Here is a 143,750-nt window from a genome sequence, read left to right as displayed (position 1 = left end):
GGAATATTTTCAAGATTTATGCCATAGTCTTCTATTTGATATTTCATCCAAAGATTTGAGCACAACAACTACCTGCTGGTACATATTCTACTTCAGTAGATGAAAATGCAACAATGTTTGTTTTCTACTAGACCAAGATACCAAATAATGCCCTAAAAATTGACACGAACCACTTGTGCTTTTTCTATCAACTTTGCAACCATCATAATCAACATCAGTATAGCCTATGAGATCAAACTTGTTTGATTTTGGATAGAATAATTCTAAGTTTGAGGATCCTTTTAGATATCTCAAAATTCTTTTTACTGTTTTGAAGTGGGATTCTTTGCAATTTGATTGGAATCTAGCACATAAGCAAACACTAAACATAATGTCAGGTCTACTAGCTATTAAATAGAGCAATGAGCCTATCATGCTTCTATAAAGCTTATTTTCTATAGCCTTACCTAATTCATCTTTATCTAAGCTTAAGGAGCTACTCATAGGTGTAGCCATAGGTTTGCAATCTTGAACGTCAAATTTCTTGAGAAGATCTTTTATATATTTTTGTTGAGAGATATATATACCTTCATCCTCTTGCTTTATTTGCAATCCTAGAAAATATTTTAGTTCTCCCATTATACTCATTTCAAATTCTCCTTGCATAAGATTTGCAAATTGATCACATAGGGATTTATTAGTAGATCCAAATATGATATCATCCACATAGATTTGAACTAATAAAATATCCTTGTCATGACTTCTTATAAATAAAGTTATATCTATTTGTCCTCTTTTAAATCCTTTATCTAAGAGAAATTTACTAAGCCTCTCATACCATGTTCTAGGGGCTTGTTTTAGACCATATAAGGTTTTAGACAATTTGAACACATAGTCTTCATACTTGTGATTTTCAAAGCCCGAGGGTTGTTCTACATAAGCTTCTTCATTAACATACTCATTTAAGAAAGCACTTTTAACATCCATTTGATATAACTTGAAGTTTTTGTAACAAGAAAATGCTAATAACATTCTTATGGCTTCTAACCTAGCAACAGGGGCATAAGTTTCATCATAGTCAATGCCCTCTTCTTGGTTATAACCTTGAGCCACTAGCCTTGCTTTGTTTCTAGTCACTACACCATTTTCATCCATCTTATTTCTAAATACCTATTTTGTGCCTATAATAGGATAATCTTTTGGTCTTGGCACTAATTTCCAAACTCCACTTCTTTCAAACTGATTTAATTCTTCTTGCATGGCAATAATCCAATTTTCATCTTCTAAAGCTTCTTTGATATTTTTGGGTTCAACTTGAGATAGAAAGGCAGCATATTGGCATTCATTTCTAATGGATGATCTAGTTCTAATGCCTTTGGATGAATCTCCTATGATTTCATTCTTTTTGACATATTTCCTTTGTCTTGGAAATGTTAGTTCTTTTTCTACTTGATGCTCTTGTTCTCCTTCAAAAGGATCATTATTTGAGTATTTGGTTCATTTTGCTTTATTGAAAGCTTTTCAAAATTTTGTGTTACTTCATTTTCACCATCTTTTCTAAGTTTTGGAACTTCAATACTTATATCATCAACTATTACTTGAATTGTTTCCTCTACTACTAGGGTTCTTTTGTTGAATACCCTATAACCATTACTTTGAGATGAGTATCCTAAAATATACCTTCATCACTTTTAGCATCAAATTTTCCTAGAGATTCTTTTCCATTATTGAGAATGTAGCAAGTGCTACCAAAAACATGAAAATGACTTATGTTAGGCTTTTTTCCTTTGAATAATTCATAGGGATTCTTTTTCAATATTGGTCTTATTGAGACTCTATTTAATATGTGACAAGCAGTATGAACAGCCTCTGCCCAAAAATATTTAGGAAGATTTTTATCACAAAGCATTGTTTTAGCCATTTCTTGTAAGGATCTATTCTTTCTTTCTACTACACCATTTTGTTGAGGAGTCCTAGCACAAGAGAAGTTATGATCTATTCCATTTTCTTCACAAAATAGTTTAAAGGATTCATTTTCAAATTCTCCTCCATGATCACTTCTTATTTTTGAAATACAAAAGCCTTTTTCTCTTTGAATTCTCTTACTGAATATTTCAAATGACTTAAAAGTTTCATTTTTGGACGCAAGAAAGATTACCCATGTGAATCTAGAATAATCATCTACTATTACCAAAACATATTGTTTACCTCCTAAGCTTAGAGTTCTCATTGGACCAAACAAGTCTAAGTGCAGTAGTGTTAGAGGTCTAGATGTTGATACTTCATTTATTGGTTTGAATGATACACTGATTTGCTTACTTTTCATGCAAGTGCCACAAATGTGATCTCTTTAAAATTTAAGCTTGGGCAATCCATTAACAAGATCATGCTTTACTAACTTGTTTATTAGGTTCATACTAGCATGCCCTAACCTATTATGCCACAACCAAGAGTTTTGAGATGAATTTGCAACTAAACAGTTTTCTATCTTAGATGATTCTAGAAATGTGAGATAGATGTTCCCTACTCTATTTCCTTGTAATTTCATTTCTTTTGTCTTAGAACATATAACTTTACAAGAACTAGCATAAATACAAACATCATAGCTTAAATCACACAATTGACTAATACTAATCAAATTATGTTTAAGTTCATCAACAAGAAATACATTTTCTAATGTAATGTTTTCAAAAGAAATGGAACCCATACCTATGATCTTACCTTGAGAGTTGTCACCATAGAAAACCTTGCCTCCTTCCTTGAAAACGATGTTGCTGAGAAGATCTTGATCTCCTGTCATGTGCCTTGAGCACCCACTATCAAGGAACCACTTACTCCTTGAATCATTTGAAACCAACGCAGCCTACACAAAGAATCATTCACGTTGTTCCCTTTGGTACCCACATCATCTTGGGTCCATTCTTGTTAAAAGATACTACATCTTTAGGAACCCAAACTTGTTTGAATTTTTGAGAAAAATTTCATATAAAACATTTGTTAACTGAGTGACCACTTCTTCCATAGTAGTGACAGGTAATACCTCTTATTGAAAACTTTGGTTTGAAGGATGGTTTTCTTTGAATAAATTTTTGGTTTAATGCTTTTACAAAAACTGTTTTACTAGAGCTTGCATGGAATGGATCAAATCCAATTCCTTGTTTATCTCCAAAATTTCTTTGAGTTCCAAGGATCATTTTCTTTTTCCCTTCAACTAATTTTTCTAAGGATTCTTTCATGTCTTTACTTTCTTTCAAGAGATTTTCCTTTTCAATACTTAAACAATTTCTTTCATTTTCCAACATACCTATTTTATTTTTCAGATCATTTACCTCATTTTCTAGAGAATTCAATTTCCTTTTTAAATCAATGTTTTTCTCATTCATATGCTCACATTCACTTAGCAAATCATTGAATGAATCATGAAGTTCTTCAAATGTAAATTCAGAGATTGAATTTGGATGTTGAGTAGTTACCTCGTCTTCAGCATTAGCCATAAAGCAGATGTTGGCAACTTCATCATCTTGTGATTCATCACTTGATGAGAGCTCATCTTCTCCCCATGCAACTAGGGTCTTCTTCTTGATTTTTCTTTCCTTGCGATCCTTCTTTTTCAATTGAGGGCAATCACTTCTAATGTGACCTAGCTTCTTACATTCAAAACATCGAAGCTCATTAGATTGGTTAGTCTCTTTTTTATCTTTCTCTTTTTGAAAGTTTCTCCTTTGATTAAATCTACCCTTCTTCATAAATTTATTAAATTTTCTAGCTAACAGAGCAAAATCATCATCTTCACTTTGTGAGTCTTTATCTTCATCCTCAATTTTAAATGCTACATTTTTGTTTTTCTTGGAGTCATCAACTTCATTTCTTTTCATCATAATTTCATGTGTCATTAATGAACCTAGCAAGTTGTCAAATGGAAGTGTATCTAAGTCTTTAACCTCTGTTATGGAAGTGTAGCTAAGTCTTTAGTCGACCAAGGCTGACCTTCTGTCGACCAATTAAAGAGTTAGTCGACCAAGATATATCAGATATACTGTTAGTCGACCAAGGCCTAAGGTTGGTCGACCAAGACTTAAAAGAGAACATATTGTTAGTCGACCAAGCCAACTTTTTTAGAGAAGAATAAACGATATGTTAGTCAACCAATCTCCTAAAAAAATACTTGGAATCTTAACTACTTGCATTGCTTTAAGATGACAACAATGACATAGCCCAACTTCATTTCTTTTTGCACAACTTCATGAAATTGATTTTTGAACACATAGAATCATTAAATATGTTAATTTCCAATCATAATGAATCTTATATTATTTATCATTAGATTTGTCATTATCAAAACCTTGTCATTTGATCACAAGAGATATCACCAGCATATTTTGGACTTGTTGTGCAACGGCCAACGCATTGCTGGGTTGGTTGCACATAGGCCACGCTAGCCCAGGCGCTCAAGGGGCTGCATTGGGCTACCTAAGCATGGGCCGCATTAACCCTCGCACAGCACAAGCCCTAGGACATCCCTAGGCCTATCCCAAGCCATGCCTCGTGTCGCTCTTTACTAGTTTCCTTCCCATATTCATTCTTACTCATTTTTTTTTATCATATATAAGATTTTGGGGAAAAACCACTCACCTTTTTTTGCAAAGTTCATAACACCTCGAAAAACGTTCATCGCCTTGATTTTTGTGCCTAACCTCGATTCTCATCCCGAACTTAGAAATCACTTAATCTCGAGCCACGATGATCCTATAAATCATGTTTATAAAAGGAATACATCAATATCTCAATTTCTTCATATTTTCCTCTATTTTTCTCCCATTTTCTTCTCTAATATTCAAAATAAATACTTCCTTAACTATTTTCCCAAATATTTTTTACAACAATTCATAATATTCTAAGAATTTTAAAACAAAATTCTAGAACATACCTCGATGCTTTGATTGCATGCACATCGAGGCTGGTTTACGCGAAATCCAAAAGGTAAACACCAAATCTTTTTGCACAACCACCTTCCATTTATTTTTCTTGATTTTTTGGACATTTTTTCAAACACCAAATCTTGTTGTGCCATCTCTATCTCCTCCACGTGCGGGTCTAACTGGCGCGTGTCTCACACGTGCCGGTCATCTTCCTCACGTAGCTCGCTGGCGACTTCCAAACAGCCCTGGTTTTTTGGCTTTTTCTCCTTTGTTTGAGCTCCGTTTCGCCTCCTATTTGAACCTACGCCTTCCTATGTTCATCCTCTATAGGATTATAACTTCAAATGCCTTGATCAGAACCATTTTTTGACTGGTTCAACCCAGATTTTAGCGAAGCTCAATTTTTCTGGTGAAGCTTCGAATCACCCTCAAATTTTCCAGAATCAATCCTCTGGACATAGGAAACAAAATCCCCTTATTCACTTCTCTCAATTCTTCCCCAAACTCATGAATTTTTAGTTCAAACTTTGCATTCTTTTCAACTATCTCTAAAAACCTCTATTTATAGGCAACCCTAAGCCTTATAATGCTCATGGCTGCTCAATTAAACCCCTCTAAGGCTTCTATTGTCACACCTCCTCCCCAAAGATACCCCATTCCAAGGCAACCCAAAAGAGTTGGTGTTAGGGAACATAGAAGAATCAATACCTGCTCACAAGCATGCGTACATCTGACATCCATCAAACTCAATCCCAAAACAAATGACTTTAAGGGTTACAAGTGTTGTTTTACTTTTGTATACTTAGTTTTGAAGATAAAAAATAATAATTTATTTAATCCCTAAGTCATGAATCAAGGTTGTGATTTTCAACATAAATCAATTTCAATATCAAGTACTACTCTGTGAGAATGAAAACCAAATAAATTTTAAGTATCGAGATTTCAAAGTCATATTTTTCTAAGTCAGGAAGGTTAGCACCTTATAAAGAGACATATATGAAAATATTTTCTTTTTAGAAAACTATCGCTCGGTATTTTGATAGCTAGCATTCATTGTTGTTAAAACGATTTTTATTGAAATTTTTAATAAATAAAAGGTATGAATATTGAGAGTGATAAATTTGTTAAATCCTGAGCTTATACTAAAACCAAAATTATATTTTCTTATGGTTATGGATTTTAATTTTTTGGATAATTTTATTGAATCCAAATAGGGGGTACTTTCTTATTTACATTTATGTATTAAAGTAAATGAAAGGTAAAATATAAATGTAAATATGTTGTAATGTTCTGTATCATCAAAGTTCATCTGTCGACTATCTCCATTGCTTCTGTTGACTATGTCTTCTCATCTGTCGACTATGTACCTTGCAACTATCGACTATATCTTGTTCTGTCGACTATTGTGTTGGTTCTGTCGACTACCAAAATTGCTCTATCGACTATCTATGTGTATGATAGTATATATTTTCTTTATATTTTTTAATCTGTAGACTATGGGTATGATTTTGTCGACTATGTCTTATTTTGTTACTTGATTCTATCAACTATCCATTATCTTCTATCGACTATTGTAATACCCCATATTACATGGTATTAAAAAAATAAATAATTTTTTATTAATTTGAAAGGACCTCAGGTGGTCCGGGAAGCCCAAGGATCAATCTCGAGAAATTAATTAATAAAATTACCGAATTGACTACAAGGAATGCCCCGGGACTTAGATGTCTAGGGAAGAGGGCAAGAGATTGGTAAGCGTCTCGAGATGAGGATAATGACGCTGGAAGCAGTCCGATCGAGAATAAATTTTGGAATAAATGTTGTATAAGCCCGAATGAGTGTTAGTACCGAATGGTCATAGGGGACCTCCGGGAAGTTGAAGAGACCTTAGGGGTGGTTCGGTTTTGCAAGTAAGGCAACCCTGAAGAGTTTTCGAGTCAAATTAAGCTCATGTGCAGGCGTAGGGACGAAATTGGCATTATAGAGTAAATTCGATTATTAATCTTTGAAGAAATCAAGTCTTGGTGTGATTTAAGGATAATTAATTAAAACTTGGAGGGTCCAAGTGTAATTATATAATCCTCAAGTGCAATTATTAATTCCTCAAGTGGAATTATGAGATTTATGGAGGGTTTATATGTAATTTATATATGTATATAGATATATAGAGGCGCGCGTGTGAGGAACTTCCTAGTCTCTGTATTTTAAAATATGGAAAAATAGGAAAAAAAATCAGAAAAATTGGGGAAAGTTCTGGAAATTAAATTGGGGCTTGAGGAGCATGTTGGAAGCTCAAAAATGGGATTTTTGGGTGCAAGTGGCAGCTCGGGAGGCAACATCAGTGTGGGTGTTTTTCAAATTTCTCTCCAGATGAGTCGAGGTAAATTAATATTTTCTCCCCAAATTATTTGCATTAAGCGAGTTAATGTAGAATAATTATTTGTTGGATTAAACCCTGGGTCAGGCTTGTTTGGAAATTATTGATGGCTGGTTTATGCCGTGGTTGGTGTTGTTTGGAGTTAGTGTTGATTAGTGATTTTGCAGTGTAAGCAAAAGCGAAGGCATTGGTTAATGTTGATATTGTGGGGTTTTGTGTGTTTACCTCTAGGTTCGACCAGGAAGGCAGTGATCCTAGAGGAACTTGAGGTTCAGGCTGGAATTCATGCCGAGGCAGAGATGAGGCTTCGAGCCAGGTAAGGGATGGCCCCATGTGGAGGTGGCCTTGCAAGTTGGTAAATATGTTTGATAATATTTTTATGAAACATTTGCATATAGTGGTTATCTTGCGTGATGTGAGATCTAGTGGACCTATGGCCATATGGAGGACAAGTGTTGTGAGGGCTGATAGGTTGATGCCTCAAACCTTGGTAGGTCGTGAAGATGAATGGAGCTAGCCTCATTTGCATGCATTTGGCATACATAAACATGGTTATATTCATATTTAAATGAATTGCACCCTTACTGAGTCTTTGTGACTCATGAGGTTTTACCTCATGTGTAGATGATGCAAGTCCAGATACAAGCAGGGATGGTGCCGGGAGGCTGTTGTGGCAATTAGCTTTGTTACCTGAGATGTATTGTTGTGTATTCTCCTGTGTTTTTTATATGTATTCATGTGCTTGAATGTAATTGTTATTGAGCACTAGAGGTATCTAGTTGTTGTAATCAGAATGATGTGATAGATGATTGTGAGTCTGGGTGAGGTATGTGTGGCTTTAGTTGTTGAAGCCAAGTTCAGACCGAGTAAAGATCAGCGAGGTATGTTCTCATAAATCCCCAATACTCAACGAAGTGTTTGTTATGCTAGCTTGTGCCTGGGTCACCTTTGGCTTGCTATGAGACGAGTCGAAGAGAGGTGAAGCTCACTCGGGTTCGGGTCTCGGTCCGCTGTGTTTTCTTGTTTGTGATGGGACCGATTCTTGAGTGGAGTGAAGGGAAGGAAGAAGCCTAGTTCCCACCTAGGGCGTTTCCTGTTAAAACATAGTCCAACCCTTCAGTTGTTGTTTGTTAGGTGAATAATCCGGTCGATTATTTACCGGTGGCGCCCGTAAGTGGGAGCGGGTCTATACAACTATCTTTTTTCGCAGAAAGGTTCCAACGGCTAGTTTTTCAAATCCCAACGGTCACAAATGGCTAGTTTAGGGCAAAGCTTTTGGGAAGCCTATAAATACAACTCAATGATGATCAGGAGAAGGCTAATGGACGGGAATGAATTGATTTGAGCTTATATTTATATTCGTTTGTATTTACAGTGACTGTGTTTCATTTTTCTCTCTTCAAGGCTTTGATTTTAACTTGTATTAATTCATTTAAACCTTGTTTTCATTGTAAGAGAACTTGTAACTAAGAGTGTCAACTCTTAGCTTCTTGCTTTCATTTGTATCACTTTTATTTTCCTATCTTGTTCTGTTAGAGCACTTGCTTGTTAAAGCAATGGGTTGTAATTTCTAGCTAGGTGCTAGAGGGCTTACTTATATAAGCAAAAGGTTTGTATTTCCTAGTCTTGGACTAGAGGGCCTACTCGGTTAAGTCGAAGGTTTTAGTGGATTGTTTGCAAAATCCTTAGTGAGCAGCTAAGGTAGTGGATTAGGCTTAGGTTAAGCCAAATCACTATAAATCCTTGTGCTTTCTTGTGCTTTTGTTCTTTAATCTATTTATCTTTACAAGCATTTCATTATTCCTCACTCAGTTCACATATTTATCTTTGTAAATCTACAATTGTCATTTTATATGTTTTACGTTTTTAAATCACTAAAACCTCAATTTGTATTAAAAAAAATTTCAAGTTCAATTAAGATTTTAAATTACCCAATTCACCCCCCCTCTTGGTGTGTGCCATAGCACCTCCCGGTCTAACAACAGGCATAACTTTTCATTAAGTTACATTACACCCAATATAAAGTCTATACATCTACCAACACACCCTGTCCAAGACCATTTACATCAAGAGGGGACCCGCACATGCACATGCCTACCCATCTGTCTTGCTCAACTCCCCACCTGCCACTTCTTTACCTTTACCTGGAATGGAGGAGAGTATAACATGAGCTACAAATCTCAACAAGTATAAGAAATAGGAAGGAAGAGCATGGAAGATAATAATAGGATACAAGTGCGGTGAATAAGCATATAGACATGAATGTTAGATTATAACTCAGGAATCACACACAGACCTGTAATGATAATGTCATGCATAACACACATAAAAATCGATCAGCACATAACTAGCCAGTGGCCCACATAACAATATAAAATGCATCATAATACATACCGGCCTGTAGCTGATACCAGCAACAATAGAAACTGTAACATGGAGCTCATAAGTCATATCCGATATACTTGGCTATAGCCATACGTACATATATATAAATATATATAATCTCACCCACAACACCACTGGGCGCGCCCCTCAGTCGTCACCGTAGGAGCGTAACCCCAGTCAGGCTAATGCCTACTAGTTTGGGGGCATATATCTCGGTGGTACATAACCGTAGCGCGCTTAATCATCTCTGTCCATGCCTTTTCCAATGCACATGCAACACCTAGAGTGGCCACATACAAATTGCACATATGATAGAAATAAGAACTGATGCTCGTGCTCACTCATGAGATACTATGCCGGAGGTCAAGCCAAGACATGCTCATGATGCACAATTACCACTCATTCAAGACATGCCATGATAGTGCATATATGAGAAATTTAAAGTTATTTTCAGTTTATAAACATGTTCAACACAATCAACCAATAACACTGAAATATGGATTTCTTACTTAAGCTTCAAGATCACGGCGAGATATCCTAGTCAGGGCATGGAGAAGAAACAAGTCTCCCATGCAAAATTCCACTTAAAACTCCATCCCTTAAGATTAATGGGGAGAAACAAGCCCCACATGGCTGTTAGAAACTTTCCCTCAAGCTTAAATACCCTAACCCCAGTCATGCTCTCAAGACACGTAGCCAACCCATAACACAATAAAATCCAAGAGAAAATAGGAAGAAAGAGAGAACTTGCCTTTTATTTCACCTATCAACCACTAAGAACTCCTTGTATAGCAAGATTTAGCTTACTGTGAGAAGAAGAATGAGGGTTTAAAGAAGAACAGAGAGCTTACGAGAGAGAGCTCGAGTTTATTTCCTCTGCTTTTTGGGATATTTTCTTTACAATTTCTCTCTTATATATTTTCTCTATACATCATGTTTATCCATTCATTTATTTCCTAAATTCCTTTATTATTATTATCATTATTATTATTATTTCTTTATTTGGAATCTTCTATATGTTTCTTGAATTAATGGCGGTTCGGGTGATATATATATATATATATGTATATATATTTGTGAGTCACTAAGAGAGACATTCAAATAAAGATTATGGCATTTGGATGATATATACATATATAGGTAGTTGTATGAAACTCATTCGGATGATCTGGGCACATTCGAATGGGTTTTGAGGCATTTGGTAGAAGAATTAAAGAAATGCAAGAGGCATTCGAATGAATTTGGAATAGTTGGGAGAAAAGTTGAAGGAAAATGAAGCACATTCGAATGCTACAGTGCCCTTATTCGGATGAATTTTTCAATTTTCGCATGGCTCGTTCGAATGTGAAGGCTCAGCCTACTAAAAATGGATTCTAGACAGCTTTGTCATCCTTTCTAATTTCGAGCATAACTCTCTCATCCGAACTCCGATTGAGGTGATTCAAGATGCTATGGAACGAAAAAAGAAAGATCTACAATTTTCATGTTTTGTGTTTTTGAGAGATTCGGGCTAGAACACACACGAAATTGGGTTACAACGAAGAAGTCGCACCCAGAAAAATAGGTCATTCGAATGGATCACCCCCCATTCGAATGACTCACTAAAGCATTCGAATGGGGTTGCTCTTATTCGTATGGTGCCTCCTCCATTTTAATGTCTAGCCTCTCAAAGCCCCACACATTCGGATGCCACCTCTTAAACCCTCCTAACTCTTAACCACTCATTCTAAATCTTCCAAAACACTTACATATACACTCACCACATCGAAACCCAATTTAACAAACAATTCTACCCACAAGACATCAAATAAGATCGAGTTATTCACTAATATTAGCCCCCATCTTTGAGTCATTACAAATCCTCCCCCTCAAGGAATTTGGTCCTCCAAATTCGGATTCGATAATTTGAAAAAACAAGGGGATATGTATATACTATCTTAGTGTCTTTTTATTTCCATTGATCCACAAAATATTTACAGGGCTAAAGAAAAGTACAAAATAGAACTCGGCTCCTTGCCCTCAAACAACCCCCAAGGATCTACAGGTTGGGAAGACATCTGTACACATCTAATACAAGACTCACCGGGAGCTACACCTGTCACTTTTCTTAGCTTTTTCTTTATCTTTACTTGGAATGATGCAAGAAACAACATGAGCCACAAGGCTCAGCAAGTCTACGAAACAAGCATGGATCATAACAAAGTGGGGCCATGTCATAATAACCACAATTGAATAAAAAAGTAATCATAGCGGCCAATAGCAAGTACAAGTCACAGGAGTAAAAATAGCATGAACATATATCATTTGCAAGATCATCTCACCAAGATGGAACAACAGTGCTAATAACACGGATAAGATAGTGTCAATGATTCTCTAACACGAGTGGAAATATCAACAGACTCACTGCTATAGTAATATGAAAATATACTGTCAAGGAACTCACCGCTATAGTATCAACAGACTCACCATCATAGTGTCAGCGAACTCACCACCATAGTGTCAACGGACTCATCGTCATGGTGTCAGCGGACACACCGCCATAGTATCAACGGACTCACCATCATGGTGTCAATGGACTCACCGCCATAGTGTCAACGGACTCACTATCATGGTGTCAATGCACTCACCGCTATAGTATCAACGGATTCACCGTCATGGTGTCAGGGAACTCACCGCCATAGTATCAATGGACTCACCATCATAGAGTCAGTGGACTCACCACTACAGTGTCAACGGACTCACCGTCATGGTGTCAGCAGACTTACCACCATAGCATGAATGTGCGGACACACCGCCTTGGAAATCCATGGCACACCACCATTATATAACTTGCACACATATGTCAATGCATGAGATATGCATTCTCATTTCCATCATAACATGCAACTAGGCATTCTCATAGTATTGGTGATCATTATCTCATTCAAGGATGCTTTTATGAGTTATTATTCATCTAACATATTTATTTATATGCATTAAATGCACCCAAGTCCCCCACGTGCAAACATGCTACTAGTTGTACATAAATTGACCGAGAACATCTAGATATATTTTGGAAATAATAAGAGATAACTCAAAACTTGTCTAAATAGTTTTAAATATGAACCAAATTAAATCCTATCGAGTCTAATTTATAATGCAATAAATAGTTCGTAAATCCGATATTTCTACAAGAAGTTATGGCCAAAATCGTGGAGCATGCACAGGCTGTGAAAGCTAAAAACGATCGACTGATGGAAAGGAAACGGTCGACCGACAGAGGCCTTTTCACCCAAACTGTCAACCGATTAGGGCAACGATCGACCGACAGAACCCTCTATATCCAAACTATCGACAGATTATGAAAAATGATCGACCGGGAACACCCTATAAGCCAAGAACAACCCACATAACACCCAAAATACATGCAAGCAACACCAAATTCTTACATGCAACTATACCCTAGCAATAACACGCCATTCCTTTTAGAAATACGGGGTGAATCAAGTCCCCATTTATATGATAGGCACGATTTATCAAAAATACAAGAAAAATGACACGAATCACAACCAACCAGGTTTGTACAAATCCTCCTTCCAATGAAGGGTTTTATGGAAACTTAACCCGAAAATGGATATCACAAGAATCACAAAAGAGGAAGAGATTGAAAGCAAACAATAACAAGATTTCAATATAAGAAGTTTCCATGGAAAAGAGATGAGATAGGAACTTGCCTCAATGGTTGAATGAATACGAAGAAGAAGACAAACCACGAACTGAGCTTCCGCGATCAGCTAATAACCCCCTAGCTTCAGCAACCAATCTCTTCTTTGCACAACCAAGAAGGAGATGAAGAAGAAGAGCTAGTGGAGCAAGAGAAGAAGGATCGGGAGAAGGAGGAAGAAAATGAAGAAGATGATACACACAAAGTTATATATATACTTCTCCCATTTTCCCATTTTCCCTTGCACCTTCAACTATTTACATGGTTGCCACTCCTATTTTTTCTCTTTTAAATTAAATGGAGATAATTATATATATATATATATCCACACACACACACACCTTGCCGAGACCCCCATTTCTCCTCAATTCTCAAGGCCTTATTTTGACTTTTCCACACCTTTTCACTCCCTTTGATTTGGAATATTCAACCCATATGTATTTCATTTAATTTTTCACTTTTCACAACACTTAGAATATTTTTAACCTTCTAAATCAATTTTATCAAAATATAGCACACACACACCAAGGCCAGCATACTCTAGACCCTATGTTGAGTCATTACAGTTTTCATATTTTAAGGTCATATTTTTATTCATAGCTCTCCAATCATTATATATGAATGAGTCTCTAGATTTCTTGTTAAAGGTCTTATGCTTAAGTGTTAAGAATATGTGATAATTAACATTTGCAATAAGGATATCTTAATGATAATTCCCAGTTCTTAAACTTCTCGGAAAGGGACTATGATTAGTCGAGTACGGACTGGCATATAGGATACTGCCTTTGATTAGTATGAGATGCTAATGATAAAGGATGGTGAGTTGCATGCCATAATCCATAAGATGGATATAGTATACATGTGGGTAGGTGTAAGTGGAACACTTACTGAATGTGACGCATGTGATACAGTCTTCTATTATGTTACTAGTTCTATTGACCAAAGGCAATACAGTTGTTTTATGTGTTGGTGTCAGGGATTTTCCATTACTAAGAACTATCCAGTTATAGAGTGGGAGATGCACTGTGTGGTCCCTCTGTAGTGGGATATGGAGGCAGTGATTGCTAATCGAATCCATCGACCTCCGGAGTGAGGTGAACATCCTATCCGATCAGTGGTGGTCTTGATTGTAGAAACCCCTGACTAAGGTACACTTGATTGGAAAGTGTTTCAATGTAAGAAAGAGATCCGATGTGTCATCTCAATCTCACAACACTGATTTTGGCATAGTCATCAAGTTAATGAGTTTGATCAGTCCATGACTCTCACTCGATCGGGATAACTGATGGAGGGATTATATTACATGGGAATCGAAAGCCCAAATAGGTTAAATTATGAAGTAAGACATCATTACTGATAGAATTGCCCTGATATAATTCTAGTTGTCACTCAAGGTCTTTCAGGGTACTTCGAGGAGATGAAGAGATCCTTGTTGTAGATTAAAGGTGTTTGGTCAACGTCAAGATGGTTGACATTTCCTAATTACTACTTAGTAGTGAACCTAAAAGATCACACGCATATCCAGGTGTGATGGTTAACTAAGCGATTAAGGATGAAATTGTCATTAAGAGTTAATAACATTACCGTTGCGAGTTAAGGGATCAAGTTAAATAATTAATTGGTAAGGAGCAATCCTGAAGTATTGACATGCATGCCATTAAAAGTTAATGGGGGCCTTAGTGTCATTATGAGATAATAAAAGTGCTATTAAGAGTTAATAGCGGGCCTAGATGCAATTTCTGAAAGTTTTGGATAAGGGTGCCAAAACTATCGACAGCCTTGTGAAACTGTCGACAATTTCGACGAGACTGTCGACAATTCCTTGAAAACTATCAACAGTTTGATGATGTTGGAAAAATGCACAACTGTTTGTCGTCTTCTGCAACAAAAAGAGGACACATGGTAACAATGAACGATGGGATGCTAGGGGGAAGACGACGTGCGTCCTTGGTACAATTTCTTCTCTCTCCCTTGTCCCCTCCTGATTCCCTCATCGAATTTCCCTTTTTGTGTGTTCCCTAGAATTTCCAATCTGGGAGATATATGTGCTTATGTTTGTGCTGTGAGAATAGACAACCAAAGTGTGTGTTGGCTTGTTTTCCCTCAGCCATTCTTGTTGTTCTTTTCCCCATCTAGGAACCCTAACTCCTATTGCTCATTTTGCTTCTCTGATAGTTATTGTAGCTTATTGTTCTTGATAGTGAGACTATCAAGCTTGAGAAGCCTCTATTCTTAGCCTTCATCTCCCTTACTCTCTCTGTCTAGTGATTAGTGGTCAATTTTGTAAAAATTTGTTATAATTTTACCCTTATTTTGATCTTAAAATTAGTTTAAATTGAATATAAATATGCATTTTGTGATTGTGTGCAAGTTTAAAAATGTAAATATAAAAATATATATATAATACTTAAAAAATGAATATAATATATATAATATATGAATTGCATGCTTCACACAAGGAAAGCCCAAGCCCAAAACAAAGGAGGCCCAAGCCCAAAACTAAAGGCCCAACTTGTGGAAGCTTCTTAGATATTTTGTTTATCTTAGTATTATTAATTAGATATTTTGTTTATCTTTGTATTATTAAATTAGATATTTTGTTTATCTTAGTATTATTAAATTAGATATTTTGTCTATCTTTGTAATATTAAATTAAATAATTGTGTGGTCTCCATTACATCTTATGGGCCGTAAATAGCTCACTTGGCTGTACTTGTAACCATCCAATTTTTCTTGAATCAAAGCATAGTTGTGTTCTTAGAATTTCTTTCTCAATTCTTCAACTTTAGTTTCTATATCATTGTGTTATGTTTTTTTTTTGTTATCTTTATATCCACAACCTGATATGGTTGGTTAAATATTGTTCTTTAATTTCTGCAATTTTAATTCCCGTCTCTTTATTATCCACCGCCTAATATAGCCGGTTAAATACTGTCTTTTAATTTCTGTAATTTTAATTCTTGTTATTTAATTTTTTTCATTTAAATTCCTATTAATTAATTTTCATATGAAGATGTGTGGTTAAAATAAGACTTGGGCAAGGCAAGGACAGTGTATAATGCCCCTGATTTCCCAAGCAAAGCCGAACTTCAACTGTCGTAATATTGGTTTGAATTGAACTGAGTTATGCTTGTATATATACTCTTTGGGTTTAGATTGTAACGTAAGCCTAACTTAGAGTCTCCATGTCAGGTATGGTGGTTACTTAGCCTGGAAACTCTATCATACCCAAACTCAAATGAGACGATATTTTGTCTATTATTTACCGTTCAATTTATGGTAATTGCTTAACTTAGAGTCTCCATGCCATGTATGGAGGTTGCTAGACCTATAATTATCATCATCTTGAATTGGACTTAATAGCAAAATCTCAATTTATAAAATGTTTTGTATTAATCACAGTTCGATTTATGATAATTACTTAACTTAGAGAAAAATTTGGGTACAATTTTCCCCACTCCATCATCCCCACAACCATAAGCAAGAACCCTCGAGTTCGTCAACCTAAGTTGTATAAGATATATCCGAGCGGATCTCATCCGCAACGCGCTTTTCACCTCATACATCTTTTTCCCAAAGTCATTTTCATGCATATGGAAATGATAACTATGAAACAAACCATATTTCAACACTCTATTAATTATATGCATCAAGCTGCCACAACCCTTTTAAAATATATTTTTCATGCACAAGTTTCATCCATGTATAGGGGATTCAAGTTCAAAAAAGGAAAAGAGGCATTTTTGCATAAAAAGAACAAAGGGGCAGTAACTATTAACAGCTTGCAAGATAATTGTCAAGTAACAACAGTCTTCCCTTCCCCGAAATCCTGTCTCTCTTACTCGAAACCTTGGTAAAGTGGCTCAAAACCCTACCAAGTCCTAAACCTCTGCCAAAAACACGCCATCCCCAAGAAAGATAGGGTGAATAGCCCTTATTTGAAGCACTTGGAAGAGGATTAAAAGTTGTTTATTGAACAATTCTTTACAGTTTTACTTTGAACCCATTAGTAAGGGTTTTTCTTTAAAAATTGGCACCATCTACGAGCGGCCATGGCAGTCGCGGCTGAGGGTGGCTGGCGGAGGCAGCGTTGGCCATGGGTGGCAGCCAGAGAGGCCAGCGATGGCGGCAGCAGTCGCGTAGGCACGCTATGCGCGCAAGCTTGGTGAGGAAGAAAAGGGAGCAGGCCACGGCCGTAGGGTGCGGGAGAACAAAATGAAGAAGATGGTGAACAGTGGAAGGAGAAAAATAAAAGAAAAATAAAAGGAAAAGGAAATAAAGGAGAAAAAATAAGGAAAAATAGCCAAAAATTCCAGAAAAATTAGGGAAAGTTCTAGAAATTAATCTGGGGCCCGAGAAGCGCGCTAGAGGCCGAGAATGAGATTTGGGCGCAAGATTTACAGCCAAGGAAGCAACACCGGGTGAGCGTTTTCTCGATATCTTCTCCAGAATTAGTCAAGGTAAATTAATGATTTCTTCCCCAGTTATTTGCATTAAGCGAGTTAATGTAAAATAGTTATTTGTTGGATTAAACCCTATGTTAGGGTTGTTTGGAAAATTATTGATGACTGGTCTATGTGTAACACCCGGCATTACTTGGTGTTGAAAATAAATAATTTTTGAATATTTTGTTAGGATCTCAAGCGGTCCGGAAAGCCCAAGAGTCAATTTTGAGTAATTAATTAATGAAATATGTCGAATTAGCGGCAGGGAGTGCCCCGGGACTTGGATGTCTAGGGAAGAGAGCACGAGATTGTTGAGCGTCTTGAGATGAGGCAAATGACGCTGGAACCAGTCCGATCGAGAATAATTTTCGGAATAAATTCTGTATAAGCCCTAGGGGTGTACATGGTTCGGGTTGGCCGGTTTTTGGCCATTTTAGTACACCGAACCGCACATGCGATTTTCCTCTAGAATCGAACCGTGCGGTCTATTTTGATGCAGAAAACCGCACCCAACTGCACCGCATTTTGCGGTGTGGTGCGGTGCGATTTTTACGGTTTGACTACATTGATTCACTAGCACAACAAATCAAGGAAAAGAAGCAAGAAAAACATAAGGCAACCAGATCTGGCCTGGTCTTCAAAGGAAACCAGAAAATCAAAACATGAGACCAAGGTTTGGTCCCAGAAAACCAAAACAAAAATGACAAACAGCACAATGCAGCAGTACATTGGAAATCATAAACAACAAATTCAAACAATACTGGAGAGACGGAATAAGGAGGAAAGAAGCACCAACCATGAAAAACGAAGTAGACAACAAAAATGAAACACCTGTAGGAATGAAACTTATCCGTCATCCACTGAGCCCCTTCCCCACCCTCCCTGTCATTGGCCACCTCCACCTCCCTAACAAGCCCCTCCACCAGATGTTGGCTAAGATCTCCGCTCGCCATAGCCATGTCCTACTTCTCAAGCTCTTCGGCGAATCGTCGGTCGGATTGGGGAAGAGTGTGACGGTAGGGGAGAGAGGATAGGAGACGATCAACGATCAGATTTGAGGGAGGGTGCGGCGGCGGAACAGAGGATAGGAAGAATAAAAGGGGGATTAGGGTTGGGGTGGTTGGGTTTTTAGGCTTGTATATTTATAGTAATAAATATTTTTTATTTTTTATTTATTATATTTATTTTCGGGCGGTTCGGTTTCAAACCGAACCGCTAAATGTTGAAACCGAAAACCGCCGGTTTGGACATTTTCCAAACCGTTTCAAACCACAACACTCAAAAAATCGCACGGTTTGGTCCGGTTTGGTTCGGTCCGACCGGTTTCCGCGGTTCACCGGTTGTTTTGCACACCCCTAATAAGCCCAAGTGGGTGCCAATACCGAATAGTCGGAGGAGACCTCCAGGAAGCTGAGGGGACCCTAGGGGTGGTTTGGTTTTATGAATAAGGCAACCCTTAGGTGTTTCGGGGTGAAATAAAAGTCCTGTGCAGGCGCAGGGACGAAGTCAGCATTTCGAGTAAAAGCTAATTATTAATTTTGGAGAATTAAGGTTTTGGTGGCTTGTGGGTAATTAATTAAAATCTTGGGAGAGTCCAAGTATAATTATAAAATTCCTAAGTGTAATTATTATGTTCTAGTGGAATTATGAGAAAAATAGGGAATTAATGTGTAATATAGTGTATATATATATATGCGCGCGAGCTTGCTACGCAAGTCTCCAACAGTGCGCCTCCCCTGATATTTGAAATGGCATTGGATCAAAACAGAGAGGGATAGCAGAGATCGCGAGAGCAAGAGGGCTTAGCCGAGAGAGCTTGCGAGAGAGAGAGTGAGAGTGAGAGGGGCCAATCGTCCATGGCAGCAACTGCCATGGGCGATGATGGAAGGAGAAGGCCGAAGCGGCAGAGCAGCAAGGACGCGCGGTGGAGCTCATGAAGGCCGGAGGCGGAACGGGCTTGCTGCTGAGGCGGTGCTCGCGGCAGTGGCCGACGATGGCTCAGGGGGCCGATGCAGCAGCTCACGGATGAGCTTCGGCCATGGCTGCTGGTTGAGCGTTGGTGCGGCTGTGCTCGTGAGGCCGGGCTCGAGGAGTGGCAGTCGTTGATGGCGCCGTATGCGATGCTGGCTCCCGAGGGCGCGATGGCTGCTTGGGTGCGTCCATGGCTGGCCGAGGCCAGCGGTGGTGCGCGCAAACTGCTCGGGGGAGGCTGCCATGGCAGCTCGTGATGGCAGTGGGCAAGGCGGGGGAGGCTACCGTACACGGCGGAGCTGGCAGTGTGGGCCGGCGATGGCAGCAAGGCCGGCGACCGTGGCTGCTAGTGCGCAGCCGTGCCCAGTTGAAGAAGAAGAAGAAGCAAGTGAGGAGGAAGAAGCCGCGAAGAAGGAAGATGGTGAACAGGAGCTGATGGCGCGTGGGAAGAAGAAAGCAGGAGAAGAAAGAAGGAAATAAAGGAAAAATAAAATAAAAGAAAATCTGGAAATAAAGGAGAAAAATAAGGAAAAATCCCGAAAAATTTCAGAAAAATTGGGGAAAAGTCTGGAAATTAATTTGAGACACGATGAGCGTGTCAGAAGCTTGAAATCGAGATTTTAGGTGTGAGGTGGCGGCTCAGGAGCCATCATCGGAGTAGGCATTTTTGGATTTCTCTTCCAGATTAGTTGAGGTAAATTTATAATTTCTTTTCGAGTTAATTTCCCTTATTTGAGATAGTGATATAATGTGAAGTGTTGATTGGTTTAAACCCTCGGTTGGGGTTGTTTCGAAATTTGTTGATGAGTGGCGTTGTGGTGTGGCAAAATCATAGGCTTGGGATAAATGCCTGATGTGAGTTGGGTTTGTGTGTGTTTGCATCTAGGTTCGACCGGGGAGGCGATGATCCTAGAGGAGGAACTTGAGGTTCAGGTTGGAGTTCATGCCAAGGTAGAGTTGAGGCTTCGAACCAGATAAGGGACGGCCCCATGTGGAGGTGGCCTTGCAAGTTGGAAAATGTGTTTGATAATGTTTTTATGTTGCATTTGCATGTAGTGGTTAACACTTGCGTGATGCGAGAACTAGTGAATCTGTGGCCATATGGAGGACTAGTGTTGTGAGGGCTGATAGGTTAATGCCTCAAATCTTGGAGGGTTGTGAGGATGAGTGGGCCTAGCCTCATTTGCATGCATTGGCATACATAAATATGATTATATTCATATTTACATGCATTGCACCCTTACTGAGTCTTTATGACTCATGAGGTTTTACCTCATGTGTAGATGATGCAAGTCCAGATGCAAGCAGGGATGGTGCCGGGAGGCTGTTGTGGCAACTAGCAGTGTTGCCCGAGTTTTGTATTTTACTATCTCTTGTTCGTAGCCATCTGGTGTTATGTATGTATACCCTTGGGAGTAATTGTATATGTTGTTGAGCGTTAAATGTATTTAATTATTGTAATCATCATAGTGTGATAAATGATTGTTCGTTGTATATGACTTAGTTGGCCAAGCTGAGTTTCGGACCAACTAATGATCAGCGAGGTAAGTTCTCATAAATCCCCAATACTCAGCAAAGTGTTTGTTATGCTAGCTTTGTGCTTGGGTCACCTCTGGCTTACTTTGAGGCGAGCTGAAGAGAGGTGACTCTCACTCGGGTTTCGAGTCTCGGTCCGTTAAGTTTTCTTGTTTAATTTGGGACCGATTCCTGAGTAGAGCGAAGGGAAAGACAAAGCCTAGTTCCCATCTAGGGCGTTTCTTGTTAAAACATAGTCCAACCCTTCAGAGATGGTTTGTCAGGTGAGTAATCTGGTCGATTATTTACCGGTGGCGCCCATAAGTGGGAGCGGGTCGTTACACTATGCCGTGGTTGGTATTATTTTATTGAGTTGTTGATGGATGGTTCTGATGGTGTGTGTGGTGAAGTTGAGGGCATTGGTTTAATGCCAGATGTTAATGGAGTTGGGTTTGTGTGTGTTTTCATCTAGGTTCAATCGGGGAGGCGGTGATCCTAAAGGAACTAGAGGTTCGGGCTGGAATTCGGGCCGATGCAGAGATAAGGCTTCGAGCCAGGTAAGGGACGACCCCATGTGGAGGCGGCCTTGTAAGTTCGTAAATATGTTTAATAATATTTTTATGTTCCATTGGCATGTAGTGGTTATATCTTGTGTGATGCAAGACCTAGTGGACCTATAGCCATATGGAGGACTAGTGTGGTGGGGGCTGATAGGTTGATGTCTCAAACCTTAGTGGGTTGTGAGGATGAGTGGGCCTAGGCACATTTGCATGCATTTGACATACATAAACATGATTATATTCATATTTACATACATTGCACCCTTACTGAGTCTTTACGACTCATGAGGTTTTACCTCGTGTTGTAGATGATGCAAACCCAAATGCAAGCAGGGATGGTGCCGGGAGACTGTTGTGGCAACTAGCGTCGTTGCCCGAGATGTGTGGATATGTATTTTCTTATATGTATTCGTGTGTTTGAATGTAAACGTTCTTGTGCATTGGATGTATGTAATTGTTGTAATCATCATTGTGATAGATGATTGTGAGTCTGCGTGATTTATAAGTTGCTTGAGTTGTTGAGGCCAAGTTCAGACCGAGTCAAGACCAGCGAGGTATGTTCTCACAAATCCCCAATACTCAGCTAAATGTTTATTATGCTAGCTTTGTGCCTGGGTCACCTCTGGGTTGCTATGGGACGAGCTGAAGAGAGGTGACGCTCACTCGGGTTTCGGGTCTCGATCCGCTAAGTTTTTCTTATTTGAATTGAGACCGATTCCTGAGTGGAGCGAAGGGAAGGACGAAGCCTAGTTCCCACCTAGGGCATTTCCTGTTGAAACATAGTCCAACCCTTCAGTTGTGGTTCGTCGGGTGAGTAATCCGGTCGATTATTTACTGGTGGCGCCCATAAGTGGGAGCGGGTCATTACAGGTTTGCACAGGGACTTCCACTCGCGCCCTAACGGTGCTCTCATGTTGTAGGCCACTCTATTATCAAGGGTCACTCGGTTATCAAGGGCCACTCGGTTATCTTCGGCCACTTAGTTATCTTAGGGCACCTGATCACCAGACCCACCTTATCATAAGACCCACTTGATTATCAGACTCCCAGCACACGGTGACGAGACTCCCAGCGCATTGGTGATGAGACTCTCAACGCGTGTTGGTGACAAAACTCTCAAAACGCTCGCGAGGCCTGAGTAAGACTACCGCGACCAACCATACACCAATTGTATTCTCCCACGAAAAAAAATAGATTGTTGTATTTTGGCAACAACACTCTCTATTTTAATGTCCTACTCCCTTTTCAGATTTCTGGCAAATGAAATTCAAATTAAGGAGGCTTCTATAGGATTTATCTAGCTTACATTTCATTTACCACATTAAGCCCACAATTGTTTACTTTAATTTTCTCCTTTAGACTTGTTGACTTTTTAATCTTTCCATTTACCACATCAATCCCACAATTATTAACTTTAATTTTCTCCTTTGAATTTTCCACCCGTCATGTCCCTCTATTCTTCTTTTTCTTTAATCCCCAACACCTAAGACAAGCCAATAATGATTCTTATTACACACATACACAATACTTGATTCACTAACAACTTAAACCATTTGCCAGGGTATTACAAGCAATCTGAGCAACTTAAGCAAGATTCTTCTTTAAGCCTAGAAAATGATAAACATCTTTTTAAGAAACACCATCAACATTTGAAATATCCTTCTTTTGCTACCAAATGTAATGAATTATCAACCATCACAATGGCTCTTTTTCCACAATGCGGATGAACATCGGAGAGTAAAGAAGCATTTCACGTTGCATGATGAGAGCAACCAAAATCAACAATCCAATCCTTGTTATAGTTTATGGAAACATTAGCATATGTTTATGAATTGATCTAATGTGCAACATAAGTCACAATAACAAGTTGATCAATGGCTTCAATGGATAAGCATTGCTCCCACTTGAGTTGTTCAAACTCACTAGTTTCATGTGCAACATTTACTCCTGCTTTTATGAGATTTACACAACAATTTTGTTTAATATGGCTTGACTTCCCGCACCAATTACACACCACCTTCACACAACAATCATGCTTTAACTGTCCCAGCTTTCCACACCTATAACAGCCTTTTGAATTACCTCTGGACTTTCTTTTGGTTTTGGATTGCTTGTTGTCACTTGAATAATGCTTGGAGGAAAAATTGCTTTTTGCTTTGTCTTTTGTGTAAAAACCATCTTTCACTTAAGAGGGATATTGTTTGTTTCTTCTGGTCATTTGTTTCACTAATGCTTCCTGATTTGAGAGAAGATTCTCCAACTCAATGATAGAAGATTGATTTACCCACCCTTGTATCGAAGAGATAAAATGCATAAACTCTTTCCGCAGTTCGCGAATAAGATAATAACTGTAACGCCCCGCTCCCACTTACGAGTGTTACTCGTGAACAATCACCCGAATTGTCCACCTGCCCGGCCTTTGGTGAAGGGTGGACCATGTTTCAAGACGAAACGCCCTAGGTGGGAACTAGGCTCGTCCTTCCCTTCCCTGAACCCCAGGATTCACTAGCAGAATTGGGCTTTAGCCACACCGCATTGGCTATAAAGAAAATCTCATTTAGACGCCCAATCGCCATTTTCTCCATTATTTTTAATTCTTTTTCCATTCAAGAATTTTTACCGGGCTCCATAAAATCACCATTTAAATCAATCCATTAATTGATTACCAAATTTGGAGGAAAAACTCAAATTTTCAATTTTCCAAAATTTCGGCATTTTCTCCAAAAATGGTCGAAAAATCCCTTTATTTTGAAAATTCCTCTGGGGCTCAAAATCAATTTAGAAATGCCCTTTTATTTCCAAAAATTCCAAAATTTTAAAAAAATTTGGCCTGCGGGGCCCGCTGGCACGCCCGGGGCCGACGCGGGTTGGCCGCGTGCCCGCGGGCCCTCGCCCCCATGCGCGCCTGCTGCCCGCGCCCGCTGCTGCCTGGCCCTGCTGCTGGGCCTGCTGCCACTGTTGCCTTCCACACTTCTTTTCTTCCCTTTTTTTTTTTTTTTCTTTCTTGGGCATTTAAACCCCAAATTTTTCCAGAAATAAAATTTAACAAATATGCTTCACATTCCTTCCATTTTTGCCTCTATTTTTCCAAAATTAAGACTTAAACCACCTCTTTGAAAATTACACAACATACACCAAAATTTCCTTCCATTTCACACATGAGCCTTACACATCCTATTGTTGCTCACATAACAACCTCCAAAATAAATACCATACATGATTAAATACAACAATTGGGCTCTCCTAGCCATAAGGTCACAATTAAAATAAGCACATGCCTAGGCTTCTTTAAGCCTTATCTTTACAACAAAAATAAAGGAAATATACACCAAGAGCTTCCAACCACAAGCTTGCAACTTTCCCTTTTTCTCTTGACATAAAACAACCTACAAGGGGAGGATAAAACCTCATGAGCCACAAAGCTCAGTAAGGGTGTATATGCAAAGTAAATACAAGCATAACAAGTCTATGTAATGGCAAATGCATGCAAGCATGATTAGGTTATTCCAACCTCACAACCCAACATGGTTTGAGGTATCAACCCACCACTTCTTTCCCACCCCCATGGCCATAGGTCTCATATACAAGTAAAGCATGCAAAGAGATACATAAAAATTTATGCAACCTACTTACAATGCAATGCAAGGCCTCCACTACTTGGGGTCATCCCTTACCTCATTCTTGAACTTTTAAATCTTTATCTCAAGAAAGCTTCCAACATCCTTTTCTCCCACCTAAAATGGCATTTCAACAAGCCACTTATTTTTTGCATACAAGCATACCAAAAAAATAAAGAGAAGAAAGTAACTTGCCTTTACTTCTTCATCATCTTCTTTCTTTTCTTCACTTTTCCCTCCATGGAAGACTTCTTTCTCTCTCTTTCCTTCCTTCCTTCCTTCTTGATTTCTTTCTCCAAATGGCCAAAGAAAGAGAAGACTTCCTTACTTGCCATTTTATACTAGTTTTCCATATTTCAAGAATGCATCCTAGCCACTCACTAAAGGCACAATCCATGTGCTTAAGGGAAAACTTAAATCTCAACCATCCATTTTAATAAACAAGACTTCTCTCTTGGAGAAAACACAAGAAGCACAATCCATGCCATTTGGTCTTCTTAGATCTCCACCCTTAATCTTGTCTTGAAATCCCAAAATAGAATTTCTTTTCCATTTATTTAATTTGGTCATTTTCCCCCATCACATTAGAGACCACTTTGAATGACATAATCACTTTCTTTCACATTTAAATAAATCCCACAATTTTCCAAAGCATTAATGAGACCATTTTCCCATTTTCTTTTTGCATTTATTTAACTCTCATATTTTCCAAGGCATTAATGGTGACCATTTACCATTTTCTTTTGGATTTTTCCTTAATCCATATAATCATGCCTCTCATTAAATGCTTGAAAGACCAATTAATATTTCTTTTGCATTTAATTAAATCACCCCATTTATACTTGAACCACAAAATGCCAAGTGTCACAACAAGAGACTAACCTTGGCTTCCAAGTTTTAATCTCATCCCTCCACGTGGCATTACCACATTAATTCACCATTTTAGGGAAAAATAATTATTTCCTCCAATAATTTCATATTCTCCATTTTTCCTATTTTTCATAATTAATTTTCTCTATGGAATTAAATTCCGAAATTTTTAAAATACCCTTTGTGAATTTATTAATCTCATATATCTCCACATAAATACCAAATTAGGATTTTATTCACTTACACACCTAATTCCACACAGGAATTATTTTTAATTTATCAAAATACCCTTTATTGGACTTCTTTATCCAAATTACCAAAATACCCTTCTCATGGCATTCTCAATCTCAAGGATCCATCACTTTCTCAAGGGCATTTTTGGAAGTTTTCTTACTTCCTTTGCTATTCTCTTAACACCGATTACATCGGGTGTTACAATGACGCAAACCAATGTCACTCATAGGCTCCTTCGTATCCAATTCTAAAATTTCAACACACAAGGTTTTAAGTTTTAAAGAATATTCTGAAACTGAAAGATTATCTTGAGTCATCCCAGCAAGTGCGTTCTCCTAATACTGTAGCCTCATCGTGTTCTTTTGAGTGAACAACCTTTCCAGTGTCTCCCAAATTTCCTTTGGTGACTTCACATCACAAAAATGCTCGATGTACTATTTATTGATTGATGTTCACAAAGCAAACAAAGCTTTGCCACACTTGATCTTCCACTTCCTCCACAACTCAGCATTCTGCGACGTATCTTCTAGAATTACAACATCATCACAAGAGCTAAGATCCCACAAATGTTGCCCTTGTAGATAAGCTTCCATGCATAGCTTCTAGTAACTATAATTGTCACCAAGAAGCTTGTCTACAGAGACACTGCTTCCACCATTCAAACATTTAGTAGGCAACCTGACTCTAATACCATGACATAAATATTAATACAATAAGCAACCAAAAATAAAAGAAGAAATGATTTGTTAAAACTAAATTTTGTTACTCAACGAAGATCTGAACAAAAACAATGATTACAAACTTTATAAATACTAAAAATTTCCTAAAATGTCTCAACCAACACCAACATGTCTTCTGAGTTATTTTCCTAAATAAAAGCCACTAATTCCTAAATAAAAGCAGGATAAAATCAACTTCCTAAATAAATGGAAAGCTAAAAACAAACTAGACTTATTCGACAAGACTAATTCAACAACTTCTAATGTGCAAAATATGACAGTAAGTTTCACTAATTTGCAATAGAATATTTTGGAAAGTATACTGAGTTAAGTCAGTGTCCAGGTCCATTTGCTAAACTCCTTGAAAGTCATAGCATATGTGCACAATATATTATGCCAAGTGCACCAAAGAAAAATCTTATAGCAGAAAGGCATAATCAGACATTAATGGATATGGTTAAGAGCATGACGAGTAATGCTTTGTTACCCAATTTTTTGTGGATGTATGCACTCAAAACTGCAACGCATTTTTTGAATAAGGTTCTTAGTAAGGCAGTTCAAAAGACACCTTTTTAACTATGTACAGAAAGGAAACCTAGTTTAAGACACTTGCATGTTTGGGGTTGCCAAGTAGAAACGAGAATATATAATCCACATGAAAGGAAACTAGGCTCTAGAACAACCAGTGGTTACTTATTGGTTATGCAAAGAACTCTAAAAGGTACATATTTTATTGTTCAAACCATAGTTCGAAAATTGTGAAAAATGATAATGTAAGATTCTTAGAGAATGGTGAAGTTAGTGGGAGTGATGAACGCCAAAATGTGAAAATAAATGAACACCATGACAAGGTAATAAGGGAAACTAAGGTAGATGTCCCTTTACCCATACTTGCTGCTTCTTCCACTTTTACACCAAATGTTGTTCCTAACACTGAAGATCATCCTGATAATACTGAACAACAAGTGGTTGAAGAATCACTACTGAAGTGGTTGAAAACACATGGCTTGAAGGCACTAGCTCACAAATAGCTAATGCAGATCAACCACAAGAAATGACATTAAGGAGATCTCAAAGAACAAGGAAATCAGCCATTTCAAATGATTATGTGATTTATTTGCAAGAGTTAAATTTTGATATTGGAATTAATAAAGATCGAATTTCGTTTTCACAAGCCATAGAAAGTGAACAATCTAATAAGTGGAATGATGCTATGAAAGATAAGTTAAAATCCATGGAACATAAGAATATCTGAGATCTCATCAAGTTGCCAAAAGGTTGTAAAAGAGTCAGTTGTAAATGGATTTTTAAGGCCAAAAGTGACTCAAATGGCAATATCGAACGATATAAAGTTAGACTAGTTGCCAAGGGTTATACTAAAAAAGATGGCATTGATTATAAAAAGACATTTTTGCCTGTCTCAAAGAAATATTCATTGAGGATAAGTATAACACTGTTGGCTCAGTATGATTTGGAGTTACACCAAATGGATGTGAAAACAAACTTTCTTAATAGGGATTTGAAGGAGCAAGTTTATATGGATTAACCTGAGGGTTTTTCCAAAGAAAGCAAAAGTCATATGGCATGTAAACTTAAGAAGTCAATATATGGACTTAAACAAGTTTCCCGACAATGGTACATCAAGTTTAATGATACCATAATGTCATTTGGATTTAAGAAAAACATCATTGATCGATGTATATACCAAATAGTCAGTGGGAGCAAGTTTATTTTTCTAATTCTATATGCTGATGATATTTTGCTTGCCACTAATGATTTGGGCATGTTATGTGAGACTAAATGTTTTCTCTCAAAGAGTTTTGAAATGAAAGAAATGGAAGAGGCATCCTAGGTGATAGGAATTGAAATATTTCAAGACAGATCACAAGAAAAGTTAGGATTGTCTTAGAAAGCCTACATCAAAAAAATTCTAGAGATATTTAATATGGACAAGTGTTCAGCTGGAATTTCTCTAGTACAAAAAGGATACAAATTCAGCCTTATGCAATGTCCAAAGAATGATGTAGAACAAAAGAAGATGGAAGCAATTCCATATGCTTCAGTTGTTGGCAGCCTTATGTATGTGCAAACTTGCACTAAGTTAGACATAAGTTTTGCAGTCGATATGTTAGGAAGGTATCAAAGTAATCTGGACTTGGATCATTCGAAAGCTACAAAGAAAGTGCTGAGGTACCTACAAGGAACAGAGAAGTATATGCTCATGTACAAAAGATCTAACATTTCAGGAGTAGTTGGATACTCATATTCAAATTTTGCTAGAATGCCTTGATAATAGCAAGTCTACATTTGGATATCTGTTTCTATTAGCAAAATAAGCAATATTCTGGAGGAGTGGGAAACAATTTGTCATTGCTGCATCAACTATGGAGGCAAAGTTTGTGGCGTGTTTTGAAGCCACAATCCTTGCATTATGGTTGTAGAACTTTATTTCAGGGCTTGTGGTTGTCAACCCCAATAGTAAGCCACTGAAAATTTATTTTGAATATTCTGCAACAATTATCTTCCCCAAGAACAACAAATGCTCAAGAGGTGTCGAACACATGGAATTGAAATATTTTGCCGTTAAGGAGAAAGTTCAGAAGAAAAGAGTGTCAATTGATCACACTCTGAGCTCAACCTAAGTTATTTAAGGAACATGTATATAGAATGGGACTTGGTTGTAATGATGATTAATGTTGTGATGACACTTTGAGATATTACGTTTTTCTTGTTTCTTATGTTTATGTACACATTATTGTTTTCAATTAAACAAGAAAAGTCTTTACAAACATTATTGTGGACCATTATGGATTTGTGATGAGTTGTAGGTGTGGTGGTATATGAAAGAGAGTGCATGACATTAAATAATGCATAACTACCATAACTTGCACTAAACAATGTGTCATGTTATGATGTTATCAACCATTATCAATATAGTAATTGGGCCAAGTGGGAGAATGTAAAATTTATTTTTCAATTCAAGTAAGTGGCTCGATTAGTGGGATGCGGGGTAGTAGGGGTGGTTATTTTAATGGGAGAAACCACCCAACCACTACATACAAGAGGTTACAATGTTGTTTCTTCCTATATATAGTGATAGAAAGCCATAAAATGGAATCCATCATTATCGTTTATGTCGATTAAGGCCTAGAAAGAGAAATTGAACCAAACTTTTTTATTCTCTAACGAAGAAGACTATGGGGTCCTCGTCATCAATTAATTCATGTACGCGTTTAGTTTTCAATATACAAACTATCATGAAACCATACAAATTTCAAGATCTTATTTATGTTTAATGCCTATGAAACGAAGAAATTTTTGAATACATGAGATCAACAATGGTTTTTTTTTTTTAATACATGAGATCAACATGAAATTTCATCATCAACCATCATCGATCGTTGCAAGAGATCAACAATGGTTTTTATTTTTATTTTTAATGTTAGTTAAATTTGATTTTGTTTTATTTAAATAATATCGTTATCAACGAAAGGGTGTTTCATAAAAGAGATTAAAATCATAAGGACTTTCAGAGACACATGGGTTATGAGTGAAATTTATGTATTTTTAAGTTTATTTTGTTAAGAAAAGTGGTGGTCGGTTGATGTTGATTAGCAAATGAAAAATTGGGTATGGCAAAAATGCATTTATTTATGGGTAAATTACAAAAAATACTCAACTTTCTCATTTGTTTTGAATTTAAACTAAACTAGTTACCCAACTTTTTGTTTTGTTTCAATTCTATACTATCATTATGTATTATTATATTTTGTTGTTAACTACTGACTCAACAAACCAATATGAAAAAATATGAGATACATATGATTGTCACATTTCTTGCCTCCCTTTCTCTCTCTTCCCTTTGTGAAGTTTAACGTCAAACATTGCTAACACCACTTTCTTTCTCTCACTTGGAAAGGGATGTTTATTTTTTTGAGCTAGCAATTCAAAATAAACCCTTACCATCTATGTTAGCTTTGAAATCTAATGAAGATTTGGGAGATTGGAAAATAATAGAAATTATAGTGTTTGTGTTTGTAAAAGGAAAATTGAAAGTTTGGTAGAAGATCCAATCAATTTTTTTTTAAAAAAAATGAATAATATATTAGGCTGCGTTTTCTTTACTTTTTAATTTTCAGTTTTGAGACCACGTGTCCCAAGAATACAAATCGGGTCTGCCAAAACTCACATTTAGAAAACTTAGCATACAACTGCTCATCTCTGAGCTTCTGCAGAACCATGCTTAGATGTACCTCGTGGATCTCAGGGCTCGGTGAGTAGACTAGGATGTCGTCAATAAAAACTATAACAAAGGAATCCAGATATTCCTTAAACACCTTGTTCATTAGATCCATAAACACTGCAGGTGCATTGTTCAGCCCAAATGGCATGACCACAAACTCATAATGCCCGTAACGTGTACGAAATGCGGTCTTCGCAATATTCTCATCTCTGACCCGCACCTGATGATAACCTGACCGCAAGTCTATCTTAGAGAACATCGATGCACCACGCAACTGATCCAGTAAATCATCCACACGAGGTAGGGGGTAGTTATTCTTAATTGTTACTTGATTAAGCTGTCGATAATCTATACATAATCGATAGACCCGTCCTTCTTACGCACAAATAATACTGGGGCCTCCCAGGGTGATGTGCTCGGTCGAATAAACCCCCTCTCCAAAAGATCTTGCAACTGCACCTTGAGTTCTTTCAGTTCATTGGCAGCCATACGGTAAGGAGTCTTGGAAATCGGCTGCGTACCTGGTATTAGATCGACTGCAAAATCAATCTCCCGGTGCGGCGGTAATCCCAGCAACTCATCTAGGAACACATCTGGAAAGTCTCGCACCATAGGATAGGCAGCCAACTCCTTCTTCTCCCCAGCTATCATGGTCACAAATGCAAAATAGGCTTCACACCCACGTCGTATAAGCCTCTCGGCATGCATAACTGATATCATCGGCGTAATCACCACTGGCTTCACACCCCGGTATGTAACAACTGGTCTCCCCGGGTGCTCAAATGAAATCACCTTCCAACGACAATCAACTCGAGCATAGTGCCGTGAGAGCCAATCCATACCCAACAGTAAGTCAAAATCCTAGATCGTCAAAACAATAAGATCCCCCAAAAATACCTGGTCGTGAATCCCTATCTCGCAATCCCTGACCATCTCATTCCCCAACAATACCATCCCTCCCGGTGTCGAAACAGACAAATCATATGGCAAGGGGTTACACGGGATCGGGATCTTATGCAACAGATGGGGTGCTATGAAAGAATGGGTAGAACCTGTATCAAATAAGGCACGTACGTCGTGACCATGGAGAGAAAGTATACCTTGTACTGTGTCACTGCCCTCAGCTGCCTCGGCTGCTGTCACCGCAAACGCATTCCCCTACATCTATACTCTCTTTATGGGCCCTGGGCGTTGTGCTACTGGTAGAGGCAATGGCGCTACTGGACCCTGCACCCCCGATGCAGTCTGCCTCTGAACTGGTCTAGGCCCTACACCTCCAGTCCGTAGCCCTCCAATCTGTGTTGGCTAGGTGCACACGTTCGCCCGATGGCCTCTCTAACCACAACGAAAACAAATGATATCCTGCCCTGTGGCCGGTGTAGTCGGTCTAGGCCCCTGTGGACAATCCCTCTTCAAATGTCCCCGCTGACCACAGCGATAACACACGTCCCGACGTACATCCTGGCACTGTCCCTGGTGTCTCTACCGGCACTGTGGAAGCCCTGAACTCTTATTGCTCGCATCCCACTTTCTCTTCTTATTGCTGCGCCCTGCGCCCTTCATGACTAACTGATCCGATCAAGCCTCCAATCAGTCCCTCTCCACTGCGTGGGCTCGCTGAACAGCTGTAGAAAAGTCGGGTGCCTCGATACCAGCCATGGCGTGGCGAAGCTATGGTCGCAACCCCCTTTGAAACTTGCTGACTCTGCGAGACTCAGGGGTCACTAACTCTGGAGCATAACGAGATAACGCCACGAACTCAGTCTCATACTATGTGACTGTCTTGCTCCCCTGTTGTAAGTCAATAAACTCGAACACCTTCTGCTCTTTGACCCAAGCCGGTACATAGGTCTCATTGAATGCCTAGACAAACTGTACCCTTGTCGGGCGCCCATCACCATATCGCTGTCTGGTGGTCTCCCACCATCACTCGACGTCCCCCCGCAACAAAAAGGTCCCCAATCGAACCCTATGGGCCTCTACACAGCCTATAGATCGTAAATGCTTTTCCACTACCAATAGCCAGTCCTCGGCCTCTGTTGCGTCGGCGCCTCCACTAAACTCTAGCGGACGTAGGGCCATAAAATCTTTAAGTAATGCGGCACTAGAACTATCCCCTACTCCCGGCGTACCTGAATGTGACGCCTGGGCCATAATGGTCCTACCATCATGACTGCGCTCCTGACGTAACTGTGATGCTGCCAGTACATCTACAGCTCGTAAAATACCCGCCAATGTCTCCTGCATGTTCGGAGGCCCTAGCTGTCTCTCATCTCCTGTACCTGTGTCGGTACCTCAAGAGTAGGAACAAGATGCCCTCTACCTCGCGCCAGCGGTCTACCACGACCTTGTCCACGGCGTGCGTCCATGAGTCCTACATAACCAAAATTAATTAGAACGCATTTCGAAATTACAGACACGACCTAACACTCTAACTTTACCTAACAGCCTTGGTGTACAGTTATTTGTCCCCCAAATTGACTCAACGACGCTCTGATACCAACATTGTAAGCACCCCCGCCCGGATATCCCAACCACCTAGTCTATCCGAACGAAAGCGCTTACATAAGGGAAGAGAAATAAACACAAGACAAAAATACCCTGGCATGCATACATAAAAAATACAACAGCGAAAGCAAAATGATAAACATGCACGCCCACAAGTACCCCCTGGAATAGCGGTCAAGGAGTATATAAAAATATACAGACACTTGTGCCAACAAATAAAAGATACAAGGAACAACCCGGCACAGTAAAAAATGAGAGACAGAACTCCTAACAAAATATCAGAGACAACGAGGGCAAGCTAGATGTACACCCTACCGACACGGCTGGCTGCTAGGTGGAATGATCTTCGCCCTCGCTCTCGGCCTTCGCCTTACCCTTATCTGGAATGATGGAAAGCAAGGTGAGTCGCAAGATTCAGCAAGTTATAAGAAAAGAAAGGCTGTGGAGTAAATAAAGGAAAAGGTCACCCCGAACCGTCCCACACATACACACAAGCCATGAGACGCAATAATACAATAATGCAGTATAATAAAAGCACATACCGGTCATTGGAGCCCACATAAGACACCTGGCACCCAAGTCCCATACCAACCTGCTGCTGCCCTGAAAGGCAACATAAATCTCCACAAACCTACGCGCGCTGTCCCGCGTTGGTACTTCCGTCACCCGTGTCCATGTCGGTACTCCCGACACCCGAGCCATGGGCTCCCTTAGAACGGTCCTCCCGTTCGAGAACTAAATACTACCAGTAGCCATGCAATGCACATAAAAATGCAATGGCGTAGTGAGCATCAACGTCATACACTGGCGCCTATACATCCAAGCATCAAGCCATGCTCCGCCCACATAGTAAACCACACGCGATGCATATGCCCGTGCTAGATGCATCATAACCAAGCTAGGATGTCTGTGACTAAGCATAACCAGATCTTGAAAACCCCAACATGTAGCTCGTACCCATGTGCACACCAAAACATGCAATAAGAAATAAATGATACCAATCATGCTATAATCACGTAACGGTGGAGCTAATTAACAGTGCTTGGCATCGGTCAACGGTGAGTGGATAGGAGAGACCAGCCGGTGGCCTAAAATAGACCGTAGAACAGTCACTCCGTCACCGAACAACCGATCCTTGCCTCCACTGCACAACCGCTCTAGCCTATAAACAACCAAAAATCCATAATAATACCTGAACAGCTAAGAACCTAGCCCCGAGTGAGTACGACATCATTTCCATAGGCTTGGGGGTGGCACGAACCCCCACAGGCAATCAACGAATAAAATCCTCGAGACCAGTTTAATAAATTAAATTTTTAAAACACACCGTTTAAAATTCCATAATTTATTAACAGCCGAAACAAACGAAGGGAGGTCAAACAAATTGATAACGAAAGAATCGACGAGGTGGGTATAAAGAACTTGCCTTTACGAAGATATCCTTAGGCTTGATTTGACCCAACACGGTAAAATTTATACAAACTACAACACCCAAATTATTTGCTAAAATTAACAAAATCGGACTCCAAACGAAATTTCGACCGTATAGAATATTAATTACTAACTTGTCTACTTACCTGGCAATTTAAATCTTTAATTAAACTTGAATTAATCTGAATTTTTCCACCAAAATCTCCCAAATTTCGAGCTCGCGCACGCTACTTATTTTTCTTTAATTTGCTGGCTATTCTGCTGAAAGAAGAATGCCCGAAATCGGGCTTAAATAGGGGCAAAAATGAAAGGAGGAGGAAGAGCCATGTGGCAGCGCGCGGGCCAGACGCTGGGAGGCCACCGCCTCAATCGAAACGACGTTGTTTCAACACCCAAGGCTGATTAAAATCAGCCAAATTCCCTCAGCCTCGCCCGTTTGCCTGCGGATTCAAACCCGTGCCTCGCCCACGGCTGCCTTCGCGCGCGACCGCTCGCGCCCGCACGCCACCTTCAACCTATATATACCTTACATTAAATTTAAGGTGACTTTTCGGCCCTTTCTGAAATTTACACCAGCACCCTCCAACTTCCATTATTTACACACACACCCCCTTAATTAATTACACTAACACCCGAAACTTCTAAAAATCCCACAATTTAATTTATATCAATTTTTTTCTTATTCCAGAAATATTCTAAAATAACATAATTAATTATCCTAATTTCTTATTTTCTTAAAATCACATAATTTATTATTATTTATAACAACAATGATTTTAATATTCCTTTTAATTTAGATTTACACAATAACTCAATAATTAAATTAGTTTATTATTTACGGTCACTACAAATATAGTTGTAACTAATTAAAATATGACTAAATTTATATTTTTGTTCTTGTATTTTAACTTTTTTTATGTGGTCACATAAATTTTTCGTTGTTTTGATTATATTCCAAAATTTAATTTTTGAGTAAATTTAATCCCTTGTATTTTAACATTTTTTTCATATAGTAACCATAATGTTTCATTAATTCAATTACATCTCTAGATCTGTATTTTTGAGTTAATTTAATATTTATATTTTCATATGTGAAAAAAAAAGAAGGTCAAATGAAATGATAAATTATACATCATAATTTGTTTATATCAAAGTATAAGGGTTAAATTGACTTAAAAATGCAGACTTAAGGGTATAATTAAAATAATAAAAAATTTAGATTGCTATACGAAAAAAATATCAAAACATAGGAATTAAATTGATTAAGAAAGGTAAGTACTGGGGTATAATCGAAATAATAAAAAATTCAAGTAATCATATAAAAAAATATAACAAGATAGGGACAAAAATATAGGTTCGGTCACGAAAATATAGAATAAAAAAATATTTTTTTTAAATGATATGTTTAAAATTGGAATAAAAATGAAAATTAAGTATTTTTTAATAATTTACCTTTTATTTATTTACTAATTAATTAATATTGGATACATCCAGCGTCAATAGAGTATAAACGCGTAGTAAGAGAGGGAATGTGAGCAAAAAACCAGAAAAAATGAGCAGCGCGGAATTTTGCCGCCTCAAGCTCTCCTCCTCACCCACCTTATCCCCAATCCCGAACCTCGCCTCCGCCTCCGCCTCCTATGGCGCCTCTTCACCTTCTCTCTACAGCAGCAGGTGCAGATTATCTGTTGTTGTTCCTTCTCATTATCATTATGCCGTCAGCGCAAGGTGCCGTCGGCCCAGATATCGCGTCTCTTGTCACGCCACTACTGACGTGCAATCCAAACAAGTTCCCTCCTCTGATGAGGTCGAATTGTCCGCCCTAGTTGGCCGAGATCGTCTTCTCAAGGTAGTTACTCAGGCTTTGCCTTTTGCTATTTCTTTCACTGTCTTCGGGATGGGAAAATCTTGAAAGCAAGCGAATAGTAAAACAATGAACAAACATACACACCACAAATCCGAGAAAGACAGGTTTCTTAGTGAACCAATTTGTTAAGCCCATTGGGAAGATAACTTGTTTGGAGATATGTAAGCATTGGATTGAAGGAATAAAAGGGAAGTAACTCTTCCTGTTGCCTGGTTAAAAAAGGGTCAGTGAACAAAGGGGAAGAATTATTCTTTCTCTTGTTAGGATAATAGACAGGGGAGGGGAATAATATCGTTGATGCGAGAAAGAAGAGAACAAAATAAAAGCAAGGGATACTTTCTTCATTATGTGTTAAAAAAATTATAAAAAAACTGTTTTTTGTTGAAAGTGAGGGAACTGGTCTAACGAATCTTTTGAATAGCTGCCATAGCAAGAAAGACACTAACAAAAGCAATCTTAGCCTCTAGAGAGAATGTATCACCATAATTAACCCTTTGCAACCAATTGGGCTTTCAGATGATCAATGGTGCCATTCGGACTAACCTTAATAGTAAACACCCATTGACAACCAACAATAGGCTTTCTTGAAAAGAGAGGAACAAGATCCCACGTCTCATTAGCTAGATGTCACAGCCCTAGGGTTACTTAGGGTTGTGATAGGAATTGGGGGAAGAAATCAAAATAGAAGGAAAGGGGAAATCAGTAGAAAGAGGGAGAAATATTGAGAGAAAGGGGGGAGAAACAAGAAGAACGTGAGGGAGATTGGAGAGAGAGTCTTAGAGAGAAATGAGAACTAAGAATTCATTCAAATCCAGCATATCCTTCTCTACATACTATAGCCTATTTATAGGCTTTACAACTAAAAGAAATATCTAGAATAACAGTCCCATGTGCTGTAACAAAATAACAAAAATTGTTGGAGATTGATTCAAATTTGTTATCCTTAATGCTTGGTCTCAGTCCACGTCTGGCAAACAGACTTTGATCAAGTCTTGCAGCAGATTTTTAGTTCCTTGATTTTCTATTTTCAGTTATTAAATGATATCCTAGTTAGTCTGCTATTATTAAGTCTTTCTGTTACTTTGTAGGCCTATTTAAAAGGCTCTTTCATGCTTTAATAAAATATTGTTTTGCCTATAAAAATTATTATTCTTTGTCCACTGCTCATTTAATTTCTGCATTCTTCCAATTCTCAAGATGGTATCAGAGCCTTAGATCCTTGAGGGTTTGTGAGGTTGAGTGAACAAAACCCATGGCTGCTAGCAATTCATCAACATTTTCACCTCCAATTTTCAATGGTGAAAATTACCAAGCTTGGGCTGTCAAGATGAAAGCTCATTTAAGAGGTCTTGGCTTGTGGCATTGGGTTGAAGCTGAAAGGGTATTACCACCTCTGGGAAATAATCCAACGCTCAACCAAATAAGGGCTCATGCAGAAGAAGAAGCAAAAGCTCCAAGAGCTTTATCTATAATTTTTTGCTGCTGTCTAAGAAACAACTTTCACAAAGATTATGACTTGTGAAACAACCAAGGAAGCTTGGGATCTGCTGAAGCAATCATACGAAGGTAATGAAAGAACGAGGAAGATGCAAGTGTTAAATCTCAAAAGAGATTTTGAGACACTAAGCATGAAAGAAAAAGAGACTATACAAGGTTATGCTGATAGGCTGATGGCAGTGGTGAACAAAATTCGACTGCTGGGAGAAGAACTATCTGATAGCAGGATTGTTGAGAAGATGTTTATAAGTTTGCCTGAAAGATTTGAGGCAAAACTTTAATCTCTTGAAGATTCAAAAGATATCAATGAAATATCGTTATCAGAATTAATTAATGCTTTGCAGGCTCAGGAAAAAAGAAGGGCTATGAGACAAGAAGAAACTGAAAAGATGGTTGAAGGAGCCTATTTAGCCAAAACTTCAAAGGGAAAAGGAAAAATTCCTCAGTGTAGCAATTGCAAGAAATCTGGCCATGAAGAAGAAGATTGTTGGCATAAGGGAAAGCCTCAATGTTACAAATGCAAAAAATTTGGGCATTTACAAAGGGATTGCAGAATTAAAAAGGAACAAGCAAATATGGTGGAGATAATTAAAGAAGAAACCTTGTTTTGAAGGATGATGGGAAGTACATCATCAAGTAAAGAAAAGTGAAGAGAAGTGCTTCACAAATTTTAAAAAAAAATTATATTGATTATGATGAGAAGTGCATCATATGGTAAAGAGAAGTGCTTTACAAATCTGAGATCTATGGAGAGATGTGCTCCGTAAAATTTTTTACAATTTTGAATCAAGGGGGAGTGTTGGAGATTGATTCAAATTTGTTATCCTTAATGCTTGGTCTCATTCCACGTCTGGCAAACAGACTTTGATCAAGTCTTGTAGCAGATTTTTAGTTCCTTGATTTTCTATTTTCAGTTATTAAATGATATCCTAGTTAGTCTGCTATTATTAAGTCTTTCTGTTACTTTGTAGGCCTATTTAAAAGGCTCTTTCATGCTTTAATAAAATATTGTTTTGCCTACAAAAATTATTATTCTTTGTCCACTGCTCATTTAATTTCTGCATTCTTCCAATTCTCAACAAAAATAGCCCTAACCAACTAAGGTAACTAATTACATTATTGCCCTTCTAATTAGCCTTGGGTCATGACACTAGCAAGGCAAACATCTCCTCTATAGCATTGCCCCACATAGAGTGGGAAGAGCCTCTGCATTGGTCTTAGGAATAGAAATAGAAGAAAAGGCTGATACAAAAGCATAATAAATTGATGATAAACAATGATAGCTCACAAAATTATAAATGGGTTGAGGGCTCTTAAGTGCAACGTATACCATGACGAATAGGAGCATTAGCAAAATTGAAGGGAGATTGAAGAATAGCAACATCTGGGGGAACATTATCATTTGCAGCAGATGGTGGAGGAGGTACTACAGGAGGAGCTGGTGGTTGCTTAGAATGATGCTAATAGGTCTGAAGAGGGGTAGGAACAATAGGAATATAAATAGGGATCAGGATTAGAGAAGGAAAAGATGAGACAGGAAGAACCTCATGAAGAGAGGAGGAAGAGACATCTGATGAAGAAGATAAAAAGGGAGTAAACTAGAAGAAGGTGACATTAGAAGAGAGAAAGTATCTACCAAGATCAAGTGAGTAGCACTTGTATCCCTTCTAAAGATGAGAGTAGCCTAAAAACACACATTTAACCAAGGGAGAAGACAATTTGTCATGACCAGGGGAAACAAGATGGACAAAACAAGTTGATTTGAAGACACCGGGGGGGGGGGGGGATAGGATAGTGTTAGATCCAATATTTGGCTAGGCAAATGTAGGAAGAAGGGAGAGAAAATTTGAGAATTGGGAGAGAAAAATCAAGAGAAAGAGAGAGAGAGAATTGTAGGAGGGAAACTAAGATCATTCAAATTGTATTCGATGATTTCAATTGAGTTGGGATAGATCTTATATAACGATCCATAGATGGGAATTGGCGCCAAAAATGGTTACCACTCCCAAGTACAACTTGTAATGCATATATATGAAGTATAACTCTTTATAACCATAACTACCCTTAATGCAATAGCCTCGGTCTAGGTACATGACAACTTTCTCCCCTGTCACGGTGTGACAATGAGAGTTACCTTGAATTAGTGAGATTCAAGGGCGAACAGAGATAGGAAAGGAGGGAGGAGAAACAGAGATACAAGAAAGGGAGGAGGATACAAGAGCAGAGCGTTGTAAAGGGAGAGTAATGGAGAAAAAGGTTCTAATCATTCAATATGCTCTCCCAAAAGGTTGGAAGAGTTAATATACTCCCTCGGGTGGGGTCAGAATCACGCCCACTCAAGCGGTTACAACTGATAGCCTTGTCCTTTTCCCTAACAGATTCTGTTGTCCTTTCCTAAGGCCTTACACGTGGCCTGACATCCTAACTGAATGCTAGCTGGAATGGAAATACAATAACATAAATAAAGCAACTACAAAGTAGCGGAAATTAATCATGCTGACAGTAAATATGTAGGAAACAAAAATTTAAAAATTGGCAGGTCCGTGACATCCCCCTTTAAAATATTTCTTATCCTCAAGAAATGTTAAGCAAATTGGAAGAACTGGGAAATTGCTTGAGGAGTTTGGGTAGATATCCCAGGTATTATTGTTAGAATGTAGGGAAGACCATTGAACCAGTACTTGGGTTATGGGAGCCCTATGCTTCTAGATTGTGAAAGGAAGTGTTACTTGAAGCTATGCTTTTCTGCTTATTGTCTTATGTTGCTTTTTCCCTTCTTGTAACTATGTTGCTTGCTGTATATATTGGTAGTCCTAGCTAGCCTATTTTCTTACAGTTATTTTTATGTTTGCGCAACTTATGTTTGAGCGCCCTTTCTGTTTAGCCGTTAAGTATATAATTAGCAGCTCCTTTGGTTTCAAGTATTCTATTGATCATTCTTATATTTGAATTTAGTTCACGATTCTCTCTCCTTTGTTTGCCCTAGTTACTGCTCTTGCTTTTACATTTACATGGTATCAGAGCCTTCGACCAAGGTCCATGGCATCTAATCTTGATCATAGCACCTCTTCCTCTTTTCCGCCTCACTCCTCATCATCATTGTCTTTTGCCTTTTAGTCAAATTTTGCTAAGATGGCTAAGGCATTTAGTTGTATACCGATCTGCCTTTATCCTAACAATGATATTTTCTGGAAGGCGCAAATATCAGCTACAATACGTGCCTTTGATCTCCAATCGTTCCTCAATAAAGGACTGATTCTGACAAAATTCATACCTGATCTGAATGTCGGTGAGGATGGAGCAACAATATTGAATCCATAATTCATGAGCTGGATGCGATCAGATCAATTGCTGCTTGGATGGCTCTTCTTAACAATTGACAAGGAAGTTTTGGCGCAAGTGATTCATTGCAAATCATCTGCCGAGGTATGGATGTCTCTCGAAAGTCTGTATTCTCCTCAAACTATTGCTAAGTCATTCTAGTTGAAGCAACAATTTAGATCTGTTACAAAGGATGCCTTGTCAATTAATGATTATATTCTTAAGATCAAGACAATAGGACATTCATTGGTAGCCATATGGGAGCCTCTTAGTGATAAGGATCTGCTACTTGCAATCCTTAATGGTTTGGATCATGAATATGAGACTGTAGTAAGTCTAATTACCTATCGGATGGATGAGATAGATCTTGAGAAGGTGCAATATCTCTTATTGATGCATGAACAAAGGTTGCATTCAAAGAATTTAGCTCATACTATTGTTAATGTTGAGTCCGTTATGCCATCATCTATGCATGTTAACATGACTGCATTTACATCGAGGAGTACTGGAAATTCGGTGAATAACAAAGGTGGAGGTTTCAACTTTAATAGAGGTGGTGGTTTTGTCAATGGAGGAGGAAGATGTAGAGGTAGGCAGTCTGGAAAGAGAATTTACTGCCAACTTTGTGGTAAATCAGGTCATTTCGTTAACAAATGCTATAATCGATTTGATAGCAATTTTCAAAGAAGTTTTGTGTCTAATTAGAATTTTGGATGGCCTCACATGGTTTCCCAATTAGATACTCAAGCTTATTCGGCCTCCTTGAATGGTTCTAATGAGGTCTACATGAATGAGCTAGGTTCTATTTTAGGAACTCCTTACAATTAGTTTTCCCCTACTCCTTACAACCAATTTTCACTGCCTATTGATAATGCTTCTCTACCAAAGTCTTCTCTCATAGATTCTGCTTGGCTTGTTGATTCTGGAGCTACGCATCATATTCTCTAATCTTGGAAACCTTTCACTTCATTCTCCTTACAATGGCAGTGATCGTGTTTCTGTTGGAAATGGTAAGCAACTGTCAATTTCTAATATAGGTCTTGGAAATTTGTATACTCAAACTAAACCCGCTTCTTCTATTTCTTTGCCTAATGTCTTACATGTTCCTAACTTGAAGAAGAACTTAATCAGTGTCTCTCAACTGACTAGAGACCATGACTTTGTTGCTGAGTTTGACACTAGTTATTGTTTGATTAAGGACAAGAATACCGGAGAAGTGCTACTCCAAGAACGTCTTAAAGATGGGTTGTACCAGGTAAGTTCAGCACTTGCTCTTGCTGCTTCACCTTCTTCTGCTCATTCTATTGAGTCTCAACCTATAGCTAGCAGTACATCTTCTTTGCACTGTGCTTTCTCTTATGCAAATAAATGTAAGAGACAACTTCCATTTTGTCATGGACTGTCTCCCAATGTTCAGTTAGCATGTAAAGAACAATTGTATCGTAGATGGCATACCAAGTTAGGGCACCCATCTTCTTCCAATGTACTACACTTGATTCTTAATAAGATACATCTTCTTCCTTGTTCAGGAGTTGTGTTTTGTGATTCTTATGAAGTTGGTAAACTTAGTCAATTACCTTTTGCTGATTGTCCAATTACAATCACTAAGCCTCTTGAATTAGTTTACTCTGATTTGTGGGGTCCTTCTCTTGTTTTGTCCATTGAAGGATATCGATATTACATCATATTTGTGGATGCTTATTCATGATATACATGGCTATACCCATTGAAACTTAAATCAGATGCCCTTTCCATTTTCAAAATCTTTCATAAACTTGTTGAAGTCTAATTTTAAACCAAGCTTAAGGCCTTGCAAACTGATAATGGGGGAGAGTTTAAAGTGTTTTTACCCTATCTTCATAGCTGTGGGATCCAACCTCGATTCACATGTCCTTACACCCATCAGCAAAATAGGATAGCTGAACGTAAACACAGGCACATAGTAGAAATGGGGTTAACCTTGTTATCACACTCTCATATGCCACTAAAATTTTGGGTTGAAGCCTTCCAAACAACAGTATATACACTATCAATTTGTCACCTTCTTCTGCTCTTAAATTCCAAATTACATTTGAGCTTCTCTTTCACGAACAACCTAATTACTTGATGTTACAACCCTTTGGCTGTGCTTGCTTTCCTTATTTGCGCCCTTATAACAAGCACAAATTTGAGTTTCATTCTACCAAATGTGTTTTCATTGGGTATAGTCATGCACAAGCAGGATACAAGTGTTTGCATCCATCTGGTCGAATTTATGTCTCTCAGCATGTTTAGTTTAATCCTGATAATTTTCCATTCATCTCATTGTTTTCTTCTAGTTCTATTTCTAAGCCCTGTTCTCCTAGTTTTTCAACTTCATATTTTGAGTCTATTCCTTTGTCAACCCCTCTTGAAGTAGCACAACCCAAGTCCTCTTCTTTATCAAACTCAATCTCTTCTTAGTCCAAAAGGTCTCTTTTCAATTAGGTTTCTGGTTCTATTCATCCTCAATCTGTATCAAGTTTGTCTATACCTCTGCCTTGTTATCAACCTATACCACGTGTACCTAAATGCATAGCTTCTCCTTAGCCTTCTATTCATCCTATGCTTACTAGATCCAAGGCCAAATGACTTCAATTAACTTCTCCTCATTCCCTAACTAGTTCCTTAGTTCCTTGTTCTATACATGAGGCCTTCTTAGACCCAAGATGGGTTAAGATTATGACAGAGGAATTTACAACATTAAAATAGAATGGTACTTGGGAGTTGGTTCCATACTCTGATAGTATGAACCTCATTGGGTGTAAATGGGTGTATAGAGTTAAATACAACCCTGATGGATCAGTTTTCAAATTCAAGGCTCGGTTGGTAGCCAAGGGGTTTCTTCAAACACCCGGAGTGGACCATATGGAGACTTTCAGTCAAACTCGAACAATACAGGTTTTGTTCACTTTAGCAGTTATCTTTGGTTGGGTATTCAACAAGTGGATATCAACAATGCATTTTTGAATGGTGACTTGACATAGGAGGTCTATATGTCTCAGCTTGAGGGGTTTGTGGATGTGAATTATCCCTCACATGTTTGCAAGTTAAGAAAGTCTCTTTATGGGCTTAAATAGGCCCCTAGAGCCTGGTATACAAAGTTGAGGGTAGCTCTTTAGTCATGGGACTTTGTGAGAGCACTTTTTGATGCATCTCTATTTATTAAACGCACCCCTCAATTTGTCCTATTTGTCTTGATCTATGTAGATGATATTTTGGTAATTGGTTCATATTCTCAAGCTCTTTCAAATTTTATTCATGCTTTGGATAAGGATTTTGCTCTAAAGACTTTAGGTTCAGTTCATTATTTTCTAGGGTTTGAAGCTCATCAAACTCATGCTGGAATTTATCTTACTCAATCCAAATATGCATTGGATTTGTTGGGAAAGGCTAGTATGATAGACTGTAAACCGAGTGACACACCTATCTATTCCTCTAATTCCTTAACTGATGAGGGTGAAGTGTTTGATAATCCATCACTTTATCGTACTATCATTGGCTCCCTTCAACATTTGACATATACTAGACCAGATTTGTCATTTGTTGTAAACAAACTCAATCAGCTCTTGTCTTCACCTAAACAACAACATTGGGTAGCTTGTAAAAGACTTCTACGACATATCAAGGGTACCTTGGGTCTAGGTTTGTTCTTTGCACTAGCTCCTCTTGATTTACCAAAGGTCTAGGTTTGTTCTTTGCACCAGCTCCTCTTGATTTACCTTTGGTAGTCTATACGGATGCGGATCATGATGGCTGCAAAGTCAGCAGGAGGTTTACAAGTGGAATATGTGTTCTTCTTAGTCAGAATCTAATTGTTTGGAGCTCCCGGAAGCAAACAGTAGTGGCTCGATCGGTTGGCGAGGCCGAATATAGAGCTATAGCTCAAGGGGTAATTGAAATCTTATGGTTGCAATCATTGTTTTCAGAGTTGGGTTATAGTTGTGGCTCTACTCTTATAGTGTGAAGTGATAATATGGCTCCAAAGAGTATTGTGGAAAACCCAGTATTCCACTCTCGCACCAAACACATTGAAATTGATGTCCACTTTGTGAGGGAAAAGGTCGAAAATGGTGTTGTTGACATTCGGTATGTGCCTTCCTTATATTTGTTAGCTGATATTTTTACTAAAGGACTACCTAGCAGTAGATTCAGGTTTCTATGTGAGGGACTCAATCTCAAGGAGTCACCTATACAGTCAGCCTCAAGCAAGCAACCTAACAGAGCGGAGTCACAATTGAGGAGGAATGTGAAAGGAAGTGTTACTTGAAGCTATGCTTTTCTGGTTATTGTCTTATGTTGCTTTTTCCCTTCTTGTAATTATGTTGCTTGCTGTATATATTGGTAGTCCTAGCTAGCCTATTTCCTTACAGTTATTTCTATGTTTGCGCAACTTACGTTTGAGCGGAGCGCCCTTTCTGTTCAGCTACTGAGTATATAATCAGCGGCTCCTTTGGTTTCAAGTATTCTATTGATCATTCTTATATGTGAATTTAGTTCACGATTCTCTCTCCTCTGTTTGCCCTAGTTACTGCTCTTTCTTTTACATTTACATAGATTACTCTTTTATCTAGAATGGCCGTTGGTGTCATTGCTTCTACTTCTTCATGGATGTGAGGGGGAATTGCTTGACTGGCCACATTGTTCCCAATAGATTTCTTAAGGAGGGAGACATGGAACACTAGGTGGATGTGAGTTCCCTCGGGTCGTTGTAACTTGTAGGCTGCTTTCCCAAGCTTTGTAATGATTGGGTACGGTCCATAGAATTTGGGGCTCAACTTCGAGATTGGATGATGAAAGAGGGTTTTTAGGTGGGGGTGGTTGAGCTTTAAGTACACTTCATCTCCTTCTTCGAGCTCCTTCGCACTCCACTTTTTTTCTATCATTTGTTTTATCCGATTCTAGGCATTGGCTAGTTCTGTTTTCAATGTTTGTAGTATGTGTTGTAAGTAGGCATCCACTGCTGCTACTGTGGTAGGTCCTCCAATAGCTAGTAATAGGTTGGGTTTGTAGCAATATGTCGTGTACCTAAAGGGGAATAATTGTAATTGTGAGAAGTGAAGAGATTTGAATGCGGGAAGTGGCAACCGTTTTTGGTGCCAACTTTCCACTAGGGCCGAGTATATAAGCTCGTTCTGTTTCATTGAGAAGGCATCGAATACCATTTTGAACTAATTCATTCTCAATTTCCCTCTCAATTCTCTCTCTCTCTCATTTCATCTTCAACTCTTCTCCCTTAGTTTCTCTAATTTCTCTTTACCCCAACATAATTCTTGCCTAGTTCTCTCTATAAAACGAGAGAACACCTTGCCAAATCCAAGGGATTCGACAATTGGCATCAGAGCTTCGTTCTTGACCCAAGAATTTTGACGAGTTTGAGCAATGGCGGACGACACTTGTATGAAGTAGATGGAATTGCAGCTTCAACAGGTGACGACCATGGTGATGGACATGTAGAATAGAGTTGGATCCATGGAAGACTTGATTGGAATGGTGGTGGATAGAAGGATGAAGGAGGCCTTAGATCGATTGCACGGGGATATGTGCAATTAAATCAGAGAAGAGATAAGAGAGCATAGCAATATGCTGCGTGATCAGATGCAACAGTTTATGCTCATGTTTTCGAGCTAAGCGCAGGTGAGGATGTCTTCGGATTTTCCCCCGCGATAAAGATCAGATCTGATATTATCAGGAGTCGGCACTAGTTAGAGGGTGGTCGGATCATCGGAGGTGGAGATTGATCCAATGGCAATGGTGGACAATGGAGTGGAAAGGAGACTAGAGATCCATGTGAATTCAACTCACCACAACTTCCTTGTTCCAAAATTGGAACTACTAGTGTTCGATGAGACAAAGCCACGTTGGTGGATTCGATGATGTGAGAAATTGTTTGGGATACATCAAGTGGCCGAGGATTAGAGGATCAATCTGGCAATGGCCTACTTGAATGACATAGGGGATGTGTGGTACCAGAGATGGTTAAGGGTGAGAGAAGAAGGTAGCTGGAATGAGTTTATGAAGGAGAGGTTCAGGGAAAGGAGGACTATGGATATAGTTCAGGAGTTCAACAAAATGAAACAGAATGGATCGGTGCAAAAGTATCAGCTCCAGTTTGAGGAGTTAAAATCTCTGATGCTTAGTAGAAATCTATACTTGACCGAAGATTACTTTGTGCCAAGTTTTATCAGTGGGCTGAGCGAGGAACTCAGATCCGCGGTGAAGATGACAAGGCCAAGGACAGTCTAGGAAGCAGTGGAGAGTGCTCTGCTCCAAGAGCTAAATGTGGAAGCCTTGATAAAGAAGCAAAGGAATCAGGGTAAGGGAAATGGCTTGGGTTTCTCACCACTCATGGGGAGGGTGCAAGGAAGGGAGATGTATAGGGTTGTGGCATTGCCAAAGCCAATGGCATTACCACCCCCTACTAACGCTGGGCAACAAGGGAGCATGGGAACTGAATAGAGGAGACCCACAGGGCTATGTTACAGGTGTGGGATAAGTATTTCCCCGGACACCAATGTAGGAGGCAATTGCTCCTGTTGGAAAGGGGGAGAGATTGAGGAAGATGCATGAGAAGAGGCCATGGTGGTAGGGGATGATTGGGAAGATGAAGACAATGGTACTATATCCCTCCATGACGTAAAAGGAGTGGCTAGCAACAAGATTATCAAGGTTGAAGGGAAGGTGCAAGAAGGAACACTTATGGTCTTAATTGATAGTGGGAGTACCCATTGCTTCATTGACGAAGGGGCAACTAGGAAATCTAACACCCAACCTCTATTAGTAACAATGGCTAATGGAAGCAGGGTATTAAGTAAATCGGCTTGCATGGGATTTTGTTGGACAATGCAAGGGGAAACGTTTGAAGCTGACCTAAGGCTGTTGAAGTTGGGAGGGTGTCAAATAGTTTTGGGGGTTGTTTGGATGAAAGGGGTAAGTCTTATCAGCTTTGACTTTAATAAGATGGAAGTTACATTGGAAAATGAAGGCAGGAGAATTACACTCCAGGGAAATGTGATAATAGGGTCCTGCAAGCTGATTAAGGGGAAGAGGCTGCACAAGCTGTTTGAGTGCAAGTTTTCTCAGGGGGCTCAATTATTCTCGATTGAGATTAGTGAGGAGACCGAGGAACAAAGGAAACAGGAGAGCCAGTGCTCAATGGCCACCAACAAGCCAACCACAACCCTATGGCAGGTACATGAGATGGCTTCCCTTGATGCATTACTTATTGAGTTTAGGGATCTATTTGCAGAACCTAAGGACCTACCCCCTCAAAGACCATTTGATCACTCTATTCCTTTGTAACCCAACGTTGCACCAGTTAATATAAGATCCTACAGTTACCCCCCGAAGCTCAAAACTAAAATTGAGAAATTAGTAAGAGAAATGCTGGACAATTCTATAATCTGTACCAACAGAAGCCCATTTGCATCCCCTGTCCTTTTAGTTAAGAAAAATGATGGAACCTGGCGTTTTTGTGTCGACTACCGCCAGTTAAACCACATCACAATCAAAGGTAAATTCCCTAATCCTATTATTGAAGACCTCCTAGATGAACTAAGCCATGCATCCGTATTCTCCAAACTTGACCTAAGATCCGGTTATCATCAAATCTGGATGACCCAACTGATATACCCAAAACCGCCTTTAGAACACACCATGGGCATTATGAGTTTACAGTAGTGCCATTTGGATTAACTAATGCACCAGCAACCTTTCAGGCCCTAACGAACCACATCTTTGAGCCTTATCTTCGAAAATTTGTGTTAGTATTTTTCGATGATATATTGGTCTACAACCCAACTTTTTCTCAGCACTTAGAACACCTTAGGATTGCATTTAGCATCCTTAGACTCAATCGGCTATGCATCAAAAGGTCCAAATGTGACTTTGCTCAGAAGCAGGTGGAGTATTTGGGGCATGTGATTTCTTGTGCTGGAGTTAGCACTGACCCCAAGAAGATTTCAGCTATGGTAGCATGGTTTAGACCAAAGAATATCAAATCCTTGAGGGGATTCTTGGGGCTAACGGGCTACTATAGGCGTTTTGTGAAAAATTATGGAGTGATAAGCAAACCACTGACAAAATTATTAAAAAAGGACTACTTCAGATGGTGGGTCCCTGGTAGACATGAGATCTACAACCGGGTATTGTGTCTTTCTCGGGGGGAATTTGGTGTCATGGAGGAGTAAAAAGCAATGGGTGGTAGCGAGATCCAGTGTGAGGCTGAATTCCGAGCCATGGCCTTTGGAGTGTGTGAATTGTTGTCGTTACAAATCATTCTCGAAGACTTAAAAGTACCAGTGCAAAGGCCTCTTAAACTCTTGGGGGACAGTCAATTTGCTATAAGTATAGCTCATAACTAGAGATGGCAAAATGGGCCCGGCCTGACGGGTTGGCCCGTTGGGGCCCGGCCCGGGACCGGGCTAGGGCCAGCATTTTGCTGGCCCATTTAAGGCCGGGCCGATTTGGCCCGGCCCGCTAATCGGCCCCCCCCCCCTCAACCTCGCCTCTCGCCCTCGCCCTCACCCTCTGCCTCGCCCTCGCCCTCTGTATCGCCCTCGCCCTCGCCCTCGCCCTCGTCTCGCCCGCGCCCCTCGCTCTCGCCATCGTCTCGCCGTCGCCGTCGCCCTCTCCCGTGCCCCTCGCTCTCGCCCTCTGTCTCACCCTCGCCCTCGCCCGCGCCCCTCGCTCTCGCCCTCGCCCTCACCCTCGCCTGCGCCCCTCGCTCGCCCTCTGTCTCGCCCTCGCCCTCGCCCTCGCTCTCGCCCGCCCTCGCTCTCGCCTTCGCCCTCGCCCGCGCCCCTCGCTCTCGCCCTCGCTCGCCGCCCTCGCCCCTCAGTCGCCCGCGCCCCTCGCTTTCAGTCTCGCCCCTCGCCCTCTCTCGCTCACGCTGCCTGCCTCTGGGCCAAAAATGGTATAAAAAAAAAAAAAAAAAAAAAAAAAAAAAAATTTGGGCGGGCCCGTGTAGGGCCGAGCTAGGGCCAGCAGATTGCTGGCCCGTTTTTAAGCGGGTCGATTTGGCCCGGCCCGGCTCGTTTGCCAACTCTACTCATAACCCTGTGCAGCATGATCGGACAAAGCATATTGAGATTAATTGACACTTTCTTAAGGAAAAATTGGTCTCCGGACTTCTTCAAATTACCTACGTTCCCTCCAATCAGCAAGTAGCGGATATACTGACAAAAAGACTACCGGGACCTCAATTTGAAAATTTAGTAAGCAAGTTGGGTATGATTGACATCTATTCCCCAACTTGAGGGGGCATGTTGAGCATTGTGGTGTGTGGCTTCTAGGGTTGCGGCAACAGCAAGTCAAGGCGCCGCTATCTACCTTGATTGATTAAGAAGTTTCCTAAGTTACACAACTTAGGAAACTTCCTTAATCCTTAGCTTTCCTAAGTTTCTTGCTTTCCTAAAATGTATATATGTTCTGTTTTTAGTAATGGTTGTAGATAGAATGTATCTTTTAGTTTCCTAAAGTGTATAGCCCTAGTGTCCTAAATTATCTCTTCTCTTCTCTATATGAGGACAGTCCGTGCACATTGTTTTCTAAGCAATTACAGTGCCTTCTTCTATAGTTTTAATTCAAATCAAGATCATTTCCCCCCAAAATTTTCTAGTTTAATAAGTAAAATTCTTAAGACTTTTATCTAATCAATAGAGGGTTCAAATTTGTGTTGAAACTAACATATCAGAACTGTTCAGAAATTTCAATTTTAGAACTCAAAATTTACCACATTCAAAGTCTATTGAAATTGTGCAAAAGTTTCCATCCTTTTGTAAGCTGAAGATCAGAAGGTCTAGTTTCTCCATAAAAATTTCAAATTCAATTCATTCTGAAATTAGGCTAAGTTTTGACCTGTTTCAGGAATTAAGAACATAGAGAACCTGTCCAAATTTTGAAAATTTTATTGAAGTTTTAGCAATATCCATTTTTTATGAAACCAAACTCTAAAAGTTCATTCTAGTCTATTGCATCGTATAAAAAATTTGAATTGAAACAGGATTTCTAGATTGGTCAAAAATAGTGATGGCAAATGGGCAGGTTTTGTTTTATCAAAATGGGTTGAGGGTTTGACAAAAACACCCTTACCCCCACAATTGTCAAGCAAGATCTTTTTGGATCAGGTCAATGTGAGTCTGAGTTAGACATGGATAACCCAATTTAATTTATTCCCTATTTAAGGATTTTTTTTTTGTTTTTTTTAAAATATTTGAACCTTTTTGGGGGGAATACTTTCGTCAAATAACTTCCAATGAATTATGTTGTACTTAGTATCATAACTATTATGTAACATACACTAAATCTGTTCAGGCAAAAATATAAATTGATCAAAATGGTCAAATAAAAATTAAGATAGTTGGTTAATATCTCAAAATAGGCCTCACATGCTTGCACACATTTTCTTATTTTTCAAATGCTTGTATACTATCAAGATGTATTACAACTAATTCACTAAATCTATAGCAAAGACAATTTAAAACTTGTAAGCCAGGAAGGCCATGGGTTTGAGTTATGTAAACAACCTCTGTGAAAAAGCAAGGGGAAGGCTGTGTTCAAATACAACCCTCCCCTGACTCTCATAAAGTGGGGTGTCTTGTGTATTGGGGATGCCTTTTTACTACTTGTTCTAAAACTTTAAGCTATTAAGAAAGGGGCCTAACAATCTATTTCAAGTTTTCTAATACTCTCCTGCAGTTGCACATGTACAAACTTTTATTAAAGGTGTACTAATATCTAGAGAACAATAATACTCATCGCACATTAATAACAGGGGGTAACACATGTGACAAGTCCTGAACCCAAGACTTAGAAGAACCAGAGTGTTGGTACCGTGCTAAGTTACCACTTGTCCTAAAAGGTTAAATTGTTAGGAAAGAGGCCCAACAATTTATTTCAACCCTTTTAACACAAACAAGATTTATTCTTGTTCGGACAGCTTGAATAGTAGGATTTTTCTACTTTAGATGAAGACTTCTAGAAAAATAAAAAATAAAATTTTGAGAACTGTTCCAAACAATGTCACTTGTGGGGTGGCCTGCTTCTCTAATGAACTAGTGGTTGAGGCTCAATTATAGCAATTTGAGTTTGTTAGTCTTTTTCTCAAGACCCACCTTATTTCCCAGTGTACTTCATATAAAATTAACCCAATTACAAAGCACTTACAGATTTGGCGTGTTTCAACAAGTTATAAGTGGGCATGATTGGACGAGCAATGGGCTGTGGTTGAAATTGCCATCCATAGTCACAACCAATTGTTGTCACTTTCAAATTTCATATCTCCTTCATTGATACACAAAATTAGGACCATGAGCTACTAAAATGAAGTTATGGAAGAATAGTTTTACGTTATTATATTGTATTCTATTTTTTTGATCGAATCGGTAAATATGTATAAATGATCAAATGTACAAACAATCACTGGGCATACCCAGGAACCATGGATAACATCCAAAAACTATAAGCCTATAGCTAGGCTATCAAAAAGGACCAAAACATGAGGATACGTAGTAAACATTACTTTGTATACAAAGGTTTTAATCCTATGAATGAGCCCCTCCACTGAAGGCTGAACATTATAAAAAATAAGGCAATTCCTTGCTGCCCATATTTGATAGACCGAACAAGCAAGGGTGATTTTCTTAGCATTGCATATCCAAGAGGATCCTCTGGCGTCTTTCTTCAGCCATTTGAGGGCACTAGGGATCGAAGTCATGGCTTTGGAAATGCCAAACCACGTTCTTATATGCTCCTAGATTGCCGAACTAACCGGGCAATGAAAAATAGATGGCCGACAGATTCCTGAGTCCCATTACACAAGGGGCAGGTGCGGTCAATGTCCAAAAATAAGAGCTTGTCAGGAGTTAGGATGCTGGACCTAACACATAACCATAACATGAAGGCATGCTTAGGAACAAGGCAGGGATGCCAAACTGTCTTCGCCCAAACCTTGACATGCCCCTTCGGCTGAAAGAACTCATAGGCAGCATGAACATCAAAAGTAGGACCATTGGCCTAGCTCTCAAGCAGGATCCTAGCAGCCTCCGCTGACACTCGCGCCTCAAACATGGCATTCCTAATAAGCATCATCCTTTTCATCAGAGGGGAGTTGTCATTCTGGACTTGCCTCTGCCAAATGGAAGCCGTATGCAAGAATTCCTGATGGATCCATTGAACCCACAAAGTGTCCTTTTTCCGATGAATGTCCCATAGGTTCTTGACAAGCAGCCCAGAATTCCAGCTTTTAAGATCCTTAAGGCCCAAGCTGCCCTCACATTTAGGCTTACAAACATCTTTCCAGGCGAGTACGCCCTCACATTTATATTGTATTCTTTTTGCAAAGTTACTGTATGAAAAGTTATGTCTAACTGAGTACGCTAGGTACCAAAAGGGCACTGTTTGGATTGCCATGAGATTCATACTAATTTGAGGTGATCTCATGGAAAACTAATTACTGCAGCTTTGATTATATATAAATAAACATATGAGTAAAAAAGCTGTCGTAATAATTCTATTATCCAACCTAAGAGTTGAAGAAAATTCGAACTTCTGAAGATGTTCAGCAGCCTGTCTTTGTTTCTAGTCTTGCTTTATTTCTTTTGTTCTTTTACCGAACCCCTTTTTGTTCTTGGTCTCTTTATATCCTCATTATTTTTCTCTTCTTTCTTATCTATTATTTCATCTCCTGTTCAAGAAAGATGGCACACATAAATGTTTTGGTTATTATTCTTCCAAGAAAAAGGAAACAAGCATGTATTGGGTTTCAGTTTGTTAGATGTGTGCTAAATGCTAGTTTATGAGTAGTGGTGGAATTGAGGGAGCTTTATTGCTGCCCCTTTCCTGCTACCTCAAGCTTGAAGAAGCAAGGAGGTAACTGTCCTCTTAATTAATCACGAACTAGTGGATTTTAGTTTACATTGTTCTATTATCTGGCTAATAAGTCCTTGTTTGGCAAGGATTGGAGTTGAATAAAGTTTTCAGTTTGACTCCAACCCAAAAATTGCTTTTGTAACCCAAATTGAATGAATATACAAAGAGTTCAATCTACAACACGTCATTGAAACTCAAGCAGAATATGAATAAGCAAAATAATACTGAATGTTAAAAGACCTCCAGAAAAAAGATGATTATGAGTATAACAAACTCTAATTTTAGACTCCAATTATGGAAATAAAACCAATTTTATGAGAAGAAAAGTAGTAAATTTTGTGCAGTGGAAGTGAAAACTTATATCAACTACTTATGGACATAAGATATAGCTGGCTTTCTGTCTCTTTATATTTCTGCAAGGAAGGTAACTTCTATAAAGGTTTTAAATCGGTTATCATCCAACACAAGTTCTTATATTAGATTTTGATATCGAACAGTTGTCTAAAGAATTTGGTAAATTTGCATTGATTTATGAGATTTGTGCCTGGGAATCTTAACTGTTCTTCTTTTTTTTTTTTGGGTTTAAAAAATACAGGTTCCTACCTCAAAAATTAGAAATTTCAGCATTATTGCACACATTGATCATGGGAAGTCAACATTGGCAGACAAGTTGCTTCAAATGACTGGTACAGTGCAGAAGCGAGAGATGAAGGATCAGTTTCTTGATAACATGGATCTAGAGAGAGAAAGAGGCATCACTATCAAACTACAGGTTTAAATATTGATGCATAACAAAAGAAAATGTCTTTTTAGGGTAATATATATGATCTCTTTCTGTCTATTGGCATTTTGTGATAAAAATAACACAAAGTTGTTATGATTGTCTGAATTTCCAGTTAGAGAAACTTCAATCCAATGTTCATGTGCACATTGGCTAATCTTACCATAATATATCTATTTGTGCTCAAACATAATTCAAATTTGAACTTGGTACTTTAGAGATAAAATCATTACTCAGTTTCTACTGCATGTTGTGACAAACTTTATAACACACGCTTGTCTCATTAGACAAGGTTCAATTGGATATGATATCCTTCCCTATTCCTAGGTTTGATGCATTCTTAGGAGGCAAGACATTTTATGCTGATCAAGTCTCATATCACAAGTATGTGGGATATAAAGTTATAAACCCAATGTGAGGGTGGGATAAGAGGGAGCATGGGAGGCATTTTTAGCAAAGCTATTCCCTAGGACACCTAAATTCTTAAATCCAATCCCTTTTAGAACTTATAACTTAGGTCCAAATCCTTGGTGAAGGTGTATCTGTCTTGAGTCATGTTTTTACATACCTGTCTTTTGCTGCAAGATGTTATTGGGAAACTCTCTTTTGAAGTTGTGGTTCCATCTGCGTTGCATTGGGGTAGGAGTTGATAGATGTAATGATAACAATCTCTTGCATCAATAACAAAGAAAAGACTGTAAACATCATGTGGAAAATGAGAACAAGAAGCAATTTAAATGAATAATCTAACCAAGCATGTGTTGTATTTATGTGCAATCTATGCTTTCTAATGAAAAGACAACACATGACTTTATACGAATATCATCATCTTAAAAGAAGAAAAGTCAAGAATATGTAAAGGGGGTCCAAATTGTATCATATGTTACCATATGTTACTAGTCGGAATGATCTAGAGTGGTACCGATATGTTCCTTTCACCCATATTGAGGTGTTGTAGAAGGTGGTGAATAAGTCATGGATACACCTACCAAGTTTCCTAAATCAGTCTCCAGTTTGTTTGGAAAGTAATTCTTATCCTTTAGAGAGTTTCTAAAACAGTTCTATGTATATTTTGTTTCCTTGTATAGTGTATAGATTATGTTTCCATTTGTTTGTAGTTTCCTAAAAGATGTAGTTTTCTAATCTACAGTTTCCTAAAGTTGTAGTCCTCTTCCCTATTAATAGGGAATGTAATCCCATGCATATTGATATGAGAATATAGAGATTTTTCATTGTTCTTTTCCTATTTTCTACATGGTATCAGAGCCATTGTCCTAGGTTGTTATTACCTCCGGCCTTCATTGTCGTCCATTTTTCTGACTGGTTTTTGGCCTTCATTGCCACCATCGTTGCCTACTGTTCTACCCTCATCATTCCTAGGGCTTCTCGCATTATTTCCTATCGGGCTTAATTGTTGCAGGCCTTTATCGCCTACACAACTCTGACCTTGTGTACCACTCATCTTTGGCGCCCCTCATCCATCGATCATCTCTAGCATCTCTCTTGTCCATCATTGCTGCCCAGATCGAGAATCTTCTTTGGCTGCCGTTTGGTCTTCCTCGTTCCTTGTCGGCCTTAATCACCGCTGCTACGTTCTAGGATTTTGCCACTGTTGCAGTTCTGCGGAGTGTGGTCCTTCAATTACAGGCCTTTATTGCTGGAACTCTGACATCCTCGTGCACGCCCAAAGCAAGAACACGAAGGGTCATGATGCTGGTGAAGGGGTTTCCTTTATCTGTTGGTTGCATCCTTTACTGTGCTTGACCACTTTACTATCACTAGGAAGACAAAGGGTCGCGGATCTGCTGGTCACTACTATTGCGATTTGCTGTTTTTCGACAAAACCACTACCTACAGTGGGGAAGACGAAGGGTCACTAGATCGGTAACTCGCAGCCATTGTGGTTGTTGTCTTCGACATTGCGATGTTACCACTCTGGCGCGTTGTTGTGAGCTTCCGACCTTGCTAAGAATCGATCTTTGGTTCTTTTTCTGCTTCAGAATTTTTCAGATTTGGGAGGGCCCGCCCTATAATATTTCCTAGTGCTGCTAGCAAGGTTAATTAGTTCGCTGACCCAGGAGACGGAGGAGATGGGTTAAGCAGGTATGTGCCTTAATTTTGAGTCCTTTAATGCCTCATATACAGCTAGGAATAATCTTTGAATCTTAGATTCTGGAGCCACCGATCACAAGACACCTAGCGTAAAATTTTGTGAGACCTTTTAACCAATATCTAGCTCCAGAAAAATTATAGTTGCTAATGGCCATGCTATCCCTATAGTTGGGCAAGGAAATGTATGTTTGAACCCATCTCTACCTGCCCAACAAGTACTTTATGTGTCTAGCCTCTCTACCAATCTACTTTCAGTTCACAAGCTTGCTCAAAGTCTTAATTGCTGTGTAATTTTCTCACCTCTTGATTATGTGTTTGAAGACCTAACCATAGGGAAGATGATTGGTGCTGCTAAGGCACTTAATGGGCTGTATTATCTACAAGGGAGCAGTGAGCCACCTGCAGGAGATCAGCCTAGCCTAAGTCACTCCTCCTCTGCATGCTTCCACTTAGTCCAATATTTGGCTTCAGCATTTTAGGTTAGGTCATCCTTTTTTCCTTTTGTTAAAATCTATGTTTCCAGACTCGTTTAAAGGGGTAGATATCAGTATGTTTATGTAAAGCTTAGGAAGAAAACCCTAGCTTTTAATATGTATTTACAACCTAATTAAACTCATAGATTATACACCTATATATACAAATACAATGGGCCATGGGCCATGGGCTCTAATATAAGATTAACCCTAGATTATAACCATATAACTCAACACTCCCCCTCAAGCTGGAGCATATATATCATATGCACCGAGCTTGCTACAAATATGCTCAATTCGAGGACCCCTGAGAGATTTAGTGAAGACATCTGCTTACTGGTCATTGGAATTGACAAAATCTGTGGTAATACAGCCAGATAAAATCTTCTCTCGGATGAAGTGACAATTTATCTCGAAATGTTTGGTCCTCTCATGAAAGACTGGATTGGAAGCAATATGTAATACAGCTTGATTATTGCAATTTAATATCATTTGTGATATCTCCCCAAACTTGAGCTCCTGAAGCAATTGTTTTAACTAGATAAATTCACACATTGCCAAGCCATAGCACGATATTCTGCTTCTGCACTCGATCTAGCAACAACCTCCTGCTTTTTACTTTTCTAAGATACTAGGTTTCCTCCAACTAGAACACAATATCCTGAAGTAGACCGTCTATCAGAGGGAGAACCTGCCCAATCAGCATCAGAATATCCAATTACTTGAGTATGACCTCTGCCCTCATACAATAGTCCTCTACCTGGAGCTCCCTTAATATACCTGAGAATCCGGACTACTGCATCCCAGTGGCTATCGCAAGGAGACTGCAAAAGCTGACTGACAACACTAACTGAGAAAGAAATATCTGGGCGAGTGATAGTGAGATAATTAAGTTTTCCGACTAGCCTGCGGTATCTTCCAGGATCAACAAGAGGCTCCCCCTGTCCTGGTAAGAGCTTTACATTAGGGTCCATAGGAGAATCTATAGGTTTACAATCAAGCATCCCAGTTTCTTCTAAAATGTCTAACACATACTTTCGTTGAGAGATAACAATACCATAACTGGATTGAGCAACTTCTATGCCAAGAAAATATTTAAGTAACCCCAAGTCCTTAGTCTGAAAATAATGGAAAAGATGTTTCTTTAACTGAACAATACCATCTTGATCATCACCTGTAATAACAATATCATCCACATAGACAACCAAGTATATACACCTCCCATGTGATGTGCGTTTATAAAAAACCGAATGATCAGACTCACTATGAGTCATACCAAAGTCTTGAATGATAGTACTGAAACGACCAAACCAAGCTCGAGGAGACTGCTTCAACCCATATAGTGAGCGACGGAGTTTACAAACCTGCCCAGACTCCCCCTGAGCAACAAACCCAAGAGGTTGCTCCATATAAATCTCCTCTTGAAGCTCACCATGTAAGAAGGCATTCTTAATGTCTAGCTGATACAACGGCCAGTGGCGCATAGCTGCTATAGAGAGAAACAAACGCCCAGAGGACATCTTAGCAACAGGGGAAAAAGTGTCATCATAGTCAAGACCATAAACCTGAGTATGCCTCTTGGCAACCAAACGAGCCTTAAGGCGATCAACCTGCCCATCAGGACCCACCTTGACAGTATAGATCCACCGACAGCCAACAAGAGATTTCCCTGGGGGTAAAGGGACCAAATCCCAAGTACCATTGGAATGCAAAGCAGTCATCTCATCCACCATTGCTTGTTGCCACCCTGGATTAGAAAGTGCCTCACTAACAGTCTTAGGTACTGAAACAAAGGATAAGGAAGACACAAAATCACAAAAAGGAGACGAGAGACAGTGATAGCTAAGAAAATTATAAATGGGGTGAGGATTGCGAGAAGAACGGGTACCTTTCCGAAGGGCAATAGGAAGCAGATCCTCAGAAGGCAAGACCGCAGTAGGTGGAGAGACTGGAGCAGGATGTGAGGCAGCAGGAGTCATAGAAGTAGTAGGAGACACGGGAGAAGGCACAGGAACAACATCTCCACCAGGAGGAGACCGAGGCAAATGACGTCGATGATACACCTGCAATGGGGTAGAAGAAGGAATAGGGAGAATAGAAGCGAAAGGACTCGCGGGAAGAGGGATGGCCTCAAAAATGGGTTGACACTCAGAAGGAGGTGAAGAGTAGAAAGGAGACGACTCAAAGAAGGTAACATCCGCCGAAAGACAATAGCGGTGGGTGTCAGGAGAATAGCACCGATAACCCTTCTGAAGGCGAGAGTAACCAAGAAAAATGCACTTGATGGACCGAGCAGACAACTTATCTTGACTGGGAGACAAGTTATGGACAAAGCTAGTGCAACCAAAGACACGAGGAGGAAGAATATATAATGGTTGATCAGGAAACAAAAGAGAGTGAGGAATCTGGTGTTGAAGAACTGAGGTGGGCATCCTATTAATGAGATAGCAAGCAGCAAGAATAGTTTCAGTCCAAAAGCAAAAGGGGACATGATGATGTAGAAGAAGAGTGCGAGCAATTTCAATCAAATGTCTATTTTTATGCTCAGAAACCCCATTCTGTTGTTGTGTATATGCACAAGATGACTGATGCAAAATCCCCTGAGAAGACATAAAAGTAATAAAGGGAATAGAAAAATACTCAGGGGCATTGTCACTGCGCAATACTTGGACAGAGGTATGAAATTGCGTTTTGATTTCAGCACAAAAGGATTCAAAAATTGAGAATAACTTAGAACGATTTTTCATTAAATATAACCATGTGCAACGAGAATAATTGTCGATAAACGTTATAAAATATTGAAAACCCAAAATAGACACGACACGACTAGGACCCTAGACATCAGAATGAACTAAAGCAAACGGGGACACAGCCCGATTATTGACACGCTTTGGGAAAGAAGTGCGAGACTGTTTTCCAAGTTGACAAGACTCACAATGAAAAGACGATAAACTAGACAAACTGGGGACCATCTTCTGAAACTTAGCCAAACTGGGATGTCCCAAACGATTGTGGAGAAGAGCAGGAGACTCAGTCACCGAGCAAGCAACAGGAGATGCAGGAAGGTCGAGATGATAGAGACCCTGTGACTCACATCCGACGCCAATCATCTGTCCCGTACCGCGATCCTAGATAGTAACAGAATGATCATCAAAAGTGATAGAGCAATTTAAGGCACGTGTAAGTTTACTAACCGAGACAAGATTAAAGGGACAATGAGGAAGATAAAGGACAGAATCTAAAGGCAGAGAAGGTAAGGGTTTGGCAGTGCCAACAGCCTTAGCAACCGCTTTGGACCCATTAGCTAATGTCACAGAAGGTAAAGAAATAGAATTAGTAAAATGAGAGAACAAATGGGGATTACCAGAGATATGGTTAGAAGCACCTGAGTCCAGGACCCATGGTCCTAAAGAGGACGACTGAGCGAGACAGGCAGTGGAATCACCAGAGTGGGCGACAGAAGCAACTGTGGATGAGGATTGTTGGGACGTCTTATACTTGAGATACTCATCATAGTCAGCCGTAGTGAGAAGGACAGATTGCAGTGGATGACCATCAAAGGACTCAGATCGAGAACCATCAGCATGAGCAACATTAACATGAGGAGGGCGGCCATGCAACTTATAACACTGTTCCTTAGTATGTCCCCACTTGTGACAGTAATTACACTTGGGGCGTTTGCCCCGATTACCACCGTCTTCTCCATGTTCGCCACTACTGTGAACCTGTGAAGCCATAACTGAATGACCACCTGCAGAAGATGAAGGTACTGTAGGAACAGATGAAACCCGTAGAAGACGAGAATACACTTCATCCATAGTCGGTACAGTAGGACTAGCAAGAACTTGATCACGAACAGGAGCAAGTTCAGGACCAATGGTAGCAAGAGTACACACCATGAAGAATTTATCTCGCTGAGCTAGATCCTCTGCAACAGTCTTACCAGCAGGTAACAAGGAGTTAAATTCAGCTTTAATAGAGGTCATTCGACCAAGAAAATCAGGAAGACTCAGACCCTGCTGTCGTAAACTAAGCAAATTAGACACCACTGAATATAGACGTTGAATGTCATTAGTGTATAGCGTCTTGGCCTGAGCCCACAACTCACAGCACGTGGTGTAGTTAATATAGATTAGATGAAGAGAAGGATCAATTGACTGCCATAAGAGACTGCACAATAGAGCATCAGTTCTCTGCCACTCAGTTTTAGCTGTGGTCACATTCTCGGCCTTGGTAGTTAGATGATCCTGTAAACCTTGACCCATACACCATAGTTCAACCACCTTGGACCAAGAGATATAATTGGAACAGCCCATCAACTTCTCAGTAGTAATGGCTTGAGAGGGAGACAAAATACCAGAGAGTGAGCTAGATTTACTAGTACTAGCCATGTTGGACAGAAGGGAGCTCTATAAGATCAACAAATCTGAAACAAAAGGGGTTAAAAAATAGCCAAATAGAGAGGCTGGATGATCTAGCACAGAGAATGAGGTGTGTTGGAGACGGGAGACAGCGGATGCTGGTGACCGACGGCAGCGGATGGCAACGAAATCACCTGGACTGGGATGAACTGAAGGAGGCGAGTCCAATGGTGAAGACGACGTCGCGATCAGAGTACTGGAGAGAGAGATCGGAGCTAAAACAAGTCTTTGAACAGTGCGACAGAGGCGGCGCGTGGTGGCGGCAACGGTGACGATCCTCCGGGGGTCGACAGATCAGAGGCCGGTGAACGCAACTATGGTGGCAGTATGCGTGATCGGCCACCGGACAGTGAAGACCTGCTACAGACCAGTAGCGCGAGCACGATGGTGGCGGTGTGCGCGAGCAGCGACGACGGTGGCACGGCAGGCTGCGGCGGTCGATGGCGACGCGACCGATAGTGGTCGTCGGTGATGTGGGCAGCGGCGGTGGCAGCGGCAGCTAGGGTTTGTATGGTGGCTGCTAGGGTTTGTATTTTGGCTTTGATTCCATGTAAAGCTTAGCAAGAAAACCCTAGCTTTTAATATGTATTTACAATCTAATTAAACTCATAGATTATACACCTATATATACAAATACAATGGGCCATGGGCTCTAATATAAGATTAACCCTAGATTATAACCATATAACTCAATAGTTTCATTGTGATGTGTGTGAAGTGTTCAAACACCATCAAGTGCCTTATGCTATCAGCAATAAACTTTCCTTGTCTCCTTTTTCTTTAGTGCATTTTGATGTGTGTTAGCCTTCTAGAGTCCCTAATTGTTCTGGGACCAAATGGTTTGTATCTTTTATGGATGACTGCACTAGGATGACATGGGTTTACTTACTCAAAGACAAAGCAGCCATCAACAACATTCTACCCTTGTTTCATAGAATGATTCTCATTCAATTTGGGGTTTCTATTAAAATGTTAGGACTGATAATACAAGGGACTATTTCAACTATCATCTTAATCATTTTTTTCAACAAAAAGGGATTGTTCATGAATCCTCGTGTGGAAATGCCCCAATAGAATAGAGTTGCTGAGAGAAAGATGAGGCATCTCCTAAATGTTGCTAGGGCTCTCTTGCACCATCATTTAGTTCCTAAATTTTTTTGGGGTGAAGTAGTGTTGACAGTAACCTATTTAATCAATAAGGTTCCCTCAAGAGTTCTAAATCAACTCTCTCCATTTCAATGTCTCTCTACTCACTTTCTAGAAATTGGTTTGCATACTTCTCTCTCTCTTAAGGTATTTGGTTGTGTGGCTTTTGTTCATGTATCTAAACATCATAGGGATAAATTTGATGCCCGAGCCCTTAGGTGTGTATTTCTTGGCTATTTTTCTACTCAAGAGGGGTACAAGTGCTATCATCCTCCTACTCGAAAGGTCCTTGTATCTAAATATGTAACTTTTGTTGAAAATCAGTCTTTTTTCAGGGTTCCTACTTCTGGTCCTCTAGGGGAAAGCGTTTCTGTTGATCATGATCTTCCTATTCTAGAAGCGTCTTAGCCCTATCAGCCTGATTCTCCTTTGGATCCTAACTCTTCTGATTCTCTTATTTATTCTAATCCTAATTGTAGGTTCAGGAGACTTAGAACCTTCTTCTGATCCTCCAATCTTTGTTCAGCCAAGGATATCTCCTGTGTGGTTTAGAGGCTCACCATATGTGTATAAAAGGAGGAACAACCTAACCCAGGTGCTAAGCAAGATCCATCATCTACCCCTCGGCTAGGCTTGTAACTCACTTAGCATTTTGATTTGCCTAACCCTACTAATTGTTCTAACCCTGAAAACTCAGACCTGGATTTGCCTAACCCTACTGATTGTTCTAACCCTAAAAAACTCAGACCTGGATTTGCCTGTTGCTGTTAGAAAAGGTGTGAGGAGTTGCACACAATGCCCTATTGAAAAATTTGTTTCTTATCATAGATTGTCTCTAAAACAATAAAGTTTTTGTCCCCCCTTGATTCCATAGCTATTTCTAAGACTGTGGAAGAGGTATTACAGAATCAACATTGGGTACAAGCTATGCAAGAAGAAATGAGGGCCTTAGAAAAGAATAATACTTGGGAGATGGGTGCAGATGTGAAATGAGGGCCTTAGAAAAGAATAATACTTGGGAAAGGGATTCAATCGGTAGGGTGTAGATGGGTGTTTAATGTGAAATACAATGTTGATGGTACATTGGAAAGATACAAAGCCCAATTAGTGGCTAAGGGCTATACTCAAACGTATAGCATAGATTACTTGGAGACATTTGCCCTTGGCAAAAATGACTACACTGAGGGTTCTCCTATCTTTGGCTAGCTGTTATGGATGGAAGTTGATGTAGCTAGATGTGAAAAATGCCTTCTTATATGGTGATTTGGAGGAAGAGGTATTTATTGTTGAAGACACTAAGGCTCTCAATCTTAATTTACATTCTGTTACATTTATGGACCCCCCCACCTGGTTTTCCTAATGATCTTGCAGGCTATGTTTGTAGATTAAAGAAAGCACTGTATGGATTAAAGTAATCCCCAAGAGCTTGGTTTGATCGGTTCTCAAGAGCTATGAAGGCAATGGGGTATTAGCAAAGTAGAGGGGATCACACCATATTCATAAAACATTCAAAGAAAGGTACTTTAACAGCCCTACTTGTTTACTGGAAATGATGAGGATGAGCATAAATTGTTAAAGGGAAATTTGGTCTGAGAATTTGACATCAAAGACCTTGGTAGGCTCAAGTATTTCTTAGGAATAGAGGTTGCATACTCAAAGGAAGGTATATTTCTTTCCCAAAGGAAATATACCATGGACTTATTCGAAGAAACCATATTGCTAGGTGGCAGGGCAGCAAATACTCCCTTGGATCCTATCTTGAAATTAGGACCAAGTGATAGTCCATTGATTGATAGGGGGAGATACTAGAGGCTAGTAGGAAGGTTGATTTACCTATGCCACACCAGGCCTAACATAGGTTTTGCTGTTAGCTTGGTGAGTTAGTTCATGCATAGTCCCACTGAAGAGCATATGCAAGCTCTACAAATGATTTTGTGCTATTAGAAGTCAACATTTGGAAAAGGTCTATTGTTTAAGTTAGGGCAAAAGTTGGAAGTCAGGGGATACACTGATTCTGATTATGGTGGTTCACTTGTTGAAAGGAGGTCTATTACCGGCTATTGTGTGTTTTTTGGGGGAAATTTAGTGTCACGGAGAAGCAAAAAACAAGGGGTTGTGGCCAGGTCTAGTGCTGAAGCAGAGTTTAGGGCAATGACCCTTGCATTGTGTGAATTACTTTGGCTAAAAATTGTGCTTAGTGATTTGAAAATACTAGATCATTGTCCTATGGAGTTAATGTGTGACAATCAATTAGCAATCAACATTGCACACAATCCGGTGCACAACATGACCACACTAAGCATGTTGAGATTGATCGCTATTTCATTAAAGAAAAGCTAGACATTGGCGAGGTTTGTTTGTCTTTTGTCCTCTTAGAAAATCAGCTAGCTGATTTGCTCACCAAAGGTTACCTCTCAAGCGGTTTGAAGAACTTATAAGCAAGTTGAGAATGATAAATATTTATTCACCAGCTTAAGGAGGAGTGTTGAATAAGTCACGGATACACCTACCAAGTTTCCTAAATTAGTCTCCAATTTGTTTGGAAAGTAATTCATATCCTTTAGAGAGTTTCTAAAACAGTTGTGTATATTTTTTTTCCTTGTACAGTGTATAGATTATGTTTCCATTTGTTTGTAGTTTTCTAAAAGTTGTATTTTCCCAAATTTGTAGTCTTCTTCCCTATTAATAGGGAATGAAATCCCATGCATATTGATATGAGAATATAGAGATTTTTCACTGTTCTCCTATTTTCTACAGAAGGTGCATGGGAAAAGAATGCAATGCAGAATGCAGACAATTATACTTGAACTGCATGAACTAAACCACTTTACAATGTGCTTTTACTTATGTTAGTCCTCCCCTTAGATTTCCAACTTGTTTATGAGTGGAATTTTCTAAAATAGATATTAAAACTTACTGTTCATATTTTTTGCTAATTTGTATAATCTGGAAAATAATTTTTCTATATCTAATATAACAAAATATAATTGTATTTTTAATGAAAAAAATGAAAATTTTTTAGTACTTTTATGCACAAATTAAAGCCAAGGTTGGAGAGATAGGTTTGATCATATGATAATATTTGTCCTTTTGGCCAATTCATCACTCTCAACATATGCAACCAAACATGGGATAAATATGTTTTCTTCCACCTTATCCAGCAGTGATGCCAAACAAGGGGATAAAATCCAATTTATGACACAGTCACACCATCTTCTAGGATATTATCTGCAAGCTATCCCATTTCCCATCATGATGGTCTATATTTCTCATAATGTTCAGTCACATTGCAGTAGCTGTTATGGCCGGTATTTGTATCCTTTTGATATTATACGAAATATGTTGAATTTTTTGGAGTGATTGGCTAATGGACTTCAGTTCACCTTTTTTTAGCTAATGGGCTTCAGTTTGTGTGTTAACCTTGTGCTTTCTGTGTGCTTGGTTTCACTCTTCGTGGCCTTTCTCTTTGTAAGATGTGGTTATGATGGAACAAGAAGTATTTGATACACATCTATTGAACTTTTGTATTTTAGAGTGGTCATTACTATTCTTGCTGATTATATGATTGAAAACATTTTCATTAACTCCTTCCACCTTGTCATCACAAAATTGGATCTCATAGTTCAGCAGAAATAGGATAGCCCGCCTTTCATCTTGCAGCATTCTGTCAATTGGCCTTATAGATGCAGTATATGGAATCTTATAACAGCTACTATTTTCTTTCTAGCAAGAAAAATTGTGTAGTTTATTAGTTTTACTGCGTGCTTATTGATCAAATAAAAGGAAACATGCATTTTAATGCTTAGAAATGGCTGTCTTCCGGATTGATGGCTTAGTCCTACTGAATCTTACACCTACTGAATCTTACACGTATAGCATGCTGTCAGCTTAAAAGGAAATATAAGGGGCTGTTTAATTGTGGAAAATTGCCCCAATTTTCTGGAAGATTACTCCACTGAAAATGGAACATTAGAAAAATTGTTCAAATACAAAATTTTCCAAGTAGAAAATGGAGATTTAGAAAATGTGGTTCTCTAAAATGTACTAAACTTGGAAAACTCCTAAAATGAGTTTTCCAAAATTTCCTTCCTAATTTAGAGATTTGGAAAATGTGTTTTTCTACAAAATTTTACATAAGTTTTCTGTACTAATAAGTCTCTCTCTCTCTCTCTCTCTGTTGATGATATGCTTCAATATTCTAGATTGAAAATTAGTTTTCTGTATTATTAACATTTGAATTCTTCATTGCAATTAAGAATTGTGTGTAGGAGAGAATTGCAATGAAGAATCCTGAGGAAATTAGAGTGACGCAGCTCACAGCAGCATTTAGACAAGATTTGATGATTGAATGACATCAAATCTGCTCCAATTCTACTCCAGTTTCACCTCTTGATGGTTTTGATGCCATGAGAAATGATATGCAAAACTGAGAAAAAGAGGAGAGGAACAGAGATTGGAGGGAAAAATCAGCTCAACTCTATCCACTTAGGGTTTACAAGTATTTATGCACAACTGTTATGTACTGGCCAGCTAACTATTGGGTACAACTAATATGTACAGCACCTAAGCTAGGTACACTACAATCAAACTAACATGTATTCTCAACAAATTAAAGCAATGAATTTTATGAATAATTGAACTAATTTAAAAATTGGCCTGAACTTTTGACCAGATGCATGTGACATGCTCTGGTATTGGTCAATACTAAATTCGCTGAGTCATTCTATTGTTCTCACTATCTTTATTGTTGATTATGATATATAATTTAAGTTCTCATACTCTTGATTCTAACAAATCTAAGGGGAGAAGTCGATTTTCATGGGTTATTGTTCCTTGCTATTGAGTTGTATTCACTTGAAAATTCAAAGTTGCCTTTTTCTAAACTGTTCATTTTTGTACTTACCAATGTGAAAGGCAAATTTGATGTTGTATTTCTGACTTTCTGTTGCATGTATTGCACTTATAGCCTTATTTTGGACCTCTATGCCTCCATTGATCTTAATGAGCCATTTTTGTTGACCAAAGGCACTAAACTTGCAGTTTTTTCTGCATCGTATTCTATGCAGGCTGCTCGAATGCGCTTCATGTACAAAAATGAACCATATTGCCTCAATCTTATTGATACTCCAGGGCATGTGGACTTCTCTTATGAGGTATGTGTATATGGCCTGTTAGATCTTTAATTTTCTGGTCTGGCAGTAGTGTTACTGGGAGCAACCTTTTCTTGTTTGGAAGTAAATTTTGTCACTTTGCACCGATTCACTAAGATAGTGGTCAATTTTTGTGGGAAAAAGGAAATAGTGTTCCTTCATATTTTATTGATGTAAATAACAGAATTTATACAAGACTGTTCCTAAGAATTCTCCTAAGAATTCTCGTAAGTTTTAGGACTAGATTACATTCCCTACCTTTTAGGACTAGATTACATTCCCTACCTTCTAGGACTAGATTACTTACCTTATATCTAGGATTAGATTATAACAATTTAAATATACAACAAATAGATAAAACACAAAATAGATAAAAAAGGTAAAAAGATAAAATCTTATCTCTATCTTGATTCTTGGCCATCTCTTATCTTCACCGCTTCTTAATCTCGTTCCAACACTCCCCCTCAAGCTGGGGAGTAGATATCAATCATACCCAACTTGTTGATCTTGGCTTCAAATTGGGTATTTGGCAAACCTTTTGTAAGAACATTAGCTACTTGATGGTTGGAAGGAATATATGAAATCTTCAATAGACCACTATCCAATTTTTCCTTTAGGAAATGCCTATCAATTTCAATATGCTTGGTTTTTTCATGTTGCACCAGATTGTAGGCTATACTTATAGTTGGTTGATTATCTCCAAAGAGTTCAATATGCCTTTGTATTGGAATTTTCAAATCTTCTAGGATAATCTTTACCCATAAGAGTTCACATACACCTAGAACCATAGCTCTAAATTCTGCCTCAACACTAGATCTAGCCACCACCCCTTGCTTTTTACTCCTCTAGGATATCAGATTTCCTCTTAGGAATACACAGTACCCGGTTATAGATCTTCGGTCAACCAGAGAACCACCATAATCAACATCTATATAGCCTTGAAGTTTTAAGTTTGTTCCTGGAGCGAATAGGATCCCTTTTCTAGGCGTAGCTTTAAGATAGCATAAAATTTTCCTTACTGCTGACAACAAACGATATGTTAGGCCTAGTATGTGATAGATATATTAATCACCCTGCCAAGCGTTGAAATCTCCCTTTGTCCACTTCTTGACCACCCTTATTAGCTTGTAATTTTGTATTGGGATCAACTGGTGTCCTTCCTTCTTTTCCTCCTAATAGCCCTATTTCATCAAGCAAATCCAAGACATATTTTCGTTGTGATAGAAAAATACCTTCCTTTGAGTGTGCTACTTCTATACCTAAGAAGTATCGTAATTAGCTGAGGTCTTTGATTTCAAATTCCCGAGGTAAGTTTTGTTTGAGACAACCTTGCTCAATTGTGTCATTCCCAGTAACCACAATATCATCCACATAGACAAGTAAAACTGTTGCCTTTTCTCCTGTATGTTTGATAAATAAGGTGTGGTCTTCTCGGCTTTGGTGGTATCCCATAGAAAGGATGGCCTTTCAAAATCTTCCAAATCATGCACGAGGGGACTGTTTAAGCCCATATAGGGCTTTCTTGAGTTTACAAACCTGATTCTTTCCATCTCCTTCATGTTCAAAACCTGGAGGGATTTCCATAAAAACCTCTTTCTCTAAATCTTCGTGTAAGAAGGCATTTTTGACATGAAATTGTTGCAATTTTCATCCAAATTTAGTTGCCAATGCTATGAGAATTCTCACCGTAGTCATTCTAGCCACATGAGCAAAAGTTTCTAGATAATCATTACCATAAGACTGAGTACAACCCTTGGCCACTAGGCAGACCTTATACCTGTCAAGAGTTCCATCGGCCTTGTATTTGACATTAAAAATCCATCTGCATCCCACTGGTTTTATATCCCTTGGTCTAGGAACTAACTCCTAGGTTTGGTTCCTCTTTAGTGCATCCATTTCTTCTAACATGGCCTTTTTCCAGTTATGATCTTTCACAACTTCTTCTACTGATTTGGGAATAGCAATTGCATCCAATGATGTTAGGAAGCTTTGATGTTGAGGGGATACACGGTGGTATGATAGATAAGCAGCTAATGGATGTTTGGTGCAAGTTCTAACACCTTTTTGGATGGCAATTTGAAGGTCCAAGTCTAGGATTTCTGGTTGAGGCTGAGATATACTGGAGGTGGTGGATGAGTGCTTACTTGGTGTAATTTCAAGGCTCGTATTAGGAGCTAATGATGTGCTTGGTTGCAGTTCTTCAATGGGCTGCCTTCTCTTGTACACATAAGGAGAACCTTTATATCTTATAAGAGAACTGAGCCTCGAGTGAACTTGTTCCGTAGGATGATCGGTTGGTAAGGGTTGAGGTGTCATAATAGGGCTGGTATCTTGGGAAGGAAGACCCTGACCGACTGCACTTGTTTCGAGACTAGTATTTAGAAACTCCCAGTCCATATCTACAGGTTTGATATCTGCTTGCCTTACTAGAATGGGAGCAAAATAGGGTTGAGATTCATTGAATGTGACATCTTTTGAAACATAGAACTTTTGGGTGTTTGGGTGGTAGCACTTATACCGTTTTTGTGTTGGAAAATATCCAAGGAAGATACACTTAAGAGCTCTAGGGTCCAAACTTGTCTCTATGGATTTTGAGTATATGAACAAAACATACACATCCAAACACTCTTAAGGGTAACTGAGTATGAAGATTAAGGTCTGGGAAAAATGAAGTCAAACATTGGAAAGGACTCTGACCATTGAGAACTCTAGATGGTACCCTATTAATGACATAAGTAGCAGTCAACACTGCCTCCCCCAAAAAATGTTTTGGCACATGATGATGATGAAGTAAGGTTCGGGTGACATTGAGAAGATGACGCATCTTTCTCCCTGCCATCCCATTTTGTTGGGGTGTATCAATGCAAGATGACTCATGTATGATACCCCTTTTTTGGAAATAATTGTGCAAATGAGTGTTAAAATAATCCTTTGCATTGTCTGTTCTAAACCTTTTTATAGTAGTCCCAAATTGGGTTTGAATCATTTTGCAAGATGTGATCAACACGGACCTAATAGCTGCCTTATCTTTTAGAAGAAATACCCGACACATTCGAGTACAATCATCAATAAACGTAATAAACCATTTTTCCCTAGAACAATTGTGTATTTTGGACTGTCCCCAAACATCAGAATGAATCAAGTATAATGGTTTTGAAGAAAAAATGTTAGTAATTGGAAACAAGACTCGATGATGTTTAGCAACGATGCATTCATCACACCTGAGACTACTAGGATCTAAAGAATTAAACAAATCTGAAAATAATTGTTTTAACACTCTAAATGAAGGATGATCTTGTCTAAAATGGTGTAACCATATAGAAGATAAGTTAGAGGCTGACTGGGAAGAAGAAGAAAAAGCCACAAGTTGCTACTTTCTCCTTGTAGAACAATCATTCTCCCCATCCAAGATATAGAGCCCATTTTGAACTTTAGCCACCCCAATCATCTGCCCCATTTTCTTGTCCTGAAACTTACACATTAAAGGTGAGAAAACAGCCAAACAATTAAGATTTTGGGTTAGTTAGTTTCTGTATAGAGATTAAGCTTGTAGTTAGAGCTGGAACATGAAGAACTTGTTCAAGGGAAAGTTGAGAGTTTAATGATACTTTGCCTTTACCTAAGATAGGGATAGTGGTTCCATTGGCAATCATGATATGTTTGGTAGGCTCAAGGGTGTCATAAGTCACAAAACAATGAATATTAGGGGTCATGTTGTTGGTAGCCCTTGAATCAAGGACCCAACTATTATTCTTACCAATTTTAGAAGCTGAAAAAACTGTATCGGAAGGGAAGTTACCTTGGGAGTTGAAGTTACCTTGGGAGTTACCTTGATGGGCTAAGGAACAGGTTCCTCCATCTTGAAACGTCCGGAGAAAGGCCTTTAACTTACCTAAGTCCTCGGTATTAAGTTGGGTAAAATTAGTTTCTGCTTCTCCTTTATCAGCCTCCTCTTCTTGTTTCTTGTTAACATGAAAACTTTGGGATTTCATGTTCTTGAAGCCTCCAATCCTGCTCAAGACTGTTTCCTTTCCATGCAGTTTAAAGCATGTTTCCCTAGTGTGGCGGGGCTTTTTTCAAAAGCTACACCACTATGAATCTCGATTAGTACTAGGGCCGTGGTTCTAGAATCTTGATCCTAATCTGCCGGGGTTCTGAAACCTTGATTTTTTAGCTTTATTTCCTCTGCCTTCTTGCTTGCTGATCACTAGGGCTGATCCCTCGGTGGTATGTTTAGTTAGCATAGCATATCTTCGATTTTTTTCACTCCTTACAATTGCAAAAACCTCATTTAGATTTGAGAGTTTATCCTTACCAAGAATTTGCACTCTTACTTGGTTGAATTCAGGATTGAGTCCAGCTAGGAACTCAACAATCCGGTCTCGCTCAATTATTTGATTGAGTGTTGCAGCATCTTCTTGGCATATCATCTTGATGGGCTGATATTGGTCAAGTTCCAGCCATAATCCTCTCATCAAGTTGTAGTAATCTGTGACTGTGAGCTGGCTCTGTTTGGTAGATGTAATCTTTGTTTTGACTTCAAAGATCAGGGAAGCATCCTGGGCTTTGGAGTATGTTTGTTGTGTTATCTCCCATACGGCTTTGGCTGTGGTCAGGAACATAAAGTTCATCCTAATTTCTGGTTGCATAGTGCCCCATAACCAAGACATGATGCAAGAATCATCTATGTGCCAGGCTATGTAAGTTGAATCCGTTTCAATTGGAGGGTTTCCAGTTAGATGGTTACTCTTCCCACAGGATTTAAGAAGTGTCTTCACTAATTGGGCCCATTTGAGATAATTCTTTTCGTTCAACCTATAAGATGGATGGACTATAGGTAATTCAGAGGCGAGAGGAACTTCACCAGCTATTGGAGAGTGATCTGGCTGGTGTCCTTCCACTAGATTTGTCTCACTGGTTGCAGGATTTGGACTTGTTACATCTGATAATTCTGCCATCACGATCCGAGGAAGGCTGAAATCTTGAACTGCTGCAGGCTACCAAAGGCTCTCGGAACTGCAGGCTAGTGAGTGCAATAAAGGCACTCGGGTGGGAACAAATCAGGCCAATAACTGTGCAATGAAGGCAAAACTGATTGGTGGATCAAATAGAAGGCTGTGCGATGAAGGCAGAAATAAGGAAGGAACTGTGCGAGCACTAGGGCTACAACGTATCAAGCTAGGACTGATGCTTTAATACCATGTGGGAAAAAGGAAACGGTATCCCTTCATATTTTATTGATGTAAATAACATAATTTATACAAGAGTGTTCCTAAGAATTCTCCTAAGTTTTAGGACTAGATTACATTCCCTACCTTTTAGGACTAGATTACTTACCTTATATCTAGGACTAGATTACAACAATTTAAATATACAACAAATAGATAAAACACAAAATAGATAAAAAAAAGGTAAAAAGATAAAATCCTATCTCTATCTTATTTCTTGGCCGTCTCTTATCTTCTCCGCTTCTTAATCTCGTTCCAACAATTTTACATGAACTGATTTCTGTCAGCTGCTGGAAGCAGATAAAAACATAGGTAGATCGCTGATTTAAAGCTAATTTTGTGGGTTTAAATTCAAGGATAACTAAGTGCATTTAGATATATTGTTAGGCATAATGAGAGGATTCTAATGATATAAAGATTATTAATTTTAGTTATGATTTGTAAGGTCTGGATTAAGGGCTTAATAAGGGTAGTTAAGATTAATTAAGCAAGATTAGTGAAACTCCTGCTTTAAGAAGACTGGAGAGATTGGAGAAGCCTGAAGCAGCATGAGGTGGTTATAAGAGATGAAACAAGCTGGGTAAGTGCTTTCTTGCATGAGAAGCACGTAATTAGGGATAAATGGTAAAAAGGGGGAATGGCCAATGCCCTGCTGCTTTATCAGCTGGTGAGCTACTTCCATTTGCCTATAAATAGGTCATTCCTCATTCATTTTGTAGCACAAGCAAGTGTAGATGAAAGGCTGTCTAGGGATAAATGGTTTAGAAAGAGAAAGTGCTGGAAAAGTAGGGGAAGTGAAGAAAGGCTAGAAATGCATCTGCTCAACTGGAGAAAAGGCTTGAGGAGCTGTCTTGATTGAGGTAAGTGCATGGTTATGGTTCATATATGTCAGCATGATGCATGAAATGATTTTATGGCAACTTGTTATGCATTAAAACGTGATTGTATATGTGTGGGTGTTGTGAGCATGCTGCATGATGTGAGTGAAGCAGGTGTGAAATGTGAAGGTTTATTTCCATATAAGAGTATGTGTGGCCCCTCTGGCTTTGGAAATGAGTTGAAGGTCAACGGTGAGCTTTTGGGGTCCTTAGGCCATGGGAATGATATAACCAGGTGTGGGCGATGGGCATGAACCTAGCATGCACCCACTAGAAAGTGAAATGTGGAAACTTGAGGCTGCCTACATGGACTGTATGAGTGATGGGCATTGTGTATGAATATATTGTCAGGTAATGAGTCTAATGACTTATTGAGATTGTGTTCTCATGCATTTTATTTTTTCATTGCCAACCATGTAAGGGATGGGGAGGAAGACTAGCATAAGGGGGATGGGGAGGAAGACTAGCATAAGGGTATATGGACGAAGATTTTCCTGACACTGTATTTTTGGAGGCATTTCACTTTGTGTTGGATACTTTCTTGTCTAAACCAGTGTAATGAATTCTAATTTGTAAAAGTCTCTTCTGCAAAGTTTTTGTTTGACATCCTGTTGCACTATTCCACATTTTCAGGTTTCCCGTTCTCTTGCTGCATGCGAAGGTGCTCTTCTTGTTGTAGATGCTTCTCAGGCAAATCTTCTTGATCATCTGTTTAGATCATTATTTTTGTTTCTAGTTCTTCCATTTTGTAGATGAAATTCTTATCTGGCTAGCAATGATACCGAACATTGGTTTTGATTCCATGGAAGCATCATCTTTGGTGCAAAAAAGCATATTAAAAGAAGTCTTACTGTTATTCTATTGTATTTTTGTTCTGCTAGTTAATTTTCCCATTGAAATTTTGCCTGGTTTTGTAGGGAGTGGAAGCTCAGACCCTGGCGAATGTTTATTTGGCTTTAGAGAACAACCTAGAAATAATCCCAGTAAGTGGTCTGTCTTGCTGCTTTGTGGTACTCAGCTAATGAGAGTATTGTGCATCCTTCAGCCTTCGTTTCACATTCATGATGGTGAAAATTTATACTTGTTAGACTTAATTCTAGAATTTTCTTTTCTGATTGTCTTGGACAAGCTAGACACATGTATTATTATATTTTTTGTGTGTATAAATACATAATATTATACAAGTGAATTGCTCTATATATTCCTAGCTAGATGGGTTTTTCTTTTATTAGGAGGTTGTCCAATGGAAAGAGAAAGGATGAAAGAGGATTAGTTTAAGGCCATGAGTTTTCCTTGTAGTTAACAAGGTGTGGATTACATAGAGCCACTTGTGGAAGAAGCATTAGCTGACCCAAGTAATTGAGAGTAAAGCATGTTTAAATTGTACTGCGTTGTGCTGGATGCAAGTTGAGAACGTTTTGTGTGCACATTAACTTGGGATTGAAATGCTCAAACATTTGCCAGATGTAGAACTGTCAAAAGCTGCTGATAGACCAAATTGATGGAGATTATTATCGAAAATTTATGAAACAAGTGTAAATTCTCTTAGTGGTTAAATTATGCTATCACTTCCCTTTGTCTTCATGTGCATATATCATTTTTGTGGTTGAACTTTTATTTGTAAATAGGAAGAACTACAAGCCAGTTGCTGCAGATCAAGATTTTTTTTTTTTTTTTTCTGTAAGTTGCTGCAGATCAAGATTAGGGCTTGGTGCTTTTGAGCACCTTTACCTTGGGTGAGAACATGAGATGTTTTAACCCTACATTTAAAGAATTTATGGTGGGTAAAGTATTTTGCATCTTTAATATTAAGAGATGCTTAGTTCATTGACTTTCTAGGAGTAAGAAACAGAATAGAGAAAAAAAAAAAGAGAGAGGGAGTTTTGGAATACAAAGGTGAATTGATGGACAGCAAAGGACCTTTCCGTCAAAACCCTGGCAAAATACATATCCCTCATGGATAAAGAATCTGGAGTCGTTGCCTCTTAATTATGGCATAATCCAACCTCCCATGTGAGAGATCCCTAGAGGAGGTATGGTTTCCCCCTATCAGGAGGGCATGGAACGAAGCAATCTGTTTCAGTCGGAAATTATTGACATTTGGAACATTTTGGTCAACTTTTGATCTACCACATGAAGTCTTGTATTTTCTCCTGATGTTCTAGAATTTCTTCTTTGCCCTAGATCCTAGATTCCATCCATAATGACCCCATGGACAATGTAAGGACCTGGATTTTCTATAATAAAAATTATTGGGTAACTTTTTTTCTTATAATAATCTCCTTGGACTCAAATTAATCCAATTCTCCCAAGTTCATAAATCATTTTGCAGTTGAGGACCTTTCCTTATTTCTTTTAGAGAAACATTAATTCGTAAATTTTGATTTAACCCTTTGAACAAGTCCCAAAATCCAAGTCAACTTATTGAACCCATAATTTTTACATTTATATCAGTGATTAAATTTCTAGATTTATAGCTTATCACTAAAATGATCTAAATACCCCTTTCAAGCATAATACTCTATGCTGCCAAAACTAAAGTCTCTCCCGAACCTCCAACTTTTTGGGGATCATACAATTTTCTTGTTGCATGAGATCCCAAGACTCTTGGGCATCTTCTATAATTCTAGGGAATTTTCTAATCAAATTTAGACCACAAGAAAATTCATGATTTGTCCTTGGACTCATGGTTATGGTTCCTACCCATTTTGCCTTTTAAATGGCTTTTTCTTTATTTCATCTTTCCAGATTTAATCTACAGATAATTTTGGACACACTACATTTCTTTTTTTCTGATTTCTTCTAAATTATTTTGATCCCTTTAAAAGACTAAATTTTTTTGGTCTTAACAGATCCAATATTCTGATCTTATTCACCTGTCAAATGTGTAACACAATTCTGCGCCATCCCCACTACTGGGAGACTAAAAAAAATGGTAATACTTAAGGTAATGGAGGGATATAATGGTAATTGGACGGTATAGAGTTGATAGAATGAAGCTTCCTTAGAGGTTTGAACTAAAACCATTGGATGAGGAAGTGAACAAATGGTACAAATGGTCCACAACCAGGAAGTGAACAGTCAACAGGACAAAACTGTTGACAGTTTTGCTTTATCAATCAACAGTTTTAGTGAACTGTTGACGGTGCTTAGGCTGGTGTGCCATCAATTTTGTTGTGGAGGTTTGATTTTCATAGGAGTTAAATGTGGCTTGCATCTGTATCTTCAGGGTGGCAAGATAAATCTCTAACTAGTGGAGAGCTACTTGTATGGTGGTAAATATATCTACAAGCTGCATGTGGAAATTTTGTATACATCCTCATCCCATGAAGCAGGAGGTGGAGAGTTTAATTCAAGCATGGGTTGCAGTAGCTCCTTTATCCCTTCTCTGATTAAGCTAGATGTGGTACCTTTGCTCCTCATCGCCTTCTATGCTAGAATGATTCAAGCCAAGTAAAAATATTTGGCTTAGCAGTTGCTTCCTCTATGTACTGGGTTTTTGCAATGCACCATAAAGGCTGTGAACTCAATTTATGTTGTTTAAATGGTGTTTCTTACCCGCTTCTTGTGTTGCTCCCTACTTGCAATTAGACTCTTAAAGGGCGGGTGAATCGAGTCTATGTGAGTTGTAACAAATTTTTGCCTTTTGAAGATTGTATTCAATTATATTTTATAATCGAAGATGAATATATGACATGATATTGCAAGATATTTAAAAACAACAATCACACAAAGAACACAAGAGATTTATAGTGGTTTGTCATCTACCACGCCCATGTCCATTTTAACAAGACAGAACCTTGCGCTTGCTATATCAGAACCACTAAGATTTCCACCAAGTTCACCTCAGAAACTTGTTTACAATACCTTAGATTTGATCTATCTCTAGGAAGCTAACCCCACAAACAATAGTTTATACAATTGAATACAAGCCCTAAGTCCACACTTTGGATCAAATATCGCAATAAGCACAATAAATAAACAAAGCAACAACTTTAAATGACATACTTAACAGTGTAATCCTCACAAGGCCTTGAATGATAAAGCTTTGATGAGCCCTTAATGCCTTGGTTGCTCCTCTCACAAGATGAAATTTGAACTTTGAGTGCTTTAAGAGCTTTCTCAGTTGAGAGCCTTTAATGTGCAATGAACGATTGATTCTTGATCTTTTTGAAGTTGTTTATATACTCCATACACTGATTTTCAAGTCCCCCAATGACTAAAATTGCATTTAATGCTCAAAAGTGACACTTGCAACACAAAAATCACACAGAAATATAGTCATTACAGTTGCAGAGTCAAACCTGTAGGTAACTATAGGATCCACTGTAGATTCAAAATTTGAATCTAGTCAGCTTAGTTGATCTATCCTTAGGATGAAGGCATCGACTGTCAAAACCAGAATGTTTTAGGGGTTGGCCTAGCCAAACAAAACATTGGCTATAGATCTCGGTTCTCATTTCTAGAATGTTGAGGAGGTTCAACTCAGACAAGCAAAACCTCAACTGCAGGATTGACTGCCGTTTCCAGTATTCAACAGAACCTTGGCTTAGTGGATCTAAACCTCGACTCTCATTTCCAGTGACCAGTAAAATGTTAGCTCAGTTCTAAACCTCAGCTGTAACCTTGACTGTAGGTTGAAACCCATTTTATTTTGTTCAACCAATTTAAACCTCAACTCTAGATTTCTAAACTTAAACTTTTGGGCATTAAATCACATAGAAATAAGTTTTGTTTAAGTACTTAATAAACTTAAGTTTTGTTAATCATCAAAACATTTATTTAGGAGTTAATTAAGCAAGTTGGCTCAATATTTTGTTATGGATATAATTTCTTTTTATTTATTATGGACCAATTTAGCATCCTTCTGAAGCAGAATATTATTTGAGTTAATTGCTATCAATCTTGCAGGTTTTGAACAAAATAGACTTACCGGGTGCTGAACCAAGTCGTGTTTCCCAAGAGATTGAAGAGGTTAGTGCATACCCCTATTAAAGAAACAAATCAGTTTATGTGTTTATTGATTTGGTCATAGATAAGGACAATAATTACGTTTAGGTGTCATTACTTAAAAATGTTGGCCAGTACACTTTGTACTGCAAACCATTACTGATTGACGTAACATGCACTTTTTTGTTTCTATTTTGACCAATTCTTTGCCTGTTCCTATAGGAGATTACAAAAAACTGACAAGATAGATAGTCTGAACTTTTATATTGCACTTCTGAATTAATTGACTGTAACCATGGACACTTCATGATTCCTTATTTGGTAGTATTCTACTGTGGTTAGGACTTGTAGTATTGTTTTATTAAGTTCTAACTTGCCATACTTGCCTTTTCAGGTTGTTGGTTTGGATTGTAGCAGTGCCATCTATTGTTCTGCAAAGGTTGTTTTTGGTTAGTTTGCAGTCTAAGTGAATGCATTTGTGAAGAAAATTGAGGTTATTTTGTGCATGGTTCTATCTGATAAAAGGGGATTAATATTTTATTTTGGTCTTCCTTTGTAGGAGGGTATAGGTATAACTGACATTTTGAATGCCATTGTTAAGAGGATTCCCCCACCTCAGGATACTGCTGAAAGACCTTTAAGGGCTCTAATATTTGATAGGTACCTACGTATGCATCTTAGTTGAACTTTGTTTCATATATTTGATAGTTTTTCTAAATAATTTATTTCGAACTTTTTCTTTCAACTTGAAAAAAAGCTAACTCTTGCATAAGGAATTATACTGAGACAAGAATTCTATCTGATATCCTTTTATGATTGGTTGCTGATAAGGTAATTGTAACAGTGGGGGAGTTAATAACTTAAGCTGAGAGGAGAGCTTTTTCAAGGACATACCTGGTAGTGGTTAGGGGTTAGTTTTTTTTTTTTTTTTTAGATGATCTAGGATAGTTTACTGATGAGACTAATGCATCGAGGTTGACATGAGATATTTTTTAACCATGAATATTTGGGGACATAATGGAACTCACAGGAATGAAATTGCTTTGAGTGTAGTTATACCAGATGCTGGGAAAAGGATACTGTGGAATTATCATTTATTGTCTGCATACCTTGAAGTTGCACTTCCACTTCATTATTGTGTCCTGCTTGACTCCAGAATTTCCTAGACTTAGTAGGTGGATTATTTCTTTAAAATATTTCTTTTACTAGCTAAATTACTGTTCTCATTCTTATTGAATGTCATAACAACTGTAGGGGCAACTTTACCTCTTTTAACCTTAGGTAGATCTTAGGTTAATGAGTGTGAAAATCTAATGCCAGTGGGCTATTTTACTGAAAAAATTGCAGTTAAGTGCATTTTAGGAGAGAAGACTACCCAATTTATGTTGTAGTGTTGCCAAAATTCATGTTACCTTTTTCAGCATTGGCAGACAATCATTATTGATGGGGAAGGTTCCTTTCATATTGATTCTGTCTTCTTTCTTTAGAAAACTTCTCCTTTTCAATGATGATATTCTTTTCTCTATTGTTTTTGAAAGACTTCCATCCTCTTTTCCCAACGGCAACCTTTTTCTTTGGCCTTCTATGGTGCTTGCTCTGCTCCATCAAGTTTGATTGGAGCTGCTTGTTCTCTTCCTTTAGGGTCTCAGGGAGTTCTAAGGTCCCTTAGGAGCAGCAAAGAAACTTACTCCAGTTCAAGAGTTACAGGGAAATTGATATCAAGAATCTGACATTGCAAAGGGCCCAAACCTCTTACATTGCCTCTTCCTTTAGGGTCTCAGGGAGTTCTAAGGTCCCTTAGGAGCAGCAAAGAAACTTACTCCAGTTCAAGAGTTACAGGGAAATTGATATCAAGAATCTGACATTGCAAAGGGTCCAAACCTCTTACATTGCCTCTTTCTTTAGGGTCTCAGGGAGTTCTAAGGTCCCTTAGGAGCAGCAAAGAAACTTACTCCAGTTCAAGAGTTACAGGGAAATTGATATCAAGAATCTGACATTGCAAAGGCCCAAACCTCTTACATTGCCTCTGACAAAAAAGAGTAATTCTATCTATGGCAGAAAGCAAAAAAAAAAAACGCAAGTTGTCAAAGTAAAGAAATAAAGCAAGGAAAGTAGCTCCCCAAGACAAGACCTATTCCAAAAAGTCAGTAACAAAGAGTACAATGATGCGGGAAAACTTTCTACAAAGAGATCAAGAAGAAAAATGGAAATCATCTTTCCATTTACGCTTGGTTTGAGGAATTCAATGGATAAACTCATGCTCAGAACCCCGACAATGGACTGTTGTTAGGGAGGGACTGTTTTTTCTACTCACTAAGAAGAGTGTTTCTTCATTGAACACTGTAAAACCCTTTAATTATGTACTGAAGGCCACTGGATGAGTAATGGAGAACAAAAGGGGAGGAATTTGTGAACAATGAAATTGTGAAGGAAAGTCACTGCTAGTAGTAATGACTTGTCACAATCCATTAGTTCATACTTAATCAATGTCCTAGTATCAAAAGGCACACTTTTCATTGAGCATGTATAACAAAATTGTGTAAAGGGTCCAATGTCTAACAATCAGTTGAGTTCTCTTTGAACCCCTGCAAGTGGTTGCCCATCATGATATCATCTGTTCACCGACTTCACTTGTCTCTGTGGGGGTTGTGTTAGTTTTGAATATAATTTCTTTTGCTGTATTTGTTCAATGAGGAAGCTTGCCTCTTAACCATGAGTTTGATCCCTTGTCTGTGTTGCTAGCTGTCACCTTTGTTAATGAAAAGTTGGCAATGAGGGGGGGCGGCTAGGATCTTCTTCTCAACAGCTCTCCTTGAAGTTCCACTCTACCCCCTAAATAAGTACAACCTTGTTAGCCTACATGAAGATGGGGATAAGGATTAAGGGTTGAATCGTTGAAGCCCCCTTAGGTTTACTGGACACTAGACAAGGGCTAGTTTTGTTATTGTGTAGAGCCAAGTGTAGCATGTTGTAGTAGTAGGCACTTTGAGGCCCCTACCTGGTTACTGTATCACTTCAGTGTTTCAGGTACTGGATATCCTTTTCTATCCATCACAATAGAGCCTTTTATTGGCTGGCAGGAGGGAGGACTAAGCACATTTGAGGGCTTTTCTTGAAGGGTTTGGAGTTTGTCCTTGGGATTTCTTCACCAAAGTAGCTAAGTTTTAGTCAATACTAGTCTATATAATGGTTTACAGACTAATATGTGTTTTGTTTGAGTTTAAAACCTTGCTAAAGGACAAGAGTGCACTTTTTGGAGTATTTCTTAACTCTAATCTTCATCTACTTTGTAAGTTCTTCCCCTTCATTTCATGTGCAAAGCATGTAGAGGATGACATTTGGATGGTTATGCATGTGTGATCCATATTTAATTATGTTTCTTGTTAGTGTCATGTGGTTTGACATTTATAGTTATGTACATGTGTCCTAAGATGAGAATACCTACCATCTTAGTTAGATTGTTTGTGGCTTGGTATTTCAAGATGAGAAACCAAGGGGTTATCATCTTGAAAGAATGGTTTGAGATTGAGAAGCCTTGTTGTGGTTTAGAAAAATGGTTGGGATGCATTTCATGTTTTGTGTGTACAAGTGGACTTACTGAGATGTCGAGCTCATCCTTGCATTCTAACAATTTCCAGATGAACAAGGAAATGAGAACAATGAAGCTTGACAGAAAGCCTAGGGGTTGCATGTTTTATTTTGAAGTAGATCATGAAATATTGATGTATGAATGTTATATTTGATAGTTTGTAAAGGCCTTAGGAAGACTTGTATTCTTTGTCATTTTTTGGTTTTATGGTAGAGGAAGGCTTTACTGAAGTATGTTTGAGGTGGATCATCCTTCCACTTTTTGTGGGCAAATGTGGTTGATCTGGGAGAAATGGGTCTTTGAGATCATGTTCTGGTTTTTGAATCTGTTCATATGGCTGCAGTGTTGTGGTGATTTCAGTCTCATATTTCCAGGAACAGTGTGGTGATATCTGTTTTATATTTGGGTGTGTTGAATTCTCATCGTAGCCTGGTGGTGATTTCTGTTGTCACTGCAGGTGTGGTTTTAGCATCTCATTCTTTGTTTAGTTCAGGTTTTCTTGGGGTTTCTTCATCTTGTATAGGGATGTTTGTATTGACGCTTCTAGTGGCCACCTTGATTTTATGCATTAATATAGTATACTCAAATCTTCTTTCCAAAAAAAAGGGTAGAGGATAAGCTCAGGATGATTCATTTTTGAATTCTGTTAGTTTTTGAGAAATGGTCAAGTTTAAACAAGTATGAACTTCCTTGCACTTTTAAATAAAGTAAATGACTTTGAAATGGTGATTTTGAAGTGGAAATGGGTCAAATGCTTCCTAAAGATCATTTGGATAATGTTAAAGTGGGTAAAGAATATGTGGTTAAATGTTTCGAGGGCCGAAAACCACGTTTTTTCGATGCAGTATTTTATTTCGATATATACTAGGTCTATTTCTAAATAGCATGTCTGGAGAACTCACTGTTTGGGGACATCTATTTCAAAATAGACTGGCAGATTCAAAGATGGTATTCCTGAAAACAATTTCTAAATAGGGATGCCTATTTTGAAATAGAAGCTTTCTTTACTTAAAAACAACACTCTTTTAAGGGTCTGTTTTGAAATAGGCTAGTTCCTATTCAAAATAGATCCTATTTTTCAAGAAAATGGTTTTCTCAATTTGAAATAGGTCCCATTCTTGGGTATGAAGTTCAATGAAATGGATTTTCAGAGACTTCAATGGGTTAAATGAGTGGGGTTGAGTGATAAAAGCTCACATGTTTTTATTTAAAAATGATAACTATACATCCATGGTTTTAGATGGACGAAACACAAAGTTCTTGTCTCGGACATGTGCTGTTTAACCAGGCAGTAAGTGAAACCACAGGATTTTCCAAATTCGTAATTCTTCTGTGTGACCCTGTTGGTCATGAAATATGGGAATACGGATTGGTAAAAATCCCATATTTCCAATAATTATTATAAATGAAGCATGGCCCTTACACTACCCTATCCTTCAAAGCATTCATTTCTATCCATGTTGCAACTGATTGGTGAGCTATGTGTCTGATGCACAGGGAGCTGGTTTTGGTCCCCAGATTCACTCATGGAAACATTCCAGCTAGTGGCAATCAATCAAGGATGCAAACTTGCTGTTCCTTCTTTCAATTTCACTTTCATACAGTTCAACTTATTTAAACTCTGTTACTGCAAATAATTGGTCATATCTACCAAACTGATTCTACTTGAGCACCTAAAATTCTGCTGTCCAGTCCTTTTTTTTCTTCCTCTTGAAATACAACCTGCAGTACTATAGTTTTATCTACAATTTTTTTTGTAGTGTTATATCATTTCTTTCACTTTGCCTTTGACTCCCCCCTCCTTTTCGTTTACTTGTTTCCATAAATTGTTTTTGCAGTTATTATGATCCATATAGGGGTGTTATTGTATATTTCCGGGTTAGTGATGGGAGTATAAAGAAAGGAGACAGAATCATTTTCATGGCCAGTAAAAAGGTAACTACTTTATCTGAGTCCCATACTAAATGGTAATATGGGAAAATGAGAATTGATTGATTTATCTCTGGAAATGGTTCCATGTATTAAACTGGAGAAATTAGATTGTAGAGCAATTTGCAAATGATGAAATAATTATGATGACAAATTGTTATTATTTCTCTGGGGTGCCATTTACTGTAATTTTTTTTTTCCTTTTTTAAACTAAAAAATTGTTTTAGCTGTCTACATGACACGGCATTTTCTGCCTACTGGCAAACAATGTGGTTACATAATGCAGGATTATTTTGCTGATGAAATTGGAGTTCTCTCACCCAATCAGTTGCAAGTTGATGAACTCTATGCTGGTGAGGTAAAGAATTTATCTTAATGATGAGTTTATGAACATAATTTCTCTTATCTTTGTTTTTTTAATGCACATTGTACCTTAGTGGTTTCATTTTGTAGTTTTGTTCTTGTAAAAGCTTATAGATGAAATGATGCTCAACGCCTTTTAAGTCCTAATATCCTTCAGAAGTAACATTTTCGGTTGATGTTTGGAAATCTCGATTGATTGTTTAAGACAAACATGTTTCAATGATACAATATTCTTTCTTTCTTTCTTTTGATTGATGCATAATAGAGGGAAGAATGGAGAATACATTAGATAGGGCCACCTCCTATTCTATGTGCGTTAATGTGAATACAGACAGTTGTACCCCTATAATCTCTACTAACTCAAATACACACACGTGCACTCAGAAAACACCCACCCACCCACATGCAGTTTACACTGCCTCCTAACTTTAAAAGCTTAAGAGCGAAACTTCATTAAGACTCAATCTTTAAGCACCAACATATCAAGATGCAAGTTGACCCAGGATAAGACCTACCCTCTGAGGAAACCGATCTGCTGAATGGAAATTGCCCTTTCCAACATTCTGGCTTTCAAAATAACTGAAGACCTCCAATCCCAACAAGTAGGAAACCTAGAAAAAGATTAGGCACCACGCACAGAGCCAAAGACCCAAACCAAGCAAAAACCCCACTCAATTCAATGTGTCCCATTCCTCTTGAACTGCCCGCTCATGATCAATACTAGCCTTTAAAACAACAGCCTCATCCTTAGCCGACTGACCCAAGGCTCTCCCAATGAACCAAGTTGCCCTGGCCTCAGCCACAATTTCTGAAGAAACGTCCCAAAATCCCTCAGATCTGCCATGGTCCAGATGAAAGTCAAAACTTCCTGCCTCTGATTTTTAAGATTCAAATTGTTTGAATTCTGAGAAACCTCATCTGGTGTAGAAATAACCATACTTTTTGAGGGCTTAATGTTCTGCATCTTCCTTTTCCATTTATTTCTCTGATTGGTGATACAGGTAGGCCTTAGCTTTCTTCTCTTGGACTTCAGAAGATTCGCCCTTCCCTGGCTGAACCTTCTGTTGTTGATGGCCAGACAACCTGAGCTCCTGTCTTCTAGAAGCAACTGAACCTTATCAGACCAGTAGAAATCAGAAAGATGAGGCTTTAGACCTCTCCATTGCTGCAAGATATTGCAAATCAGAATGCCCAAAGCTTGAAAAGAAAAAACAAGCCCATCTGTTAAAGAGACACAGAAGAGAGACCCATAGCCCCTTCACAAGCCCCATCCTTGTAAATGGTAAATATATTTTTATGGAGAATTTTTAACCACCAACTTGTTTAGGACTTTAATCTCTTAGTGGGTTGGCCACGCTCTCTTTTATAAACTGTGTAGACATATTCAAGTGTTTAATTAGATTGAGTGATCAGTAAGGTCTGAATGCAAAACTATGATATGCTTTGTCAGCATATTGAATTGTTACATCACTTACTCATCCTAAAGTTTTAATTAGACAAGGGGTGAATTTTGTCCTTTATATAGTTATTTATACTCATAGCATGTTTTATATTGTTTTCTACTGTTATAGGTGGGTTACCTTTCAGCTTCGATAAGATCGGTAGCAGATGCTAGGGTTGGTGACACTATTACTCACTACAGTGGACGGGCAGAACAATCATTGCCTGGATATAAAGAAGCCACTCCAATGGTATTCTGTGGCCTGTTTCCCGTTGATGCTGACCAGTACTGAACTTTTTCTTAATCTTTTGTATCATTTATTAAATTTTAGATTGAAATCTTATGTGTCCCATCTTGCACCTCATCCATTGCTGTTGTAGGTTTCCTGAGTTACGTGATGCATTGGAGAAGCTGCAACTTAATGATTCTGCATTGAAGGTTAGTATACTGATTTTTATTTTTTGTTTGTTTGTTTAAAGTATTCTTAATCAGGAGGGTAAAATGGTAATCCTGCTTTTGCAAGTCATAATACATGTATCAGAACATTCTCAATCAGGACCTGCTTCTTCTCTTTCACATTCACACATATTTTTCTTACTTCTATTTACTTCTTTCTCTTTTAACCTCTTTTATTCTTATATGCTGCTTGGGTTTGATATCAGAGCTTGTTTACAAGAAGTCCTCAAAGCTATGGTCTAATGTCCTCCCATTTAAGTTCCATCATTTTATATTTGTTCATTTGGAATCTATATTGTTTAGTTTCAATCTAACAGTTGCTTTTGCTTGAGTTTTTATTCTTACCAAATAACAGTTTGAAATATTTTAGGAATTTGAAAAAGCACAATGTGACTGTAATAACTTCAGAGTTTCAGTAGATACCCTTCTACATTTCTTGCAAGAGCTTTTTTTTCCCTATGGCATGAAATATGGCATGTTCTCCTGTTCGCTCTTCCCCCCCCACACCCAAAACCACGTCTTTACTTCCCACCAAAATTCATAGTGGTTGCAAATGGGGCACCTAGATTAGCTGCAGCTCATTCTCTTCAACAGCCAACTTGTGAGAGACTTGGGGTTCTACCCACTGCTTGGGCAAATAAATTTCGTGTTCATTTCTATCTTTAGAGTTTAAATTTTGTTTCTGAGATCATCTTATGGATAAATTTCATAGAAATTCTGTATTTGAGCTTCACTTTTAGAAAATCGTAAAGGCATTAGCTTTATAAATTTCTGAATGCAACATCCAATCCTCACACTTTGATGGATTTGCATCTAGATCACATTATCACCCTTAACTTCAATATTGTATCCACTGATTTTGTTTGTTTGTCACTATAGTTCCCCACTTTTAATGTTAATGTTGCAGTTTGAACCCGAAACATCAAGTGCAATGGGTTTTGGCTTTAGGTGCGGTTTTTTGGGGCTTCTACACATGGAAATTGTTCAGGTCTCATATTATAGTGTTTTTGGTTTCTTTGCAATCTCATTTCATGTCCCAGTGGTTAATACTTGAGTTGTTTGCTGATGCAGTTTTATTTTTGCAGGAAAGGCTTGAAAGGGAATATAATTTGACACTAATAACTACAGCACCAAGTGTTGTATATCGAGTGAACTGCATTGATGGTGAAACTGTAATGCCAAACTTGAGTCTCATTCTTTTGCATAATGCCTTTTTTAAAAATTTTTGGAGGCCCTGTACTCAAGCCTCATGGGCCTCTTCTGTTGGGTTGAATGTGTTGTTGGGCCAGGTCCTGATTCTGTGGGTTATGTTGAAAATTATTTAGGCCAATGCTGTTGGACTGGGCATTTGGTTACAATTTTTTTTTTTTTTTTATTTAATTGCTGGGTGGTTACACTTCAGAACACATAGTATTGTATGTTCCAAGTACCATTTTTCATACTGCAACTATCTGTGTTCTAGGAAATTAGTGCAGTTTAGTGAACTTGTCACGACCCAAAAGTGGAGGGCTTGACAGGCACTGTTCCCTAATAGGAGTTTGGGCCCCACTAGGGATTAGGAAGACTCAGACTATATAAAGCTGAAGCTAACTTGCATCCATCATATAAACAACAACAACAACATATCCAGCCTTTATCCCACTATGTGGGGTCGGCTACATGAATTATAGATTTCCATATATTTCTGTCTTTTGTCATATCCTCATTTAGATCCATATATTTCATATCAAATTTTAATGTCTCTCCCAAAGTCTTCTTGGGTCTATCTCTACCTCTTTTTGTGACTAATTGTTCCATTTCATCAACTCTCCTCACAGGAGCGTCTCTTAGTCTCCTTCTCACATGACCAAACCATCTTAGTCTAGTCTCTCTCATCTTCTCCTCGATTGGCACTACTCCTACCTTATTACGAATAACTTCATTTCTAATTTTATCCTTTCTTGTATGTCCGCACATCCATCTTAACATCCTCATCTCCGCTACACTCGTCTGTTGCTCATGCTGGTATTTGACTGCCCAACATTCTGAGCCATACAACAAGATTGGTTTTATAGCTGTCCTATAAAATTTTCCTTTCAATTTTAATGGGATTTTACCATCACATAACACCCCCGATGCATTTCTCCATTTTAGCCAACCTGCCTTAATTCTATGTGCGACATCCTCGTGGATTTCTCCATCTTTTTGAATCACTGATCCCAAATATCGAAAATGGTCTTTTCTTTGTAAGATTTGGTCTTCTAATTTTATTATAACATCATCCACTCTTGCATTTTTACTAAATTTGCATTCCATATATTCTGTTTTCTTTCTACTTAATTTAAATCCATTAGATTCTAAATTGTTTCTCCACAACTCAAGCTTAGTGTTCACTCCTTCTTTTGTTTCATCCACCAACACTATGTCGTCTGCAAATAGCATACACCATGGCACATCTGTCTGAATATCTTTAGTGAGTTCATCCATTATATATGATACCAAAAATAAATAAATGAGACAAAATGTATAACTGAATAATCTCATGTATTGATAATTAAATATCCTGTTAACAGAATAGATTGAACATCCAATAAGGCTGATAAATGACATCATTTTTAACATCCAGTAAGGCTGAAGTTGCAAATGGTTGCAATAGCCGTATGTAGCCCACCAAGTTTATGGATGTCATACTTCATGTACAGCTATTCAAATTCCATTGTGTAATCTTCTTGCCAATTGTGCTTTGAAAGGAATTTATGCGTGAGCTCTTGACACATTTTATCCAACCTTTGCTCTTGCTTTGGCCTTATTGTTTCTTGAGGTTTTCCCACCAGATTGAGGCATGCTTCCTCAGTTTAATGGCCACAATTATAACTTGCTTGTCCTCTGGAATGTCTTTGATCTTGAAAACATGTGCAATAGTATGAAGCCAATTAATGAAATCATCAGGTTGTAATCTTCCGTCAAACTTGGGAATATCAACCTTGATCCCTAAGTCTGGAGACTAACAGTTATTAGTTCATTGATGTTGATGAGGTGCATCTTCATTGGTAAAATGGTAGGCAAAGGGATTATTAGTTTCTGCCTCACTGCTCAAATGATTCCTTCCAGAATTTTCATCTCTACTTCAATTTTGGAAGTCTCTGTATGCTTCAAGACACTGTTGCTATTGATGATCTGTCTTTGCAATTCTTTCATCTCAATTTTTTGAAGATTCCTCTGTCAAGCATTTTGGAGGCGTTGTGATGAAGTGCATAATAGCTCAAACAGCATAAGTAGAATATGAGAAAATGAAGCTCAAAATGAACTTTCCAGGCCCAAAATTGATGGCCAGGACACAATGTTGATTGGCACTGGAGCAATAGATGATGCAGAAATTTCTATCTTCTTGTAGAAGATTTAGCCAATCTAATTCCAAAGCATAGGCAGTATAGCCAAACCAACTACAAGAGTATAGGGGACTGAGCCAGACCAATTATAGGAATTAAAATATAGGCAACTAAACCAGACCAATTACAAGACTTAAAACATAGGTGGCTTAGCCAGCCCAATTACAAGAATTAAAATATACACAAGTAAGCCAGACTAGTTACAGGAACCAAACTTAGGCAGTTGAGCTAGACCAAATACCAGAGCCGTACCAGCTGGAGTAGGGATGTCTTTATGATGTCAATCTTAACAAGGTTAATAACCCTACTACAACTAATATTAGCCAAATCACCACTTTGAGAGGCCACCTCAAGGATACAAAATGCTCACACTTTAGGAATCCTCAACTAGGATAAGATTTCAAGGATAAACCTTATATTTATAGAACTCAAATATATTCTCAAAAGGTGTCTGACAAGTAATCCAAGATAGAAGTCTGAAAGGAGTGTGGTCTTCTTTCCTTCCAATGTGGAATTCATTTAAAAAGAGTGTAGTGTTGCTTCTACTGAATATGGGATTCTTAGATTAGATAACCCCTATGTTCCTACATCAGTTATAGTCTAGTCCAACGGTGTTATCCCACAAGTTAGACATTGCCTAAACCAATTGGCTACTAAAAGCATGTCAACTTTGGGTTACCTTCATATTTCCTACAGATTTTGTTGATCTATTTTTTGATCCTTTGTTGCAACTTCTTTATTTAGTATTGTAGCATATACAATGAACTTGTCGTTTTTTCTTAGTTTGTTATAATATATGCCAATTTAGCTCTACTGATTTTTTAAGTATGAGTACGATTCATCATAAGGGGAAGTGTGACTCTCAATGTTGTTGATGTAGGTTGAATGTTCAAATCCATCCCTGCTTCCTGAATCTGGAAAAAGGAGGTCAATTGAAGAGCCATTTGTGAAGGTTATGTATTATTGTCTGTATGATTTCCTTCTAGATAGTACTAACAAAATTTGTATTCCAAGTTTTGTTTGTGGAAATCATATGCTTTTACATATATCTACAGATAGAGATGCTTACTCCCAAAGATTATATTGGTTCATTGATGGAGCTTGCTCAAGATCGACGAGGAGAGTTCAAAGAAATGAAATTTATTACAGAAGCTAGAGCTTCCATCACATACAACTTACCTCTAGCAGAGGTATCTTCATGCTGTTTTAATTTCTTTGTTTTGACAACAATTTATGCATCTATGCTTAGTGTATTTCTCACACCCTCGGTTAGATTATCCATTTTTCTTCTTTTTTTTTTTGTTATAATATCCGTTTTTCTTCTTCTGTCCACTCCCTGAACACTCATCTGGTAGGATTTTTTTTTTCTATCTTTTGGGGATGTTCTATCCTGTGGTGAATGTTCTTTTTTGGGTTTCTTTTTTTTTTTTTTTTTATGCTTTCTAGTAGTTTTTTTTTCTTATAATTAAATCGCTGCCTTTCTATAAAAAAAAGAAAAAGAAATCTATTTATGTTTCCAGTGCTTTATTTCTTATTTGTAATTTGCACTGCAGATGGTAGGGGATTTTTTTGATCAGATGAAGTCAAGAAGTAAGGGTTATGCTAGCATGGAATATTCTTTTGTTGGGTATGTTGAACTAAAAATTATTTTGTATGAGCGCCTCTGTGTTACATAATTGCAAAACATGTATGTTAGCATTTGTTAATATTCTTTCTAAATAACCATTAATTGAAACCTCAAATGGTTGTCATCTGAGTACATATTGAATGTCTGTGTCAAAAAACAAAAAGTTTATGTAAGAATTAGGTCAGTTTATAAAATTTAGTTCATTTTCCTATTCTAATTTTTCTTCTGTCTGATGATATGTTTTTTCATTTTTAGATGTTAACATTATTGTCATAGACTAAAGATAGAATAGCTTCCAAGTATCGGGAATTTAGGATGGTAAAAAATTTGTTGTTAAATTTAAATTTTTTTACTTGACTTCTTATTTGCTAAAATGTCATGGAGAACATTCAATGTGAAACACAAATGGAAATAAGTATGGGACAATTCAATGTCTACAGTCTCTTGTGAATTTTATGGCTCAAGGGTTTCATTTTTTATTCTTCTTCCGTGCAACATGCGAATATACCTCGAAAAGAGGCTTGCATTTTGGTGTTAGGCATACATTGGGCATTCATATAATGATATCTTTTTTTCTCCCTTTTATTATTATTGCAGAGACCCTGATGGATACCTTAACATATAGGTATCAATTTTTTAGGGATCCAAGTTTCTTTTAGGCTGAAAGGTCATTTTAGCTCCAAATTTCTTTTAGGCCAAAAGGTCAATGTAGCCACTGTACTATGTATGTATAGCAATTTCATATCTTACTTTTTTTGGGTTAGTTTAACACTTGAACTTTTAAAATGACCAATTTCATACTCACTATAGTCAAATACCTATATGAGCAAAAGATGAGCGTAGCAGAGATGAAGATGCTAAGATGGATATGCAGCTATATAAGAAAAGATAAAATTAGAAATGAAATTATTCGTAATAAGGTAGGAGTAGTGCCAATTGAAGAGAAGATGAGAGAGACTAGACTAAGATGGTTTGGTCATGTGAGAAGAAGACAAAGAGACGCTCTTGTGAGGAGAGTTGATGAAATGGAACAATTAGTCAAAAAAAGAGGTAGAGGCAGATCCAAGAAGATTTTGAGAGAGACATTAAAGTTTGATACGAAGTGTAAGGGCCTAAATGAAGATATGATAAAAGATAAAAATACATGGAAGTCTAGAATTTATGCAGCCGACTGGGATAAAGGCTGGATATGTTGTTGTAGTCAAATAAGATCTTGGCTAACAGTTAGCTGAAAGTTTGTTTGCCACATCAATACTAGATATGAAAGTGGCAATTTTTCAAATCTGAAGTCTAGTGGCAATGGTTATTTGGTGTGCTTGGCTAAATGAATATTAAATTTGAAGTCTAGTGGCAATGGTTACTTGGTGTGCTTGATTTGTGGGCTATATTACATCTGCTGGTGATTTTACCTAGTTCACACTTGAATGGTAGTTGGTGAAGGTTCCTTTATTAGCCAAAGACAGTAGTACTAAATTATTTAATTAACCACAATCTAGAGAACAAATAAGGTGATGTAATATTTGTGCTTTAGGGTTAAACACAATAAGAAAAAATATTAGATCACCTTATTTGGACTATTGAGCAATAATTGAATTTTCCTTCTATTGAAGGAAACCCACAGCTACTATCCTTTGGGTGCGCATTGAGCAATTTCATGGGACACGCCTAATGGTCCACAACCCAAGCACACTAGGTAATCTTTGCCACAAGAGTTCAAATTTAATACCCATCTAGCAAGGAGATTTTAATTGGATTATTTAGCACTAAATTTTTATCATACTGAGAATAACAAGTGTGGAAATTTCTTATGTCAGAACAATTTTAATTAATTTGAAAATAATTTTTTATTTTATTTTATTTCTTCTCCACAACAAAATAATTTTAATGTTATATTTTATTTTTTTATTTTTTAGGCCAGTTTTAACACTTGAGCACTTAAAAGGGGTTTCTTTCATACCCGTTGCTGATGTGGCAAGCACACTTTCAGGTCACTGTTAAGATCTTAGCTCACTGTTAGCGCACCCCCCCCCCCCCCCCCCAAAAAAAAAAGTATAGGTATAAGACTGGCCATATGCATATAGTACAAGCAGTAAGCTGACCTTTTGTCCTTTCTTTTATAAATTTTGGAAAGCTTGAATTTAGAGTTCATAAAACAAAATTTAGTTTTATGGATGTGAATGAAAAAGATGTAGCGATTTGTTATTTGCCCTTGACAGCCAAACCAAAAGTGAAAGCCCTAATGTTCATGTTAAGTGTAGAGAAACCCTAGGAATAGACCAGAGACATAACATGAGAGAGAGAGAGAGAGAGAGAAACAATATCTCGAGCAAAACTCTTATTCAAAGAATCACAAAATGAAAGTTACATATACAAAGAGACTGTGAGCTACTTATATAGGCAACTTGCTTAACGGAAAGAAGAATACCGCCTGTACTAGAAAGCATCAATAATCAAAACATAACAACAACTGCAAACTACATCAATTAAACGTAAACATAACAGGAACAACAAACTGTTTGTTACTGCCTATACTAGAAAGCATCAATAATCAAAACATAACAACAACTACAAACTACATCAATTAAACATAAACATATCAAAAACAACAAACTGTTATAACAAACTATTAGATGCTTTCACACTCCCCTTCAAATCAGACTCCGTAGAAGTCAAGAACTTTGTGGATGAAAGTGCAACAGCTGTAACAGTCTTTAAATCAACACACACATGTGACACTTTTAAACCAAGTCTCTTACACAAAAATTGAAATCGGTCTCTAGGCAGTCCTTTAGTAAGAATATCTGCCACTTGATCAGATGTTGGAACATATCTGATTTCTACTTCACCACATTCAACTTTCTCCCGCACAAAATGAACATCGATTTCAACATGCTTTGTCCTAGAGTGAAACACTAGATTCTCTGCCATGCTCTTAGCAGCCAAGTTGTCACTCCATACGATTGGAGTGGACACATAAGGATATCCCAACTCAACAAATAAGGATTTCAATCACATGAGGTCAGCCACACCAATAGCAATTGCCCGATATTCGGCCTCTCCAACAGATCTAGTAACAACAAACTACTTCTTGGACCCCCGCATGATAAGATTTTTGCCAAAATAGACACAAAAACCGCTAGTCGCCTAGTGACCTTGTAACCAACATGATCTGCATTTGTATAAGTCACTAAGGACTAGTCATTCGGTGAAGGAGTAAAGACCAAACCCATACCAATAGTGCCTTTAAGATACCGAAATAACCTCTTACATGCTGACCAATGTTGAGACTTAGGACAAGACAAGAATTGGCTCAACTTGTTCACTGTAAATGCTATATCTGGGCGTGTATAAGTGAGATATTGCAGTGAACCAATTAAAGTTCTATACAAAGATGGATTAGGAAAGGGATCTCCATCATCAGTCAATGAAACTCCAGTAGCCATAGGTGTGCTGCATGGCTTACAGCTTTGCATGGCTGCCCTTTTTAACAAATCAATCACATACTTAGACTTAGTAAGATAAAGGCCACTGCCATCCCTATAGGCTTCAAACCTTAGAAAATAATTCACAGAACCTAGGGTCTTGAGAGCGAATTGTGTGTCCAAATCATGAATGCACGAACTAAAAGCTGTTGAATCCGATCCAGTGAACAGTATGTCATCAACATAGACTAGAACAAAGAGCGCATAAGTAGTTGTCCTTTTAATAAACAAAGATGCATATGATATAGACCTTACAAAACCCCAAGATTGTAAGATAGCTCTCAGTTTTTGAATACTAGGCTCGAGGGGCCTGCTTAAGTCCATAGAATGACTTATTCAATCGACACACGAGTAGGAGACTGATTATCTACAAATCCTTCAGGTTGAGCCATATAAACAGTTTCATTCAAGTCTCCATTAGGAAATGCATTGTTAACATCCACTTGTTGTATATCCCAACCAAAATTTACTGCTAATGAGAATAATACTCTAATAGTGGGGGCCTTAACTACTGGACTAAAGGTCTCTGCATAGTCCACACCAGGTGTTTGATGAAAGCCTTTGGCCACCAATCTAGCCTTATATTTTAGAATTGATCCATTGGCATTGTATTTCACCCAGAACACCCACTTACAACCAAGTTCATATCCTTTGAAAAGGGAACCAAATCCCAAGTATGATTTCTATGCAAGGCTGAATACTCTTCGTTCATGGCCTTAACCCATTGTGAGTCTAAAAGAGCCTCATGAACAGAACTAGGTTCATTGTTACTCACGAAGGTATGATGTGAAGAGGTTACAAGTTGTTTGGCTTTAGACCTAGTGAGCATAGGATGAATTGAAGGGGTTGGAACAGCCTTGTATTTGGACAAAGGAGAAATAATGGTTGGTGATTGAGTGGGTAAACGCTGTAACGTAGATGAAGTGGACGGAGTTATGGCCTGAGAACTGGTAGTTATAGATGGAGTACCAGCCTGATTTGAAGCCAGAGGGGACTGTGCTACTTGAGGACATTTTGAAGAAATAGGAGAAGTAATAATAGGTTGAAGAAAATCAGTAGAATACCCCAAAAATGATGACGACACAGCTTTAGGAGTAGAAGAAGAGATTGGAAATAGAGTAAGAAAAGGAAACTCATTGTGGAAGCATAAGTATTTGTGTTTGCTTTTTGTTATGTCTGTTTGTTTTATCAGCTTGTTTTAGTCTTATGCTTATATGTTAGTTAGGCGCATAGGCGCTGTTTTATTTCTGAAGGTGTCTCGCTATTATATATAGCTGCACCTCTTGTTTGTAAAGAATTATTCTGATCAGTGAATTAACCGAGAGTCTCCTTTCTTCCTTTTCGTAATTTCATTTCTTTGTGCCCTAGCCTTGCAATTTGATTTCTCTGCATCTCCTCGTAATTTCATTCCTTTTCGTAATTTCATTGCTTTTTCCTATGCAGAGAATTCGAATTTCATTAGATGGTATCAGAGCCAATGGCCTGTAATTCGAATTCTTCCTCTGCATCTCCTCGTAATTCCTCCTCATCACTAGCCTTGCAATTTGATTTCTCTGCGGTGGCAAAAGCATTCAGTTTCATTCCAATCAAGCTCGATTCGAGCAATTACATATTTTGGAAAGCGCAGATTCTTGCGACTCTTCGCGCGTTTGATTTAGTGCCTTTCGTTAATAAGATGTCTCCACCACAAAAGTATCTGGTGAATTCAGATTCAACACCGTTAGATGGTGCAGTTGTTGATGAAGTTAATCCAAAGTATCTGACCTGGATGAGGTCAGATCAATTGCTGCTCGGATGGCTGTTCTCCACAATCGAAAAGGACGTTCTCGCACAGGTGATTCACTCTGAATCATTTGCTGAGGTATGGAGTTCCTTAGAGAATCTTTATTCTCGACAAACTATTGCTAAGTCCTTCCAGTTAAAACAGCAGCTACGATCTCTTAAGAAAGGCGCAATGTCTGTGAATGATTATGTTCTCAAGATTAAAACTATAGGACATTCATTAGCTGCAATTGGAGAACCTTTAGATGATAAGGAATTGCTGCTTTCTATTCTAAATGGACTCAATCACAACTATGAAACAGTTGTCAGCTTAATAACCTATCAAATGGATGAGATCAATATAGAGAAGGTGCAGTAGTTGTTGTTAATGCATGAATAAAGGTTGTCATCTAAGAATTCACCTTTGGTTGCTTTTAATTTTGATTTAGATCTACATATGACCTTTGCAAAAACTGTTAATGTTGCACAATCAGCTAGAACTGGTGAATTTGTTGCTAATAGAGGAGGTTTCATGCCTAGTGGAGGAGGTTTTATTAACAAAGGAAGAAGAGGACGAGGTAGATTTTCAAATAGAAGAATTTATTGTCAGCTATGTGGAAAACCGGGGCATTTTGTTGACAAATGCTACCATAGGTTTGATAGGAACTTTCAACGAATGCCTAATCAAGGTTTTGGTCAGTTTAATAATGGTGGTAAGCCAGATTCTAAGGCATTTATGGCTGCCTTTAGTGGTTCTAATGGAGCTTACATGAATGATTTAGGATCAGTTTCAGGTGGTGCTTACTATAGTAATTTTTCTTCTCCACAACCTGATAATCTGTCTCATTCCTCAGCATCGATTGCGGATCCTGCTTGGTTTGTTGATTCTGGTGCAACAAACCATATCACCTTTAACCTAAACAATCTTTCTATCCATGCTCCTTATACTGGTGATGACAAAGTGACCATAGGAAATGGTAAGACTTTACCTATCTCAAATATTGGTTGTAGCAATTTATACACTCACCAACAACCTGTTTCTATCATTTCTTTACCCAATGTTTTGTGTGTTCCTAGTATGCAAAAGAACTTACTTAGTGTTTCACAACTCATTTGTGATCACAATGTTATTGCTGAATTTCATGTTACTTCTTGTTTGATTAAGGACAAGGATTTCGGGAAAGTGCTACTTCAGGGAGGTCTTAAGGATGGATTATATTGGCTGTCACTAGCTCTTGCTCCTGGTGATTCCAGCATTTCTGTTCATCCTCATTCTTCAAATGTCCATTTGTTGTCAAATGTTTCAGCTTTTTCCAGTTGTAATAAACCTGGCTCATTTGTTCATGAGCAGAAGCCTTCAAATACTCAATGTAATACTGTTAGTTTACAATGGCATGCCAAATTAGGGCATCCATCATCAAATGTATTGAGAATAGTAGTGAACTAAAACGCAGCCTAGGCGGAGCCAAGGCGTTAGGCCGCCGTTGGCCGCCACGATTATGGCCAAATTGGCCACCTTAGGCGCCAACGCGGCTAATCGGTACCGGGCGGCGCCTAGGCGGCCAAGGTGGACGCCTAGCTGCGCGAACCCCCTGGCCGATTATGGCCTAACCGGCTGCATGAATGGATTAGTATAAATTTATTAGGGTTTTGTTTCCCCTTACCCGTTACCCCTTCTCTCTCACGCGCACTGCCACCGACAATCTGTTGCAGAGTCGTCGTCGCCTCTCTCGTGCTCGCACGCAACCACCGTCTCTTGCAGTTGCAGAGTTGCCGTCGCCGCCGTCTCGTGCTCGCACACCGTCGCCGTCGCCTCTCTCGTGCTTGCTCGCACATCTTCCTCACCCACCCTGTGCCTCCTCTGGTAAGCCTGTTGCCTCTCTCGTGCTCGCACGCCGCCACCATCTCTTGCGTTGTTGGTTCTTGATCTTCTTCCTCCGCCGAGTGTTTTTGTTGCAGCTGCTTGCTGTTGCTGTTGGTTGTAATTTGTTGCTTGTATTTTGTTGAGTTGTTCTTCCTCCACCAAGTGTTGTATTTGTTGCTTGTATTTTGTTGAGTTGTTCTTCCTCCACCAAGTGTTGTATTTTGTTATTGTTGTATTTTGTTATTATGTCTTTATTTGATTCTATTATTTTTAATGCCTATAAATTGTGTTTCACAAAGTCTAAACTCTAAATTTAATAATCTATATTAATATTTCATAATCTTTGTTTAATTTATATGTGTATTTGAGATAATATGAATTTTAATTTGTATGTACATTTAGAATAATATGAATTTTAATTTAAAAAATAGCAATTTTTCTAGGCCCCGCCTAGTCCCCGCCTAGGCGCTAGGCCCAGCTTGGTGCCTAACTAGCGCTTAGCGAGTTTTAGAACACTGGAGAATAGTATTGAATAAAATTCATGTTCCCTTTTCTAAGTCTGACTTATCCTTTTGTGACTCTTCTAAACTTGGTAAACTTCATCAGCTGTTTTTTGCTGATTGTGAAATTAAGGTCACAAAACCATTAAAATTGATATATTCTGATTTGTGGGGACCCTCTCTAGCTTTATCTACTGAAGGATTTTGATATTATATTGTCTTTGTGGATGCCTATACTAAGTATTCATGGATATATCCTCCAAAATTGAAATCTGATGCCTTATCAGTGTTTGTCATTTTTCACAAGTTTGCTGAACTGCAGTATAATTCCAAACTTAGAGCTTTGCAAACCGATAATGGGGGTGAGTTTAAGGCTTTCTTACCTTTTCTTCAAAGCCAAGGTATTCAACCTAGATTTACTTGTCCTTATACACATCAACAGAATGGTGTGGCTGAGAGAAAACATGGACATATTGCTGAAATGGGACTCACTTTGTTAGCTCATGCTAATATGCCATTAAAGTTTTGGATTGAAGCCTTTCAAACTGCAGTTCATATTATAAATCTTTTACCTGCTTCTTTCAGATTTAAAACTCCTTTTGAACCTGTTGTATCACAAATCTCCCAATTATTTTTTGTTGCAGCCTTTTGGTTGTGCTTGTTTTCCTTATCTTAGACCCTATAACAAGCACAAATTTGATTTTCATACATCCAAGTGTGTTTTCATTAGATATAGTCACAGTCAAGCTGGTTATAAATGCTTGCATTCTTCGGGAAGGGTATATATGTCCAGGCATGTTCAATTCAATCCCATTGAATTTCCTTATACCTCTTTGTTTCTTGCATCTTCTTCTGTTTCTAAGTCCATTTCTATTAAGACTCAATGTGGAGGATCTACTGCTGTGTTTTCTTCTTTTCCTCTTTTGTAGTTTCTTCTTCTTCACCTCCTCACGTAGCACTATCTCTGGATCCTGATTCTAATCCTACTCTGTCTTCATCCTCTTCGGTTCTTCAAACCATATCAAGCTCCTCACCCTCTACTTCACTGCTAGCTCCAGAACCTTCCTTACCTAGATCCAAATTTGCTTCTGCATCCTTTATTCATCCTATGGTTACTAGATCTAAATCCAGAACCAACTCTACTTTTCCTCATGCTCTAATAAGCACTCTTGAACCTGATTTAGTTCATGAAACTCTATTATACCCACAATGGGTTCAAGCCATGGAGGAGGAAATTTCTGCCTTGCATCGCAATTGTACATGGGTTCTTGTACCATTTTCGAAGGATATGAATTTAATTGGGTGCAAATGGGTGTTTAGAGTCAAGTATAAGGCTGATAGGTCTTGTGAGAAAACAATTATGAGAGAAAAACCTAGGAGATTAGTTTCTTAGTGTGTTATTTATAATAGGCACAATGGGCCTAATAACCTACGGGCTTAGCCTATGGACTTAGCCTAATTTCACATAGTTATAACAAATAAATAAATAAATATGCAATATATCTAATTATACTAATAATTCTAATACTCCCCCTCAAACTGGAGCATAGATATCATATGCACCAAGCTTGTTACATATATATTCTATTCGAGGACCGTTTAGAGACTTAGTGAAGACATCGGCAAGTTGATCATTGGAGTTAACAAACTCTGTAACAATAACACCTTCAACCAACTTTTCTCTAATAAAGTGACAGTCGATTTCAATATGCTTAGTCCGCTCATGGAACACTGGATTGGAAGCAATGTGCAAGGCAGCCTGATTATCACAAACAAGCTTCATAGGAGACACTTCACAAAACTTGAGTTCCTCCAGGAGTTGCTTAAGCCAGATGAGCTTATAAGTTGCATTAGCCATAGCCCGATACTCTGCCTCTGCACTGGATCTAGCTACTACATTTTGTTTCTTACTTTTCCAAGAAATCAGATTTCCTCCCACAAGAACACAATATCCAGAGGTTGACCGACGATCAGAAGGAGAGTCTGCCCAATCTGCATCTGCATAACAACAAATATATGTGTGCCCCTTATCCTCATAGAGTAGCCCTTTACCCGGTGCTTGTTTGATATATCTCAGAATCTGGATAACAGCATCTCAGTGAGAATCACATGGAGAATTGAGAAACTGACTCACCACACTCACAGCAAAAGCAATGTCGGGACGAGTGACTGTGAGATAGTTCAGTTTGCCTACCAATCTTTTATACCTTCCAGGATCTAAGTAAGACTCCCCCTGTCCCGGCAAGAGTTTGACGTTTGGGTTCATTCGGGTGTCAATCGGTTTGCAGTTCACCATACCAGTTTCTTCTAAGATGTCAAGTGCATACTTCCTCTGAGAGATTGAGATCCCATCTCTTGATTGAGCAACTTCAATACCCAAGAAATACCGGAGTTTGCCTAGATCTTTAGTCTGAAAGTGTTGATGGAGATGTTCCTTCAGATTTTGTATACCAATCTGATCGTTCCCTGTGATAACAATGTCATCTACATAAACAACGAGGTAGATACATAAAGAAGAAGAATATCGATAGAAAACTGAATGATTAGCTTCACTTCGAGTGAGACCAAAGGCTTGAACCACAGTGTTGAACCTGCCGAACCATGCTCGTGGAGATTATTTTAGGCTATAGAGAGACTTCTTGAGTTTGCAAACTACATTGGACTCCCCCTGAGCAACAAAACCAGGTGGTTGCTTCATATAAACTTCTTCTTGCAAATCACTGTGAAGAAAGGCATTCTTAATGTCCAATTGATAGAGTGGCCAATGACGCGTGGCAGCCATAGAGAGAAATAGGCGAACAAAGGCCATTTTAGCAACTGGAGAGAAGGTATCATTGTAATCCAACCCATAGATCTGTGTAAAGCCTTTAGCAACCAAGCGGGCTTTAAGACGTTCCACCTGTCCATCGGGGCCCACTTTAGGGGTGAACACCCACCGACAACCAACGGGAGTCTTTCCTGGTGGCAAAGGCACCAAATCCCAAGTGCCAGTAGAATGCAAAGCACCAATCTCATCTAACATAGCCTGGCGCCAACCAGGATGGGACATGGCTTCACCTGTTGTTTTAGGAATAGAAACAAAAGAAAGGCTCGAAACAAAAGCATTATAAGCAGGTGACAAACGGTCATAACACAAAAAATTATAAAGAGGATGTGGATTGCGAGTGGACCGTGTACCTTTGCGGAGTGCAATAGGAAAGTTGTCGGGCTGAGGATCCATGGCAGGAGTGACCACTGACGGAGAGAGTGAGTCAGGAGAGTCGCAGTCAAGAGGAATGTCGGTGCCAGGAGCAGGATGAGGACGACGGTGATAAGTAAGAAGTGGAGGAGTCGGGGAGTGTGGCCTGGAAGATGGAAGTGAAGGGTCCACCGAGGAGGAGACAGACGGATCTGATAAGGGCAACGGAAGAGAAGGAGTAGGCAATACCTGGTCAAGGCACTGTGAATGGGGCTGAACAACCGAGAAGAAGGATTGTTGTTCAAAGAATGTGACATCAGCAGACATAAGATAGAGGTTCAACTCAGGAGAGTAACACTTATAGCCTTTCTGCAACCGGGAGTAACCGAGGAAAATACACTTGAGGGATTTGGCAGCAAGTTTATCATGTCCCGGTGAAAAAGAATGCACAAAACAGATACATCCAAATACACGAAGGGGAACAGAATAAAGGATCTGGGAGGGGAACAAAAGAGAGTGAGGGATGTTGTCCTTTAACACTGAAGATGGCATGCGATTGATCAGATAACACGCAGTAAGAACAGCATCTCCCTAGAATTTGGTGGGAAGATTGGCATGTAAAAGTAGTGTTCGTGCAGTTTCAATGAGATAGCGATTTTTATGCTCGGCAACACCATTTTGTTGAGGTGTATAAGGACAAGAAGATTGATGTAGAATGCCACAAGTAGTCATAAAAGTAGTAAATTGAGAAGAAAAGTACTCAGGTGCATTATCACTACGTAAAGTACGTATAGAAACTCCAAACTGTGTTTTTATTTTAGCAGTGAATGTCTGAAAGATAGAAAACAACTCAGACCGACTCTTCATGAGAAACAACCAAGTGCAGCGAGAAAAGTCATCAATGAAAGTAACAAAATATGAGAAACCAAGAGTAGTAGTGACACGACTGGGCCCCCATACATCAGAGTGCACAAGAGAAAAGGGAGCCTCAGCCCTATTATTGACACGACTGGAAAAAGAACTACATGCATGTTTACCACGCTGACATGACTCACAATCAAAAATAGACAGCGATGACAAACTAGGAACTAATTTCTTCAATTTGGAGAGGCTAGGATGACCAAGACGAGAGTGGAGGAGATCTGGGGAAGCAGCACTTGTGCAAGCCATTGGCACAGCAAGATAATAGCGACCCTGTGACTCACGCCCGACGCCAATCGTCCGCCCCGTACCCTGGTCCTGTACACAAACAGAGGTAGGAGTGAAAGTGATTGAGCAGTTAAGGGTTTTAGTAAGCTGGCTAACTGAAATCAAATTGAAAGGACTGCCAGGGACATATAAAACCGAATTTAAAGATAAAGACGAAGTAGGCATGGTTTGGCCTATCCCTTTAACTGCAGTTTTGGTGCCATCAGCCAGGGTAACTGTAGGCAAGGTATCAGAATAAGTAAGTGAAGAGAAAAGAAGTTCATTACCACACATATGATCAGTGGCGCCAGAATCTATAATCCAAGGACCAAGAGATGGGCTTTTAGCAATGCAAGCAACGGGATTACCAGGATGAGACTGTTGGGTGGTCTGAAACTTCAAAAAAACATCATACTCAGCTGCAGGCATAGGTATTAACTATGAACCCGGTGCAGATTGGGCAGAACTAGGATCACTTTGGAATGCATGAGCGGTACTGGGAGATGATGTAGGCGGAGCAGCGGGCCGACCATGTTTCTTCCAACACCTGTCCTCAAGATGACCCAGTTTCTTACAGAAGGTACACTGTGGACGTGTCCGATTATTATTACGGCCTCTATTTCCTCCTGAGGGAGAAGCCTGAGATACAAGGGCTGAAGATTCGGCTGGAGAAACAACATGAGAGGAAGAGGACATACCATGTGCACCAGTCATGTTCAACAACCTTTTAAAAGAGTCCTTCATGGTAGGATTAGTGGAGATGGTCAAGATTTGATGTCTAATGGCGTCAAACTTTGGGTGTAGACCGGAAAGAGCAATAACCATAAAAAACTTCTCTCTTTGAGCAACCTGTTCGGTCTTGGTCATAGTAATGGGAATAAGAGCATCAAATTCTTGCATGAGAGCCCGAACCTGTCCCAAATAAGATTCCATAGATGACTCTTGTTTCAAATTCTTGATATTAGAGACCACAGTGTACAAACGCTGGATGTCATTCGTATAACATTCTTCAGCTTCCTTCCACACATCAACACAAGTTTCAAATGGCCGAAAGAGCTGCATGATGGATGGATCAATGGACTGCCATAGGAGACTGCATAATTGGGCATCAACTTGTTCCCATCTAGCCCGATTGGCTTCCGGCACACTTTCAGCCTTTGTGATAAGATGATTGACTCGGCCTTGCCCTTTGAACCATATTTTGACAGAGGCTGCCCATGAGAGATAATTGGCAGACCCTATCAACTTAACCATGGTGATATTCGCTGTTCCAAAATTGGAGACAGTAAAGGACTGAGAGGCAGCAGGAGTAATAGGTGTAGTTGCGGGAGTAGCACCAACAAAAATTGCATCACTGAGGTTAGACATAGCAAGGATTTGACACCGGGAATAGGCTTAGGGAAGGAAGGCGAGCTGATCTAGAGAAGCTGGAGGAAAACGAATGGCGGACGCGCCTTCACGCGTCGGCGCATGGGGGCGGACGACTGTGCGTGGCGGCGGCGCGTGGGATCTCTGGCGGCTTTGATTTTCCGGCGGCAACTCGGCCTGAAGGCGGCGAACCCTAGGGTGGGGTCGGTTCCAGCAAACGACAGCCGGAAAGTGATGTTCTGGCGTGAACAGTGACGGTGAAGGGAAACTAGGGTTTTTTTTTTGTGTGAACAGTGACAATGAAGAAGAAAACTAGGGTTTTTAGGTCGTTGGAAAAAGATACACAGCGGTGACTTAGGTTTTTCTCACCGGTGGCTCTGATACCATGTGAGAAAACAATTATGAGAGAAAAACCTAAGAGATTAGTCTCTTAGTGTGTTATTTATAATAGGCACAATGGGCCTAATAACCTATGAGCTTAGCCTATGGACTTAGCCTAATTACACATAGTTATAACAAATAAATAAATAAATATGCAATATATCTAATTATACTAATAATTCTAATAGGTCTATTCTTAAATACAAGGACAGATTAGTTGCAAAGGGATTTCTTCAAAATCCTAGCCTGGATTATGGTGAGACATTTAGTCCGGTTGTAAAAGCTCCTACCATTCGGGTGTTATTTTCCTTAGATGTAGCTTTTGGCTAAGATGTGCAGCAAGTAGATGTAAACAATGCTTTCCTAAATGGAGACTTGCAAGAAGCTGTGTTTATGACCCAACCAGAAGGTTTTGTTAGCTCTCAGTTTCCCTCACATGTTTTTTAGTCGAAGAAGTCCTTGTATGGTCTCAAACAAGCAGCTAGGGCTTGGTATAATAAGTTGAGGATGGCTTTATAGAGCTGGGGATTCACTAGGGCAACATCTGATGTGTCTTTATTCATTAAAAGGACCTCAGCTTATGTCTTGTTTATTTTGGTTTATGTAGATGATATATTGCTCATTGGTTCAGATAGTATAGCCCTTAAATCTTGTATTGCTAATTTAGATACACATTTTGCATTAAAAACTCTCGGTTCAGTCAATTATTTTCTCGGATTTAAGGCTTTTCGAGATACAAGTGGGTTGTACTTGACGCAATCTAAATATGGTCTAGACTTGTTGAAAAAGGCTAACATGCAAGACTGTAAACCTTGTGATACACCCATGGTTTCAGGTGTTTCTTTGATTGATGAGGGTGATGTATTTCCCAATCCATCTTTGTATAGAACTCTCATTGGATCTCTTCAATATCTTACCTATACACGTCTCGATATTGCCTTTGTTATTAATAAGCTAAGCCAATACTTATCTATTCCTAAAGTTTAGCATTGGACTGCATGCAAAAGGCTACTTAGATACATCAAAGGAACAATTGGATTGGGTTTGTGGTTCTCTTCCTCTATCGGTGATTTGTCTTTAAAAGTGTATACTGATGCAGACCATGCTGGCTGCAAAGAAACTAGGAGGTCAACTAGTGGTTTCAGTGTGTTTCTTGGAAACAATTTGATTGTGTGGGGATCTAAGAAGCAATCCGTGGTGGCTAGATCAGTAGGAGAAGCTGAGTACAGGGCTATAGCCCTTGGAGTTACTAAACTGTTGTCTCTAAGATCTTTATTTACTGAATTGGGATATCAAGTGCATGCTACATCAGTGGTTTGGAGTGATAACTTAGCAGCAAAAGGTATGACTGAAAATCCTGTGTTTCATTCTCGGACTAAGCACATTGAGATCGATGTGCATTTTGTGCGTGAAAGGGTTAAGAACGGTAAAGTGGAAGTTTGGTACATTCCTACAGAATATCAGATAGCTAATATGTTTCCTAAAAGTCTGGCTAGAGATCGGTTTTGGTTTCTATGCACTAAGCTCGGACTGAAAGTGTCTCCTGTGCAGCAAAATATCTTTGATACCTCGTCATGTTTCAACAGGTTGCAGATTACAGAATGTTCTTCTCCAGAAGAGTCTGATTTGAGGGGAAGTGTGGAAGCATAAGTATTTGTGTTTGCTTTCTGTTATGTCTGTTTGTTTTATCAGCTTGTTTTAGTCTTATGCTTATATGTTAGTTAGGCACATAGGCGCTGTTTTATTTCTGAAGGTGTCTCGCTATTATATATAGCTGCACCTCTTGTTTGTAAAGAATTATTCTGATCAGTGAATTAACCGAGAGTCTCCTTTCTTCCTTTTCGTAATTTCATTTCTTTGTGCCCTAGCATTTCATTACACTCATTAGCATTAAATTTTACATTCCGAGACACATACACTCTCCTTGATGGATGCAAGCACCTATAACCAGCTTGAGTATATCCAATAAAGATACATTTTGTGGAATGAAAGTCAAACTTGTGCTTGTTGTAGGGATGAAGGTAAGGGAAGCAAACATGGCCAAAAGGTTGCAACAATTGATAGTTAGGTGGCTTTTGATAGAGTAATTCAAAAGATGTTGTACTAGATGAATCAAGTAACCAATTTATCAAGTGAATAGATGTCTGAAAGGTTTCCACCCAGAATTTTAAAGGCATTTAGGCATGAGATAACAAGGTTAGACCCATTTCGGCTATGTGTCTATGCTTTCTTTCTGCCACACCATTTTGTTGATGTGTGTATGGACATGTAAATCTAGGTTGAATACCATTGGATTGAAGATAATGTAAGAATGCTTTAACCCCCATTGTCAGTTTGTAAAGCTCGAAGCTTGGTTTGATACTAAATTTCGGCAAATTTATGAAAAATAGTGAAAGCTGAGAGAGCATCAGATTTATGTTTTAAAGGGTAAAGCCAAGTGTATCAAGTGAATTCATCCACAAAGATTATGTAGTATTGAAACCCTTCAATTGACACAATAGGTGTAGGTCCCCAAAGATCTGAATAAACCAATTCTAATGGTATTGTAGCTGTAATTTCCCAGCTAGAAAAAGGAAGTTGACTTAACTTTCCAACCTTACATGAGTCACAAAATGATAAATCGGAGAGTGAACAAGGCACACAAATTTTATTCAATACAAGCTTTAGAACATTCAAAGAGGGGTGTTCCAATCTAACATGCCATTGCTGGCAGTCATTAGTGCTTTGAGCAACATTTACAAGATTTGATAGCTCAGGACTAAATGAGTTCTCTCAATTACGTGCATTTTTCTTATTACATATATTCTAAGATAGAAAAGCAGAATCAACAGATAAAGGCTCTAGGGATAGGGCAGAATTTCTGTTGACAGCAAACCAAGATGCTAGCAACCGATAGATCCTTAAGATGTCCCCTGAGCAGCACCGGTTTGGTAGATTTGTCCTTAATCAAACATACATTCGAGTGAAACTCAGCCACAACATTATGATCACGAGTTAGTTGAGAAACACTAAGTAAGTTTTTCTTCATATTTGGAACATGAAGAACATTATGAATTGAAAAGATTGAAGTAGGTTTAAGGTTAGTATACAAACGGCTAGTACCGATATGAGTAATAGGAAGCTGCTTACCGTTGCCTATGACAACTTTGTCTCCACCATTGTAAGGTGTGTGTAAGGATAAATTGTTCAGGTTTGATGTAATGTGATTTGTTGCTTCGGAATCAACAAACCAAGAAGGATTTGAAAATGAAGACTGAGAAACAAAAGTCTCAGAAGTAGAAGATCTAGGGTTATTGCCATCGTGAGAACCTGACATAGAACCTGTCTCACTCATGTAGACTCCATTAGAATCACTAAAGGAGGCCATATAAGCTCTGTTATTACACCGATTCCGATCATTTGCTCAAGTAAGACCTTGATTAGGTACTTGTCATTGAAAATTCTTATCAAAGCGATGATAACACTTGTCGACAAAATGTCCTGGTTTGCTACACAACTGATATCTTCTATTGGGCGCTCTTCCTCGACCTCTCCCTCCTCTATTCATAAAATTGTTTCCTCTTACTAAATAACCTCTTCTATTACTGTCACCAAAACCAGTACTATTATGTGAATTAGATATGCAACATTTGATTGCACAACTGAGTTCAAAGAGGAAACACTTAATGACGAATTCTTAACCGACAATCGCTGCTCATGCATTAGAAGTAAATACTGTACTTAAGCTCACAACAGTTTCGTAATCATGATCTAGTCCATTCAAGATTGCAAGCAGTAAATCTTTATCGGTTAATGGCTCTCTATAATAGCTAGAGAATGACCAATTGTCTTAATTTTAAGAATGTAATCATTTATTGAGAGGTCATCATTCTTGATTGATCTTAATTTATGCTTCAATTGAAACGACTTAGCTATTGTTTGGCGAGCATAAAGGTTTTCCAAAGTAAGCCATACCTTGGCAGATGACACAGTGAATCACCTACGCTAAAACTTTTTTGCTAATTGTTGAGAAGAGCCATCCCAAAAAGAGCTCATCGGATCGGATCCAGCTCATGTATTATGGATTGATAACTACATCTTCTCCATCTGGATCGGGTAGGCTTTTCGGAGGAGGAGTTGTTTTGTTAAGAAATGAGACTAGATCAAATGCTCGAATTGTAGTGAGAATTTGAGCTCTCCAGAAAATATAGTTATTGGAATCGAGCTTTATTGGAATGAAGCTAAAGGCTTTAGCCATTGTTGAGAAATCAGCTTGAGAGGTAGAAGACAAAGAAGACGAGGATCGAGGAGAAGGAGAGGAGGATTGATTTGAGGCCATGTAGAGAAACCCTAGGAATAGATTAGAGACATAACACGACATAACATGAGAGAGAGAGAGAGAGAAACAATACCTTGAGCAGAACTATTCAAAGAATCACAAAATGAAAGTTACATATACAGAGAGACTGTGAGCTACTTATATAGGTAGCTTGCTTAATGGAAAGAAGAATACCGCCTATACTAGAAAGCATTAATAATCAAAACATAACAACAATTGCAAACTACATCAATTAAACATAAACATAACAGCAACAACAAACTGTTATGACAAACTATTAGATGCTTCCACATTAAGATATTGTGATTTATATATTAGGCAATTATATACACTATACACTTCTATATTATAGTAACTATATGTCTTGTATGATATGTAGAATTTCCTTATGTTAGAAAAGAATACATGTATGTCAGCTTTCTTCATCTTATTCAATTGAATAGGTGTGAAAGACATTACTTTTCTACATGGTATCAGAGCAATATAAAAAAAAAGGGGTGAGAGACTCTTTCGTTGTAGAGTCTACTTATCATCATCATCCTCAATCATTGTTGCCATCTCCATAGCGAGTAAGACTTTCCCTTCTTTTTTTTTTTTTGAAATAAGTGAGCACAAAAAATATATTAATGAGATCATAAGAGTAGTACAGTAATGACCTGGAATAAGAGAGTGATAGATTTGTATAGCAATGACACCAATACTCAAGAGGGGGGTGAATTGGGTTATTTAAAAAATTGATTGAACTTAAAAATCTTCTTGATGAAAAATGAAATTTTAATGCTTGTAAGAGAGTTGTTTGGAGCTATAAACAAAACAAAAACAAAAATGAATGACACAAGCGATATGTGGTGGTTCAGCTTAAATCAAGTCTAATCCACTACTTTAGTTCCTCACTAAGGATTTTTTAAGCAATCCACTATAATCCTCCTATCACACTGGATAGGCCCTCTAGCAACAAACTAGGAAAATACAACCTCTTGCTTAAAACAAGCAAGCCCTCTAGCAACAAACTAGGTATCAAAATCCTCCTACAAGTAATGTAAGCCCTCTAATAAAACAAGATAGGAAAATACAAAATGGTACAAGATAAGAGAGGATTTGAGAGACAATACTCTTAGTTACAAATTCTCCCAAAAATAGAGACAAGGCTTGAAAATGAATTTTACAAAATGAATGCCAAGCCTTAGAGAGAAAATAAATGTAACAATGAAGCACAAACCTGAAGAGCAATTGAGGGTTTGTAATAATATCACTTGGTTGACTTAAATCATCCATTTGTCCTCTATTTATAGTGCTTGGCGACCCCTTTCAAGAATATAGCCGTTTATAGCTGTTGGAGTTTGAAAACTAGCAATTGGAAGCTCTCTACTACAGTAACGGTCGACAGTTAGCTTAAAAATTCAAACAACAGTTGACTGGTTGGTGAGAACGGTCGACAGCAAACAACAGAAAGCTCGTGCAAAAATGGTCGACCGCTACTGTAGCAACCGGCCGATAGCCTGTAAGAAACTATCGACTGGCACTATAGCAAATTTACTGTAGCAACCAAAAAACACTGTAGCTGTCAGAATTTATTGTAGCAACGGCCAAAAAATTAATTTTCAAACTTTTTCTCCGCTTCAAAATTATTTTCAAAAGTATTTTTGATATAATATTTTTAATCAAATAAAAACATAATATTTCAAATGTCATTAAGAGATTTATCGCAATATTTTTTGACATTGGAATGCATGATGAAATTGGATTTAATTTTAGTGCGTAATAGATCATATAAAAGTAATTTGGAGCACCAAGTTAATATCCATTTACACAATAATTTCATCATCAAAATACAATTGATGGTCTTTTACCTTTGAAAAATTTTAGCTTCATTTTGACTAACGGTTCAAAACTAATTTTTGAAATTCATTTAGGGGATTTCATCAGAATATTTGTTTGTGCAAATCTTCATGTATGTATAAGAAATAACATCTCCATTTAAGATATATATGAATATAGCTCAATTTTAATTAAGTATATGGAATTAATTTTTGTTTAAAAACCATATACTTGACTTATGACTTAGGATATAAATCAATTTGTTTTTCATCATCAAAACTAAACGCAAGAGTAAAATATCAGAGAGTTCCAAACAAACCATACCATCCATAACAACCCCCTTCACTCCCCCTAACACAAGCCATTAGGGGGATCAGGACAACCCAAAACTGACTTCTTAGTCAACAAGCCTAGAAGAGGGAGAAGAACTTAGCGGCCAAGAGTAGAGGCAGACATGATGACCTGGTCCACCGAGTAAGGGAAAGATGGCTCCATATCCCTCATCCAAGCCACTAACTTGGCAAGCACAAAGTTAAAAAGTTATCAACTGCACTTGATCCTCAATCTTTGAAAACTAACCTATTCCGCTCCAGCCACATTGTCCATAGCGCTGAATAAAAGAGAAACTTCCATACCTTCTTTTGTCCTTTACCCCGAACAAAGTAATCCCACTGATCCAATAGAACCCCAACCGATCTCGGGCAAACCCACAAGACAGCTTCACAATGGACAAAGAGGTGGTTCACAGACTCCAGGACAAAGCCACAGAAGATGCAAAGTAGATCCTCCCCCTTCAGAATTCCTTTCCTGCCCAGATTGTCCTTTGTGTTAATTTTTCCCCATATGACAAGTCACACAAACAGCTCCACTTTTGGAGGAGCTAAATTGCCCCAAACACGAGATGCCATTGAATTAATTAGAGGGACATTGGAACCAACCATCAGAGAGCAAAGCCTCTCATTAAATGAGTGTGACGAAAAGGAACTAGCTGCTTCAAACGGCCAATATACCTGATCCCTTCTTCCACTTACCAAATGAATTTGGGAGATAACTCTCAACAGCTTAGCCCGAATAGACTCATCTCTTTCAAGAAGCGGCCTTCTCTAGTTAAGGCTCCAAAACCATTCGTTATTCACCCAAAACCCCAAATCTGCCACTCTCTTCCGTTTATCCAGGGACACCGCATACATCCGTGAGAACAAACTTGAAAGGGAGGAGATGTGAGAGCTTTACCTTGGAAGTGTGTTTCTTATTATTGTCAAGTTTGTAGGATCATTAGTTGATGTGAACAATCAAGTCCCGCTCCTTAATCTCCTAGTTGTGGATAGTTAACTCTTCATTGTCCTTCATCTGAAACCTTTCTGCCAAGCATTTAGGATTTCCTAGCCAACTAGCTAATTGTTTTCCTTTGGTAGTTGATCCTCCAGGTAGTAGTTGACTGTTGCAACTTCCATCTGGCCTTTCATAGTTTTTTGCCTTGTTTGGTATTGTTGTGTTGTGTTGTGTTGTGCCTTATTGTGTTGTGATGTGAGAGTAATGTTGATAAAGTAGTGTTTGGTAACTGGGTGTTGTGTTGTGCTTATTAATGCTAAAAGCAAGTAATAACCGTTTGGCTAACATTTTATTGTTGTGCTATAGATTTGCAAAATGACTAAAAAAGACACTAGGATATTAAATAGTTATTTTGAAAAGTGGCATAATTATGAAGAAAGAGAATGATTATCAAAGTAAATAGCCTATTAATGATTGTGTGTCCCACTAAAAGTTGTGCTTTTTATAAAAAGCAGGGGTCCCTTGCTTTTTCTTAAAAGCAGCTTAACCTGCTTTTTTTTTTTGGAAAAAGCAATTATGCTTTAAAAGCACAACAATACTTTATCAAACGATGCTTTTAAAAAAAGTAGATAAAAAGCTGTTGTGCTTAAAAAGAAGAATACCAAACAGGCACTTTGTTTTCTCTGTCAATAAACCAGACAACTATTTTAGATTGGGAGTCATTATCAACCTTGCAATTGTTTTGGGCAGAAACACAGTTGACCGAGATGCTCACTGCCATAGTTCAGTTGACCGAGGAAAGATTGCAGTGAGGTAGAAGTCAGCAAGCAGAGGAGAATTCTGCCTCTGGTTGGTTGACCAAACCTGTCGACTTTTGGCAAAGTGACGTATTGTGCTGCAACTGTGGTGTTTTACTTCTTGATTTCGTGAAACACATTTGTGAAGAGTACTATAATTAAATTAGATCAGATTAGCAGTTGACAACAATTGATTCCAAGCCAAGTAAGAGTAATAAATTGAACATGGGACTGTGGGGAGGTCAAAACGCTTCCATAACATGCCAGGTAGAGAAAAATGATCTTGAAATTAAAAGAAATTTTTTTACCTAGCATCTAAGTTAGTCCCTTGCAACTTTTCATAGTTTGATCGGAGTAATATATGTGTTTGAAGAAACATGCATGAAAAACTTATTTTTCTTAAAACAAAAAATATGTTTGAAGAAAATTCCTTTTATATTAGCATAAAACCATGATTTTCTGTTTCATGGGAGTACGTTATGCATAATGAATTTGTCACTGGCCATACTAACTGATAACAACTTGATCAGTGATCATGCCAACATATGGAACCGATCCTTGTGTGTTGGCTAACATGTTTAGCAACTATCAAGGTTCATCGAGGCTATTTCTATTGTTGTTAGCTAAGTATCCACAAAAAGGTTCTCTAAAAGATTTTTTCAATATAAAATCTGAGTATCTAATCCATAGCAATGGTAATCCAATTAATGCAAACAAGTCTCATAAAGAGCACACATGCCTACTTCTACATGGATTTGGCATAGTATATATACTTACTCCTACATGCAATTATGTGGAAAAGAATTTATTCATGCATGTAGGCTGGGAGGGAGGGAAATTCAACAAGAAATGGGGAAGGATTACAAAGAGAACAAGAAGGAGGGGGAAATAAGAGGGATCGGGAGAGAGATTAGAGGGAAATTGAGAGAGAAATTCATGAGGGAAAATGTGAGAATTCAATTATCATTCAAACATGCCTTCCTAGCCTCTAGCTGTGACTTATATATAGCCTAATAGCCTTCCACATGCACCCATGTGCAGTACAACTATAAGCATAACTGCCTATAGCTAAGGACAAACATCTATAACAGAAAAAGAAAGAAAATTACAATTATTGCCCTAGAAACCCTCAGAATAGTTATACAATATAGTAATGCATGTAGGTTAACTACTACTATATTTACTAATCTATCATTGGGAATCCTTGGGGTCGTGACAATTCTCCACTCCGTGAGAGAGTTCTCGTCCCCAAGAACTTCAGCAATTGGCCACTTATCTTATCCAAGACTAGCTTTCTTTATCTGTTTTATTCCTTTTTCTTTCTTTTTCCTTTTAGGCCTCTTTTTCTTTGTTCTTAGGTTCCCAATATCAATTACAGGCATAAGTTGACCCAGAACTTCAATGGAAGAAACCTTATTGAGTTCAAGCCCAACATAACCATCTCCTACAATAGTTGTCCAATCAAGATTGGTCTCCAATCTAAGGACATGATTAGCCACTCTCGGACTGACATAGTTAGCAGCTGAAGCTTGGAGTCTAAAAGGAGAATTAATTGGGTCTGTGACTTCCTTTAAGAGTTCCTCACTACTTAATACAAGTAAATGGAAGAAACGTATCCATAGCTACAGTTATTGTATTCCCAACAAACCAACTGCCATTCACTACTGCAAAAATATCAACAATATCCTGGAGATGCAACAATGGAGAATTATAGAGTCACCTTGGATAAACAAAGGTTGTCTGTGAGCATCAGAACTAGAAGCTGCTGTGACACCAACCCTAGCCATCAGTCCATCCTTCAATACATTATATAGAAATTCGAATTGGCCAGTTGGAGTAAGAACAAACAAATCAACGAGACCTTTGTTTCCCATAGCAAAACTTTTTACTTCTTCAGCTATCTCCTTTAGCTTTCCTCTAGTTACCAACTGTCCTCGAAATTCTTTACCAAATCCTCACACCTTCACAACATTAGAAGATATTTCAGCTGAGCATATGTCTACAATCATACCACTTTCAGTGATAGTAAGGGACTCAAATTTCTTTGACAACCAAGAGTCGCTCTGACACTATAGCTCACCAACTGGCATTTGAACAAATAAAACAACAAAAAACTCTTCTTCCCAAGCTGTTTCCTGCTCATTGTCGTACACCCAAAATTTATCTTCCATCCGCTTCCAAACCTTGTGGCAGTTCGTCTGTTCAATCTATGCGAACTGTTCCTTCTTTGCCAAAACCAACATTGGGGATTGTTTGATGCGTATTTTAACCCAAACCAGGGACAACTCAGCTTGCTTCCGAACCAAGGGCAAAGGAACAATATCCTTAAGACCTTCTTCCCTAAAACCATTCCTCCCAACAGAAGTCCCAGTGAAAGAATGTCTTTTCTCAACCTCCAACTTCTTCTTTTGGTCCAAGTCCTCATGGAATGCCTGCCCAAGTTCATCAACTTTAGGATCAATTTCCGTAGAGCTAATATAAGATTGTTCAGGTCCTAGTTGTTCAATCAGACCTTCTTCAACTGCATGTGGACCATCACAATCTTGATCCTGCCTAGGATAGATGTTACAAGCATTGCCATTCTTAGCTCTAGCCTGTTTCATAACCTGCTTATCTAATGGATCCATGTTTTGTTCCAAATCCGATTGTTCCTCAGTTTTTGGTAAGTCCAAAATCTGAGAAAGGACTCCAACACCAATTTATGCACAGATGGATGGTCCTTCAGTCAGATTTTCCCGAGCCAATGCTATTCCATCAACATCTTTTTCTTTCTGTTTGTCATCATATTTCCGAGGTTCACTCTCAACATCCTCCAAGAATTCTTTGTTACGATTGTATTTATTTGAAACCTCACCTCTTGACTTATAGAAAATTCAATTGGAATACTAACCTGACACATCTGAGATTGTAGCTAAGGATAGAGAGGAAAGGAAAAATGCTCCTGCTCACGAAGGAAGATATCAGAGACTGGTTGGTAGACTTATTTATCCATCACATACAAGGCTTGATATTAGTTTTGTAATAAGTATAGCCAATTAATTTATGAACAATCCCACTAAAGAGCATATGAAATGATTGTATCACATTTTGAGATACCTAAAGAAAACTCTTGGCGAAAGTCTATACTTTAAAAAGACTAAGAAGAGGAATATTGAAGTATTCACTAATGTAGATTGGGTTGGTTTTATTATTAATTGCTGGTCAACTTCTAGATATTGTGCTTATGTATTGGGAAACTTGGTAACTTGACGCAACAAAAAGCAAACAGTTGTGGCTCAAAGTAGTGCAGAAGAAGAATTTAGAGCAATGACTCATGGAATATGCGAAGGAATGTGGTTAAAGTGATTGCTCCTTAAACTTAAAGTTGTATTAGGTGATCAAATTAATATATTGTGTGATAATCAAGTTGCTATAAGTATAGCTAAAAATCCAGTTCATCATGATCGAACTAAACATGTGGAGATAGATAGACACTTTATAAAAAAAAAAATTGAAGATGAGTATCAATATTTCTTACATACCTACTGCTCTTCAAATTGCAAACATTCTACCTAAGGCTCTATCTAAGATCAAGTCTAAGGATGTGAGATCCAAGTTGGGTTTACTTAACATTTACAACCTAGCTTGAGGGGGATGTAGAAAATATGTAGTTATTCAGTTTTGAATATTTCATTTGAGTGTACAGTTTGTTATAATTTTATTTCTAGGATATTTCTTTTCTTTGTTTGGCAATTTCTAAGTCATAACTGACTCCTATAGAGTAGTTATATCTGTACCACATATATTGCTCTGTAAATTTCGAATCAAAGGAAGTTGATTTTTTGCCAAATTCTACAAATTCCAAAGTTGGATTATAGTCTACCATCTATTAGTCAGTTTGCTCGGAAAAAGAATTGTGTTTCTAAATTTTTCCCAAGTCATTGTGTTTTTCAAGATTTGAATTCGAGATAGATGATTGGTAGTGCTGAGTTGCATTCGGGACTCTATATGTTCAACGTGAACGAGTCCTGTAGAAGACAAACTCAGAAGACAGTTGATGTGAAATGTTCTTTTTCAACTCTTAGGTCTAGTAATGATAGTGAAATTATGTTATGGCACTATCGTTTGGGTCATCCTAGTCTTTTGTATCTCAAAGAACTCTTTCTATCCTTATTTAATAAAAATTCAATTGATGTTACGTGTGAAGTTTGTCAGTTATCTAAGCATGTTCATAATTCTTATCCACATCAAATTTATCAAGAATCTCATCATTTTTCATTAATTCACAGTGATGTTTGGGGACCTTCTAAAATTAAAAGTGTAATCGGGGTAAGATGGTTTGTTTTGTTTATCAATGACCACACTCGTCTCTCATGGTTATTTCTCATGAAAAAAAAATCTGAGGTAGGTCAATTATTCCAAAACTTCCACATCATGTTTCAAATTCAATTCAATGCCAAAATTCAAATTCTTCGTACTGATAATGCCAAAGATTGTTTTAATTCTATTCCTAGGGCATACCTAGTTCAAGATGGTATAGTCCATGTCCATCAAAATTCTTGTCCTAATACCTCTCAACAAAATGCGATTGCTGAAAGAAAAAACAAGCATTTGTTAGATGTTACTTGAGCTCTTATGATATCCTCTCATGTTCCTAAAATCTTCTGGAGGGATGCTATTCTTACTACTACATATCTTATTAATTGAATCCCTTCTCGAATTCTCAAATGTTAGATTCCATGTCAAGTTTTTCTCAAGGCATATCTTACCAATTGCCTCATCTCATCTATACCTCTTAAAGTGTTTGGTTGTACTTCTTTTGTCCATATTCCTCATCAAAATCGAGATAAATTTGACCTTAGAGCCCTTAAATGTATCTTTCTCGATTATACTCCAAATCAAAAGGGAAGGGATATAAGTGTTATTCTTCCCTCACAAAGAAATTCTATCATTCTATGGATGTTACTTTCCCAGAAAAACAGCCCTATTATTCCAAAACCAACATTCAAGGAGATAGTGAGAATTCAGATGAATTTTGGTTTTGGGATTCTAAATCATCTCCTACTAGTGTATTCCTTCTACTTCTAGTCAAAAGTCTCATTTCACTAAACATTAGTTAAATTTACAGCCTTTGAGTGTTCCATTATAGTAGTTACAGCCTTTGAGTATTCCTTCAATTGTTAACAAAAAAAAGTTAATTGTCTATTCTAGAAAGAAGAAATATCAAGGACATGTAGAAGAACAAGTGCAACTCACCACTAACCATAAAGTTGAACCAAATTCAATTACAAATGAGACACAAAAAGGTAACATTGTTTTTAATTTTGAAGAGGTGAATTTAGATGATCTTTATCTACCAATTGCCCAAAGAAAAGGTATAAGGTCATGCACAAAGTATCCCATCTCCAGTTTCTTGTATTACAAGAGATTGTCCCCAAAATATCGTGCTTTTAGTACTAAACTCACAAATATTTAGGTTCCTAATAATATACAAGAAGCTTTCCAGATACTTTAATGGAAGCAAGCTGTAAATGAAGAAATTAGAGCACTTGAAAAGAATGGAACTTGGGATGTAGTCAATTTGCCTCCTAGAAAGAATCCAGTTGGATGCAAATGGATTTTTACTATTAAACACAAAGTATAGGTGTCAAAAGGGCCTTCCCGGCCCGGCTCGGTCCGGCTCGAGTCGGCCCACGGGCTTTTTAAACGGGCCGGGCCAGCCCTTTTACTAAAAGGGCCGGGTCCTTTTGCTATGGATAGGGCCCGGCCCGGCCCACGGCCCCCCAACAAAAGGGCCTGACCGGGTCGGGCCGGGCCAGCCCGTGGGCTAGAGGGCCGGGTCGGGCCGGGCCCTTAGCCCACAGGGCCTAGCGGGCCGGGCCCGGTGGGCCCAGCCTTTTTTTTTTTCTTTTTTTTAAATAATTTTTTTAAAAATAATACATATAATATATACATATATAAATATCAAAATAATACATATATAAAAATTATTTTTTTTCTTTTTAAAATATTTTCTATCTTAATTCTTAAGTTTTAAATATTATTTCATTATTTTATATTTCAAAATTCTATATGCCTTATAATTTTTCTTGTGAATTGATATGAAAATTAATGTACATATAAAAAGAAGAATGTTTATTTATAATTTAAATATATAAAAAAATTTAACTTAAAAATTTTAGATAAATTGATGGTTATTATTTATATATATTGCAAAATTAAATTTTTTAGTATCCAATATCAATAATTACTAAAGAATAACAAAATTAAAAAAAAAAATGAGTAAGGGCCTTACTGGCCCATAAGAGCCTCATGGGCCCGGCCCATTAGAGCCCAAAGGGCCACGGGCCGGGCCGTGGGCCCAATTTCTTTGGCTCAGCCCGGCCCGTATGAACAGTAACGGGCTGGGCGGCCTGCGGGCCGCCCGACCCTTTTGACACCTCTAACACAAAGTATATGGAAGTGTTGAAAGGTTCAAAGTTCGATTAGTTGCTAAAGGTTTCACACAGGCTTATGGTATTGACTATCAAGAGACTTTTGCTCATGTTGCTAAATTAAATACAATTCGAGTACTTTTATCTCTTGCAGTGAATCATGACTAAAAATTACATCAATTAGACATCAAGAATGCTTTTCTCAATGGAGATTTAGAGAGGAGGTGTATATGGAGACACTTGTAGGTCTTGAGGATCAAACAAAATCAAACAAAGTCAAGTTAAAGAAATCTCTTTATGGTTTCAAACAATCTCCTAGAGCTTGGTTTGACAGATTTACTAAAGCAGTAAAGAAGTTTGGTTATTCATAATGTTAGTTTGATCATACTTTGTTTATAAACAGTTCTCCTAGTGGAAGCATATCCATTATTATTGTGTATGTGGATGATATAATCCTAACAGGAGATCATAAAGAGGAGATTAGCAAACTCAAGAGGTTTCTTGCAAATGAATTTAAAGTTAGAGATTTGGGAAATTTGAAATATTTTCTTGGGATGGAAATTACAATATTCAAGATAGGTCTTGTATTTTCTTAATGTAAATATGTTCTTGATCTACTTAAGGAAACTGGAATGCTTAGATGCAAACCTTCAGATACTCCAATGGAGATTGCAACTAAAGATAGAGAAGAAAGGAAAAATGCTCTGCTGGCAAAGGAAGATATCATAGATTGGTTGAATGACTTATCTATCTATCACATACAAGACTTGATATTAGTTTTGTTGTAAGTATAGCCAGTTAATTTATGAACAATCCCATTGAAGAGCATATGAACCGATTGTATCACATTTTGAGATACCTAAAGAAAACTCTTGGGAAGGTTTATACTTTAAGAAGACTAAGAAGAGAAATATTTAGGTATTCACAGATGTAGATTAGGCTGGTTCTATTATTGACCGCAAGTCAACTCTTGGATATTGTACTTATGTATAGGGAAACTTGGTAGCTTGGCGTAGCAAGAAGCAAATACTTGTGGCCTGAAGTAGTACAGAAGCTGAATTCCAAGCAATGGCTCATAGAATATGCTAAGAATGTGGTTAAAGCAATTGCTTCTTGAACTTAAAATTCTATCAGGTGATCAAATTAACATATTGTGTGATAATCAAGCTACTATAAGAATAGCTAAAAATCCAGTTCATCATAAACAACAACATATCCAGCCTTTATCCCACTATATGGGGTCGGCTACTTGAATTCTAAACTTCCATGTATTTCTGTCTTTTGTCATATCTTCATTTAGCCCCATACACTTCATATCAAAATTTAATGTCTCTCCCAAAAATTTTCTTGGGTCTGCATCTACCTCTTTTTTTGACTAATTGTTCCAAAAAATCCAGTTCATCATGATCGAACTAAATATGTGGAGAAAGACACTTCATAAAAGAAAAAGTTGAAGATGGAACTATCAATATTTCCTACATACCTATTGCTCTTTAAATTGGAGACATTCTAACCAAGGCTCTACTGAAGACCAAGTTTGAGGATATGAGTTTTAAGTTGGGTCTCCTTAACATTTACAACCTAACTTGAGAGGGAGTATAGAAAATATGTAATTATTCAGTTTTTTAATTTTTTATTTGAGTATACAGTTTGTTATAATTTTTTCCCTAGGATATTTTTTTCCCGCTACCTTGTTCGGCAGTTTCTAAGACCCGACTCCTATGGAGTGGTTACATCTGTACCATACATATACTTTGTCAATTTTGAATGAATGAATATTGTTTTTATGTCAAAAACTACACATAATTTAATACAATATCATCGTAGGCAAAGATCCTACTCTGGCTGCGTGTTTTTTTTCTTGTTTTTGAGGAAACTCTGGCCACATTTTAGTTGGGATGTGGGAGTGTAAATAATATGAAGAATAAAATTATCCTTCTCTCTAACACCGTAAACTTTGAGATGATAATTATTTAAAAGAGTTAAAACTATAAGAAGATCCAAGTTGCCTCTTTATATGAACTACTAAATGTCTCATGATGGTATTAAGCATCTCCATCTTCATACTATAATCAATTTTGAAATCTAAGATGTCTAAAAATGTTTTATTGTTGGCATCCAAATAGGTCTTTTAAACCAACACCTGTGTCCATGTTTTCGCTCCTTAGTATTCCTTTTCCTTCCTTTTTATGTTTTTTCCCCTCTCTAATGAATGATTCAACTTTAAAAACTATCATCTAACTCGCCCTTTTGCATGCCATGCAATTGATCACATCTTTTCTTGTAATTAGTGTAATATGGGAAACTTTCTAAGTGATAGAAATATGTTATATAACTTATGTTTGATTTTTACTGCTAGGTACAAGGAAAGTGAATTGATAAAGCTTGACATTTTGATAAATGGGGACCATGTGGAACCCTTGGCAACTATCGTGCATAAAGATAAGGTAACTTAGTTTGTTCCCTTTAGTTTCTCATTCCATTTATAAAAAAGGTGCATAAACAAATAAGGCTTACATATTCTCTGCGTACAATTTTTAGCAATTCTAGCTATTGTAAAAGGACATATTTGGTAAAGAAACATAATTAGACGAGAAATTTAAATTTACGAGGGAGATTAGAAAAAAGAAAAACGTAAAAGCAAGGTAATGACGTAGAGAACAATAAAGATATTAGTTTGATAGATAGTTCGAATGTTAGTGGAGAAATTTCAGTGTTGTCATTTTTTCTGATTCGTAACTATAGCAAACTGTAGTTTCCAAGGACATCATATATTACATTGTAACCAATACTTAATTAAGTGTACTATAGAGATGTGAGTTTCAAGAAATAACTGAAATGATCATCTTTGGTTTTATAAAGTCTAAATAGATCTCATTCTGTCTCAAGTGGTCTCTAATGTCTTTTAATGGCAATGAGAATCAGTTTTTTTATTTTTGTGTTGTCTACAGCATCCTCAAGTGCACTGCTACCAAAGTGTTTGAGAACTTATATCTGTTTGGAGAAAGATTAGATTTGTTGGATTGTGCTTTGTCAGCTGATATTCGTTGGTGGCATTTAAAAAAAATGTCTTGGCTATTTGTGATATGCATACTGAAGTGGTTAAAGCACAATACTTATGAATATTGGATTGTTAAGACTTTCAATTTTATAATTTCTTTGCTCAATAATTATACAATTTTCTGTTGATTTTCCCATTCATAGTTACTAAAGTTGTGAAATTGATATATGCTTCTTTTTCAGGCATATGCAGTAGGGAGGGCTTTGACGAAAAAATTAAAGGAACTTATACCACGACAAATGTTTAAAGTTCCCATCCAAGTAAGTTCTGAATCTTTCTTTCGAATAGACCAAGCAGTGACACAAATTTTAAGTCTTACGCCACATTCTAATCATATGAACTTCAGGTTATACGTCTTCTTGTTTGGTTCCCACCTTTAGAAAAAATCCTCTTACGTTCCTTGTGGTGTGGGCACAATGTAGATATCACACCACCCTTTATAGGTTGTATGACCGCCCATGAATCTTAAGCCAAGTTCTAAAATTCTCGAAGCTTAATAATTCATCCATCGTATTCCAATGATAATAAACAATATTCATAACTGAAATAAATAAAACATTATTCCTCTAAAATCCTCAAAATTTACAAAACTAAAATTACTGAATAAAATATCCTAAACTGAGTTGGCTGATAATATCTCAATCCAAGTCCACATCTGCCCACTAATCTTGCTAACCTGAAAAAATGTTAGTGAGAGTGATGAGCTTAAAATAAAGATTTTGATACAAATAATAAAAGAATTTCAGTTTCAAAGATTCACTAGGCTTTCCCATGCAACATGTATCAACACAAGAACTGATTCATGTAGTATCTCATAGTGTAAATAAATCATCATCTCAAATATTTCAATGTCAATATAGCTTAGATCCATTGATGCAAGAGGGGCTTAGTACTTTTTTCAGATCTGGTCAATAACTAGCCAATACCCTTATTTTCCAAAGTCCACCTATAACGACCCCACCACCCTCGGAGACCCCGCAATTGAGGAATCCAAGAGGAAGTGTCAGTAAGGATGGCACATACGCAAACTCAAATAGAAGCATCATACATATTCCCTGCTATTAACAACATACGCATGTTCATACATCATTACTCATAGACATATGCATTAGGGTCAACTCACCCACCATATCCCATGAGGGATACAACCTAGGCCATACACAAAATGTAACCTAGAACATCACATCTCAAAACACTCCCGAGGACCCTCCAATTGAGACAGCTCTGTACACACATCTACCCCGCAGCTCAAACTTCACTTGACTCACCCATTTCCTTAGCCTTACCCTTACTTGGAATGATGTAAAACAATTATGAGCCACAAGGCCTAGCAAATATAACTGAAAGAAAGTGAGCATGACAATCATGGGTATCGAGAAGCAATAAGAATCATGAATAACATTTAGAGCACTCATGCCACACCTCTTCATATTACTTTAAATGACAACAAGATGAAACATGCATTCATGCTCATATGCAATCTTTTAAAACCAAAACCATGGGACCAAAGTCCATAACATATCCATGGGACCGAAGTCCATAACATAACCATGGAACTGAAGTCCATCTTTGAGCCGAAACTCTCTCTGCGGATATATCCCGCGGACCCTGTCCGGCCCGTGCATTATGAAACCTTTAGGCATTTTAAAAACCTTTTCATGCACATGCTTCATGCACCGTCACAACCACAACCATTCATATTTGTAATGATTTCAAACACACGATTACCCGAAACAACATACATAAGAGGGCAAAACTCATGTAAGACAACATCAAACCCTTGCATGTCCTCAATAAAGCATCATTCTCAAAAGAAGATAGGGCGAGATGATACCCTATTTGAGGATCTAACGAAATTTAATAAAATCCAACCAAAAACAAGACACCGAAGACGTAAGAGCTATAGAGGGTTAAAGAGCGTGCATCTGAAAATAACAGTGGAGTATGAACTTGCATCTAAAGGCAAAAAGAGATATAGAATAGAACTTGTCTGTTAAAAGGAAAAGAGGAAGAACTTGCAAATTGGGAAAAGAATAACTTGTTGTATAAAAAGGAAAAGAAGATAAGAACTTGCCTTAGATATTTCCTTTAAGTCTCTCTAAGTGCCCGATTTTGCCGATATCACAGTTCAAAGCTCTTCTAGTAACATTAGGCATAATTGGTATAAGAATTATTACAAAATAGGTGTCAGACTACCAATTCCAACCCATCCACAAACTTTAATCACTTACCTTTATTCCTTCTTGCCTTCCCCAATTACCTCATATCATTTCATAGGCCAATTTAAGCCTCAGGGGGTTTATATAGGGAAGAAAAATGGCAAGGTGGTGATTTGGACGCATGGTAGCAGTTGGAGGTGGCAAGTGGCGGCAGATGGCAGCGGCTGGCTGCTGCGCACATGGCGTGCGCGTGTCCCCCCCCCCCCAACACACACACACCCAAAACAAAAAAACGTCGTTTTGGCGTCCTCTCCTGTTGGAAAAAATGCTCCATTTTCCTCCCAACGCCTGTCCTTGGAATCGAACCTGCGACCAGCCTCCTTCCCTTGCACGCGCGTGCCACTTCACCTACAAGCCTTCTCACTTATTATTACGCATATTTTATATTTAAGATGATCTAGTTGCCACTTTCCAAAATTACACTTAAACTCCAAAATTTTCAAATATTTCCTAATACTCCTTCAATCAAAAATACATTAATTTTAATATCTTCTACCTAATAGCTCACACCCAGAAGTTAACATTAAATCATAGATAAATGGGTCATTACACCATCCATGCACAAGTTAATGTAGTACTCTTTCCAGATCTAGCTCGTACCCTTTTCTTCCTAGATTCACCACACAAGGTAATCTAACACTCTTCCTAGATCTAGCCAATACACCTTTCTTCTTGGAGTTTACCATTGTACAAAGTTTTGCAGCATTGGATTTCCATATGCCACATTCACAAAATTCTTTTCAAAGTAATTTCACAATTTCAGTTTTTTAATTTCAAATCAATATATATCAAGTAACAGAATTGAGAATTTATATCATGTCAAAATAGTTTTTCAAACATGCATGGGAATAATTTTCAAAACATGTACTAGTGCATAAAATAACCACTTATCTAACCCCTTTGTAGAAAAAATCCACAAATATCGAGCAACTTCGCTCCTCATTGATTCTCGTAGCTCAAAGTTTAATGATTTAATCTTCCTCTAAGCTTGTATTTGTAAGCTTTCTAGGGTTCATCCAATTCCTCTATGGTTTTGGATTCAGTTTCCCCTTTCGTTTCTAATTCTCCAATTAATTATTATCCTTATAAAATACTAATAAGATAACGTATAGGCTTTTCTTCTAATTTATCCTCAAAATTTACATCTTCAACTATAATCCCTTTTCAACAAACAATTGATTTGTTTCCAAATTTTGGATAAGGAGTTCCTTCTTTTATGAGGAATTGATTTGTCCCCAATTCTTTAATAAATTCTAATCCTTCTCAAATTGACTTCCAATATATATATATATATATATATATCGTTCTGATTTATCTGAATTTATCCAAGACTTTATTTCTGATATCAAGTTTGTCCCCAATTCAAACTTCCTGCCCAATCTAAATCTCCCCACAACTATGATAATCCCTCTCATCTCAATCTCCATTTAGAATCTAAAGTCAATTCCAACCTCTTCAAAATTATGATTAAATTATTCTATCTGCAATGGTTTCAGCAATCCTATTTCCTGTTGAATTTCTCTTTCTAAAAATTTGGGTGTTACAGTAGATGTCTTCCAGGAGGTACCAAAGAGCTATGAAACTCATCAGATACCAGGCTATTAGGAGTATGACAAGGTGAAGATCTAAGCACTTATTAGCAGCAGTTAAGGAGAGAGGCAGGGAAAATCTGATGCCTGCTAATTGTAGTCCTATTGCATATATAGAAAACATAGTAGAATTCTAGTATGACTCAATTATGAACAAGAGGATAAGAAAGACCTTGAATAACTTTATGCTTAATAAACGGTGAGGGTTTATCCTTGAGAGACTATTTTCTTGCTAGGCAAGTTAGCCTGTTTGGGCCCCCATGGGCATGGTTCAACGGTAAAGCACTTGGAGGTTGAAGTGAGTATTGGACGTTCAAATCTTTGTGGAGGCAGGGTCTTGGTGTGCGTTGTCGCCCCTCCAGGGGGTTCCGTTTGCATGACGTAAAGGGGGGAACACAAGGAGGGCAGCCGCTTCCCAAAAGTCCACCACTAAGTGTGTATAGGCTATATCCGCATCCGGACTTACCTAGGGGGTGCATCAGAGGGGAAGGTCACTCGTCTCCGGGGACTAGTTGGGCTAAGCTCAGAACCCTGGGTTATCAAAAAAAAAAAGTTAGCCTATTTGGAATGGTGGACTTCTCTCCTAATATGACTAACCTACTAGCAACTCTTCATGGTGAGGTGTGTTTGGGTGAGGTGTGTTTGAGTTATCCACTGGGTTATTGAACCCCTACTCACAGCAACTACTAAACACATTAGGCTTACGTATGCTTGTCCTCTGCCTCCAATGGACACTTTTTGAATGGCACCCAATAGTTGGTCCCATAGTTTACCAAATAATGAGGCATATTTCCCACCAAATGATGTCAGATATGATGTGCAGCTCATAAGTTGTTAGCTGGTCCCATAGTGTACCAAATGATGTCAGAATTTTCTGCTTACATTTCTTTCTATTTTGATCTGGACTCTAGATTTATCAAGTTTAGATGTGCCCGTGCATTTCCTCTTGGTATGGCAACTTGTGTTTCTAACCTGTGGAAGCTGGATCATTCATTGTGAAAAACCATCTCGAAGACTCCAAGAGGGCCTAATAATATCTCATCTGTTTGATGGGATCATGTTTTTGAGTCTACTTTTCTTTACAGTCCATGGAGGCCAGAATTGTCTTTTTCCAGTTACTGTTCTCTTTGTGGTGGAATTCATTTTGCTTAGTAAAATATGAGTTCCAACAATTTGATAAACCTTAAATAATATAAAATGTATGCAACTAAGCATCGATCTATACACAAAAACTTAGTCTACTATGTTTTCCTTGGTGCAATTGACTTTAAACACATGCTGTTACATTCATTACAGGCATGCATAGGTTCCAAGGTGATTGCAAGTGAATCATTGTCTGCAATTAGGAAGGACGTTCTAGCCAAATGCTATGGTATGCGAACAAATATGTTCCTCTTGAATTTCAAAATTGCAAGCAACATAGTTTTAACTGTAGTCCTATTGGATTGTGAAATTGTGGTACTATCATTTAGGTGAAAGTGATACTATACTATGTCTTCCATATTTTTATTTGCATTATTTTCTTTCATGAAATGATTTCTTTTATTTGAATATCAATTCTTCTGCTAAAAGTAAAAATGATGTAGGGTATGTCATGTACCGACGGTTATAGAGGTATTAGAGACTTGTACATTGTATAGGCGGTTATGACCTTAATAGAATAAGTTATTGCAGTTGTACTCTTTTTGAATTTGGACTGCTATTGGCGCCTTTTCCAGGGCTATGGATCAGTATATAAACTGATCCCGCTCATTTTGGAGGCATCTATCAATACAATTGAGAACTCTCTGATCTTTCCCGCCTCAATTCTCTCTCTCTCTCTCTCTCTCTCTCTCTCTCTCAATCCTGTCCTCCTCTGTTCTCTGTTCTTCTCTCTTCCCCCTGCATTTCTTTTCATCCCCCCTACATTTCCTACCCAATTCTCAGAAATTTGGTAGAGAATTCCTTTGTCAGATCTAACGGTCTGACAGGGTATTGGACTAGAAGGGGAAGTTAACAGTACTGTGTCCTGTGTTCAGGACTTCTAAATGGAGATTTGGTTGATTAAATTCCTATATCAATATTTCTCAAAACTTATTTCTTTTTTGGTTTCACTAACCAATATTTATCTAAACTTATTATGTTACTTGGCATATTTGTTATATTTTATTAGATATAGAAGTGAAGGGCAGTTTTGGCAATTATGGGTTCGTCGGATAAAGAGTATAGAATGAGTGCACGGTATTAAGAATGGACAGGTTGTGTTTTTCCATCTTTTTGGGCTTCTTGTTTGTGTGTCGCTGCCATATCATAATTAAGAGAAATTTAGTAGCTAGTTTTTCTTGGTGAAAGAGTTGGGTTGAGAATTGACATTAAGCAAGTTGCTTAGGCATCTCTAAGAAGTTAATTTTAGGTATATAATATATAACTGTAAGCTGTAGATTTTTCTCTTCATGATAAATACAGAAAGAGACAGCTTGTGCGGCATTCTTCCAATCCATGTAACCTATACATAATTAAATGAGTGATGATTTTTTTTTTTCCTCTACTTTTCTGAAATGCAACTTATGTTTCTTAATTTAATTCCTAATCACATTCTGATTATTCATGCAGGTGGGGACATTACAAGGAAAAAGAAGTTGCTCAAAAAACAGGTGCAAGTTTGTGTTAATTTCAAATGCCCAGATATAATCTTGAAACTCCTCAAAAATTTTATTTTATACGAAGCTGTTAGTATAAGAAAGATACTGAAAACTGAAACAATGACATCCCTTAAATATTTGTTCCTGTTGCCATTCTGAAGGTAAGCAGAAGCATAACTCTAGCACACTGCTTGTATAACTGGAGGTCTAGGCTAGGAATTAAAAAAGAAAAGAAAATGCTCTTCATCCTTCTGCCAACTAAAGGGATCTAGTCCTCTCCTTCTACTTGGCCAAAGTTCTATTAAAAAATCAGCCATTTGGAGTAAAGCCCAAATTCCTTTCAGATTATTGGAGGTCAAAATTTTATGCTTAATGTTGTTCTACAAGAAAGCTTGTTCATGGTCAATCGATTGAATTCTAAATAGACCTATTATCAGAAGGTGATGAATTCCAACTCTTGAGATTACCATTCATTCCCTTTTCTTTTCTGCCATCCACCAATACAATTTCATCTGCAAATAACATACACCAAGGTACCTTTGCCTGGATATGTTTATTGAGGTCATCCATTTGCTCAACTTTTTAGGTAGCCAAAGAAAAAACAGGATACCACATCTTTTTTTCCCTCTCTCCATTCCACACGTTCAAATATCAATTCTTCAGCTACAGCCTACAGATGTCATAATCTAGGCAGTAAATGGGCATGTTACTTTCACTAAAATTGTGAATTCTAGTCTTAGTGCTAAATCAGGGTGTAACAGGATTGTACACGCTGAAAGCATTAAGTTTTTAATGTATTTTCACTTTACTTCAGTTAAGCGTGTGCTTGGGCTTTGCGCTTAAGCACCATAGGCCTTCTATGCTTAAGTGCGCTTAGCACTTTTGAAAACACTGGTTCCACCACTTAACTGTTGCCTTTCCACCTTCCCCTCTCTTTGTTGGGATTTGCCTATGTGGTCCATCAAATTGTCTTCATTTTTATTTTCATCACTACAAACTCCTATGCAACTGTCTATATTCTACTCCATCAAATGCCCATATCCTATACATTTTTTTTTTCTGTAAATAAAAATTCATTAAACAAGAAAAAGCACAAATCATCTACAAGAAAAAAGCAGGGACATACCCCGCAAAAATGAAAACTACACGAGCAGAGACGCAAAGCAAAACAGGAAACCATGGAGAGCTGCAATGCTACAACTAAAATGCCTCAAAACAGGCGAGGCAGACAGAAACAGAGCGAAGCATACAATAGCAAACCGCCCTAAAGAGGGAGAGGGCCAAAAGGAAAAACAGAGCAGCCCATATCCTGTACTTATCTATCATAATTTTCTGCATAGCATTGCAGTAACCTATTAGTGGCTAGCAAAGGACATGTTCATGTCTCAAGCATGGATATGGAGAGATCAGAAGGCATAGGTCTACCATTAATCTGTTATGACATGCTTTATAACTGAGGATGCACTCGATGGTAGGAACTCTTTACAAATGTTGACCGTGGACAGTCTGATCTGATGAGTTGTCATTATCATTGGGTTTGTATTTGAGCATACACCCAAACCCAGCCCTCACATCATGTACATTATCTCCATAGCCACCATATATTTTGCCCCACTACAAATTGTCATTATTTCCCAGCTTTTCCAATGCATCTAACAAACTTCGTGCAATCAACATCAACTATTTACGGGGGCATGTATTGAGTTCCTACAATTATTATGAGAAACCTCCCATCTAGTTATACTCATTGTTATGGATCACCATCTTAGTATATAGAATGCCTAATAAGGCAAAATGTAATCTGTCAAGCATCAGCTTGTCCTAATGAGCTTGATCAGACATATATATCAACAAATGACTCGGAGGACCTTATACTTGATGAACTGCTAATAACATCAGACATCAGAAACATATTAGCCAATCTTAGCCAGCAAAATCTGTAGCTCGCATGTAACTTAATCTAACTGAAAGTTTATGCTATTGATATCATTCAATTATAAGTATCATTCAAAGGGTTGTTTCTTCAATGTTTGAGAAATTAATGGGGGCTAGTCAAAGAACTCTGGAGAGTATTGCTTATGAGTGCAGCCCAGTAACAGACACCATGATGTGACAGATCCTGTTTATATTCTTGTGTTCCAGCCCATCCAAGGATGTTTAGAAATTGATAAATGCTTAAATCCAGTAGTACAGCGCTCCACAAATAATCCACTACAGAACAAGTGATTTTATATGGAAATTGTTCACACGTACATTAACTGGCGGGATCAATTATTGTGCTGCAAACCCACAATGCTGTAGTTAGAAAGGCATGCAAAATTCCTTCCTCTATATTGGGTGCTTAGAGATTAGTATGAATTGTTCAAAAGTGATTTTACATTGAAATTGGTCTCACATGCATGAATTGTACTCTTTCAACCAAAGCACGAAAGAGGTTCTGATGCAATAGATTTTCGTTCTTAATCATGTGTATACTTCAAATATGATTCAGCACATGAAGTTATGATTAATTCGTATCTTTCATTTAGTAATGCATGGAAGAAGCATAATATAGATCATTGCGTGTTGCTTGTTTTACTTTTGCACCCTGACAGGCTGAAGGGAAGAAGAGAATGAAGGCAATCGGCAAGGTTGATGTACCTCAGGAAGCATTCATGGCTGTATTAAAACTTGAGAAGGAGGTCTTGTGACCATCTATTTGACAGCTTTTGACCCTACTATTTCATGGACATGTATAGAGCTAAATTTATTGTGGCAAAGATGCAAACGGCAGGTGTTAATTTGTAATTGGTGTTAGTGGTTTGTATCAGCTAGCTTTGTCCGGCAATTATAATGCTTCAAGAGAAATTCATTAGTTGGTAGTGATGTTTGGAGTGGAAGTTTTAGTAGCAACAATAAAGTTGCTTATTTATAACTCGTTTAATTTTCTCAAAGCGAAGTCATATACACTAGAAATACTCTTTACAAATCACAAGGTGCCGCCTAAGTGAAACTATTATTTATGTTGTGTTGGAAGAGGGAACTAATGTGGACAAATAATCGCTTGTGTGACAAGTGATTTTGACATAGAATCGTGTGTTATACAAGCAGTTCGGTTTAACACTTAAAAAATTAATTGTCTAAGCATTATTGAATAACTGTTAGTGAAACTAGTGACTCGTGTTTAAAAACCAAAATGAGAGCAGTAAGATCTTCAATTTTTTTTTTTTTTGGTAACCTAAGTTTCGAGTTTGTCTAACTAGTCTTGAGAGAGAGCGGCATTTTCCTTTGGTTCGCCTTTCTGGTTAATTTAGATGCGATCATAGCTTATACATATTTAAAATGGGCTACATATTCAAAATGGATTCAAAATGGGCTTTGGGGAAGTGGTTTCTCTTTTCATGGACTTTACCTTCATGTTGTATGGACGAGACTGTTGGAGGAGTAATTGGGTGTACCATAATTTTGTCTCACGAGGGAAATTTACATTCTAGCATTAAATGTTGCCTTTGCTACTGAAATTCGAACTTCTGATGTCCTTTTTAGACTCCTTGCTAGTGTGATTAGCGGCTATTGTCTGACAAATGCAGAGAGCCGTTGGCCTCACCGCTGGTTCTTTGCATGTAAAGATTTTTTAACACTTTAACGACTAATTTTCTAACTGCTCAGTATAAACTTGTTAGTGTGCAAAGTAGTTCTCTATCCCTTTCTAGCAAGGTATCTAGATGGTTGGGAAGATGATATTTTGGTAAATAATTTTATTTAGGTGACATCTAGTGAATTTTTTTAAAAAATCATCGTGAAATGGGAAATTTTAGATGGCTCATGTTTGTTTTGTATTATGTTAAATTTATATTTTTGTTCTTATATTTTTATGTTTTTTTTTTTTTTATGTACTCATCTAAATTTTTTATTATTTTGATTATATTTTTATACTTACATTTTCGAGTTAATTTAAGTTTTGTACTTTGATTTTTTATTTCGTAAGGCAACTCAAACTTTTTATTGTTTCGATTATATTCTTGTACTTAAATTTTTAGATCAATTGTATTTATACTTTGACGTGTAAAAAAAAAAGTTAAATTAATTTATTTCACTTTATCTTTTTTCTTTATACATCAAAGTACATGAGTTAAACTGATTAAAAAATACAAGTATAAAGGTTTAATCGAAATAATGAAAAATTAGGATTGAATGAAAAAAAAAAAAAAAAAGTCAAAGTACATGGGATTAAATTCATTCAAAAATAAAAATTTAAAAATATAATTAAAAAAATAAAAAAATTAAGTGGTCATACAAAAAAAAATATAAAAATATAGAGGTAAAAATATAAATTTGATCTTTTTGTATTATCATTCAGATGTCATGGTATTTGTGCAGAAGTATCATATTTGTTCCCTCTTTTTGGGAGAAAGCACCATTGGAAGCATCTGTTAACATCAAATTTGAGCATTAAAGCAAGCTTTTCAAGGCTTACTGCAGTTGTACAGTAGAGACAAATAAGATCTGTAAACAGAACTAATCAGGCTCAAAGTATTATTGTTGTAGCAGCTGCTTTGTTTAACACCAGATCTAGCTCCTTGCTTATAACGAAATTATGGCATTACTTGCATCTTATTTGGTCAATAACTTTTTGCCATGTTTTTAATTTTGAATTGAATTTTGAATTACAATAGTAGTGTCTATAGGGTATGACTATATACATCCATGTTACCAAACGATGTTATGAGACTTTTATTTAAAGTAAATGAGTGACATAAATGCTTTATAAAATTTCATTGTGCATAGAAATGAAGTTTCTCTATTAGTGTCCTCTTATAAGAAAGGATGTTGAGACTTCTCTATTTGTGGTTCAAGGTATTCTTTATTTCTTCTAGGATTAAAGTTTAAATTAGTTCACTATTTTTTCAATTGTGGTAAACAGATTCATTTTTTTATTTATAATCTTATTAACTCGATATTTTGTGGCTAATTAAACCCAAAATAATATTCCCTTCAACGCGTGACATTCACTTGAAAAAGGTGAATGTCACACGAAAATACTACAATAATAAACCAAACTTCAACTATAAATGTCGTACTCGATTTTGTGATTGTGGCATAAAGACTCCTAGATGGATTTCATGGAGTGAGGACATGTCATCTTGAGAGAAGATTCTGTTCATGCGCTAATTTTAGGGTAGAAGTGCTAATATGGTAGATGTTTGATTAAATTTGTCTAATCGAGATTCAATGAAAGAAAAAAATGATTTAATTGGTGTTGGAGCCAAGTGAATGCCACGCCTCGAAGGGAAGACTATTTTGGGTTTAATTAGCCACAAAATAGAAGTATTAGGCTAGTAAGGCCACAAATTAAAAATTAGATCTGATTGACTATATTTGAAAAAGCCGTAGACTAATAAAGTCATAAATTAAAAATTGGGTCTGATTGATAGCAATTGAAAAAATCATGGGCTCATTTAAACTTTAATCATTTCTTCTATACCTGCTAAAGTGTTTGCCGATTATGGCTCCACATATTCATTAGCTACAAAATTTCTACATCAATTATCATTTCCTCTCAAACACATTAAAAATTACTTAGGAGTAACCACTTTAGTGGGAGAAGGTGTTATCTTGGATACCCTAAGTTGGTCTAGCCAAGTGGAGTAGGGTGACAAGACTCTGCCTAAGAAACTTATAAAGTTAAACACGTGAGATTTCAATGTTATCTTGGGATTGGATTAGTTGTTGGCACACTACTGACAATCAACTACTGCCATAAGATAGTAGTGTGCTTCCAAGGAAACAAGAGGGCTACACCATTTGGGTTAATCTTAGCTTTACAAGACAACAAGATATCATGGAAAGGATGTGATGGTCTACAAGGTGGATACAACACAAGTAGAGTAGAAGATTAAAGACTTGCTAATCCAACAAGCAATCTAGCGGGGGTACCATTGCTGCCACCTACAATTGGGGATGATGAACGTGATTGAGTCTCTGGATTGCCTTAAACGCGTCAGTCTTGTCCGTAGCCTAGTCATCGTCACTATTCCTCAGGGCTAAACGAGAGGGAGGACATCGAAACCCATAAAGTCCCTTTGTGGAAAGGTATGGCCGACAAGGAGAGAACGCACAACAAGGATGCCTTAGTGCATTAAAAGGGGTGAGTACTAGTGGACTTGCATGAAATGTTTCCTAAACCTCGTTCCATCCACCAAAATGCATGAATGTGCAGGGAAGAGATCAGTAATTTGGAGGGGGCTCCACAATCGTCTTTGCATCCAAAGACAAATTGAACTGTCTCATGGGCTTTCCCTAGGCCCCCAATGAAAGAGAATTTTGGTTGAAAAGACATGGGCCCTACCTAATGGCACAAGGTGCTCATGAGAAAGCTTTATTTTGTTTCCGTGATTTGACCTAGTGCCTACATCCGCACGCCTATTTTGTTTTAACAGTTCAGCTCTTCACCTACATTCGCAATCAAAAAGAATACCAATATTTTGTTTTGGCAATTCAGGGAAATGCCTACTTCCTCAACTAGAATATCCATATTTTGTTTCGGCGATTCAGTGAAAAGCCTACTTTCGCTTTAGTAAAACACCTATTTTTGGAAATAGAATATCCATATTTTGTTTTTGCGGTTCAACGAAATGCTTATATTTGCAATCAAAATATCCATATTTTGTATTGGCGGTTCGACGAAATGCCTATTTCCCCAACTAGAATGTCCATATTTTGTTTCGGTGGTTTAGTGAAACACTTACGTCCACAACCAGAATACCCATATATTTGTTTCGGTGGTTCGGCAAAACACCTACTTCTGTAACCAAAATATCCATATTTTGTTTCGGCAATTCGACGAAATGCCTACTTCCGCAACTAGGCATGTTGAGGATGATTGTTGGCTCAACGTATGGCATAAATGCTACAAGAGGTGCGCTTGTTTCTTCTGTATATTTTTGTGGAGTACAGAGGTCGACGTGTGTTGTTGCACTATCTGAGACAAAGGCTAACTTTTCAATTTAAAGAGTTCCACATGAAACACGAGGATATCATGTACTTTGGACAAAAATCTAGCAGTTGTTCTAGTGCTTCTACTCAGACATCTTTATCTCAAATCCCATTTGTTCATGAACAATTCTTCAGTCAAATCTTGGTCCCAAATGCAAAAGATTGTTGTCAAGTCGAGCCTAAAGGGTTCCATCCCCATAGTGTTAGTTCCAATGATGGCAAATATATCCCAAGAGAAGGGGGTGAATTGGGATTCGTATAATTTTTTCTATTCTTTTAAAACACTAATAAATGGTAGAGAACTATGTTTCAAAATATAGGATGTATGTTTCGAAATAAATGTTTCTGTTATGCAAGTTTCGAAACCTACTATATATGTTTCGAAATATACCTTTTTGTTTTTACTTGTTTAGAAATATATGAGGTGTGTTTTGAAATATAACTTTCTGTTTTGCTTGTTTCGAAATCTTTTGACTTGAATTTTGAAATATCAATTTTGGCAAAGGTAATTTCCTTAAGAAACAGAATACCAAGATGCTTGAGATCAAAGATTTAAATTAAGTTAAATACTTATGCTTATACCCAAAGAAAATTCATTTTGGACTTTGATGATGATTCTTTTGAAAGCTTAAGCAAAGAGTAATAAGCAAGCGAAGTAATAAATTGAGTGCACATGAGATTTATAATGGTCCAGGACACCGCCTAGTCCACTACCTTCAAGTTTTCCCATTTGAAGGATTTTTCAATCCCAATTACTTTCACTAGTGAAAACACAACAAGGGTTTTACCACGGTTCACCCTAAAACCTTATACACAATGAGTTTTGAGACACAACTCAAACCTTTGACACAATGAGTTTTAAGGCTCAACTCAAACCTTACAACAAATCACAATTGCAAGTAAAGTTTACAATTACAACCCAATGAATTGATAGTAATAAAATGCCTTACCAATGGTTGTACAAACCTCTTAATTCAGCTTGAGGTGAGGAATGCTAAACGAGATGTAAATTCTTGTTTTCAACTTACTTCTCCTTTACACATTCATAGCACAACAAATGTATATATGTGTAATGACTCGTTAGTGGGTTCGGGTGATTTATATATTGGAATGATATATATATATATATATTATTAGAGTAATGTTTCAATGAATTAGATGTGATATTTTAGTTGATGTGCGATGGAAGGGTAAAAGTCAAACATTTGATTGAAATGGTAGTGGGACCCGCTATGGTTTAAGGTATATGTGGAAATTTTGTAGGGTGTGGGTGATGTTTAATTAGAGCTTAAGCTATCAATTAATCATAGAGGGGTTTTCGTTTAAGTGCTAAGGACATTTAAGTCATTTGGAGGAAATATGTATATATATATATATATATAGAAAGCCAAGGGGTTTCATTTTTTGCAAGAATGAAGGAACGAGAAGGAAAAGAAAGAGAAAGGAAGGAGGGCATTTGGGAGAGAGAGACCAAGAAAGGTAAGGTTTCTCTCCTTCTTCTTGTTGATTGTTGGGTTTCCAAAGGAGTTGGAGAGTAAGGCTACCTTCATCTTCTCATTTTCCTTCTCGTTTTGCTAGTTTTCTTGTTGAGTGTGTAAAGTAAAAGGACTTGGAGGCTTGATGGCTCAATAAGGATCATTAAGAGAGGTTTCTAGGCAAGTTCTAGTTCCCCTTATCTCTCTTGTAAGCTTTAGCTTTGATGTTTGGGGATTTAAGCATGAAAATCCTATGTTTTCCTAAAGTATGGTTGTGTTGGAGGGTTATGTAGAAACCTTTGTAAATCTCTTTTGTGGTTTGTTTAATCTTGTTGGTTTTCTTTAGGCCTCAAAGTAGGGTTAGTTTCACCCTACAATTCTAAAAGAAATGATGCTTTTGGGTTAAGGGATGACTTATGTGTGCTTTTCCCCCATTTTTGTTGCATTTGGGTATGTTTTAGTGGTTTTTCCTTACTACTGGTCAACCATTTTCCCATAATTGGTCGATAGTTAGGTGTAGAGGGTTCTGCCAGTCGACCATTGCCTTAATCGGTAGATAGTTTGGGTGTCAAATCCATTGCCAGTCGACAATTTCCTTCCCATCGGTCAACCATTTTTCGCGTTTACAACCTACGCATGCTCCACTGTTTCGAGCATAACTTTTTGTAAAAATATTGGATTTGTGAATCGTTTGAAGCGTTGTAAACTATAATCGATAGGATTTGTTTTGATATAGGATTTGGGTTATCTGGATGAGTATGGATCCTGTATATTCCATGTGAAGTACCACCTTGAAATTTGAGGTTTTTGTTTCAATTCGATAGCGCTCCTGTTTTTGGGGCATAACTTCCTGGGGTATTATCCAAATTGGAATCCTATTTTTATCCCATAAACTAGACTTCTTAAGCTTTGTTTTGGTATATATCTTGGATCATTTGATTATATTGTGAAGTCATGGAAACCCTGCCGATCTTGGCCTAAAATACGGAGTTCTTCCATTTTGAGCGATCTGCCTTGATTTGATTTTTGGGAAATAAATAACTTACTTTGGTGTATGATGAGAGAAATTTATAGAATAAATTATAAAGTTTCTAGGTATAATTCCTTGAGAGGTTAGAAGGGTTTTCTTGAGCATTATTGATACATTATGTATTCACTAGCAAAGTAGGATTGGGCCATACAACGTTACGAGTTGGGACATTGCACTTGTGGGTATGTATTGGTAATGTGGGAATACTTGTCTTGGGAGTTGCTTGTGAACATGAGAGTGGGTGTGAAGGTAAAGTATGCCCCATAAGTTAAGTTGTAGTTTCAGGAAGAGATATGGAGTGTGGTATGAGTCCATGTGCATGTGACGAATGTAGGGGTGTACATATGGGTTGACCTCCCTTCTTGGCTAGAGCATTGCAATAGTGAGGCCACTGCATACTTGGCATGTGGTATTGTTGGCGGGTGTTAGCTTACTGGGAGTGAGTTGGGAACGAACCAAGAGTGTGTTGCTATGATGAGGCCACTGCATACTTGTCGTGTAGTATCATAGATGTGTGCCAATGCCGAAGAGCTGAGCTGGTTGAGGGCACCACTATGATGAGGCCACTGCATACTTGGCGTGTGGTATCATAGGTGAGTGCTAGATAGTAGGGGACTGAGGAGTGGACTGAGGCTATGATGAGGCCACTGCATACTTAGTGTGTGGTATCATAGGCGTGTGCTAGTGCCATCGAGTTGTGAGAAGGCTGAGGCCACTATTACGGTGAGGCCACTGCATATTTAGCGTGTGGTACTGTAGATGTGTGCTAGCACTGCAGAATGGATGGGATTTATGGGCCTAGAATGGAGTGCTTTGTGGCATGAATATTAGGTTACAACAGGATAGTAAGTGTGGTACTTAGAGCATTATGTGGGTCCTGGAGAATATGTGGTAGTAGGGTCACCGGATTGTACCTTGATTATGATGGGATTTAGATAGTTGGGTGGACTGCAATGATTTTCATTATATCTTACCTATGAGGCTTCCTATTTCTATCCTGTCAGTAGTACTCTATGATATGATCCTACCATATATTGCCTGTTATTACCTCATGAGTCTCCATTGTGATATATCCCATGCTACATATTGTTATGTTATACTTGCTGAGCCTTGCAACTCATTCTTTTCCTTTGCATCATTCCAGGTACAGGTAAAACAAAGGATGAGAAGAATCCTAGTGGGGCATGATCTTTTGGGTTAGATGTGTACAGAGCTCACCTAAACTAAAGGTCTTGGGGACATGGTTGGTTTGTGTCATGCTCATGGCTGTACTTTTTTGTTATCTGGGCATGTTCTTTGTGTCTCCTTTGGGATAGCCAAATGGAATGTAAACGATTACATTTATTTTGTTTTGTATGGAAAAGAGTGGAATCATTACTACTTGTTGTTAATGGTATGAGTAACCTTAGTTGAGATATACTCTAGTCCCATCTTGTGTGGAATTTCACTCCAAATTCCTTTGCTAAAGGGACTTCCGGAGGCGGGCCCTCGCAGTTTGGTGACAGAGCCTTGTATTGGAGTTTCTGGTCATTACAATATGGATCTTCTTTGAGAGCTCACTAAAAATGTTTTTTGTTCACCACTTGCTCTTGTGTATCTTATGTGTGTGTTATGTCTTCTTGTCTTCAAACATCTGCTATTTATATCAAGAGATAGAATTTTCACCGTTTATAGTCGTTAGAGACAAGATTTAAAAGCATGTTTCGAAACATAGCTCATGGGTTTCAAAACAACACAAATTTACACTTAAGGTTTCGAAACATATACCACATGTTTTGAAACATTCAACCTTTCTAGCTAGACTTGCACTTAGAGACATCATATAGTGGGAGACAGAATCTTATGGTCACTAAAACATTTAATTTGGTCACCACTTCAAAATTTGAATTTGAATTTTGAGACCATGGAAATTATAATTAAAAACTCATTGAGAGTTTTAAGATGCAAATAAATATATAAAACAAAAGCATCTTGGATTTTTAATTGCTCTGCTTACAGAAGTGTCAGAGGTTTCGAAACATACCATATAGGTTTCGAAACATAGACCAAGATCTCATAGATGTTTTAAAATATAGCATACACATTTAGAAAAACTTTAAAACCTTTTCAAGAGAATTTTGAAATAGGTATAAACACATAGTTTATCAATGTTTTGAAACATAGATAGTGGGTTTCGAAACACGATGCATAAACTTTAGGTTTTTCAAACATTTGAATATTTTGTACCAAAACCTTTTATGCATGTTTTGAAATATGAAAAGCTTATTTCAAAATATGATATTAACATAAATGATTTTTCATTCTAAGATTGATTTTTCATCAAACACATTTTCTCATTACTAAAAAAATATGATACAACACGTAGCTCCCCAGTGCAAGCCAAGTCAGACTCTTGATCTTATTTCTGAGTTGTTGTAAAATAAACAAGGCACACCCACATATATATATATATATATGTAATACACACACACTATCGTTGCTATATTTTTTATACAAATATGTTTTGTTCGCGCAGTTCAGTACATGTACCTACTATTAGTGGTGTGCTCAAATTATAGATTTAGATAACGTCTGGCATATGTAATTAATAATGTGATGTATCTTTGTATATGAATTAATATAAGGAAAGTTTATCCTCATTCATTAAACTCTCTAGTTGTTATATGAATGAGTCCCTGGATCTCCTTTTTGAGAGTCTTATTCTTAAAGTGTTAAGAATATGTGATAAGATTATCTGATAATAGGATTTCTTAAATATTCCTAGTCCTTAGATTAATTGGATGGGGACTCCGATTAGTCGATTATGGACTGGCACGATATTTAATACCTTGATTAATATGAGATACTAATGGTTAAGGGTGGTAAGTCACATACCATATGACATGGGGATGTCTCTAGTAAACTCGTGGGTGGTTGTTGGAGACTAACGCACTAAATGTGACACTGATGACTAATCACATGGCATTGAAGATAATGATCTTGTCATTGAGTTGTGATATTGTATTGGTCCTTAAACTTGAACTAATATAGTTGTCTTGTGTATTGGTGTACAAGATTTGTTAATGTGTCGAACTATCCAATTATAAGGTGGGGACATTCATTTATGTGGTTCAGTATTACTGGTGCATGGAGATAGGTGTTCAGGAATAGGATCTGTCACCCTCATCATCATTAATGAGGTAAACGTCCTATGTGGCGTATTATTAGAGTGACGGGAAAGTCCTTGGCCAAGGTAGTATGATTTAATTAGGAAAGTGTTTCCTAAGGTGTCATCTAGTCACTAATGAGATTAGACACAGTTACTGAGTTTATGAGTTTATCATAACATAACTCTTACTCAGTTGGAACGTTGAATGATAGGGGGATTATAGTACATGGTAATCGCCAACTGTAATAGACTCACTTAAAGTTAGACTTCATTGCCTTCTATATTATCCTGGACCACTACTAGGGGTTTCCCAAGGTCTTTCAGATCGTTA

General features: G+C 38.0%; 1 protein-coding gene and 1 non-coding gene across 4 annotated transcripts; both read left to right on the top strand.

Annotated features, from left to right (window-relative positions):
• The first annotated feature begins 37,003 nt into the window (after positions 1-37,003).
• LOC127803936 (translation factor GUF1 homolog, chloroplastic) lies at positions 37,004-133,670 on the top strand. Of its 3 annotated transcripts, XM_052340583.1 has the most exons (22): positions 37,005-37,325; positions 55,645-55,821; positions 69,049-69,135; positions 75,872-75,928; positions 76,156-76,221; positions 80,150-80,212; positions 80,583-80,627; positions 80,748-80,848; positions 85,616-85,712; positions 85,993-86,064; positions 87,641-87,795; positions 87,891-87,948; positions 88,874-88,954; positions 89,052-89,138; positions 92,215-92,286; positions 92,390-92,524; positions 92,888-92,961; positions 123,661-123,748; positions 124,545-124,622; positions 129,467-129,542; positions 130,763-130,803; positions 133,386-133,670. In XM_052340583.1, exons 1-22 carry the CDS (start codon positions 37,029-37,031, stop codon positions 133,479-133,481), a joined length of 2,103 nt encoding a protein of 700 aa, XP_052196543.1. In that variant the 5' UTR covers positions 37,005-37,028; the 3' UTR covers positions 133,482-133,670. The 3 variants fall into 3 exon arrangements, with proteins under 3 accessions (XP_052196545.1, XP_052196543.1, XP_052196544.1); XM_052340584.1 differs by lacking the exon at positions 129,467-129,542; XM_052340585.1 differs by lacking the exons at positions 123,661-123,748; positions 124,545-124,622; positions 129,467-129,542; positions 130,763-130,803; positions 133,386-133,670 and adding an exon at positions 114,842-114,923 and having other exon boundaries at positions 37,004-37,325.
• Positions 42,426-42,534, top strand: LOC127805420 (small nucleolar RNA Z247). The gene has a single exon (XR_008024146.1). It is a non-coding gene; the product is annotated as a small nucleolar RNA Z247 (small nucleolar RNA).
• Positions 133,671-143,750: the final 10,080 nt, after the last annotated feature.

This window comes from Diospyros lotus, chromosome 6 (assembly GCF_014633365.1).
Source record: "Diospyros lotus cultivar Yz01 chromosome 6, ASM1463336v1, whole genome shotgun sequence".
Taxonomy (NCBI): Eukaryota; Viridiplantae; Streptophyta; class Magnoliopsida; order Ericales; family Ebenaceae; genus Diospyros; species Diospyros lotus.
The sequence above is the reverse complement of the archived record's forward strand: the minus strand, read 5'-3'. Positions and strand labels throughout refer to the sequence as shown.

Coding starts and splice junctions, on each gene's coding strand:
- LOC127803936 (XM_052340583.1), top strand. CDS start 37,029: ATGAGCAGCGCGGAATTTTGCCGCCTCAAGCTCTCCTCCTCACCCACC. Junction 55,822..69,048: donor GCATCACTATCAAACTACAG/GTTTAAATATTG, acceptor TATTCTATGCAG/GCTGCTCGAATGCGCTTCAT. Junction 130,804..133,385: donor AGAAGTTGCTCAAAAAACAG/GTGCAAGTTTGT, acceptor GCACCCTGACAG/GCTGAAGGGAAGAAGAGAAT.